The sequence below is a fragment of the Peromyscus californicus genome, unplaced genomic scaffold (genome assembly GCF_007827085.1).
Source record: "Peromyscus californicus insignis strain IS unplaced genomic scaffold, ASM782708v3 Scaffold_19__1_contigs__length_69161282, whole genome shotgun sequence".
NCBI lineage: Eukaryota > Metazoa > Chordata > Mammalia > Rodentia > Cricetidae > Peromyscus > Peromyscus californicus.
In genome coordinates, this window is record NW_026294491.1 from 52593234 (window position 1) to 52736826 (window position 143593).

The 143593-nt window shown below is 43.9% G+C and overlaps 4 protein-coding genes and 2 long non-coding RNA genes across 15 annotated transcripts; 1 reads left to right on the forward strand and 5 right to left on the reverse strand.

The window, feature by feature from the left end:
• Window positions 1–8033: 8033 nt before the first annotated feature.
• On the reverse strand, window positions 8034–29460 carry LOC128114909 (glutathione S-transferase alpha-5). 3 transcript variants are annotated; one of them, XM_052745349.1, is made up of 7 exons: window positions 29289–29460; window positions 21279–21386; window positions 13079–13130; window positions 11875–12007; window positions 10756–10897; window positions 9679–9810; window positions 8034–8405 (listed from the first exon to the last, which is right to left on the reverse strand). In XM_052745349.1, exons 2-7 carry the CDS (start codon window positions 21363–21365, stop codon window positions 8286–8288), a joined length of 666 nt encoding a protein of 221 aa, XP_052601309.1. In that variant the 5' UTR covers window positions 21366–21386; window positions 29289–29460; the 3' UTR covers window positions 8034–8285. The 3 variants fall into 3 exon arrangements, with proteins under 3 accessions (XP_052601309.1, XP_052601308.1, XP_052601310.1); XM_052745348.1 differs by lacking the exon at window positions 29289–29460 and having other exon boundaries at window positions 21279–21501; XM_052745350.1 differs by lacking the exons at window positions 9679–9810; window positions 29289–29460 and having other exon boundaries at window positions 21279–21509.
• Window positions 29461–40517: 11057 nt separating this feature from the next.
• LOC128114911 (uncharacterized) lies at window positions 40518–42648 on the reverse strand. The gene is made up of 3 exons (XR_008219936.1): window positions 41732–42648; window positions 41496–41547; window positions 40518–40595 (listed from the first exon to the last, which is right to left on the reverse strand). It is a non-coding gene; the product is annotated as an uncharacterized LOC128114911 (long non-coding RNA).
• Window positions 42649–52035: 9387 nt separating this feature from the next.
• Window positions 52036–68101, reverse strand: Tmem14a (transmembrane protein 14A). Of its 3 annotated transcripts, none has more exons than XM_052745353.1 (5): window positions 67862–68101; window positions 61094–61179; window positions 56495–56596; window positions 55867–55954; window positions 52036–52593 (listed from the first exon to the last, which is right to left on the reverse strand). In XM_052745353.1, the coding sequence occupies exons 2-5, from the start codon at window positions 61161–61163 to the stop codon at window positions 52554–52556; spliced, it is 300 nt and encodes a 99-aa protein (XP_052601313.1). In that variant the 5' UTR covers window positions 61164–61179; window positions 67862–68101; the 3' UTR covers window positions 52036–52553. The 3 variants fall into 3 exon arrangements, with proteins under 3 accessions (XP_052601313.1, XP_052601314.1, XP_052601312.1); XM_052745354.1 differs by having other exon boundaries at window positions 67975–68094; XM_052745352.1 differs by lacking the exon at window positions 67862–68101 and adding an exon at window positions 67346–67477.
• A 104-nt stretch (window positions 68102–68205) lies between these two features.
• Window positions 68206–73837, forward strand: LOC128114914 (uncharacterized). Of its 2 annotated transcripts, none has more exons than XR_008219938.1 (2): window positions 68206–68321; window positions 73280–73837. It is a non-coding gene; the product is annotated as an uncharacterized LOC128114914 (long non-coding RNA). The 2 variants fall into 2 exon arrangements; XR_008219939.1 differs by having other exon boundaries at window positions 68212–68321; window positions 69550–73837.
• An 89-nt stretch (window positions 73838–73926) lies between these two features.
• On the reverse strand, window positions 73927–86430 carry LOC128114912 (glutathione S-transferase-like). Its single transcript, XM_052745351.1, has 6 exons — window positions 86344–86430; window positions 81807–81858; window positions 79561–79693; window positions 78813–78954; window positions 77368–77499; window positions 73927–75659 (listed from the first exon to the last, which is right to left on the reverse strand). Exons 1-6 carry the CDS (start codon window positions 86428–86430, stop codon window positions 75489–75491), a joined length of 717 nt encoding a protein of 238 aa, XP_052601311.1. The 3' UTR covers window positions 73927–75488.
• Window positions 86431–110338: 23908 nt separating this feature from the next.
• LOC128114916 (glutathione S-transferase alpha-3-like) lies at window positions 110339–131108 on the reverse strand. Of its 5 annotated transcripts, none has more exons than XM_052745358.1 (7): window positions 130966–131108; window positions 122035–122142; window positions 117771–117822; window positions 117541–117673; window positions 115919–116060; window positions 111714–111845; window positions 110339–110879 (listed from the first exon to the last, which is right to left on the reverse strand). In XM_052745358.1, the coding sequence occupies exons 2-7, from the start codon at window positions 122131–122133 to the stop codon at window positions 110760–110762; spliced, it is 678 nt and encodes a 225-aa protein (XP_052601318.1). In that variant the 5' UTR covers window positions 122134–122142; window positions 130966–131108; the 3' UTR covers window positions 110339–110759. The 5 variants fall into 5 exon arrangements, with proteins under 5 accessions (XP_052601318.1, XP_052601317.1, XP_052601315.1 ...); XM_052745357.1 differs by lacking the exon at window positions 130966–131108 and adding an exon at window positions 130616–130745; XM_052745355.1 differs by lacking the exon at window positions 130966–131108 and adding an exon at window positions 130235–130601.
• Between the last annotated feature and the right edge of the window lie 12485 nt (window positions 131109–143593).

A 143593-nucleotide genomic window follows, 5' to 3' on the forward strand; every position in this document is an offset into this window, starting at 1 on the left:
AGTCACATTACATCCCCAAATACTTGCACTGTGGAAAGAATTGGTTCAGCAAATGAATGTTACAAGATTTAATGTATATATTCGGTTTGTTTATGTATTCTGGTGAATTCCATTATTCTCCACCACGAAAACATTCTGGAGTCTTCCTCAATACCTGGACTGCTATTATATAATTGAGGGCAGAGTGTTTGTCCTAGTTAAAAAATTTCAGCCTAGAGGGCAAAACCGGAGTGGCTTGAGAATTTACCAAGAGGCACAATTTCATGACATTTTAAGGTTCTTTTCTGGAAACTGATTCCCCTGGACTTGCAAGACTCCAAATGTTTTCCAGTTCTGGTCTTCTGTACCGTTTCTCCAGGACATCTAAGACTGGTAGTACTTGTCTCACTGAAGAAAAAAAAAAAAGCCAGATCTTGATGTCATATCCACATCTGCCTGATCCTAGAGACAGTAAGCCGTAAGGGAACTCGGGCATTAAACCAAATCAACTTGGATTCTTTGGACATCCTACTTCACCGTTAGGAACGTCAGTTCCCTCCACTGAAAACGGAAACAATTTGCAGACAGCGTGTGCATTGCCTTCCTAAGGAAAAAAAAAAAAAAAAAACCTTCCTTCATTTGGGGATCCTAAACCCAGGGGTCTTGCTGCACGCGTCGGTCCGGCCGGCAGGGGGCAGCAGACTCCAGCCCTGCGCTCCCAGGACCAGGAAGTCCGCGTGGACAAGCAAGTTCCCAAGGTCTCAGCTCCCGCAGCCCCAGAGCTGCACCCCGCTTCCGGGCCTCCGAAAGCAGAAGGAAGTGGGATCAGGGACGCCGCGTCCCACGAAGCGGCTCCGAAGAGGACTCAGTTCCCCAAGCCAAGGCAGGCCACAGTACGAGAGTGCGCCTGCGCAGAAACTGCTTGGGGGTGAGGTACTGAGCTTGCGCATCCCCGTTTTTCTGCTTCAGCTGCAGCAAAGGGCTCAGGGCTGTAGGTGAGCTCTGCACCCATCCCATAAAGGAAACTTTTCTTGCAATGGCATGAAAAATAAACGGATCTTTGCTGAGCATGTGTCCTCTCCTGCAATCTCCAACTCAAGAAAAAAATTCAGAGGACCTGGGGAAGGAGGCATGGAGACTGCCCTCCCAGAGCTCTTTCCTGTCCTGATGCTGGCAATTCCTGAATTTCTACCTTCCTGGGGCCCTAAATATCGCACATATTTTACCTTCTACCTTGCCATAGTGGGGTGGGGGGTGGTGACCGGTAAGGTTCAACCAGACTTCCTTCAAAAATGGCTTTCATCCCTGTGTAGCTCAGACGTAGGCAGTTGTTTTATTTTTGCGTGAAAACGCTCTGTGTATATTTGTCTGTAGATCTTTTAGTGGGTGGACCAGACCTTGGAGGACTTGGGGATGAGCAAGACAGGGATTTGCCCTTCAGTTTTGTGTGCTGAGCAGTAAATCATTTTGCTGCATTGAGTGCGGGATGCTTTCTGGCCTCCTGTCTGTTGCAGGAACATTCAATGAATGTGCCTCTCTCTTCCAACCACACCCCATTCCTTTCATGTTCTTTTTTTTTTTTTCTTTTTGTCAGCCAGTATTTTATTTTTTAACTTTCTTTTTATTATTCTATGTGTGTTTTGCATCATGTATCTTGATCCCATTCATTATCCTGTCCCTTGGCATCCGCCCTCTGCCTCTGCAACTCCCCCCAAAATAAAACAAAATTTAAGAGAAAAAAAAAGAAGAAAGAGAAAAAAAGAAATTAATAAATAAATAAAAAGGGAAAAATTAAAAATCTCACCATGGAAGCTGAAATGTGACACACTGAGTCAGGGAGTAAACACCTTTGTCCATATATCTTTATTTGCAAGTATTCATTGCGAAGAGTCGTTGGTGTGGTTCGAGGCCTCTGGTGTCTATTACACTATTGATGCTGGACCCTCACTAGGACTCTTCTTGGATATCCTGTTGTTGCCCTGTGTCATGGGGATCCTGCAGCTTTGGGTCTGCAGGTCAGGTCCCTTCACGGGCTCCAGCAGATCACAGATGGGATGGGTGTTGTGGCTGGCCAAGTCATAACCCTAGTTTTGGGCCTGGGCACCTGCAGGGTGGGTCCATCCTCCTGCTAGCCCTTGTCCTCACCACTAGGGGGAGCTTTCCAGCATTGCCCTGGCTTGTTCACCTCTTGCAGCAATGAGCAAGGAGTGGGCCTGGTTCTCCTGCTTTCACATCCTCAGGGTCAGCTCTCCCACACCTACATCATCAGGGCCACCTCCATTGTGTTGCCCAGGTGAAGTACAGGGGCCACTCTCCTGAGTGCTGCAGCTGGTGAGGGGTAGGGACGGCCCTCCCGCTCTTATGACCCCAGGGTCAGCTCCTCCAACTGTCTCAGGCATTGATGGGTGGGGGTGAAGGGAGGGCATCTCTCCTCCACCCATGCTACCAATGTCAGATGACTGATGGGGACAGCTCTCCCTTGCTCACAACGTTGGGACTGGGTCACCCTCACCTCTGACCACCTGGCCAGCTCTGCTGTGCTGCCTAGGCAGGGGCAGGGCCCGCTTTCCTCATTTCTGCAGTTGGGAAGGCTCAGCTCTCTTGCCTGTTGCAGGTGGTAACAGACAAGGGGTCAGGGGAGGATCTCTCCCCCACCCACACACCCACACTGCCCCATGACAGACAGTAGTGGGGACAGTTCTCTCACACTTACAACTTCGGGGCTGACTCACCCACACCTCTGCCAACAGGGTTGGCTCTCTTGTGTTGCCCAGGTGAGGTGCAGGGCCTGCTCTCCCAGGTGTTGCAGATGGTGGGGCCAGGGACAGCTCTCTTGTGACCTCAGGCCAAGTTCTCCTGCCTGTCTCAGGCATTGATGGCGGGAGGGGGAGGGTATCTTTCCCCCACCCATGCCGCCATGTGGCAGATGAGGAGTGGGGCTCTGTTTCCCTTGCTCACGTTTTTGGGCTGACTCACCTGTACTCTCCTCAACAGGGTCAGCTCCGCTGTGCTGCCCAGACAAAGTGCAGGGCTCACTTAGCTGGTCAAAGTGTCAGCTCCCTTGCTGTCTGGAGGCAGGAGGGACAAGGGGGAAAGGGCATCTTTACCTCGTCCCTGTCCCTACCACCTCAGCATAGACGAGCGAGGCGGTACCAGATATGCCCCTCTCACACTTTCAGGGCTGGCTCTCCTGCCCCCATTTACAGGGTCAGCTCTACTTTGCTGCCCCTGCCCAGATGAGGCTTGTGGCCTATTCTCCTGAGTGTTGCAGCTGGTGAGGAGTGGGGTCAGGTCCCCCACCTGCTGCTGGTGCAGAGGGGTGAGGGGAGGAAGGCATCTTTCCCTCACTCATGTCAATACATGGGATATGAGAGGGGCGCTACCTGCTCTCCCATTCCCACACCCTCAGGGCCATCTTGCCCATGCCCCTGTGCACAGGGTCAGCTCTATTGTGCGGCCTCTGTCCCAAATGCTGCAGCCAGTGGGGGGAGGGGCCAACTCTGTAGAGCCCTGTTCTCTCAGCTTTTGTTGATATCAGGGGCCAGGGACATCAACAGAGACCACCGCTGCTGTGTCAAGCCATGAACCCAGTTGTGGGTCCCAGCAGCAGCCCAGACCCAGACATCACCTTGGCCCTGGGTGGCAAATCAGGCCACTCACCTCAGCCTGCTCCCTTCCTCTCTTGCCTCTTCAGATATGTCTCTGTCCACAGGATATGAAACATTCTGTCTGCCTGCCTCTCTCTCTCTCTCTCTCTCTCTCTCTCTCTCTCTCTCTCTCTCTCTCTCTCTCTCTCTCTCCAATACCATACCTCTGCTCACTGTAATAGTGCCCATCTGACTGGTCCTGCAAGGTGGGCCCATATTTTCTCCGCAGAGCCCAGGGTGGACAGCCCCAGGCCTGTGTGTGGGTCTCCTTGTCCCACTCAGTTCACAATGATGTTGGGCGGGGCCATGTTTCCTCTTCAAAAAGAGATCATTATACTGCCCAACCAATAGGCACCATAAAGTGGGCTCCTGGTTGGTGCACTTGGCTGAGTTCCACCCACCCTGGATACATGGCGTGGCTCCTTTCACATTCTTCCACCCTCTCCCCTTAATGCTTGGTTGTGGTCTGGCAAGTGGCCTCTGCTGTGGAGAAGCAGTAAGAAATACTATTGACTTGTGTGAATTTTCTCAATTTGCAAGGGTCGGGAATGGATTTCCTTTAGCCTTCTTTAGAACAACACTCAGTTCTCTGTGGAGATGAAGGAACTGTTGGGTTCCTGACAATATAGGTGGTGGGGGGGGGGCAATGGAGGGGATAATTTCAGTAAATTGTTTGTGTGAGCCACCCAGTCACCCAGTCACTTATTCAAGGCAGTGAGCTTGGTGCTGTGTGCAGGTCAGCAATGGACTCCACTGTGGCTTTGCCCTCAGTGAGCTTGACTGGCCAAGAAAAGAGATTCAGACAGGCAACCCACCATAACAGTTTATGCCAAATTAAAAGAATTTATGCCTAAGAGTCTGGTGATATATTATTGCTTGTAATCTAAGAAATAAAAGCTTCCTGAGATCAGAGGACAGAGCTAGCCACAGAGTTAGCCATAGAGATCAGGCAGTGGTGGCACACACCTTTAATCCTAGCACTTGGGAGGCAGAGGCAGATATCTGTCTGGATCTCCGTGAGTTCAAGGCCATACCGTACTACACAAGATTAATCCAGTCTAAAAGAGAAACAGCCAGGCAGTGGTGGCACACACCTCTAACTCCAGCACTTGGGATCACACACCTTTAATCCCAGCACTAGGAAGGTTGAGACAAGAAGTGATATGGCCCGGCAGAGAAAGGAATGTAAGGAGGGAGAAGGCAGAAACTCAGGTCTTCCCAGGCTCTTGGAGGCTGAGGAGTTGGTGAGTTAAGAGGTGGCTAGCTCTGCTTCTCTGATCTTTCAACTTTCAGGTGCTCCCAGTTTATGCCCTACCTTCCTGGTGTTCCCCTACCACACCTAGGAAACATTTGGTAGACTTGAAGTCAGATTGTAAGGCTTGCTTATTTAACCCTTCACTGGCCTTGGGACAGGAGCCACACACTCCCTTTGCGGGGCTGCTGAGTGCAGGGTGGTATTTCTGACCAGGTGCTCTTTTCACAGCCCATTTGTTTCAGTTTTAAGATCTGTCCTTATTATTTGTTAATTATGTGTGTCTCTGTGTGGGTTTGTGCACATGAGTGTACTTGCCCTCGGAGTTCAAAGGAGGTCATCAGATCCCCTGGACCTAGAGTTACAGGCAGTTGTGAGCTGGCCAACATGGCTGCTGGAAACAGAGCTCAGGTTCCTTGCCAAGCAATCCCCAGCCTCCCTCTACTCTTTGCGTTTCATTTATTTGCAAACATGCCTTGCGTTCCAGCTCCAGAAGCCTTTGCACATGTTCATTCACCTGCCTGGAACACTTGCTCATGCACTTATTTCCTGCTTTCCCAAGATCCCAGCGGGGACCTTCCCTCCCCTGGACATCCTCCCTTAGGCTCCAGTGTCCATCAGATGCCTGTCCTCCCGGGGTTCTCCACCGTCTGCTTCTCCCTGTTCTGTTGTACAGTAGACGAGCCTGTGTCCACAACCCTTCTGAAACTGCTTCCTACTGCCTTGCACGAAGATAATGCTCAATAAATACTTGTTGAGAAGAAGGGAATTTAAGTATGCTTTATTGAATTCCATATGACAGATTTACTCTCTGTCAGTTGGTCTCTTGGTGTACTGAAACAGTAATGTGTAGTGCAAATTCTAATTGGTCTTAATAATAAAAAAAAAAAAACCCGGAGTCAGATATTGGGGTAAATGCTGAAAGATCTGAGAAGTAAAGAAGCAGCCACCCTTACCTTTTACTTCTACAACTCCTCAGACCAAAAAGGGGCTGAGTTCCTGTCTCTGCCTGTCTTATATTCCTCTCTGCATCCAGCCATATCGCTTCCTGTCTCCTGTCTATACAGACGTCCAGACCTCTATGGTTAACTAATGGCTGGCTTCACCTTCTTACCTTCAGACAAGCTTTATTTGTTCACAGCACAAACAAAATATCACCACAGAAATGGCCTTAAAAAGAGGAGTAACAATGAAATAATATTATTACTACACAGCTAATACTTGTTTTAAAATGTACTTTTATGTTTAGTTGACACACATAGTGATTATACATAATTATGTGATAGACTGTGGCATTTCAATATCATGTATTTAATGTTTAATCGACAGATTAGGATATTGGCGTAGCCATTACCTCAGACATTTATTATTTCTTTATGCAGGGACCGTCCATAATCCTAATACTAGCTGTTGAGGAATCTGGTTTTTGCCAACCACAGCTATCCCATTGCGCTGAAGGACATTAGACATTGTTCCTCCTTTACAGGGACACTCTGTACCCCTTAGCCTCTCCTTCCCCTCACAATTTCCAGGCACTGGTAACTCTTCTTTGGCTTCCATGTGTAAGTGAGAACACATGGGATTTGTCTCTCTGTGCTTAGAGCAATTAATGTTCATTGAGTGCTCAGTGTGTGCCAGCTACTCTTCTGGAATTTTAGTTCATTTTTACAGTAACCATGTGAGCTAGAAGTTTCTAGTTTCCTTTTGTGAAAATGGAGAAATGGAATAATTACAGGACAGTTGAGGAATGCACTTGATTTTATTTATACAACTAGTAAGCCGTGGTATCAGCTTAAATCCAAGGTCTATGGTATAACATGATTTATCCCTTTGTAGTAACAAGTGGGACTTACTCTGAGATGCCCATAGGGCAGAAGAGTATCAGTCACCAGGTGGATGATCCACTGTGGTCACAAGGTATGGGGCCATTCAGGAGAAGAATCCACGATGGAGAACTGAAGAGCATCCTTCCCACTGCCTATTCACCTTGTTCAGACCAATAACTCAGTTCTCAGGGATGGAATTGCTTGGTTTCCAGCAGCGAGACTTCCCTGATTCTGAAATCTTAGCTGTGTGTGGTTTGGACGTTGCTTGCCCTCTCTGTGCTCCTGTTTTCACATCTGGGAAACACTTACAATGATGGCACTTCCCTGCAAAATTTCCCAGTGATTGACTGGGGTGGGATAGAATCACGTGCTGGTGACTCAGAATTGTCTTTCTCATCACCCCATGACGGTTTCTTCTTAAACTTTTTCCATTTTTTATTTGTTTAGCTTTTAAATTTTATTTTAGTTAGTTCTTTACTCCCCATCCACACACATGGTGGTCTCATTGTGCAGCGCTGGGTGGCCTGGAACTCACGGCGTAGTCCAGCCTAGCTTCAAACTCACATCAGTCCTGCCTGGGATTTAAGGCATATGTCACTACGGCCCAGCCAGTCCCTTCTGTTTGTGTGTGTGTGTGAGTGTGTGTGTGTGTGTGTGTGTGTGAGAGAGAGAGAGAGAGAGAGAGAGAGAGAGAGAGAGAGAGAGAGAGATTCCTCTTTATAGGACATCAGATTATGGCAGCCCCAATTCAGTATGATCTCAACATGACTGGCCACCAAGATGTGCAAGGAAGGGCTCTACGAAGGGTCCTTCCTCAAAGCCTTCAGAGGGAACCTGGTGCATGTCAGACTTAGATTTCAGACACCTCCCCTAGGACTATGGGAGAATAGGTTTATATTATTAAGGCACGGAGTTTGTGGTACATTGTTATAAAAGCCTTGGGAATGGGACACACAGAACATCCAATTTTGTATTAGGAATGCCTAAGGTATATTAATTTTATAACAATAAATTAAGAGCTTCTCGGGCTGGGTAAATGATTGTATTTATCCTATTCATCATTCATGCAGCCCCAGGAGGAATGAATGCTCTATGTTTAACATAAATATACTGGTTGAGTACTTGAATAAGCAAAAGGTTAATTAGTTGAAGGAAACAGTTCTTCACAGTGTGAGTGTACTCATGCACATGTGTATTTGGGGAGAAAGAGCACGATCCATCAGGAAAGATTATGTTTGCATGAGCCAGAGCTTGACATGAAGGTTTCCACTTACCTCTGTTGAACAAGCTACAACAGCTATTTCATGACAATATTTAAACACTCTAGAGTCTAAGAAGTTTGTTCTGTTTTATTGAAATTCAAGGGAATATCCCAGGAAGTGATCATGATTTCAATGTTGACTACAACCAAATAGCATCCCACAAATCCACATAGGTCATGACTACTTGAATTAATGCACAAACCTTAGAAAACTTGTAAGTCTTACACTAAACAGGATCAAAATTTAATCAAAACACTTCATTGTTGCAAAGCTTTAGAAGGTTGGTCTTGTGGCTGCTGTTCATCCATATCTGCCTGACTTAACTGAAAATCTTCTTTGCTGATTCTACGCATTTCTCATCATCAAAAGGCTTCCTCTGGCTGCCAGGCTGGAGAAACTTCTTCACAGTGGGAAGTTTGCTGACTCTGGTTCTCAGTGCCTGCAACAAACAAACCAGAGCCTCAGAGAGCAGCTGGAGAAATCGCTATTGCTTGTGCAGCCCTGCAGCCCTGCCAGGCAAAAACCCAACCAATCCCCTCCATCAGCAGCAGGGTGGAGGCTGGACACAGATACCCAGAGAGAATGAAGTTGAGAGGGAAAAAATGGAGCTTTCCCCCGGTATATCTTAAAGATTCATTCTGTTCAAGTTGTTCCCATCTTCTTCTCTGGACTTTAGTCCTGCAGACTCATCATTTCTCTAGAATTTAAGGATGAACAGTTTGTTTCTCAGATGTTGATATGCAGACACATCCAAACAGATAAAATGAAGATCTGGGACAATGGAGTCAGAAATAGTGGTAGAAAATAGACAAGGAAACCTCGGTCCGGTCACAACCAACCTTCACACTGGGAAAGACAAGTGGGAATTGCGGGGTCTGGCAGTATAGCCCAGTGGTACAGCACGGCCTGGTGTATGCAAGGGTTAGTCACTAGCACCACACAAAACAAAGACAAATCATAGGATCAGGAGGGTTGAGGAATGGCTCAGTGGGCAAAGTGCCGGCTATGCAAACATGAGGGTGTGAGTTAGGATCCCCCAAACCCACATAAAGGCAGATACAACAGCATGTGTCTTTGCCGCAGTGCTGTGGTGCAGAGGGTGGAGAAGACGGCCCTGAAATTCACTGGTCAGCCAGCCTAGCTGAATAGATGAGCTTCGGGCTCAGTGACAGACTCCACTCAAAGAGAGGATGGAGAGTGATCCAGGAAGGCATCCTGTGTATACCTCTGGCTTCCATATGCATAAGTACATTTGTACACACACAGATGAACACATGCATGCAACACACACACACAGAGTGGGAGTTACTGGATTGGGGAAATATTTTTGTGAAGGAGGCCACTGTAGAGAGAAATACAATGGTTAATAACGGAGAAGAAGCTTGAAAAGACCTCTCCAGATATGTTCAGTGTGGAAGGACAAGGCTACAGCAGTGATAAAGAGAATCTCATCAAAATCAGCATCAAATCCAAGGTGGAACAGGGTATGGGGTGCAGTAAGCAAGGCCTTGTACTCTTTCCACTGTACAAGACAAAATAGCCTTGTTGAGAAAGTGTATGTCTCAGACCTAGGGTCTAAAATCTCACTTTGTCGGTATAGCTGGGGGCAAGGGGTAGTTATGAAAGCAGGAAGAAACTAGAAGTTGGGTTAAAATATTGGACCCCACGAGGTAAGATATGGGCTGCCCCTCAGAGAGCTTGGAATAGAGCACCTTCAGCAGAGGGAAGTTGGCCATAATGGTGGGGTCCAGCTCTTCCACGTGGTAGAGAAGTTCAACCAGGGCAATATCAGCCCTGCTCAGCCTGTTGCCAACCAGATAATCTTGTCCATGGCTCTTCAACACCTGAGGGGTTCAAGATGTTAGTCAGATCTTGAAGACAACAGCCGTCACACTGGGGCCCCTTGACTTTTTCTGAGGCTCTCAAATCAAATTTCCCCTCTGCTGCCTTTTCAGGTGTGTACGGGACCCCACATCTTGCTCTCTGCCCTGACTCACAATAAAGTCAAGAAGCAGATCTCTGCCCATCATTTTGTCATCTGTCCTTCACTGCTTTCATACATGTGTGACACTCCCAGCTCCAGCCACACTATTTCCTCCTGACCCCATCCCCCACTAAAGGGGTGAAGAGCTGACCTTGAGGGTGCTGCCTCACTCTACTCTGTAGCCTCTTAATGGGAAGTGGCTTCACCTGTGTGAAGACATCCTTCACACTGAGTAGACTGCTTCAGTGGCTATATCTCCCCACCCTGGTTCTGCTATATGCTATAATCCACCCCCTCACCCGCCCCGCCCCCCGTTCTGCCAAATTAACAATAGTGAAGTCCATTCTGGAAGTGAAGACCAACAACTCAAGAACACTTAGGCCCTTTTCTTCCTGACTCTGTTGTTACTGAGGAGCTGTGTCTCCCCCAAATCAAGATGATAAGAACCCCGGCTCACAGGTTTACACTCTTAGTAAATAGGATGCTTGAGGGGGAATTCTATCCTACAAGTTAAGGGCTCATGAATGACTCCTGCTCCCAACAAGGGGATCCCAGACAGCTCCTATGCCCCACCTGCCATTGAAGACACAGAACATACATGAACCAAGGAGTAAGTCTGGCTAGAAACCAATGTGCAATGTCTTGATTTATACCTCATAGCATCCAGCACAATGGGAAGTGAGTGTCTGATGTTTAACCCACACAGTGCTTGGCATTTTTGTTGCAGCAATGTTAGCTGCTCAGATACCCCCTGAGGACTAATAGGCATTATGAGTGCTCCAAAGGTCAAACAGCGTGCACTCACCTTCTCATAGGCAGGGAAGTAACGGTTCCTTGCTTTGTCCTTGATTGTGGTAAGAGCTGCATCCTTCTCCCCAGGAGGCATATGGGGGTAATAGAGAACCATTATCTCCAGATCTGCCACACCTTCCACATACATGTCGATGCTGAAAAACAGACAAGCTTTCTGCCAAGGCCCTTTGCCTCAGATTTTATAGTTGAAAAATGTAAAAGGCAGTGGTCAAATAGTTCGCGTCAGATGGGTGGAGCTAGTAATAATAAAATAATAATCTTATTTTTGCTTGCAGATTAGCAATCTTTTCGAATACACACACACACACAATCTCTCTATAGCTCTGGTTGGTCTGCATATTTACTATGTTGACAGGCTGATCTTGAACTCACAGAGATTCATCCTGCCTTCATCATGGAGTGCTGGGATTAAAAGCAAACACCACCTCCTCCAGTAGTAACATTCTCTTTTGAATGACCTAAAGGGCTAGCAACCTATGTTCCCCTCTTCGTCCATTCTTCTGTTAGCATTTGGTTAACATTCATTTTTTTTTAATTTTTGAACATTATAACTAACACATCTATGAACATTCCTGTACAATTATTTCCAAGGATGTATTTTCATTTATCTTCTGTATCATGTGGACTAGTAATGGTAATGGAACTAGTAATGGAACGGCTGGGTTATTGGTGACTTGACTTTTTGAGAAAAACCCCATTGTTCCACAGAAGAGTTATTTGAATAGGGTGGTTCTATCAGGAGAGAGAAAACCTCATGATCAGTCTTGACACCCCCAAACAGCCTCTATTTCCCACAAAAAGCTTCATGCAACCCTGGTGTCTCTGTACCAGACTCTATGAGCCACAATCAGCCTGACTGATGTAGATTTACATGGTAACCTAGGGTCACGGCTGCAATTGTCAGAACTGGAAGATCAGCTCTTTGGGACCTTCTCTTTACTGAGAGTCAAAGCTGTCCACCTCTTTTCCCTTTTCCAAAGCTATTGGCTAAATGCTGCTTCTGAAGCCCAAGCAAAGGGAAACTGGGCTCCCGTATCTCCTACTCTACATTGTTCTGTCCACTCAAGATAGGGCCTAAACCTTTCCCATAATGAGAGAAACGATACCATACATGGCTCTCTCCTTCATGTCCTTCCCATAGAGGTTGTATTTGGAGGCGATGTAGTTGAGAATGGCTTTGGTCTGCACCAGCTTCATTCCATCAATCTCCACCATGGGCACTTGATCGAACATCAAACTACCATCTATTGGATGAAGCAAATGAAAAGGAGAATAATGGGCTTGTTGAAGCAAATAAAAGGATGTCTATGGGCTTATATTCTCTCTCTCTCTCTCTCTCTCTCTCTCTCTCTCTCTCTCTCTCTCTCTCTCATCATATATATATATATGTATGTATGTATGTATGTATGTATGTATGTATGTATGTATGTATATATGGTCAGCCATACTCAAAGCAAAAAGTATTGGATGAATTGACTGAAATTTTAAAAACTACTAATTACATGGTAACTTTGTAATGAAATAGCATCAAATTTATTTTGTTTTCTTCATCTTTTGTGTCTTCTAAATTTACCCTATTATTTTATTGATAACTTATTTCATAACCATAATACTAATTCTATATTTGTTGCATATTATGTGATGGAGTGTTTATTACATGTTCGTGTATGTTTTAGGAAGAAGGTGAGGGAGGTATAAGCCAGCACTCAGCTGGTACCATTAAAAAAAAAAAAGAGAGGGTCTCAAAGTCTCTGTCTGTTCATGACATCAAGGCAAGATCACGAACCTGCTTCTGTGTGGGTTTCCTGTGTGTTTTTCACTAACAGCACGGGTCAGTATGTGCTGAGTAGGTCCAGAGACCCTCACCCATGGTTGCAGACTCTCCCCCTTTTCTCTCTCGTCCTCCCTCATAGTATTCCACACAATCAACACAACCTTCCTGTTAATCCTATAATGCAGCATCACTAGGGAATTGGTTTGTAAAACCTGACAGAACTCAAGGTAAGTGGCTGACATATTTGCTGCTGGCATCTAGTGAATTGTATGTGGATGGAAGGTTGTGTGGGAACCCAAGCTAACTGCAGCAAGCATGGGAAGCAAAGACAGGACATTCACGAGGCTTTGTGGATGATTTCAGCAAATACAGAGGGTTTCTGCCCTTTTAACTGAGCTATTCACCAGATCTGCTTACAGAGACCCATGACTGACAATCTACCACCCTTTCATCAGTGAATACTACACTTACATAGGTAATGTCTAATGTTTAAAGCTTCCACTAGAAACCCTCTCAGGAACATTTAGATCTTTGTTCTTACCGTTTCTTAACATTGCCAAGTCATCCCGAGTTTTCAGATATTTTTCTTCGAACTAGAATACAGAAAGAATAAACAAGTCTTTATTAATTAATTTCATTGCATTCCAGGCTTTTTACTTTGATGATTCCTATTTGTAGATGAGAGAAGAAAGGACTTTTTTGTTTTGTTTTTAGTTGGTACATAGATGCGATAATCATGGCTTGTGGAAATTTATGGCAGATCTTTTAAGAAAGGAGCTGTGGTCATAGCACATCACTTCTCCATCTTGTAGTTGATGCCATCTGTTCCAGGACTGTTCCTATGTTGCTGATTAAGTCCTGAGTTGCAGGATTGCCAGTAAAAGGAGAATGCTGACTGACCATTGCTTCTGTCTGTCATTTATAATATTTCGGTTTATTCCCAAAGAGATCAGAAGGAACATCGTGTGTCTCCAGCATGGAATATGGCACAGGCCAGGGCCTAGCGTTTGCCGGTCACAGTGCTTCTCTCTTCAGGAGCCCTGTTGTGGATGATGCAGATCCATTTTTCCCACACTACTTTATTCTTGCCAGTAAAATTACCTCTCCTGGAGAATGGGCACACAATTATATAGAATTCCCAATTTAAGAAGTAATTAATGTCTTTACACTATTTTCTTGTCACTAAAACCTTTGCGTTCCGAGATGGCTTTGTGAGTTGGGTATGACCTTTAGAGTGTATTAAGTTCTTTACATTGGCCGTGTCGCTAAGTGTTCCTGTGTCTTGGTATCCTAATCCATAGAATGCATTTCCTTACACTGTCTGTTTTGGGTTGATCTCAGGACTAAATTACTAATACATGCAAGTGAAAATCACCTGTTGTATATTAAGTGTTCAGTAAACATAAAACATCAATAAGACATTAAACAGTGGGTGTGTGTACACAAAACACATCTCTCAACTCAGAGGGGATAAGAGATAGTTTATTTTGGATTTCAGTTTGAATGGCCACTGGCCTAAATACATGGATTTAGATTACACCAAGTTCAATTGTTCCAACATGGAATCAGTTTCATGACATTTTTATGGTAACAAAGCAAAGAGGTCACAAGTCAAGCCATTTTTCAAATAGTGTTGGAAACATTACAGAGGTAGATAAGAGTCAAGTGGTAGAATCTCAACCATAGGCCTCTGATGCTATTTGATAATATTTTCAGCCCTTCCATTGGTGGGAAACAGCTTCTATTAAGTTTATACATTTCTAGGAGTTTTTATGTGTTTATGGGCTGTTAATTTTGACACTGAGGTGGGCAAAGAATAGCTCTTTAGGGGGCTAAAGATTGTCCAAGATAAATAGGAATTAGCCTCTGGGTCTGTGACATACCAAACTCTCCACAATTTTAATCAGCCTCTGAAGACTTAGCTTCTTTGTAAGAATTCTGGTTCACATGTGGTTTTTGACAACATCCTTTCTGTTTTTAAATATAGTCTAAACTGGCCTCATATTGATGAAAAATGTATTTCATCCTAGACCCATATCCAATAATTTAAATTTATTTTCTTTTTTTTCCTGAGATAAGATATTGTGTTTGTAATGTCAGCTGGAAGCAGGGCCTTCTATCAGCTACAACTACAGGAGCCATGGATATTTAATAGAAATAAGAAAGTTAGTTTTTACATAATATGCAAGTTGCTTTTCAGGCAGAGTCCAGGCAAAAGTCCATGCAAAGAGTCATCAAGGCATGTGCCTCTTGTTGACATGCCTGTGGCCGTGTGTCCTGCTAGCTGTGAGATGGTACAGTCAATCACTTATCACGGGAAAGACTTCATTTGCTTATTTGTAAAGTTAGAGGAAGTGTATTCTTCTTTAAAATAATAGTGGAATGTTTTCCAAACACCCAGTACCTCACTTGCCCCACAGAAATCAAGTACCGTTACATGATATAGTGCTGTTATTTTCAGTAACTTTGCGAGTTTCCTGGAATTCCTCATTGTAAGAAGTCAGGACATCAGGGTTGTTTAGCGTGCTCCATGGATCAGTTTCTTGTGGATCTATATGATCACGTGGTATCATACCCAGGGACAATAAGGTGGGATGATAGCAATTTGCCAAACACCCACCCCGGGAAAAACATAAAGGATGGAGGGTGGTCACCCCAGGAGGGTGGGCAAGGTGGGATGGGACAGGCGTGTGATGCTGATGCTGAGGCTCCTGATGGATAGGGCTATAATGATCACCCTTTGAACAGAGGAGGCCTGAGCCAGAGGATCCAGGTGACTTGTTCTCAGCAGGCTCCTCAGTCATGCTGAGAGGCAGGAGAGGAAGCTGTACCACTGCCTCATGCTCTTCCTGCATGAACTCACTCTGCCCAGAAGCTCTGAACTCTTGACACACAAGGTCGCCATCTGGTTGCTTGGGAAAACTGACCACTCATTTATGTAAAGAACACAGTCTATGATGATTCTACAATTTTTTTTTCTTGTTTCTGCATTAAATTGAAACAGGATTAGGCCACACAATCCATATATTCACAGAGTGAAAGGGGACTAATCCGAGGCTTTGGTAAACATTTTGCTACAAAGCTGAGGAGGCCATGGAAGCCCAGCTGGAAGATGGGACCCCATATTGTAGCCTCCCTTTCTGACCACTGCCTCCCAGGGACTAGATCTCTTGGCAGTTTCCATGACTTCCTTTTCAGAAAACCTGTCACCCAGTTGTGGGCTCCCTCTGGCCTGAACTGAGAAGTTTTTGTCCTTGTGACAGTTCTAGAAAGCAGTGTTCAACTGAATCACAGAGATCCATACTGGATTCCTGCTCAGACAGTTGCAAAAATTGCCTTTTAACCCTGTATAAAAGTGGATTCCATGTCCCCTATACATATATGTGTGTGTATGTGTGTATAAATGTGTATATATATATATATATATATATAAAATCAATATACATAAATATATACTGAAATAGAGAATTCCTGAAATGAAGTTGTGTCTGGCTGTAAGTGAAAAACTCCTGGAAGGAGTCTGTGTCTTCAGAGGTTTGTGGACCAACTGGAATTTCAGTATTGTGGAGAGATTGGAATTTTACAGGTTCAAATATTAATTACTTTATCTTGGGCTAGTTTTAGCCTTGTGGAGCAGCCATTCCATGCCCCACTATTTATCTGAACTAACATCTCATGATAATAAGTAAAAACCTTTTAGAGATTTTTAACTTAGAACTAACATCTTGTGATAATAGGTAGAAACCTCTTAGAAGCTATTAACTCAGCAGGACACTAGCTTCCTCCAACCCGAGAGCTAAGAATGTCATCAGAGACACTCTTAGGCCTATAGAATAGCTCTCCTCATCTCCGTGTCCCTGCCTCTCTGGTGTACTGGCCTTGATTTGTGACCTTTTTTTTTTTTTTTTTTTAAAGATTTATTTATTTATTATGTATGCAGTGTTCTGTTTGCATGTATCCCTGCAGGCCAGAAGAGGGAGCCAGATCTCATTACAGATGGTTGTGAGCCACCATACGGGTGCTGGGAATTGAACTCAGGACCTCTGGAAGAACAGCCAGTGTTCTTAACCTCTGAGCCATCTCTCCAGCCCGATTTGTGACCTTTTTTTTGTTCTGTAAAACTATAAAAACCCTGTGGACCTGCTTTCATGTTGGAACATGGAATTTGAGGTAACCTAAATTGTGTTCCCTGGGGCCATGGTCACTCAAATAGCTCCAGAATAAACTGTCTCCATTCCCCTTTAAGATGAGAACTATGGCTTTTATGTTGGCAATGCAATGCCCCAAAGCCAGCACTGTGTCTGTCTGTTAAGGCCCTGTATCCCCAGGATCCGCCAAACAACCGGACTGCTCGAGATCACGTGAATGAACGTGTTTCATGGTTAACGGAAGGTTTGTACTGCGTCTCCTCCTCTGGAGCATGTATTTTCATGTAATTACATTTGTTTCCTTAGTGTGTATGCTTCAATCCTTTTATTGTTGCCATGTTGGATATGTATACACGTCAACAGAAAATCGTGATGTTCTTCTTTGTACCCCTCCCTTACTTTCAGCGATTATCAAAAAAAAAAGCAAAGGGCTTTCATCTACACCTCTTCTTTTGTGATCACTTGAAGGAAATCACAAATTTCATGTTCACTCACACCCTCTATAGCAATGTCTGAGTCAACAGCAAACTGTTAGTGCAAAGGTGGTCCCATAGGTTATAACAGAATTTCAGACTTATTACTGCACGGTGACTGCATAGATTAAAAAAGAGGCTGGAGGAGCAGAACTGTTGTGGGACATTTAGGAAGATTCACAGGAACATTCCTTTAAACGTGAAAACATGGACCTCAACATGGAACAATCTTTCATTTGCGGAGAGGAAAATCATGCTCCATTATCTGCTCTCAGGGATGTCAAGCAAAGTCATGACAGGGTGACATCTCTTCATATGAGCCTCAGGCAGATGCCTCAACAGCTGCTCCAGAAGGAGGCATCATCCTCATAGGAGACAACAATTCATGCAGGTCACTGTCCCAGGACTTTCCAGTGTGACACGATATGGAGGAAGAAGAGGATGATGACATTAGCGATCAGATCACCATTAGGCTGAGGCCAATGTGTGTGTTGTGTCTTACGTTTAAATAACACTTACCAAAAAAAAATGGAAAACATTAAAAATAGACAAAGTTTAGAAATATTTTATTTGGCTACACAATGTGTGCTCTTTCTGATTGTTAATGACAAAAGCAAAAAATGTTTAAAAACTGAAATTTGTGAAGTTGCATGTTTACATTAAGTTAAGGTTAATTTATTATTGATTTTTTTTTGTAATCTAGTGTTTCCTGAATGTAAAGCGTTTATGAACAATCTACTGTTGTTGGAAGTCAGTCAGCCTCTGCTACTGTAGCAAATCCCTGAGATAAGCAACATAAGAGAAGGAAAGTTTATCTCGGCTCAGGCTTTCAGAGGTTTCGGTCCTCGCTCAGTGGCCTTCATTGCTTTTGGGCCTGGCTAGAACATTCAGGCAAGACCACCTGCTGGAGCCAACCGTTCGTATGGCTGCTGTAAGCGAAGAGAGAGAAAGCGCCTGGAGTCCAAGTATGCCTCTTAAGAGCAGACATCCTAGGACCTAACTTCCTCCAACCAGGCCCCACCTCTTACAGGTCCCCCGGCTGCCCAACATAGCCACAGGTTGGGGACTGGAGTTCTCAGACCTTTGGAGGGCATTTCAGACCCACATGGTCTTAAACAGTGATGCCTTGGGCTTCCCTTCACTCACTCCTCAGTCCTTGACTCACAATTTCCATTCTAAGCACTATGCAGGGTGAGCGCTTTACACGATTATTTTTTTCTATGTTTACATTCATAAGTAATTATCATAGTGTTCTAATTCCTACAGCATTTAGTTCAGTAACATTCTGTACAAATTTGTGGCCTAAAAGCACTATGGTGTGCCATTTGGCCTAGGTACATTTTATATTTTACCCCTTATTTTCCTCCAACTGTAGAATGTTTAACTATGAACTGAACTGCCAAATGATACAACTAAAAGAGTATATGACTTTTAAAAATCTCTTTTGGGGGATGAAGATGGTTATTTGTGTCTTTGATTTACTTATTAATCTTTTAATTGTTTTTAAGCTAAGAGATGAAGCGGTTGCTTTAATTACATTTTCACACACACATATGTGCATGAGTGTGTATGTGCATGAGTGATTGTACTTGGTTCTCCTTCATCTCCCTTCCCCACTGCCTTGGCCTCATCTCCTCTGCCTTTGTTTCATCCTTTAATAGTTCAAATTGTTTCTCTTGAGCATAGGAACTGGGCTGGGAAAAATAGTTTATTTGGAAAAATGCTTGCTGTGTGTGCATGGTGACCTGAGTTGGATTCCCAGATCCTGTGTAAAATAGCTGAATGTGGTGGTGTGTCCTTGTAATCCCAGAGCTGAAGAAGTAGAGCCAGGGGCAAACCTGAGGCTCCCTGGCGAATCAACCTTGCCTATGTGGTGTGCGCCAGGGCAGTGGAGAGCCTGTCTAAAAAAAAAAAAAAAAAAAAAAGCTGATCCTGGAGAAATCATCACACTTGCACACTTGAGGCAATCCTCCAGCCTCCACACATGTGCCCACATGTAAGATGAATTGCTAAACAGTCTTATTAATTAAAAAAAAAAAACATGGAGCCAGATATTGGGGTAAAAACTGAGAGATCAGAGGGATAGAACAAGTCACAAAAGCTACAACCAACCTCACCTTACCAACTCCTCAGCCTCCAAAGAGAGCTACTTCCTGTATACTCATGCCTATATACCTTTCAGTGCTCTGCCATCTCACTTCCTCTTCCCGCTCAGTTTTATCACTTCCTGTCTGTCTGTATAGACCTCCAAACCTTTATGGTTAACTAGTGTTGGAATTAAAGGCATGTGCCACCATGCCTGGCTCTGTTCCCAGTGTGGCCTTGAACTCACAGAGATCCAGATGGATCTCTGCCTCCTGAATGCTAGATTAAAGGCGTGTCCTACCACTGTCTGATCTCTAGGTTTAATTTAGTGGCTGGCTTTTTCCTCCAATCCCCAGATAAGCTTTATTGGAGTGCACAAATAAAACATCACCCCACCCACATAACATATGCATCTGCACACACAGATCCACATACACAAATAATCAAAAACAAAACACAGAATCTGTGCTAAAAACAACTACAATGCATGAGCACACCAAGAACATTAAAGTAACTTTGCAACACCATAGGCAATGTTTATGTTTCTATTTTTTCTCTAAATGGCCTAAGTTTTCCATTTACATTTTTACTGATGGTTTAAATTGAAATAAAGTGTACAAGTTTTAATAAATTACTTACACTTATCTTAGTGGTTTTGAAGATTTATTTTATTCTCTCTCTGTGTGTCTGTGTATATGTGTGATGTGTAACTTGAACTCAAGTTCTCTGGAAGTGCAGCAAGTCAAGTGCTCATTAACTGCGGAGCCATTTCTCCAGCCCTTCTTTTAATGTTAATGATCGCTGTAATTTATCAAGATAGTAAATTAATAGTTGGCAGTTTTTATTGTAGGTCATTCAGTAAGACACTTTGACGGCTCCTGTGAGAAAAATGTTTGGTAAGTTCAATTTCACATTCAGTAGCTGGGCGGTGGTGGCGCACGCCTATAATCCCAGCACTTGGGAGGCAGAGGCAGGCGGATCTCTGTGAGTTCGAGGCCAGCCTGGTCTACAGAGCGAGATCCAGGACAGGTTCCAAAGCTACAGAGAAACCCTGTCTCGAAAAACCAAAAAAAAAAAAAAAAAAAAAAAAAAAGAAAGAAAGGAAGGAAGAAAGGAAGAAAGAAAGAAAAGAAAAGTAGGGGCTGGAGAGATGGCTCACAGGTGAGGCACACAGACTGTTCTTCAGAGGTCTTGAGTTCAATTCCCAATAACCACATGGTGGCTCTCAGCCATCTATCTGTATTGAGATCTGGTGCCCTCTTCTGGCCTGCAGGGATAGTTGCAGGCAGAGCACTGTATATGTAATAAATAAATCTTAAAAAAAAAAAAAAAAAAAAAAGCCAGGCGGTGGTGGCACATGCCTTTAAATCCAGCACTCAGGAGGCAGAAGCAGGTGATCTCAAGTGAGTTCAAGTCCAGTCTGGTCTAGAGAGCAAGTTCCAGGATAGCCAGGGCTACACAGAGGAATCTAGTGTTGAAAAGCCAAAAAAGAAAATGGACTGTGCATTGTGGCACATGGCTTTAATCCCAGCACTCAGAAGTGCTGAAAAAAGAAAAATTATCTTACAGTGAAGTTGTAGAAGTAACTAGGGTCTGTGTGGAGGGACCAACAAGATAAGAAGGAAGCAACTGAAATTGATTGGGGAAAACAGAATGGATTGTTTGATGCTTAGGACGGTACAGAGAAGTGAGTTAAAAGGTTGAGTCATTCAGCCAAATATGGTGTCGCACACTAGTAAGTGCAGTTCAGGAGGCAAAGAGGAGGACTCCCAAGAATCTATGGCCAGCCTGGGCAACGTAGTGAGTTCCAAGTCACTACATCATTTCTCCACACTATGCAATTGTATCAGCTGTTGTAGAGGAAAGAAAATGTCTATAATATTAGTAGTAAGCCAAATTATAAAACGACATACTGTAAGGTCTGTTTTTATAATATATTGTTTAAGAGTATGCACAGTAAAAATGGGAACTCTGTTGATCAAGAAAAAAAAATCAATTTCACGTTCAACTTAAAATGACTCAAGTCGAAACATACCTCCACTCCAGCTGCAGCCAAGAGCCACCGGATAGGCTCCATCCTGCCCCGGCCGTCGAAGTAGTGAAGGACTGGCTTCCCGGCCATGGCAGCAATCGCTTGGTTTTTCTAAACAGGAATGAAACACACCGGCTATTAAAAGTCCATCCTGTGAGGGTGTTTGGACAGCAGCCCTACACTGAAGAAGTGGCTGGCTTCCTTATGGCAGGGTTGGAGACATTTCAGGAATATGTTCCTTAGTCCAAAGGAACCACCCTCTGATTGCACAAACCAGATTAGCATCTCCATTGGTTAAAATGTGACTTAAAAAAACTGGTTCATCGGTCAGAGTGGAGGATAAAAATGTGTGGGACGTAATGGGAAAACAGAGTACCAGGAAACTACAGTTTACTGTAGACCTCTGATGGTCCTACCCACTACACCCCACTCTCTTTTTCTCTCTTCCCTTCCCCTCCTCTCAGCTGCCCCCTCCTCCCCGTCTTGGTGAAGGCCTAACCCAGGGCTTTGCATATGTTTGACAGGCTCTGTATCCCAGCCCAGATCTCTGGACACATTGCCTGTAATAGTCACATGACCATAGGAACTGGCTATGTCTCCATTTTCCTGTTAAGGAAACTGGCTATCAGGTAACGTTGAGGCACGGTTCACAACCTCGCCAAACCAGTGACAGACATGAATAATCAATCACAGAGAGGAGTGAAAACAAGAAGGATCTGTATCCTCCTGTAGGAAGGCTCATGACTGAGTGTCTCAAACCCAGAGGACATGGCCAGCAGCACGACCAGGGCAGCAGGCATTGTTCAGCCCTTGGGCTGTTAGGCACTGTTTGATCAAAAGCAGATGTCGGGCTTCAAAAGGTCTGGTGTACCAAACGGAGGGAGTGTGCTGAGAATAACTCAGCTGCCCTCTACAACAGTCATATTCTGCCCACGACATAGAATGCCAATTCCTTGCCTCTTTGAGATGCGATTTTTCTATCTTTGTGTCTGCATTTCTATGTGAAATCAAGGAAAAGAGGTTTTGCTGAGTTCATTTTACAGAACATACACCCAAGTGTCAGGTCCAAAAGAAACTCCATTTCCCCAAATTCTGGTGGTTAGCCAAAGCCAGCATTCCTGTGAAACCTGAAACAGGTTTTCTTGTACCAAAAGGAGCCATGTCCCTGGCAGGAGGCTCTCTGAGGCACCTAAAGGCATACCAAAGCACAAAGCACATGCTGGTCTCCAGGCTCCCTAGGTATCACAAGTACCTGTTGCACATTTCAAAGTCCAGGCTAGCATCCTGGCCCTTCTCACCTCCTCCCCTACCCAAAACTTCTCCAGCTCCTGGGCTTCCCGACGCCCCCCCCCCCCCCCCCCACTCCTTATAACTCTGCTATTTTGGCTATGCTCCCTCTTTTGCCTGTACTTTGTCTCCCTTCCCCCAGCCCAGCTCTGCTGAGCTCCACCTCCCTCCTTCTCCTCCCCACCCCCACCCCGCCTCTCTCTGCTCAGCTCCTGCTTCTCTTCTGGCCAGGTCTAGTGTGGTGCCCATATTCAAGCTACTACCTTCTCTCTGCTCTGAACTCTTTCCAATGTCTCTTGCTGTTCTCTCTCTCATATATAAAACAAAGACTGCCCTGTTAACCATGCCACGGAGCAGTCATATCGTCAGTTCATCTGGTGATGAAAAAACCAGGAATTGCAAAAATATACCCCTTTCCAAGGGGCTGGGCCTCTCCTAAGCCATTCAGACTGCTGGTCAGAACTCTCCTAAGCGGTGGATCATTTGTTTCTTCTGACTTTTGCTAAACCACCATATTCAAACTCGAGCTGCTTCTTCCCGGCACCTGCTCCCTCCCGGTAAATGTGGTCTCAGAGTTGCATGCTCTGTCTCTGTTCCTTCCTGGGGCCTATGACTCCTGCCTCCTTGTTCAGCTCACTCTTGGAGCATACTCTGGTTCTACAAAAGTTGAAGTTGGGCCAGGCAGCTTCTCTTGCCCTGCTGGGCACCCATCACATGGAAAGGGACACCTATCCTTTGTGGTTTGGAAAAATCGAGTTTCCTTTGGACCTGATGCCAAGCTAAGGGTTTTCCACATCTGCCATATTGGGTATTTTCATCAGTTCATCTATCTTCATTTTATCCTAATTTAAAAAAAAATCACCTAATGAGACTTATAAAATTTCTTTCCAGTGTACGGCTGTAGAGACAAAGGTTTCCAGAGGAGCCTGCCCAAGATGAAGCGCCGTTCCAGTATTCACTATTCTATTCGAAACCAAGGTCTAGGTTGTATAAGTTTAAAAATATGGTGGAAATCTCTACGTGGGTTGTGGAATCCACTTTTTTTAATGAAATAGAAAAGGATAGGAAGTATCACAGTGCAGAAAGGATTAAGGACATGGATGTGTTTTCAGTTCAGTGTGTGTACCTTGTATGTGTGGACATATGCATGTGTGTATGCTCACTCAGTCATTGTGAATGAATAAGAGATCCTGCTGAGTCCATTAATGAAATTTGATGCTCCCCATCTCAGGCTGCTTGGAGGTAGAAAACAGCAAAGAACCAGAAAATAAAATAGCAGTGGGTCCTGGGCTAGATGAGCCAGCAAGGTCATTAGAGTAAACTAAATACCCAGGAGTCACTGAGACCAGAGGCTCCAGCGCTGGACTTGGGGAAACTCCCTTCCCCCACAGACCCAAAGACTGTTATAAAACATTACATTTGGAAAGTTTTGATGTTGTGCATTTTGAAACAACCTCCTTGTCTTTACCAACAGATGTATTTTTTAAATTATGTGCACTTGGATTTAAAATAGCAAACTACTTTAAATAGCATCACTTAAGATGTAGAGCTCCTAAGCTCCAACCTTGACATTATAAAATCTGTTGGAAATGCAACCACTCCGTCCTTCTGACTGTTTAGAATGTGAGTATTGCATGTTCTTATTAGAGGGATAATTCAGCAGAATGAAAGGGAGAGTAAAGTTCACTTGGCTTCAGGTATTTGATTGTTGGGGACACAGAGCCAAGTGATTCAAATCTGCTCACTAATCCTATTATTATTGATAGAGGATCGAGTTCCACAGTATTTCATCATAATGTTCCTCACTCTAACGTTCTCCACTTTCCAAACAAGAGCCTTCCAAAGGTCAATTCATGGCCAGGACAAAGAGTATCTATCACACAGCCTCACAGAGTCCACAGAATGACAATGAGAGAGACTCAATGACTTGATGGGGGTCTCAACATGTTCAGGAGTCACAGTCAGTTCCCAGGAGTAACTGCCCTGTCTGCAACCACCTTGGGAACAGCTCATGGTGCTCACCTTACAGAGAGTTTCATCAAGTTCAGTGAGAAACACTACACTCCCACTCTCATAGCATTTGATTACTGATTTTCTCCTGGTGCATGTCAAGGCTTCTCCACTCCATCCTGGAGCACTCCCTGAGCTCCATGCTGCTCTCCTGAGGACCTACTGCCCATTTCCCAGAGTCCGTCAGCCTAAGCAAGGTTGAAAAGGAATGAGGGAGCCTCTATTCATGAATGCCCTTCTATGAGCAGCTTTTCTGGAACTCCAGAGAAAGAAAATTTCATAAAGGTTTTCAGTGCTTTACTTTGAAGACTTAAGGAACTCAGTGTGATGAGGACAACATAGCTCTATTTGTTCCATTAAGAAAACTGGCTTCTGCATGTGGTGATACATGACTGTAATCCTAGTATGTGGCATGCTGAGGCAGGAGGATAAAGAGTTTGAGGCTAGGTGGCATATATATATATATATATATATATATATATATATATATATATTTGTTTTGTCTCAAAATAGCAACAACAAAACAAAATACAAGGAAGCAAAAATAATAGGAAGAATAAAATACGTTTTAAAAAAAGGAATTCCTTTAAAAAAAAAAAGGAACAAATCTGTAGTGATTCTAGTAGTAAATAAGGGGAGTTACATCTCTGATGATTCATAACATCTGGCTAAGAGTGGTACATCCTTAAGAGGTAGAAGGAAGTCTTCCACATAAGTCCTTCCATTTAGAGACACATGGACTCAATAGATTACTAAATCTGAGTCTCAGTTTCTCTTCTGACTGTAGAGACCAGCCTACCATCAGGGGCCAAAGAGCAGCACAGAATCCACCCATATAACATACATAATAGAAACATAGTACAAGCACGTTCACCATTGCCTAGTTCCTGGGAGACGAGCATGTGTTGGAACATCAGCCACCCCATCTGGAGCAATTGCAATGCATCAGGATGATCGTTGTCTGATTTGGTCCTTTCCCTGTAAGGTTTTACAGGAATTCATGGGCCTCCTGCAAAGCTGGCAGAGCAGCCTGTGCTCAATAGCAACTTCACATCATCTGTCTCTAGGGGCCTCCACCTATGATCCTGATTCAGACAGATAAGCAGGTGAGAACCATAGGAGAAGACAAGTCAGCTAAGACAATGGGGATGCTATCCCTTTCACACTGGGATTGTGTTACTACTTGCCAGAAAGAACAGATTTTGGAAGTCTGAGATGTCTGCCTTCTTCCCTTCAAATCAGGACCACATCTCACACAAACATTACTATGCAGCATCTTGCCAGCCTGCTCCTCTATAACATCTATTCAATATCCTTTTCCACAGATTTATTTCCCGTGAACTGTTAGAGCTGGTTATTTTGACACCTGGACTTTCAGCCCCTTTCCCCCCAGTGGTAACATTTGTTCCATGGCATTGTTGACTTCCACATTCTAACAACCTGTGCATTCTAGCTAACTGCCAAATGCTCCAGTGTTTGTCCTTTCCATTCATACTTCTCAAGTGTTAGCCCTTGAAAAGTCAGCTCCTTGACTCAGCCAGAGCTTAGGCTGCTTCCCCAGTGCTGAGGCTGGGGACTCATTGGACTGTCACAGCCTGATGGTAGGAGATATACATATGAAACACTGTACACTTTTGGGTTGTTGAGGTCATGAATCCCTCTCAGCATACTAAAACAAAGAGGGAAGTCCTTCACAGGAAGGGTAAGCCAGTCAAAATGGGCAGTGTTATGTAGCTATTTCCTCTGACTCAAAAATATAGTCTTATGAAGGAACTAAGCTTATGAGTCTAAGGAAGCTAAGGAAACCTAAGAGGCTCAGGAAGATCATAAAAGCTACAAGATTCACAAGGCCCCTCCCCAAGGTGATAAAAGTAGTGAACAATTGCTTGGAAAGGATTGTCCACTGGACCTTCCTACAACCCAGGCAGGAAACTGTAGGAGGCAGATTTGAGTCATTATCTATGCCTTTGATTCGACATGCTCCTGTAATTAATCTCAGTAAAGTCCTTAGTCCCCAAAATTAGATGTGGATGAAATAGTTGCCTTCATTTGTCAATGGTACCCTATCTGGGATGAGTAGATACTTTTTCATGTCTCCCCAGGAAAGGTCATACAACTGACAATGGTGCTGAGTTTGGGGAACTCTGTCTGCCCTGCCATTCCTCTCCTGTGCCCGAGATGCCTGAATCCTACAGAGAGGATGTCACTGGTGATTTACTTAATTACAGCAAAGACTAGATGACAATCTACTACTCCTAACATAGAAAATGACTTGTTTCTACAGCAGTAAATCTCAGTCTGGATTTTCCTAGCCTACATAGTTTTAGGACATTGTTGCTGGCAGTGGAAGATGTGGCTCAAGGCTGCCAGCTGTAGCAGCTGGAGTTTTACTCAGAGACTCTGCTCACTGGAAGCTGAAATACTTGGACTCATGCCCCAGAGAAGAATTTCAGGGTATGTCAGCAGAAAGCAATGTTGGAGTTCATGAAGAAAAGGCCTGCCTTCCACTCAAGGCTCAGGGACCTTCGATGTGTGCAGGTCCAGTAGAAGAGAAGGTAGAAAGAGCCTACAAGCTGGCAAATGGGGAGGGGTGCTGTGAAGTGCAGTCCTCCTGCATGACACGGCTGTTGCCTACTTGAACCCATTGCCACCATAGTTATCTGCACAAAATCAATCCAGTTAAAACTTCCAGTGTGAGAGAGAAGAGCTTCCCCGTGCTCCACCCCTGCTTGAAGAGCTATTGGGGGCTGACAGCTGCTGAGGCGGAGGAGTCACTTCACTGGTAGGTTGATCATGACCCAGTGGATGATCCCACATCCTTGTGCATTTGGGCAAAACTAACTGGACTCAGTGGGTAGCAAAGCCAGAGGATGGCAGGAAGTTGGGAGGGGTGATGTGTCTGAGAGGAGAAACAGAAGGATCTGGAAGGATGGAGGGAGAGAGGGAATAGGAATTGGATATAGCCAAGATATCTTGTACATATAATGAAAGAATGAAAATAAAATAGACTGGAAAATCACTGCCTAAAAATGGTTTTAGTATAGATTTAATTAGAGAGAGGGAAGGAAAGGGAGAGGGAGGAGGAGGAGGGGAGAGGAAAGGAGGGAGGAGAGAGAGAGGAAGGGAGGGTACAGGGTGGAGGAGGGCTATTTGGAACAAGGAAGGAGACTAGCAGAAGAGGGGGCAAGAGAGGGTAGCAGGGATAAATATGGTCCAAGTACAATTATATACTTGATTGCAAGTGTCTGGATGAACTCAGTGTTTCTCAATATTTCTGAAAAAAAAAAAAGAGAATAGTTGTGTAAACCCAAATATGTATATGGAGAGAGAGAGAGAGATGTCTTACCAATAGCAATCCACACATAGTTGTGTTAAATTTGTAGTTGTAACTGTCTAAACAATTAAAAGGTTAGGCAACATGTTTACTCTTATCCAAAGAGTTTCCCTCAATAAATAGATTGTATGTAGTTTATAAGGCATATTGCATTGATTTGTAGACTGATAAGATGGAATACAAGTGAAAAGGGGCAAATAATGAATACATATGTTTGGACTCCAGACATAATTCATGATCATAATCAAAATCTCAGCCAGCAGAGATGAGGAGTTCATTTTTCTTCCTTATCTCTTTAATTCTCCTTGTCCTTATGTCTTGCCTCCACATCACAACTGACAATCACACTTTGGTTTCCTCTATAAAGAAAGCAACTCTAGTATAAGAGTAGGGTAAAAGATCTGAGTCCATTTCTTGGTGAAAAAACTTACCCAAACCCACCCATCCCTGAACACAAAAACCCACCCATCCCTGAGCACGAAAACCCACCAATCACTGAGCATGAAAACCCACCAGTCCCTGAGCACAAAAACCCACCCATCCCTGAGCACAAAAACCCACCCATCCCTGAACATAAAAATCCACCCATCCCTGAGCATGAAAACCCACCCATCCCTGAGCACAAAAACCCACCAATCCCTGGGTTTGCTCCAAGCTCAGGACTTGAAATCTCACTAATCCTCACCCTGGAAATCTCCACCCTGGAAATTCTTCCTCCAAAGAACTCTATATAAGCCTGTGTCCTGCTCTCTCTTCTGCTGCTTCTCATCCTCTTGTGTCAATAAATCTCTTGTGTGAGGTTTGTTGTGTTGTGTGACTTAGTGGTATTTATTGGCTCCTGACTGCCAGGATGCCTTTCCCATCTGAGCTGTATGTAACACTTCCATGGCAGAACCTCCCCCACTCAGAGCTGCAATGGGTGACACCTTTCTCCATCAAAGCTGCAGCATCTCCATTTAGAAGCTTTTCCCTTCAGAATTATAACACTTTCCTAGTGGAAGCCTTTCCCCTCAGAGCTGTAATACTTACAATAAGTACCATGCTTCTCTTCCCTGGACACAAGGCCAGGTTTTCTGGGCTGTTACCACCTCTCTTTCCTCCTTAGGAAGTTAATTTGCCTCTTACCATTAAATACATGCCTCAACTTTCTAAATCCTTCGTTTTACCTCTCTATAACAATGTATCCATCAGAAATGGAATCAACAATTCTTAGACTGTCCTGAAGCATGCCAAGTCCTAATAATGTGAGAATAAAACAGATGTTTTCTTGTGCTGAAGTATTTTCTAGGTACCAAAGGAGGGTGTGTGTGTGTGTGTGTGTGTGTGTGTGTGTGTGTGTGTGTGTGTGTGTGTTAGGGAAATTGATTTGATTTAGTACTTACCGTCTTAGAAAGCTGTTCCCTCTAAAGAGCTCCACAACATGTAAGAGTTTCTGTTTCACAAGCTATTTGTTAATTTGAATAAGCCCTTCCCAGTCAAGGGCAGATAATCCAATAAGAGAAAAGCTGCTCCCACATTGCCCAAAGGCTAAAAGGTTCTATAAGAGATTAGAGGAAAATGCAAAGTCATGCCTGAGTTGCTAAACAGTTTGTTTAATGTGTTTCCTCTTCAATGCTGCCAGTGGAAACCTTGAAGAACAGAATTCAGACAGATTTAACTCTCTGTGTGTCAGTGAGGATGGACTTTCACAAGAAACTCCCTGTGAGGTTTCCATGAGTGGCAGGCAAGGGCTAAAACAAGCAGGAAATCTCTGTTTAGCTAAGCTGGGAGATGCTGTAAAGAGCCAGCTATTGGCACTAGGGAGTATTGCTGTTGAATGGGCCACCAGGTAAGGCACAGAGCAAACAGCTGAGTTTCAGATAATAGTGATTATTAATATGAGGATGTCCCAAATACTGTGGGAATGTGCTTATGCAGAGATGTTTTCTTTGAAATTCACACTGACATGGTGTCCGGGATCTTACCTTCTCACCGATAGGCCTTTGGAGGTGGTTTGTGTTCCACTCTTCTGCCTTCAGCTACTAATGCATTTTCTCCATAACGGTGCCTCAGGTTATTTTCACATTATGTGTTTAATGTGCTTCTCTCATGGGCTTTTGTGTGTGTCAAGTCCCTATAAATGGGCATAAAATGTGACCATAGTACCAACTCATTCAATTAATTTAGGATGTTTACAATAATTTCTAACAGAAAGTGAAATAATATACCCAACCACAAATTATCCATCATTCAGCAATTGCCACGTTTTGTCCACTATACCGTAGAGTAAGTTAAGTTTATAATGTGTCTCCCTCAAAACATAGGCCCATGTCTAAATCCCAGGATCTTATAAATATGAATTGAATTTGGAAAACGTTCTTTACAGATGTACTTAATCTGTGGAACTCGAGACGAAGCCATCTTGAATAATCCACATAAAACCTTCAATCTAGTGGCAGGTGCCTCCATAGGAGCAGAAACAGATGTGAACACAGTGAGCTGGTGAAGAAAACAGCTCACTGGCATTTTCCACAGACGTCTTTCTTCAGTTCATTTCACATGATGGGCATTTTGTCTGCAGGTATTTCTGTGCACCTCCTGCATCCTTGGCACCCACACTGGTGAGAAGATGTCATCAGATCCCCCTGGACTGGAGTTTGGATGGTTGTGAACTGTAATGTGGATGCTGGGAATCCAACTCAGGTCCATGGAAGAGCAGCCAGTGCCCTGACACTGAAGCATCTCTCCAGCACCCACAGAGACACTTTTAAGACACCCATTTCCAGTAATTCTTGCTTAGGTGTTATACATTAGGCTCATACATTAATGGGTTTATACAGTACAGCGAATGACAATGTTTCATGTTCTAATTCACAGTGATCTCTAAGTAGATAAAATTAAAACATAGAATACGTGGATGGAAATGAAGCTAGGAATGACGAAAGTCTAACCACAGCCATGACCGATTCTCACACAGAAAGAAAAAACTGGGGGATTTGTGAGTGTGAAGGCATGTGTATGGAGGAATTCTATGCAGACAACAACAGTGTAGCTCACAGTAACAGCCTGGACTGAGAGATGGAGAGGGGATGGATACGGAGAGCAAGACAAAGTCTGACCTGGACAAGATCAGGAAAGCCATCTGTGTTCTCGTCCATACTCCATTGTGACAACTGAAGGGAGTTCTTCTGCATAAGATGTATTTATCACATATATGTTAGCCTCTGTTTTCATTTATCTAAAACTTCGTATTTTTTGCTGAGGCACATTTTAAGCCTTTGTACCTTAACATTTTCTTTTTGGAAGTTGCATTTTTTTAATGGTAAAGTTCACCAAATATTACACAGTGTTTTGTTTTGTTTTTCGAGACAGGGTTTCTCTGTGTAGCTTTGTGCCTTTCCTGGAACTCGCTTTGTATGTAGACCAGGCTGGCCTCGAACTCACAGAGATCCGCCTGCCTCTGCCTCCCGAGGGCTGGGATTAAAGGCGTGCGCCACCACCGCCCAGCTAATATTACACATTTTTAAGTGATAACGACTGGGTGGTATTTAGCACATTCACGGTGTGGATAAACCGTCACTTCTATCCAGGTCCAGAACAGTTTCCCTGACATTTTCCAGTTCAGTCGTTACTTTCTCTTCCCAACAGTCTTTACTCTGACATTTCATGTAAACAGAATCCATGACTGCTCCAACTTCTTCCACTTAGTATGTCTTAGAATCTTCTCAAGATTTCTCCACTGTTGTAACATGTATCAGTGCATCATTTTTTCCTGTGGCCAAATAACATGTACCACATATATGCCATTTTTAATTGCACCAGTGTGCCTCTCTAAAACACTGTGGTGATTTTATAAACAACCATGGTTGATTCTCACACCTCTGTAGGTAGAGTGGTTCTTTCTTTTCCTTCTTTAACAGACCATGGAATGGAACCCAGTGAATTATACATACTAACCAAATGCTCTACACTGAACTGAGTCCACAGCCTCAAAACAGTAATAATTGGGTAATGTCATTAAATATTTATTCATTAATTATAGTTGTAATTCTAGAATAACATGCATAAATCATTTTATACTTTCTTTAAATCACATTTAAATAAGAATCTCAAGTTCTGATAAGTCTCCTCATGTAGTTTTAATGTATATATTCTTTGATGTGTATTGATGTAATCATCAGATTAAATATATTTATGTATATCTTCAAAACTGAAATTTTTATTTAAGGCATAACTCTGGAAATATCTTGCAGCAAAATTGCCTTCCCAGCCGGGCGGTGGTGGCGCACGCCTTTAATCCCAGCACTCGGGAGGCAGAGCCAGGCGGATCTCTGTGAGTTCGAGGCCAGCCTGGGCTACCAAGTGAGTCCCAGGAAAGGCGCAAAGCTACACAGAGAAACCCTGTCTCGAAAAACCAAAAAAAAAAAAAAAAAAAAAATTGCCTTCCCATTGATATAAGTGTTAGGCAGGGTCACATTTAGGACTAAGTTAAGCTGTCCCAATCAGAGTCTATCTCTAACATGGTACAGTCAAGAGTGGCCAGACGCACTTCAACCTGCCTGTCAGAGCAACAGTCTCTCCATTTGCTTGCCCATGCGTAAATACACGTATCAGTGAACCAAACCATGAGAGCATAAATGCATGTCATGAGGGATGGTTAAGAGGTATCAACTCTCCTGAAGCACTGTGTGTCTTCTTTCTGGAATGTTCAGAGGAATTTCTTAAATGCCTTCTTGGTACGAATCTATTGGGAGCCACTCTGAGATTTTATCAAACAGTCTCATGAGTGAGATATGATTATCTTCGGCTGGTTCTCAGGTCAGAGATTATGGAAATAATAAATATATGGGGGTTAGTGTGACGAGAAAGAACTGAAGAAGCAATACTTACTTTAACTCGTAGTGATCCCACCCCAGTGCTAGCCGATGACTTCTGGTGTTTCTCATGGTCTGTGTAAAACTCCAGTGAACTGTAGGCATGCATCACTAAAGATCAGGACAGTTGCTGAGAAATATGCCTTTTCTCCATCATATGAACATCACAGAGTGTACTTCTGAAACCTAGATGGAGGAGGTTAGATATTATGCAGGTGCTCTTCATATGCACCATGGAGATGGAGTTAACTGAAGATGTGTTAGGCCCCAGCTGGCAAACCCACCACAACAAACCCATTTTTATACAAGCAGAATTACACTTTAAATAACAATGAGCAGTCTATTAGAGCAAATAAACAAACTAAACCCAGTTGCTTACTGTCTTTATTAAATCTTAGGAATTGGGGCTGTGGAGACAGTACAGCAGTTAAGAGCACATTCTGCTCCTACAGAACACATTGAGTTTGATTCTCAGCATCCACATGGGGTAGCAGCTTGTAATCACCTACCACTCCAGTTCAGGAGCATCAAAGAGCATGGATCTCATCTATAAGAGATCTAAAAAACAAATCTTTTAAAATAAAGGAGTTAGGAATTGGACATAATTGCATACTGTATATTTTTATAGAAAGCTTGCTGGGTCTATTTATACTAAAATTGCCATAAATATGGCCCAATATGCTGTATTTTGATTTACAATGGCTACTTTGTATTAGCTGATAGAAAATGTTCAACTCCATTCTAATCATATAGTACCACTGCCAATTATGAGGCTCATCATTGGTTGAAATATTCCCATGTGCAGGACCACAGTTGTTGTTACCTCTGTCTTATAGTTGATGAAACCGTGTAAAGAGAGGGAAAAGTCAAGTCTACCCTTACACATGCTCAGTTATGGACGTGAAAATTCACACGCAGGGTGCAGGAGTAAAATAAGGGCAGATTTGGGACACACAGAGGCCAAGACCCTGGGAACCTTGGAGGAGACCCTGCAGTGAGAGGCTTTCACCAGTTTCAAGGATAAGGAGGAAGCAGTCCCTCTTCTCTCCTTGGCTGTTAAGCCACATCTGAGTCAAAGCAGACCTCAGACTGGGCTAAAGGTAGTGCAAAGTTGCAATTCTTTACCTAGTTTCTAATTTGCTGCTCCTACAGGAAATCTGTGTTATGTCCCTGGAGGGTGTATTTTGCTTTGGGATTTAGGAAAGGGGATGTTTCTGCATTCACTTACACTTAACAGCAGGGCAGATGAATGGGATAGGGATAACACTGGCTAAGCACCAGTCACACGCTGGTCAAATTCATGAATTTGCCTTCGTTTTACCCCAGAAGAATCAGTGAAGGTAATGACTGGCCTAATACGGGGGCTGCACTAGCAATTCAAACTAGTATTCACACCAAAAGTCTAGGCATCACCCTGGTCCGCAGTGAGTTTCAGGCCAGCCAGGGATGCACATTGATACCTGTTGCTAGAGTTTTCCTGTGTCCCAGCATGCTGGTGATCAGGACAAATCTCTCTCACCCACCAATTCCACAGCCCCTCAGACCCAAGTAAACACACAGAGGCTTATATTATTTACGAACTGTATGGCCATTTGCTCAAGCTTATTACTGACTAGCTCTTACACTTAAATTAACCCATAATTCTTATTTATGTTTAGCCACGTGGCTTGGTACCTTTTCCCAGTTCTGCCTTCACATCTTGCTTCTCATGGCGGCGGCTGGCAGCATCTCCTAACTCAGCCCTCCTGTTCCCAGAATTCTCCTCTTTTTGTCCCGCCTATACTTCCTGCCTGGCTACTGGCCAATCAGCACTTTGTTTACTAACCAGTCAGAACAACACATCCACAGCATTCAGATATCCACAGCATTTCCCCTTTTCTTTTTTCCAAAAAGGAAGGTTTTAACTTTAACATAGTAAAATTATATATAACAAAACAGTTATTAAGCAAGAATTATAGTTATAATATTTAGTGTATTTGTATTTGGCAAAAATTAAAGGAAATATTTTATCAATCTTATATTCGTTAGTTTAAGGTTTAATATCTAACTTATCTTTTATCATAAATAAGGAAAATTATGACTATCTAGTCTTTAACTACATTAAAAACCTCAGAAGGCTATAATATTACCTAAGAAATGGGAGAAGGATGCAAGCAACTTTTGGGAGTCTTGCGAGAGTAGACAGAGACAGCTGGCTTTAAAAAAAAAAAAAAAGTCTAGTGTTGTGGAATGTTTCTTTAACTATGTAAAGATGTGATGTATTTGCTTAATTATGTAAAGATATGTTTCTGTTTTACCTTACCTGCCTAAGGCACCTGATGAGTCTAACAAAAAGCTAAATGGCCAATAGCAAGGGAAGAGGTATAGGTGGAACTTCTAGGCAGGGAGAATAAGTAGGAGAAGGAATCTAGGCTCAAGGGAGAAAAAAGAAAAAAGGTACATGCCAGGGAGATATCAGCTGCCAGACAGACAGACACGGAGGAAGCAGGAAGCAGGACATACAAAATGGAAGAAAGGTAAAAAGCTCCGAGGCAAACTGTAGATGAATAGAAACAGGTTAAAATAAGTTAAAAGAACTAGTGGGACAAGCCTAAGCTAAGGCCCAGCATTCATAATTAGTAATAATAACTCTCCATGTCTTTATTTAGGAACTGGTTGGTGGCCCAAAGAAAATGCCAACTATACTCTAGGCTTTATTATCTACTGGGGATTTGAATATTACTAGCTTTTATAGTGAAATAGAAAAGAATAATTGAGTCTTGAGTGTGATACTATGAAAGGATAGGAGTCCAAAGTCACGGTAACAACTAGGGCAAGGGTGAGCATATAGTTTGCTGAATCGATAGAAAATGAGACCAAGAGAGACTGACGGCAGGGGTCTCACCTATGTTCTTCGTTCATGGTGACTGCAGGAGTGACACTCCTCTGCACAGGTGAGGTGTCATGGGCATTCAGTTGATTTGTTTGGCTTAAATACTTCTCCATATTTAGGAAACTGAAGTCTAATTGATGTATAATGAGATTGCATTGTACCCTTGAACGCAGTTCCAGCCACCCAACTTCAAGTAAAATACACCTGTGTTGTAATGGGAGATCCTCTCCGGTCCTCTGCTTTCTGCCTGTGGCTTCTTTTCTCTGTCTACAACACACACCACCTATGCTGGGGGCCAGAGCATTCGGATCGTTTTGTTTCAGGCTTATGTCTGTTATAAACCACAACCAAAGGTGGGAAGATCTACAAAATTAGTTTTAGAATGTTTTTATTCTGTGTGTATGAGTGTCCTGTATGCATGTCTGTGTGCCTTTTGTGTACCTGGTGAGCAGGGAGGCCAGAAGAGGGTACTGGATCCCGCAGCATTGGAGATCCAGATCTTTGTGGCCACATGGGGGTGCTGGGTCTTCTGGAAGGACAGCCACTGATCAAACTGCCTAGCCATCTCTCAAGCCCTGCAAAACTAGTTTGGCTATACTTTTTAAAATGTACTTTAGTTTTTGTGTATTATGCATGTGAATACGGACCTGTTGTGTGGATTTTGTAAGGACAGGAACACGTTGATTAAGTTCAGTCAACATCTAATATATGTTGTTCTGTCTTAGCAGTGCAGAAAACGGGACAGAGCAAAGACCCAGACAATGAAATTCAATGGCTCCAGTGACACTTGTGGCTTGAATAGAAACACAAGGACTTATTGGAAGCAGCATTCTCAAGGCCTGGACTCAGCTACAGATGGTTACACAATTCCCCAGACTGTTACATAATGCCCCAAAGTACAAACCGTGCTTAGAAAACATCCAGAAATTTTCTTGCAAGAATGCATAGTGTGGAGCCCTAATTTTTTATGATTGTCCAATTTCTTTTTTATGCATTTAATTCATTCTTTGAAAATTGTATACATGTGTATAATGCATTCTGTCTGCTCTCATTCCTTCCATCCTCATCCTCTTCCCATCCCCTCCTCCCAAATCTCCATCTTTCCTCCCACAAGTCCATTTCCACCCTGATGCCTTTTTGTTTAGTTTTGTGACCCACTGACTTTAACCAGGACCAGCAGTGTGGCTATGGGTTTGGAGTTGTCCATTGGAACCTGGTGTGCTCACCATTATGGGTCTCATACATAACTGAAGACAAATTCCCCTCCTCCAGAATCCATCGGTTGCTAACAGTTCAGTCCATGAGTCCCTTCCCAAAGGCGAGGTTAGTTGTTGACAGGCCCAACTGTGTGCCAGCCCAGTGCAAGCCACTGCAAGTGCTGTGAGATCATGTTTCAAGTGCAGTTTTTAAAGAAATGTGTTTCTACATAACCAGGGGTGAATTCTGAAAAGAAAGATGCATGACCACGTTTTAAGTATCTGTACTTTTAAATGTGTGATTTGAAGTTTAGTTTTTTTTAAGAAGACATTTAGAAGTATACTTTGCTTGTTTGTCTTGTGACTGGACATTCTGTACACTGTGCTGGAGGCTCTACACTGTTCTTTCTGGCCAGAGAAATGGAAGGGCAATGTCCAGCAGAAGAGGGGGTGATGCTGACGCTAACCAGTGAGGTGTGTGAAGTATTAGGGACTAAAGCTCAGACATCGCCCCCTTTCTGTTGTTAGTGGCTGAGGGCCACGTTACAGAGGAAATGAATTTCCCTTCCATCGTATTTTATCCAGTGCTCTTCATTAGAAACCACTTCCTCCTACTTATCAATATGAGGATCCAGAGCCTGACCTATGACTCTGGGAAAGGTGAGCATATAGCTTCCTGGACCAATAGAAAATGAGACCAAGGGAGATTAACTGACAGGGGTCTCATCCATGTTCCTCAAGTATACTCAGTACTCAGAGAGGCTCTCTTCTCCATATCCTCCCTAAGAACAGGCACTTGTGTTCCGTTTACTGAGAAGTGTTCAAGGCTCAGATGGAATCTACTCACCCATATATACACCGAGTGTCGGGTACCTGCTTGGGCCCTGGTTTCAAGTCAGCTTCTCCACTCCTCCATGGAGCCCTCCTAGTCCTCTGAAAACCTGCTGCAGATGTTCCCAGTCTGAGTGTGTGAGCCAAGTACAGTTGGAAGAGAAGGGGATGGGGAATATCCCATTTATCTTTATTCATGTGCCTCTTTTTGCTATTGTTGCTTTAAATTGAATCTTCTTGAGACAATGTATGGTTTGAATGTAATTGTCCCACGTAAGCTCATGGGGAGTGGCACTATCAGGAGGTGTGGCTTTGTTGGAGTAGGTATGGCTTTGTTGGAGGAAGTGTATCACTGTGGGGGTGGGCTTTGAGGTCTCATATATGCTCAAGCCATGCCCAGTGTCTTAGCTCACTTCCTGTTGCCTGTGGATGAAGATGTAGGATCTTGCTCCTTCTCTAGCGCCATGTTCTGCCATGATGATAATGGACTAAACATCTGAACTGTAAGGCAGCTTCCAATTAAGTGTTTTCCTTTATAAGAGTTACTGTGGTCATGGTTTTTCTTCACAGTAATAAGAACCCTAAATCAGACAGACAGGATATCAATATGTAGCCCGATTAGCTCAGAAATTGCTATATAAGCCAGGCTGTCCTTGAACTTATAGACATTCACTTACCTCTACCTCTCAATGCTGAGATTAAAGGTGTGCACCACCACCCCCTATACATCGGGGTCTCCTTTCTGGGAAAAGTATTTCTTGGATTTTTTAAAAGTGAACAGAAAATTAGTAAACCTGCTTGGGTTATTTTGACAACCAAAAAACCTGGTTAAATTGAGGGCATGCATCTATCTGTGTAAGATAATGGGCTTGTTTAGAAATACATGGGACCTATGTCAATTCTACCTAAAAGTTCAAGGAGTTCTGTTTTTGAAGGTGCCTTGTTTCTTACCAGAGTGAAGGAACATTTATAGATAAATCCCAACTCTTAGCATGAGGAGCTGTGCAAACTTGGAAAAGTTGATGAAATTCAGATCCATATATTCTTTCTTGAAAATAAAGAGAATTTTTTTTCTGAAGGACTCTTGAGATAATAGGATTAATACCTAATAGTGTCTCAGCAGATGGGAGTTCCCTGATGCCCAAGACCTGAGCTCTATATCAGACTTGTTTTTATTGTCTTTTTTCTGTTCCCAGTGAGTTGTGGGGATTCACAGGGCAGATTTTCCAGGGTAAGTGCAGTATGTTGCACACAGCTGTATTACAGCATCACTGATATGTTAAAACTTAGAATAGCAGTGCACAATGCATAAGAGGTCACATAAACATGTAGTTTTCTTGAGAATGACTACATAGAAACATTACATGACAGGTGATATTTGATCTATAAATCCAATTTATCAGAGACCACTTTAAGTTTCCACAGAATCAATAAAACTGAGCCCCTTCCAGTCACCAAACATAGAAACACTAAGGCATAAATTCTTGAAAAAGAATTAAGTCTCCACAAAAATTGATGTGTGCTGCTGGTCACGAATCCTAAGTGTTGGTTGGACAGACGGCATTGGCTTTGAAATGTCTAGTGGGTACTTCAGTGCTCAGGTTCACCAACTAACTATTTCCAGTGATACAGCTGCTGGCTTTTATCTTAATTTGGTCTGTTATGTAGGGAAGGATGTCAAGTGCTTCTAGTTACATATTTTGCTGAGTTCTTCCATAGTTTGAAAGCTTCTGTGAGCATTTCTGTACGAGAACAGAAGAGGGCATATTTTTGTTTTTCTTCAATATACACCAGACTGAGGTAGTGATGGGTCATTGATAATACTGTATTTAGCTGTTAGAGGAACTACCAACATTTCAGATCAGATTTTAAGTTCTTTTGAAATAAATTGGCATGTTTGTGTGTGTATATGCATACTCTTGTGAATATACGTGCACGTAGAGGCCAGCGGTCAATGCCAGGTGTTTTTCTCTATTGCCTCCACCATCATGAGACATGCTCTCAGATAAACTTGGAACTCAGATGTTCCTACTAGACCAGCTGCAAGCAAGTGGGATCCACTGGTTCCTGCCTCCCAGCACTGGGGTTACTGAAGCACACTGTGGCACCGTGCCTTTATGTGGGTGATGGATGTCGCACCTTCAATGTGTGCACTCAGATAGGAGGGATTTTATTGACTGAGCCACGTCCCCTGCCACTATAGTTGACTAAATGTCAGTGAAGCAGTTCTACCACAACTGGTAGGTAAGCTGCCAGGTTTGGTGGCACTGACTCAATCCAGCTGCTGTAGTTCTACATGACACGAGCCAAATGACTCCAGCATCTTAAGCATCTCGATTCTATTACCCTTGAACACTGGACTAGTCCATGTAATTAGCTAGTAGCTTAATTTCCTAGTCCTGACCATGATCATTCCTGGAAATTAAAAGTTGGCAGATGAAATCCTTGCATTGTCAATCCTTCATATCTAGACTTCGTGTTCTGAGCAGCCAGCTGTGGAAAAGCCTGAGCACCTGGAATAATGGTTCCAATGTTCTCCCGAATTCAAAGCTGATGAGAGCTCTCCAGCCTCTATCCCTGTGTTGTGTCTGAGAACATCCCTGGTTATTGTTACAGTCACCAGGATCCACCCTACCGTTACTCATCCCTCATCACCAGAGGACTCTGCTATACTTCAATCCAATATAAATACCAAGGCAAGCCTGCTGGTGGCCATGACCCCCTGCCATAGATCTGATCATTTAATGAAAAACTTAGATCCTTCTCATGATATCCATTGATACTGAAATAGAAATATACTGTACAGGGCTCTCTCTTTCATGTCCTTCCCATAGAGGTTGTATTTGCTGGAAAAATAGTTGAGAATGGCCCTGGTCTGCACCAGCTTCATTCCATCCACCTCCACCATGGGCACTTGCTGGAACATCAAAACTCCATCTTTGAAAAAATAGAGAGAGATTTGGGGAAAAATCCCTGAATTACACATATGCTTTCAGAATCAAAAGCCACCAAATGACTAAAAATACAAGAGGAAATATATTATAGCCTGATAACATAATGTTTCTAATTAAATACAATTAGTATTTTTTAAAGAATCCCATAGTTTCTCCCTCCCCAGCCCTTGGTGAGTAGCTCGCTAATTCATTTCTGTCTCTGTTACCTATCCAGACACATGCCAGGGAATTTTATTTCTTAGTGTTGACTTCTACTCATAGCTATTTTTAAGGAAACTGGTAGAGAATGCAACAAGGTGATCAATGGATAGCAAGGTTGGCCCAGAGAACAATTTCTATGTCAGGATCTTTGTGTGGTCTTCTAATCATCGCAGGAGGCAGTGGGCCAAGGAAGGCATGAGTCTCTAGCCCCATGGCTGCCATCCATTCCTGTTTCTTCACCTCCTCACACTCTAGTCTGAACCTCCAATACTTTAGGACCATCTCACTATAGATTCTTAAGGACCAGCAGGGAGTCAACTGGTCAAGTCATCAGACTGAAGAACTCAAAGTGAGCACTGGACTTTTTCTTTTCTCTTCCCTACTGCAGGAAGTGAGTAGCATGGGACCCTGAGTGCTCTATACCTCAAGAAAAGTGGAGAAAGAAGGGGAAAGCCAGGGGAAGGCACTGGGGGATATTTCATTAGCAAATACTCAGAGGCCTACTCCTTTTTAACGTTAAGTGAGCCTCAAATCTGCCCAAAAGACCCTCCTCCTTTATATTTTTCCTATTCTCTCCTCTCTGGCATCCCTGGGAACCACCTTATAAACACACCCACATGACCTGGGGTCTAACCCATCTGAAAGACACCTCTGATTGGGGTCTTCGGGTACTTGAGCTTACCACTTCTTAATTTCTCCAAGTCCTTGTTGGTGTGTATAAATTTCTCTTCATACTAGAAAGCAGAAACAGCAAAGGAGTTGTCAGTTTTTCTTTAGTCTTGCAGGCTTCTTCACTTGAATACATTCTCTTCCATACACAGTGTAAGTGAGGGAGCACTTTGGGGTTGGCAGTGTATGCAACAACCTGCTTACAGCTGTTTGGATGCATGTCTGACCTGTCAAGAGAGCACAACTCACGGCATGTAGCTGCTCATCCTGAAGGTCCTTTCCCTTCCACCCTGCTCCTCACCAAGAACTATGGCAACTTCACAGCCTGGGAGCGATTTCACAATAAGGGAAAGCCTGCAAAGGTCTTCTCATGGTGAAGCTGCAAGATTGCAGGAGTCTGCATCTCCAAGTAAGATCACTGGGTCTTCGGCACAAGATATGATGACATGGACTAACAGTCTCTGTCCTAGTCAGCTTCAGCTGTCAAGTTGACACAGCCCAGAGTTACCTGAGGGAGTCTCAACTGGGGGATGTCATTGATCAGATTGGTCCATGGACATGTCTGTAAGGCATTTTCTTCATTGCTAGTAGATGTAGCCCAGTCCACCATGGGTGGTGCTATCCCTAGGCAGGTGGGCCTGAACTACCAAAGGAAGCTAGCTAAGCAAGCTAGGAGAGCAAGCCAGTGCAACAGCAATCTTCCATGGTCTCTGCCTGAGTTCCTGCCTCAGCTTCCTTCAATGATTCAACATATAAGACAAACAAACCCTTTCATCCAAAACAGGTTTTGACCAGTGTTTTATTTTTAAGTTAAAAAATGTATTTTTTTAATATAGCTGTTTTGCCTGAATATATGTCTGTGTATCACTTACATGACTGTGCCTTCAAAGGCCAGAAGAGGGCATCAATTCCTCTAGAACTGGAGATACAGATACAGTGTCAGAAATCAAACAGGGATCCTATGAATGCTCTTAACCACAGGGCCATATCTCCAGCACCTACTCATTGTAATATCATAGCAACAGAAAGCAAACCATGGCAGTCTCTATAAAACCTAGTTTATAATTTACATGACTGCTGTGGATGACATGATTCCTGGATGTCACATGATATGGTATTAACTCTCCTTAACTAGAATTTCCTCTTCTGGAATATATGGAAGTTCATGGTAGAATTCTCAATTTAAAGAAATGTTCATAGTGCTCACAGTAAAAGAGTAAAGAAAAGGATGACTTTCATGATCTTATATGGTCGGATATATGTTTCCACAAAATATTTAACCAAGGTTGACAAGATGTCTGGGCTGGTAATGGCATTTGCTGCCATATCTGATAACTGGAGTTTGAACCTTGTGGCTCACAAGGTAGAGGAATAGAACAAACACCCACAAGTTATCCTCCAGTCTGTACCTAGTCATCCATAGCACGTATATTTACACACATGAAAACACAGGAACAAAATTAAAGACGTGAAAAAAAATCAGGGTACTGATGATTGCAAAGGTTCATTATAACACTTCAATTTTTTTGTGTATTTATTTGACCTTGAATCATTGTTAAATCTCACTTGCATTATTCTAATCTATATAGTTATATGACCTAGATCTCATTTTGTTACTGGAAATAATTCACTAAGCCATTCAAACCACTTAGAAATATTCAGGTGTGTGTGTGTGTGTGTGTGTGTGTGTGTGTGTGTGTGTGTGTGTGTCCAGAAGGATGATGTGTCAGAATCTAATGAATGTCTTGCTATTTCCTCACACTATCTTTTCATTTCCTTTTTATTTCAAGCAACTGAATATTGGTGACCATCTACTTTGCTCTTCATCTGCCTATAGAAATCAAGCTTATCCCAAGAGCAATCACTTTGGTCAGAAAGACAGCCCATGACAGGGCTGCCAGAGACTGATCTGATGCCCTGATTGGTTCCCAGTACTTGCTACAAATGTAGCAATCAATTTGGCCAGACATGGGTGGTACATGCCTATGTAATGGCAGCATTCTGGAATTGAGGCAGGAGGATGACAAGGTCATGGCCAGCCTGGGATACACTGCAAAATTAGTATAACAATGCTCAGTTTGGGAGCTAGGGAGATGCCTGAGTGGTCAAGAGCACTGGCTGCTCTTCCAGATGATCCAGGTTCAATTCACAGCACCCACGTGACAGTTCACAATTGTCTATAACTCTAGTGCTAGGGATCCAATGCTCTCTTCCGTCCTCCATGGGCATCAGCTGTGCTTGTGTTTCTATCGTACATGCAAGCAAACCATCCATACACTTAAAAGAAAAACCTCAAATAAATTTTCATATCATTTTGTACTTATATCTTATATCAAATATATAATTATATTTGACTTTACAGAATCTATAAAAATAAAGTCATTAGAAACAATCACGATTCTTTCTGTATATTGATGCTCATATGATTTATGATCTAGGCTGTAACTAATAAATAGCTGTGTGGCCTGAGCATAATCATTGAAGATCTCACAGCATTTGTTTCCTCGTTTGTAATAAGGAGAGGGTTTTCTATTCATCTATTGATTTTTTTAAAATGTGAGACAAGGTCTTACTATGTTGCACAGGCTAGACTCAGCAATTCTCCTCCTACTTCAACCTCCTGAGTAGCTGGGGTCCTAAGCACATGCCACTGCACCCAGCTGGGCAGGGTTTTCAAAGTACACAGAGTAGGGCTTGCTCCATATCACACTGGACAATAAGTACTAACTCTGGTTGCATAGACTGTGATTTATTACAGTTCTGAGTAGTGATGGGCAGGAATATTTTCATCTCTGGCTGCTTGGTTGGAATGCTAGATTGTAGACATACACTGTCACACTGCATTAGATGACAGATAGTGAGGTGCTGAATGCCACCAATTAGCCAAGCATCCATTCAGGAAACACAGGGGACAGAGGGGATGAGCAGTCATCGGAAGAGGCTCACCAAGGTCGGATAGGGATGGTGAGTGTGTTGGTCATGGTGAGAACGATGGAATGGATGGGTCTGTCATAATCAGTCTTTGGGCACAGAAGTCCCAGAAGGTCTGAGCAAGGGTCCAAGGCAGCCTGTGCTCAGCTCCCTCTTCAGTCTCGCTGGGGTGGACAAGAGGAGGCCTTGATACTGAGTTCCTTGCTTCTACTTCACCCTTCTCTTTAGAACGCATTCCTGCAGAGGCTGAGCCACAAGTGGACAGCTGCGTGATCCAACACAGATTCCTCACAGAACGAACACAGTAGAAAGGCACCCATTTGTATCTGTGGGCTGCTCTCTTTGTACCTGGGAAGCATCAAGCACGCCAGGAGCAAGGGTGAAGTGCAACCCTCAGGGTCGTGTAAACACAGCGCCAGAAGGCTGGGAGAGCACTGCAAGTCCCCTCCCAGGACACTGCCTCAACCCTTAGCCATTCTTCCCAGCTTCTATCCAAGGGCAAAAATCTCCTGAGTCTGTGATTTCCACTCAAGTAAATCCCTCCCAGATCACAGGTATCTTACTGAGACGTGTCTTACCCAAAGATGCCTCGAGAGGGCAGCACCCAACACGGTCATACAGGAAAGTACCAGCACCTCTTGAACATTAGTGAAATGCTTGAGAGTTCTAGATGCTCCACTATTCATTTAAACCTCCTCGTTGAAGTCATATGTGGTGATGTGTGCCCGTAATCAGGAAGCTAAGGTGGGGAAATAGCTGGAATTTGAGAGCAGCCCAAGCTACACAGCGAGTGAGCTATAAAACAAGACCCTCTCAGGAACAACAATGGGCCACCTTTTTTACCTCTTTGTATTCCCACAGGTGTGTAGGATGCTGGGGGCAGGACCAACTAACTGTCTTCCTCACTGGGTATCCTTGGGACTTAAAAGAACCTGGCACTTACTCGGTGCTCAAGACAATAATGTCTACAGTGTCCGCCCTACCCTGAACAAGCAGCCTGTTGCTGTCCACTCCTGACTGCCTCTCAACTGTGGTTTGTATTTCCACTCTACTTTCATTTGCTAAAATGTTATATACTAATTCTTTTGCTATGGAATAGTAATCAATACAATATATGGTTGTTCCTTGGGGGCCTTCTCCGAGGATGTGCTGAGCAGTGACCTCTCAAATTGCCTCTTACCCAGTTCAAATATCATGTATTTTGTCTCTAAATACTTAAATGTGTTCTCTACACTGTAAGAACTCTTTTAGGGGAGAAACCTCCCGCCAAGACATGATCACATCTAAAACAGTAATAATTCATCAGTGTTACCAAACATTCAATATGCATAACTCTAATTCTTAAATAAATTTACAAGTTATTTCTTATTTATTTTAAATGTTATGATATAAAAATATAAATAAAAGAAAATCACACACTGAAATTAACCAGACCCAAAGACTATACGACTCAGTGAACTTCTATACAGTCGGAGTTATTTATTTTTCACACTCTAAGTCTCCATCCAAATGTGGTGCACATGTGACTAACGCCTCGAAGTTGTTACTGTCTGTGTTGTGGTAAGAAAAACATTTCAACTATTTATTAATTCATATCTATTCATGTGTATCTTTAAAACTGGTAATCTTAATTTAAGGTACAAGGTGACAAGGGCCACACTCTATTGTCAAGTCTACCACCAAATTTACAATCCTCCTGCCTAGACTTCTGGGATTAAAGGTTTGCCTTAAGAAGCCAAACAGGGCTCCATTCCTTAGAAGACACTCAATAGGAAACACCTCCTGACTGATGTGAGGAACTCAGTGGACACAGTCTGTTTCAGGTGCATCTGAAGATGGACCACCTCAAAGCTTACCTCTACTCCAGCTGCAGCCAAGAGCCAGCGGACAGACTCCGTTCTGTCCCAGGACCTCATCATAATGAAATAAGGGCTTCCCTGACATGGTGTAGCTCCTCAGATTCACTAAGTATGAATGAATGAATGAATGAATGAATGAATGAATGAATGAATGAATGAATGAACAGAAGCTAAATGTACTTTGGGATTGTGGTAAATAATTCTATAGTACAGAAGAACTACCTCAGTGAGCTTTAATTGTCAAGTTGACACAGCTCAGAGTTACCTGAAGGAGTCTCAACTGGGGGATCCCCTGATGTGACTGGCCTGTGGGAGCCTCCCTAGGCATTTTCTTCATTGCTAGATGAGGTAGGAAGGCCCAACCCACCATGGGTGGTGCCATCCCTGGGCAGGTGGGCCCGAACTACAAAAGGAAGCTAGCTAAGTAAGCCAGGAGAGCAAGCCAGTGCAACAGCAATCCTCCATGGTCTCTGCCCGAGTTCCTACCTCAGCTTCCTTCAGTGATTGTCTGTAACCAGTAAGCCAAACAAAGCCTTCCCTCCCCAAAATGGTCAGTGTTTGATTTTTAAACTAGATACATAAATATATAAGATGTAAGGGTGCTTTGTCTGAATATATGTTTGTGGACTACTTGCATGTCTGGTGTCTGCAGAGGCCAGAAGAGGGCATCAGATCCTCTAGAACTGAGGATACAGATGGTTGTGAGCTACCATGTAGGTATTAGGAATCAAACATGGATCCTCTGGAAGAGCAGCCAATGTTCTTAACCACTGGGCCATCTCTCCAGCACCTACTCAGTGTAATATCATAGCCAGAGAAAGCAAACCATGGCAGTCTCTATAAAACCTAGTTTATAATTTACATAACTGCTGTAGATGACATGAGTCCTGGATGTCACATGATATGGTATTGTCTCTTCTTTTTTCTTTTTTCTTTTTTTTTTTTGGTTTTTCGAGGCAGGGTTTCTCTGTGAAGCTTTGCGTCTTTCCTGGATCTCCCTCTGTAGACCAGGCTGGTCTTGAACTCACAGAGCTCTGCCTGGCTCTGCCTCCCCAGTGCTGGGATTAAAGGCGTGCGCCGCCGCCGCCGCCGCCGCCGCCGCCGCCGCCGCCGCCGCCGCCACCACCAAGCCTGGTATTATCTCTTCTTAACTAGAATTTCCTCTTCTGGAATATATGGAAGTTCATGGTAGAATTCTCAGTTTAAAGAAAGATTCATAGTGCCCACAGTAAAACAGTAAAGAAAAGGATGACTTTCATGATCTTATAGGGTTGGATACATGTTTCCACAAAATATTTAACCAAGGTTGACAAGATGGCTGGGCTGGTGATGGCATTTGCTGCCATGTCTGATAACTGGAGTTTGATCCTTGTGGCCCACAAGGTAGAGGACTAGAACAAACTCCTTCAAGTTATCCTCCAGCCTCTACCTGTGCATCCATAGCATGTGTATGTACACACAAGTAAACACATACACAAAATAAAAATGTATCTAACTTTCTTCTGCCACACTAAGAGCATTTTAATTTATATGTTGAGAGTGGCCCTCATCTTCTGCCTCCACCATCCCAACCACCCTGCAGGCCCTAAGAGGCCACTGGCAAGATTTTCTGTGGGCAATCGGCTGAGCTGGGCAGATGTGCAGCTCCTCGAAGTCATCTTAATGGTTGAAGAGAACAAGGTTTCCCTCTGCTACAGGTAACGCTATCTAACAGTTCCTAAAGACTCCAGAGAGAATGAACGGGTGGGGGTTATTTCTTTATTCCTTCACTCAGTCATCTATTATCCTTGAAGAATTCACTTTCATCTTGATGCTACATCCTGTGCTAGAAATGTAAAGATGCCATCATTAGACACATCTGGTCCAGAAAACAAGCACACAGGCAGGTGCCTTCCATCCAGTGTGCTCAGTTAAAAACATGGGGACGCAGGTAAGACCAGCTGGACCATCTCAGGGACCTGGGGGAGACTTCTGCAGGAAGTGAATCTCTGTGACTTTCCTGGCATGTGGGAGAACCTTAATAAAGGCGCTTCCTAAGCTGGTGCAGTGGTTCACACTTGGGGCTGTAGCACCGCAGAGGCTGAGGCAGGAGGATCTCAAGTTCAAAGTCAGCCTGGGGTGCCAAGCAAGATCCCTTTCTCAAGAACAGTTGCTTTTCTCTGGGGGGTGAGGCAGGTAAGATGATGTCATGTCACACAGTCATTTCTTAACAACAACAGTGACCACGGAGGAAGCTCATCTTCCCTCCACTGTCCCAAGAACCAAACACACTTTCACTCACTCATTTAGTGCATCCTCAGAGTAAAGAGACAGAACCTGGAGGTTAGGAAACCTCTACATTGTGAACTGGTAAAAAAGACTGGGACTCAAACCTTAATCTCATTACACAACTATCAGATAGATAAATCCCAAAGTTTGTCATTTTAAAACTAAACTTAAAATATTCGAGACTTACTACAATTCTGAAGCCTCGTTTTTGTTTTTGTTTTTGTTTTTCCACTTCATATTACAGTGTAAACTTATTTGGAACAGCTGTTATTCAGGTCATTTCTCATTTTTTTTAATGTTGTGGGTGGGGATGGGACCATGAGGGATCGGGTTGGGGTTAGGTGAAGGGGGGAGAGTACAGGATAGACAACCAGAAAAGGGGGGCATTTCCGGGTGAGGTAGAAACCTAGAGCAACGGAACTCCCAATGATCTACAAGGGTGACCCTAGCTAAGAGTCCTAGCAACAGAGGATATGTAGTCTGAACTGGTCATCTCCTGTAACCAAGGAAGACTTACAGGGAAGAGACTAGGTCACCAACCCAGCCATATAGCCTTCTACCTAGTTTGTCCTGCCCATGGGATGTGCTGGGGTAAGGGTGGCAGAGATTATGGGAGTGGCCAGCCAATGACTGGTCCAGCCTGAGACCCATACCATGACAGTGAGCCCACCCCTAAAACTGTCTGGAGTGCCAGGATCCAGAGTCTGGATGGCCCAGAGACCTAGGATAGAACTAAACATGATTGGAGAAAAAAAAAATGTCAAAGTAATGATGCCTAACGATATTGTGCTATACTCATAGATTGGTGCCTGCCCCAATTGTCATCAGAGAGGCTTCGTCCAGTAACTGATGGAAACAGATGTAGAAACCCACAGCCAAACATTAGGCCAAGCTCGGGGTATCCTGCTGAAGAGAGGGAAGGATTGTATAAGCCAGAGGGGTCAAGGACATCACAAGAAAACCCACAGAATCAATTAACCTAGGCTCATAGGAGCTCAGAGTCTGAACCGACACCAATGGAGCCTGCATGGGACTGACCTAGGCCCTCTACATATGTGTGACAGTTATACTTGTAGGACCCCTAATAATGGGAGCAGGGGATCTCCCCAGTGCTTTGGCTGGCTTTTGGGAATCTATTCCTCATAACCCTCATACCAGGTCACCTTACCCAAGCATTAATACAAGGTGAGATGCTTAGTCTTACTGAACCTTGAAATGCCATGCTTTGCTAATATCCATGGGATGCTGGCCCTGTTCTGAACAATAGCAGAGGAGGAGTGGATTGGGGGGTGGGGATGGGACAAAGGGGAGGTTGGGGGACAGAATGGGAGGAGAGGAAAGAGGTATATAAAATAAATCCTGAAACTGCAATCAGGATGTAAAATAAATAAATAAATTTAAATAATTTTTAAAAAATGAGATCAGTTGGTTACAGTTTATGAATACTTTTATTCCTCATAAAAATGTTGGAACTTGCATTGTACAAGGGTAGTATCATTTGGCAATAACAGACAATGTAGGAAAATTCTATTATTCTCACCCTTTCTCACAGTGCCAAAAACAAATTTTCTTTTATAATTTGCACACTCACACACACTCACATATACACTTACACACATTCTCACACAATCTCACACAGATACATGCACACATACACACACACATAAACTCACACACTCTCACATACACACGTATGCATGTGTGCAGGTCCTGGAGGAGGTCAGGAGAGGGTGTCAGATCCCCTGAGCAGAAGTTACAGGGGATTGTGAGCCACCTGATTGTGGTAACAGAGCTCAGCTCCTCTGGAAGAGTAGAAGCTTCCTTAACCACTAAACTATCTCCAGGGAATACAAATTCCACACATTTTTTTCTCATTTGTAAGAACATACCTCCTTTGTATTTATTTTGCTACATTATTTTCTCATGGATTGTAGCCTTTTACATTATAGGACTTCAAGGTCAGAATCAGCCAGATTCCTACAATTTACAGATTTCTCCACCCTGGAAGCCAGAGGAAGCCTCCATTGGATGATGAATCCATTGGGACTGTGAAGAACATATTCAAATTTGAACAAGGCATGTTTTTTAAATACACGAGCACTATAGTAGCTGAGAATTAACAGACACAGAGGCCCAAGTAACTCGGTAAACACTTCACACTGTGTTTGTATCAATAACGAGGAAAACATCCTTGAAGCCATGGCAGTAAAGAAATAATAAATGTGCAAGGAAATAAATTACTGGGAACTTACCAATATGTCAGAAAAACTAACCCCTGTTTGAAATAAGACATGCTACCAAGAATGAGTCCAGGAAACAAGTAGGGGTTCTCTGCATTCTGTAAGTGCTAGAACAGACTTGTATGTAGTGAGTGGAAGTCAGAGTGTCCTCATTACATTTACGTGTGTGTGTGTGTGTGTGTGTGTGTGTGTGTGTGTGTGCGCGCGTGCGTGCGTGTGTGTGTGTGTGTGTGTGTGTGTGTGTGTGTGTACACACACACACATGTGTGTACACCTGTGTTTGCCTTGGCACATGTGTGGAGGTCAGAGAACAACTCTCTTTATACGCTGTAGGCTCTGGGGATTGAACTCAAATTATCAGTTTAGCTTTAAGCTACTTTGCTGACCCTCACATATTAAAAAATAATAATAACAACAAAAACTCACACATCACCATCATTCACTTTCACTACTTTTTGTCAATAATTCAGAATGCAGCATAGCTTCAACTACCTTCTAAAACTTTCCACCATTTACCATATCTTACACATATAGTAAATATTTCTACAATCGACCACAGGATTTGCCTTTATTTCAGTGTTAATCACAGTGTGAACAGAAGCCATTGTCCACTTTGGCTGTTGGCAAGGAAGTACCACCTGCCATTTCCAGACCAGCATGTGGTAGCAATCTCTTTGTCATTACTGGGTCAGAGGGGATTCCTTTTTTCTGTTTTAAAGGGGATCCTTTAAAGTGTACCAAAGAAGTATGTACAGGTTTCCTCTGTGGTTCACCTAGTGGGTTTGCTTTCTCCATCTCTCAATTCCTGATGGCTGAGAGTGTAACAACCTGCTTGTAAGAGTAAGTTCCCCTGCCTTCCAGCTTGGCAGCCAGAGCTCTCCACCCCTTCCCATTTCACCAAAGGACTGAAACTGTGAGTCTTGGTGCCCTGGAGGGCATGCTACCATGCCTTATCCCTTAGGGATAAGACACTGAGTCCTCAGGGCATGACTGACTTCTCAGAGGCCACAGGAGCCAGTGGAAATGAGCAGGTGGTCCATCTGGTCCTCAAACTGCCTTGGACACTACCAGCTACAACTGTTCTTAAAATGGAGTGGTGATCTGACATGGAGGGGGAAGAGAGGGAGAAGCCCTGAGAAGGATGGAGAGCTGGTGCAAACAACACTCCCTTGACATCCTTTTTACTAATACTGAAACATGCAAATGTCAAAGAAGATTGAGTTTCTAGAAAAGATGAAAAAATGAATAAGGAGGCTTAAAAGAAAATGTATTTTATTTGAATATTGAATACATTCTGTTAGGACACTGATGAGCTAAGAATGGAATTCCTTCAGTGCAAAAAAACCCCTGGCAACAATACAAACAAAATCCCTAATGTACCAAAGTGACATACGACTCAACAGCCTGTGGTTCACTCCAGGGATCCCATTACCTGACAGGTTGCAGTTTAATTTATTTGATCCATAAGTGTTTGGAACTGTCAGAAGTAGAAAACAGCAAGCCCCCAAATTCCACATACAAAATGACACACAAATGAATACACAACAACTCACTAAAGACCAGGATTAACAAATAGAAACAGCTAAAATTTGTGCTTTAAATAAAGGAGGCAAACAAATATGGCCAACTAGTTTTGAATATTAGGGTGACAACATCATTTTCATTTCCAAGTAAGACATTTACCACCTATTGAAATCCATTTTTCAAACACAAGAACCTGCTCTGCCAGGTCCAGGAGAATGATGGGAGTTTGGCTCTTGGCTCCTCTAGGTGCTAAAACCACAGTAGGACCAGTCTCAGGATCATCACGAGGCTGAATAAACAGAAGAGAAAGGGAAGGTCACTGTGATGGACAGGAAGGTCATGTGCTCCCTGTCATGTTCCTGTGCTGTGGCCTCTGAGGGTTCTATTAGCCCTCCATAGAGCAGCGGGCAAGGCATTAATTTTTCTTGTGTTCTGACTTCTCAGATGCAACTTAAAAACATTCCCTGAACAGATAAGAGAAATCCAACCCTGATGCTCAGAAAACCTTGGACAACAGATTAAGGGAGAAAGGTCAAGTGTGGTAATATATTGTGTTCCCCAAAATATTGTGCACCCTAATAAACTTATCTGGGGTCAGAGAACAGAACAACCACTAGATATAGAGGCCAGAAAATGGTGGCACACACGCCTTTAATCCTAGCTTTCCAAAAGCAGAGATCCAGATGGATCTCTGTGAGTTCAAAGCTACACTGGAAACAGCTAGGTGTGATGACAATAGCCTTTAATCCCAGGAAGTGATGGCAGGAAGCAGAAAGGTATTTAAGGCGTGAGGACCAGGAACTAGAGCATGGTTTCGCTTTTGGCTGGTTAGGCTTTTAGGCTTTTGAACAGCAGTTCAGCTGAGACCCATTTGGATGAGGACTCAGAGGCTTCCAATCTGAGGAAACAGGATTAGTTGAGGAACTGGTGAAGTGAGGAAGCTGTGGCTTGTTCTGTTTTTCTGATCTTCCAGCATTCACCCTAATGCCTGGTCCTGGATTTGATTTTATTAATAAGTCCTTTTAAGATTCATGCTACAGTCAGGAGAAATGTAAACTTCCAAAAGCTACCCAAGAAAAGCAACTGTAAAAAGTAATCAAGGGTGCTGGAGCGATGGTTCAGCAGTTAAGAGCACTTGCTGCTCTTCCAGAGGACCAGAGTTCAGTTCCTGCATCCATGGCAGGTGCTCATAAAAATAAATGATATGGAACTCCAGCTCCAAGGGGTCTGATGATGTCTTCTGACATCTGTAGGCCCCTGCACACTCAAGGCATGTACACTCATGTGTGTGAGTGTGTGTGTGTGTATGTGTGTGTATGTGTGTGTGCGTGTGTGTGTGTGTAGACACACACACACGCACACACACAGAGGCAGAGAGAGAGAGAGAGAGAGAGAGAGAGGAAGGGAGGAAGAGAGGAAGAGAGAGAAACAAATCTTTTTACAAAAGAAAAAAGGTTCAAGGAATAATTCAGTAGGGGCATTTTTTTTTTTTGGAGTACCCCACTTTTGGTTTTTCCCAGCATCAAACATAATTTTCAGGTCCAGGGCACAATTGGAAAGTTGTCTTGGGCACCTCCTCACCACAAATAAAAACACCACACTAGATGAATTCAGAGCCATACTAGAAAAGTCTACAGCAAAAAAAAGACCCTCAAACTATTCAGGAGGCTTTAACCCAAGGCAAAATACTACTGATACTGTGAAGTATTTCCTTCTTATCTTGGTTTTTGCCACAGACATCTTTAAACATTGGGTCAAACTGTATCTGGTGTGCTTTCATACTGTTTTTATATTTTATTATGACATTATTCATTTCCAATGATGCCAATTGGTTTTTCAAGCATGATGTGCAAATGCCTGTTTAATATTTCTTAAATGGATAAAATATTTACATTTACTTTCTGGTGAATTTCTGGGCAGCTGTAATTTTTCTGGCTTAACTATTTTCTATTAGAAATACAGCCACAGTAAGCATTAGGCCTTGCATACTTCTTCTTTGAAATAATTTCTGAAAAATGAAAATGTGTCCCAAAGGAAGGCAATGTTTATGGCTTTCAACACTCAAGGGCAGCTTCCAGGAGAAATCAGAAACATTTTCTCTATATTTTACTTGGTAATATATTTAATTTCGTGATGATATATTTAATTTACATGAGAATATATTTAATCGCAGGATCAGGGCTGGGGATGTAGCTCAGGGGTAGAGTGCTCGCCTGGCATGTGCAAGGCCCTGGGTTCAGTCCTCAGCATTGCAAGATAACAGTTACTAACTAACAACTAGCTGTGGGAATGAGAATTGTTCCCCCGGGCTTGAGTGTGTGAACACTTAGTCTCCAGCTGGTGGTGCTGTTTGGGGAGGTGATGGCATCTTTAGGAGGTGGAGCCTGGATGGAGGAAGTGTGTCATCAAGGGGCGGGCTTTGAGGTTTTGTAGCCTGGCCCTCTTCCCTTTCTCTTGGTGTGGATAGAATGGGATCATTTGACTTCCAGTTTCCCAGGCTGTCTCACACAGTGCTGCTGTCCCTGACCTGACATGATGGACAGTATCGCCTCTGGAACATCCCCCTGGAATAAGCCCTCTCCTCCTCTATTTATCAGGATAATCTAATACTGTAACAGAAAAGCAACTAATATACTAATCACCCAACCCCCCCCAAAAAATGAAATGAATATACTTAATCAAATTAAGAGAAATTTAAGGTTATTTACTAAAAAAAAAAATTATCTCTCTTTGAAATTCAATGACTCAGACTGTCACTAAACCAATTTACTGCTACAAGTGGAGGAATCTTGAGGGAAATTGAGGGGGAACTTAACTCTTTAGTCTGATAAAGATAAGTGTGTACATCTGATGGGACACTATAAAGTGGATCAGAGAGGAATGCTGTCACTCCAAAGACCGACTGAATCATTCTGTCTGTTATAATTAGACTTATCGTAACAATTATTTGACCTTTCAAACAAAAGTTAATCCTTCTAAAAATGTTTTTAAAGATTTATTCCATAGTTTGTGTGTGTGTCTGTCTGTCTGTGTCTATGTGTATGTGTGATTGCCTGCAAAGTCCAGAAGACATTGCCTAAGCCCCTGGACCTAAAGTTTCAGGTGGTTGTAAGACACCTGATATGCTTCCTGGGAACCAAATTCAGTTCCTGTGGGAAATCAGCAAGTGCTCATAACGACTGAGTCACTTTTCTAGCATGGAAATTAATTTGTTTTTTAAAACATTTATTTTTATTTTATGTGTAATAATGTTTTGCCTGCATGCATGTGTGTGAGTGTGTGTGTGTGTGTGTGTGTGTGTGTGTGTGTGTGTGTGTGTGTGCCTGGTGCACATGGAGGCCAGAGAGAGTGTTGGATCCCTTGGAACTGGAGTTACAGATGGTCATCAGCCAAACCTGGTCCTCTGCATGAGCAGTAAATGAGCCATCGCTCCATCCCCATGAAAATTAATTCTTCACAAAAAATTATTCAGCGAGACTGGGCATATTCAGGGTGGTATTGCCGTAGACTGTCATCACTCTGAAATGCTGCACAGGGAAGCATGGATCAGAACGGCTCTTACCTTAAGCCTGCAATTAGACCAGCAGGCATTATTTTCTTGGACCTCTTGAATCTCACACCCGTTATGGTGGCCAGGAAGAAAGCTGTAACTGAAACCCAAATACCATAAATTAGAATGTTAAGCATCATCCACGTTTCTAGTGAAAAGACTAAAACCAGATACCCTGGGGGTTAAACGATAGGCACTCTCTCGCTCAGCCCAGGAAAAAAGGATGCTATGAGAATGAGCAAAAGTACTGTTCTTTTAGACAGTCCTAAGGCACAGCTGTACATAAAAGCTATCTGTGCCCTAAACAGAATGACGTAAGGTAGCACAAAGGCGTCTTCACAGCAACTTAAAAATCACATTAAATGTACACCTAAGAGAGCTAAAAGAAAATCTAGTCATAACTCCATGCTTTTTCTGATTCAACTTCCTGTAACATGTGTTATGGAAATGAGGTGGAAGGCTGTCAGTACTGTTATTTTTGATCAGTTCTGTCTGGAAAGCAGTAAAACGATGTTCAAGCTTGCCATGGACTCATAGACACTTAACTTTGATAGTTCATTTTCTAGTAAGCCTGGTACAGAGTGTCAAGGGGGCATCTTCCAGGTTGATCCTCCGTAGTTGGGGAAAACACGTCACTTACACAAGGACACTTTGACATCCCGTTTGTCATTGGAGACACGGTAGGCTCCATAGCCAGCCAAAAGTCCAACAGAAAGACCAGCAATCAAAGATGGAACTCCACCTGTGGGAGGAGAGAGAAACCGAGAGGGGGATTTCATGAGCTGGATAGAGGGCTCGGCAGTTAATCGTGAGACCGCTCTTGCAGGGCCTCCTTGGGTGCTTGCCCTCATGTGTACATACCCACCCATATGCACAATTAAAAATAATGAAAATAAGTATTCTTAAAATGAAGAAGGGGAAAAGAGAGCTGCAGCCAGGTGTGGTGGTACACACCTTCAATCTCAGCACTCAGGAGGCAGAAGCAGGTGGATCTCTGTGAGGTTGGGGTCAGCCTGGTCTATGCAGTGTTCCAGGACAGCCAGAGCTATATAGAGAGGCCCTGACTAAAAAAGAAAGGAAAAAAAAAGGCAAATACTAAAGAGAGGGAAAGTTGAAAAACGAAAGGAACTCATTCCATCATTTTAAGTCTAACCCATAAGTCTAACTTTCCTATGTGGGCATTATACAGGGATTGTCTTAGTTGGGGTTTCTATTGATTTGAAGAGACACTGTGACCACGGTAACTTTTATAATGGAAAACATATCATTGGGGCTGGCTTATAGTTCAGAGATTCAGTCCATTATCATCATGGTGGGACATGGCAGTATAGAGTCAGACATGACGTTGGAGAAGTGGCTGAGAGTTCTACATCTTACAGTCAACAGGAAGCGGTCTGAGACACTGGGTGGAATCTTGAGCATATATGAGACCTGAAAACCCTTCTCCACAGTGACACACTTCCTCCAACAAGGCCACACCCACTCTGACAAAACCATACCCCCTAACAGTGCCACTCCCTTTGGGGGCCATTTTCTTTTAAACCACTACAGGGAAGAAGGCAAACTAAGTATGGACCTCTTCACAGGTAGTTTCCTGCGAAACACTAAATGCAAGGCGGGAGAGCATGAACACGGCACTGCAGAGGTAGACATCACGTTAAGAGTAAGATAGCCTTCCTCAGTGGCTCCTCCTCTTCCATCACACCCCGCGCCCCGCCCCAGTCTCCTTGGTAGCATCTTTTTACTAAGGAGTTGTGATTATAGGAAATGGGTTTCATAAATAATTTTATCTTACAAGGGTGAGGAGAGAAGGGCTGTGTAGGTTAAGCAATGGCTCTGTCTTGAATAATCATCTTCTAGCCTCAAGATATCAGCATTTAAACACAAAAGGAGACTACACCCAGAGAGCAGAAGACACAGCCCTCTGTGTCTAGTCAAGCCACCCACCCCAATGCACCATATAAATGCTAAGCACTTCCTATGCGCTGGACAGAGAGCTGCATGCTGGAGACACTGTGAATAATTTGCATGTAATCCTTGCTTTAGAGAATTCAACTAATTGGAAATCTTCTAGATTAGAACTCCTGGGTGGAAGCTGAAGTATCTCTCTGTTTTAAACACCCACAGGGAATTCAGCTATGCAGCTGGGTTCATAAACTGCAGCTGTCCATGCATGCATGTAGGTACAGACAGACAGACACAGCGTAACAGGGTCTAAGGCCTTAGTAGGCTCCTGGACCTTAGCACAACTGACTCCACGATGGAAGTGCCATTCTAGCTGTAAAACTCAGCACACAGACAGCACCACCTGACAAAATGAAAACAAAGCCCTAACCCGTCAAAGTCCACAGTTCTAGGAAAGTCTCCAAATATAACTAACTTTGCTTTTTGGCTTCAGTAGTTCTGCTTCTGGCTAATTGTTCTTGTTAAGTGAGGTTGTCAACCCAGAACATAGTTTTTGTGCTTAAAAGCCCATCCTGAGAAAGGTTTGGAGCTACACTGGGATCCTGAACACTCAGTATAGTAGCTGGCCAGCTAATAAAGGCTTTCTATTGGTTTAAACCCATGTCCGAGCAGTCTTCTCTGGGGAATACCCTCCAATAACAGACAGACAGACAGATACACACACACACACACACACACACACACACACACACACACACACACACAGAGAGAGAGAGAGAGAGAGAGAGAGAGAGAGAGAGAGAGAGAGAGAGAGAGAGAGATTATATAAGAAAAAAATCTTATCTCAAAGTAAGTAAATTCTGGGTGAGAGAACAGGCTAGAAGCCGCCTCTGTGTGACTCACTGAAGAAGAGTTGGAATAGGAAAAAAAATAGACTCTTTTCAAAAGAGAATCAGAGGAAGAACATTGCAAATTTGTAAAGATGGTAACAAGGCACCCAAAAAGTGGAGAGGAAAAGACCAACACACTGAAGTAAGCCAGGTCCACACTGCTCTAGATGCACGGTCCCAGGATGGCTGAAGAGAGACAGAACCTCATCCAGATCTAAGCACACACACCCCTGACACACACACACACACACACACACACACACACACACACACACACACAGTGTAGTCAAAAGTTTTCTCTGGTCCTGCCTGGCCCTGTGGTCCCACAGCTGCTTATAAAATAATCACGCAGAGGCTTAATATTATTTACAAACTGTATGGCCTATGGCAGGCTTCTTGCTAGCTAGCTCTTATATCTTAAATTAACCTATTTCTATTAATCTATGTTTTCCCACATATTCCATGGCTTTACCGGTCTGCTGGCATGTTGTTCCTTGGGCGGCAGGTTGGTGTCTCCTAGGCTCTGCCTTTCTCTTTCCTGTCTCTCTCCTTGGATTTCCCACCTGCCTCTAGGCTGCCTTGCCATAGGCCAAAGCAGCTTATTTATTAACCAATGGGAACAACATATATTCACAGCATACAAAAAGACATCCCCAGCACTGCAGCCCTGGGAAAAGCCCAGTGTCCTCACAAATCTCAAACCCAGTTGTAGGTCCTGGTGGACACTGATTCTTCTGTCACAGCTGAAGCCACCACAGACAGCCATAGAGAGGAACCCGAGTCTGTCAATCTGTGACCTGGAGGCCAGTGAGCAGGTGCTGTCTTCAGAGGCAGTCTAGAGACAGGGACAGGGTCTGCCTGTTACACTACAGAAGAGGAAGAGGGTGGCCTGGTCACGAGGACAGCAAAGGACCAGCTTCATGATGGGAAGACGGGAACAAAGGAGAACTAGGAAGGAGTCTATCATGTCCAACAGCACACACCAAATGCCCTGGTACTATCAGGGGGGACAGAAGAGAATAGACAACCATCCAACCAATCAGAAAACAACCACAAATTTATAAGAATTAGGTCAGGTGTGATGGTGCACACCTTTAATCCCAGCAAGGAAGCAGAGGCAGGAGGATCTCTGTGAGTTTGAGGCCAACGTAGTCTACATGATGAGCTCCAGGATAGCTAGGGCTACAAAGAGAGACCCTGTTAAACTTTATCACAGATCAAAATAGATTTACAGAGGTATTCACAATATCCTATCCTACACATGCAAAACACACTTTCTTCCTACAGCTCACAGAGTCATCTCTAAGATACTCCACAAGCTAACTACACCTGCCTGCACTTATTTTTTTTTAATGTTTTTATTCTTTTAAGCTGAGTGTGGTGGTTCACACCTTTAATCCCAGCACTCAGGAGACAGAAGCAGACAGATCTCTGTCACTTCAAAGTCAGCTAGGGCTACACAGTGAGACCCATTCTAAAAAACAAAAGAACATTAATTATATAAAAAAGAATCTACCTATAAAACAATAAAAATTTGATTATGAAGTTCAGAAAAGTCTAAATATTTATAACTGTAAAAACTATGTAACTAAGTATTTTATATCCTTATAATTTATCTTGTGGGGTTGGAAAATTATGATTTGCCTCTCAAAAGCTGAGTGATCTATTTCCTGCATAAATAGATATATAATAAATTATTATAAAAACAGTAATGTTACTAATACCTAATTATGAAACAGAACATTCTCAGGACCAGACTCTAACTTCTCCTTCCTCTTGTTTACAATTAAGTATCCTTAAATAAAATGTTTTCTTTTTATGTAAGTGGGGGGGTTAAGTTACCTTGAAGAAGGTTAATTAATTATGCAATTCATAATTGCTGGTGAAATTAGTTTTGTGAAAGACAGAAGCCTAGAAGGCTCTGCCATGCTTGGCCCCACATAACTCCCTTCTCTCCATGAATATCTCCCAAGGCATGCTGGTTCTCAGCCACCTCAAAGACATCTATAGCTTCTTATCCTGTTCACAGATCCTCAGGAGATCCCAGCACAGTGACCAACTCCCCACTACAGCCACCAACTCCCCATTACAGCCACCAGCTCCCACTACAGCCACCAGCTCCCACTACAGCCACCAACTCCCACTACAGCCACCAGCTCCCCACTACAGCCACCAGCTCCCACTACAGCCACCAGCTCCCCACTACAGCCACCAGCTCCCACTACAGCCACCAATTCCCACAACAGCCCCCAGCTCCCCACTAAGTTCCTTTGTTGAATTTGTGCAGGACATGTGGTACCCACCTATAATCCCAGCACTTGGCAGATCAGTAGTGAGTTTGAAGCCAGCCTGAGCTACATGAGACAATGTATTAGGAAGGGAGGCAGAGAGGGAAGAAGAGAGGGAGAGAGGGAAGGAGGGAAAGGAGGAAAGTTTTGGCTTACCTCTTCGCTTATATCCCAAAATACTTCCAATTGTCACCAGGGCTGCATAACCAAAACCAACCAGGTCCATTGGTGAGGATGCAAGTCTAAAGAAAGAGTGAGGGGCATATTACATAGAGTTTTGGAGAACAAATGTGTATACAAATGATAGGTATCCCACAAAACTATGGAATTTCTCTGGACCACCAAAGAATGGAAGTTGAATCCTTATCTCTTGTACTATCCTCCATCTCGTGACTCCAAACACACATGTGGGGTGGGAGACACCTCAGCTAATTCTGCATTGCCTGTCTTCAAGATCTGCTATACCCTCAGCTGTTTCATTTCTAAATGAGACTCCTGCTCCTGCTCAGGCTGACTAGACATTACAACTCATCCTCGATTCCAGGCCTGCACGGCCCTCTTTCCCTCAACCTACGACACAGGCAACACCTTCCCCCAGCCTCTGCTCTCAATGACTTCTTCATCAACTCTTTAGATTTTGTCTATAGAGAGCTCTGCAGTAAGTGGATTCTGTCTCCTCTAAATGAGGATTCCTCGGACCATTGGCTTTGTTACTAACATCCCAGTGGTCAAGAAATCCACTTGCAATCAACAGTAAATCACTGTACATTATAATTGCCCTTCCCTAAAACTAATTGATTGTCCTGTGAATCATAGGGCGGGTAAAGCATCTCCAGTGATGAGGACAGGAGTCACTGAAACCCTGCCCTCAGTCACCCAAAATGCAACAGAAATAAGATAGCCTCAGGGGATAAGGAACCAGCCTCTAACTCAGCGGTTCCCTACCTGTGGGTCACACCCTTTTGCAGGTTGGATGACCTTTTCACAGAGTCCCCTAAAACCATCTGCATATCAGATATTTATATTACGATTCATAACAGTAGCAACATTACAGTTATGGAATAGCAATGAAAATAATGTTATGGTTGGGGTCACCACAAGATAAGGAACTGTATTAAAGGGTCACAGCATCAGGAAGGTTGAGAACCACTGCACTAGCCTGTTGTGGATTCATAGGTCATGGCCCCTTCATCTCCACATGTCCCCCAAAGTGAGGGATGCAGATGAGATGTGATGTAGATCTTTAGCCTGCTAAATTCTATATTGACTATTGATTTTTTAACTCTCTCCTTTTCTTTTGCTTTTTTAGTTCTTTTTTTTTAAGTTTAGTCTATTTTATGTGCATTGGTATGAAGGTATCTGATCCCCTGAAACTGGAGTTACAAATAGTTGTGAGCTGCCATGTGGGTGCTGGGAATTGAACCAGGGTCCTCTTGAAGAGCAGCCAGAGCTCTTAACCACTAAGCCATCTCTCCAGCCCCAGACTACTAATTTTTTAAATAATATTTTTATTAATTCTGTGAGAATTCCATAATGTATTTTTAACATACTCTCTCCTCCCCCGACTCCTCCCAGATCCGCCCCCACTTCCCTACCCACCCAACTTTGTGTGCTTCCTCTCTTTCTCATTCCCATAACGTCCAACTCGTGTGGCTAAAATACTCTTGGGTTATATCCTTAAAGAAAAGTGACCCTCCCTCTCCCAGCACCAATCAAATGCTAATAGCTCCTCAGTTAGGGGTGGGACTTTGTGTCCATCTCCACATCTCCACCCTGGGATTTCGTCCTGGCTTGAGTCTGCACAGGACTTGTGCATGCTGTAAGAATCGAGGTGAGTTCCTACGTGCCCTGCTGTGTCTAGAAAACACTGAGCCTAGTCATCAACAACCTCGTGCTCTTACAGTCTCTCCACCCCTTCTTCCTAGGTGATCCCCGAGCCTTGCAGGGAGGGGTATGCCAGACATACCAGTTAGTGCTTAGCGTAAGTTGTGAGTCTGTATTAATTACTGACTCCTGTAAGAAGAGGTTTCTCTGATGAGGACTGAAAAATGCACTAATCTATGAGTATAGCAATAAGGTATTAGGAGTCATTTTAATACCATTTCCATTTGGGAGAATAACAGCAGTAGGTTCTCCCCTAAGGCCTATGACCTGTATAGCCACAGCATCTTGACATTTTTATATTTTACCATTTTTAGTCTATTTTCCATAGGAAAAAATAAGTATGTTAGTAAATATGAAAAGAGTGATGGTGTGTGAGGTTTCCTGTGCATCTGCCTGTGTGTGTGCATGTGTAAGAGCATGTGTGTGCCAGCGAGGGGTTTAATCCAGGTCTTGCACACACGAGGCAAGAGCTCTACCACTGAGCTGAATCCCTGGCTCTCCTGTGCATTCCTTTAATTTTCCCACTGCTCCTTCTTTCGATTCACCAGTCTCACGAGACTGACTCAGAAGAGCTCAACTTACCTCAGAGTCACTTAAAGCTTACTGTAAACCCAGTGTGGTGGCTCAGGCCTGTAATCTCAGCATGAAGGAGGCTGGGGCAGGAGGATTTCTGGGGAGTTCAAGGCCAACCTCACTTGATAGTGAGTTCCTGGCCAGTCAGGCTACAATGTGAGACCCTGTCTGAAACACACACACACACAAAACCTCAGAGGAGGGTGTCACAGAAAAGGAGGCAACACTGAAGGAATCCTCACATTTGCATGATGAACTAACCCAGTACATTTCATCTGTGCCCGAGAAGTGGCACAAGGGGCATAACATGGAGGGAGGCGCTGGGTTCCAGAGCATTTGTTGACTGAAGTACAGACGAAGAAATAATAACAGGGGGGCTGGAGAGACAGCTCAGTGATGAAGAGTACAGGCTACCCTTTCAGAACACTGGGGTTCGATTTCCAGAACCTACAGGCACCTCATGACTATCTGTAACTCCAGTCCCTGGGCATCGGGCGCCCTCTTCTGGTCTCCATGGCACACACACACACACACACACACACACACACACACACACACACACACACAGAAGGGACTGACTGGGGCATAGTGGCATATTCCTTAAATCCCAGGCAGGATTGATGTGAGTTTGAAGCTAGCCTGGACTATGCCATGAGTTCCAGGCCACCCAGCGCTGCACAATGAGACCGCCATGTGTGTGGGTGGGGAGTAAAGAACTAACTAAAATAAAATTTAAAAGCTAAACAAATAAAAAATGGAAAAAGTTTAAGAAGAAACCACTATGGGGTGACGAGAAAGACAATTCTGAGTCACCAGCACGTGATTCTATCCCACCCCAGTCAATCACTGGGAAACTTTGGAGGGAAGTGTCATCATTGTAAGTGTTTCCCAGATGTGAAAACAGGAGCACAGAGAGCGCAAGCAACGTCCAAACCACACACAGCTAAGATTTCAGTATCAAGGAAGGCTCGCTGCTGGAAACCAGGCAGTACCATCCCTGAGAACTGAGTTATTGGGCTGAACAAGGTGAATAGACAGTGGGAAGGATGCTCTTCAGAGTTCTCCATCATGGATTCTTCTCCTGCATGGCCCCATACCTTGTGACCACAGTGGATCATCCACCTGGTGACTGATACTCTTCTGCCCTATGGGCATCTCAGAGTAAATCCCACTTGTTACTACAAAGGGATAAATCATGTTACACCACAGACCTTGGCTTCAAGCTGATACCACAGCTTACTAGCTGTATAAAATCAGGTGCATTCCTCAACTGTCCTGTAATTCCATTTCTCCATTTTCACAAAAGGAAACTAGAAACTTCTAGCTCACATGGTTACTGTAAAAATGAACTAAAGTTCCAGAAGAGTAGCTGGCACACACTGAGCATTCAATGAACATTAATTGCTCTAAGTACAGAGAGACAAATTCCATGTGTTCTCATTTACACATGGAAGCCAAAGAAGAGTTACCAGAGCCTGGAAATGGTGTGGGGAGGTAGAGATTAAGGGGTACAAAGTGTCCCTGTAAAGGAGGAACAATGTCTAATGTCCTTCAGCGCAATGGGATAGCTGTGGTTGGCAAAAACCAGATTCCTCAACAGCTAGTATATAGAATTATGGATGGCCCTAGCATAAAGAAATAATAAATGTCTGAGGTAATGGCTATGCCAATTGCCCTAATCTGTTGATTAAACATTAAATACATGATATTAAAATGCCAAGTCTATCACATAATTATATATAATTACTATGTCAATTATATAAAAGTATATGTTAAAACAAGTATTATCTGTGCAGTAATATTATTTTATTGTTACTCCCATTTTAAGGCTATTACTGTTTCCCCACCAACTGACATAGAGTAAATCCATCATTTGGACATTCAATAAAGCATACTTAAACTCCCTTCTTCTCAACAAGTATTTATTGAGCATTATCTACGTGCAAGGCAGAAGGAAGCAGTCTCAGAAGGGTTGTGGACACAGGCTCGTCTACTGTACAACAGAACAGGGAGAAGCAGACGGTGGAGAACCCCGGGAGGACAGACATCTGATGGACACAGGAGCCTAAGGGAGGATGTCCAGGGGAGGGAAGGTCCCCGCTGGGATCTTGGGAAAGCAGGAATAAGTGCATGAGCAAGTGTTCCAGGCAGGTGAATGAACATGTGCAAAGGCTTCCAGGAGCTGGAATGCAAGGCATGTTTGCAAATAAAATGAAACGCAAAGAGTAGAGGGGATCACTTGGCAAGGAACCTGAGCTCTGTTTCCAGCAGCCATGTTGGCCAGCTCACAACTGCCTGTAACTCTAGGTCCAGGGGATCTGATGACCTCCTTTGAACTCCGAGGACAAGTACACTCATGTGCACAAACCCACACAGAGACACACATAATTAACAAATAATAAGGACAAATCTTAAAACTGAAACAAATGGGTTGTGAAAAGAGCACCTGGTCAGAAATACCACCCTGCACTCAGCAGCCCCGCAAAGGGAGTGTGTGGCTCCTGTCCCAAGGCCAGTGAAGGGTTAAATAAGCAAGCCTTACAATCTGACTTCAAGTCTACCAAATGTTTCCTAGGTGTGGTAGGGGAACACCAGGAAGGCAGGGCATAAAGTGGGAGCTGACTGCAGTAACCTCATTGGTTGAGGAGAGTAATCCACCCCAGGGAAACAGTGACGGTGGAGGGTGGATGAATTTGAGAGTATTCAGCATTTAGAATCCACAGCCTGCAGCTGGGGACAGAAAGGCAGGGAAGTTGGCCAGGATGACTCCTACAGGTCTCTGGCTTGGACCTCTAGGAGATGTGGGTGTGGGTAGTCTTGATGCTTTTCCCTGAGTCAGAGCCTTGGGGCAGTCAGGAGCAAGTGTGTGTGTGTGTGGGGGGGGGGGGGGGTGTTAATATTCTGACCCGCCCCTTGGCACCGCCCTGAGCCCTGATGTAAAAGTCTCATTTTAAGGAAAACTCTTCCCCTTCTTCTCTCCTGCTTTTCCTCCCAGGAGATGTGCACCCTTGACCTCTCTCTCTCTTTCCCCCCCCTCTCTCTCTTCCTCTCTTCTCCCTCTCCTTCCTATCTTTCTCTTCATCTCTCTATTACAATAAACTCTCGGGTGGATGCAATGCCTGGGTGTGAATGACTTTCCACGCCCGCCCCCATCTGTCCAGCATGTTTTCCCTCCTGCGTGGGATAGCCTTGCTTGGCCAGCTGGGGGTCCTCCACTCGTGCAAATTCATAAGAGGAGGGGCATTTGGAATATAGACTGAAGTGTCTAACAGCCAGGAAGATACTCTTACTAGGAATCTGAAGCTAGAAAGACAGATCATTCATCATTGGATAGTAATTTTGGGCCTTGTATTTTCTTCTAAGCTAACCCAAAGTGTGAAAAGTAGATTGCCCTTCTTCCCGAGACCCCCCCCCCCCACACCCGCAACTGCTTCTGTGACCCTTTCTTAGAAATAAATTCCTTTAATTTGGTGTGAAACTGCTTATGGTGTGTTGCCTGTCTGATTATCTTCTCTTGGCCAGTCAAGATCATTGAGGGCAAAGCCACGGTTGCATCCATTGCTGACCTGCACACAGCACCAAGCTCACTGCCCTGAGTGACTGGGTGACTGGGTGCCTCACACAAACAACCTGCTGAAAATTATCCCCTCTATTGCCCCACCTGCCTATATTGTCGGGAACCCAACAGTTCCTTCATCTCCACAGAGAACTGAGTGTTGTTCTAAAGAAGGCTAAAGGAACTCCATTCCCAACCCTTGCACACTGAGAAAATTCACACAAGTCAATCATATTTCTTGCTTCTTCTCCATGGCAGAGGCCACTTGTCCAGACCACAACCAAGCATTAAGGGGAGAGGCTGTAAGAACATGAAAGGAATGGGGTGTGGCTGGAAGAGAGAGGCACATTCATTGAATGTTCCTGCAAAAGACAGAAAGCTTGATACCTACCTACACAAGGCCAGAAAGCATCCTGGATGCGATGCAGCAAAATGATTTACTGCTCACCACACAAAACTGAAGGGCAAATCCCTGTCTTGCTCATCCCCAAGTCCTCCAAGATCTGATCCACCCACTAAGAGATCTACAGACAAATATACACAGAGCGTTTTCACGCAAAAATAAAACAACTGCCTACGTCTGAGCTACGCAGGGATGAAAGCCATTTTTGAAGGAAGTCTGGTTGAACCTTACCGATCACCACCCCCCACCCCATTCCGGCAAGGTAGAAGGTAAAATATGTGCGATATTTAGGGCCCCGGGAAGGCAGAAATTCAGGAAATTGCCAGCATCAGGACAGGAAAGAGCTCTGGGAGGGCAGCCTCCATGCCTCCTTCCCCAGGTCCTCTGAATTTTTTTCTTGATTTGGAGATTGAGAGATTGAAGAAGAGGGCGCATGCTCAGCAAAGACCCGTTTATTTTCATGCCATTGCAAGAAAAGTTTCCTTTATGGGATGGGTGCACAGCTCACCTGCAGCCCTGAGCCCTTTGCTGCAGCTGAAGAGGAAAAGTGGGGCCGCGCAAGCGCAGTACCTCACCCCGGAAGCAGTTTCCGCGCCAGCGCACTGCCGCAACGGGTCCCACCTTAGCAGGGAGAGCGGCGTCCTCTTCGGAGCCGCTTCAGGGGACGCGGCGTCCCTGATCCCGTGTCCTTCTGCTTTCGGAGGCCCGGAAGCGGGGTGCAGCTCTGGATCTGCGGGAGACTTGCTTGTCCACGCTTCCTGGGTCCCGGGAGCGCAGGGCTGGAGTCTGCTGCCCCCTTCCGGCGGACCGACGCGTGCAGCAACTCCTTCCTTTAGCTAGGATTCCCAAATGAAGAAAGTTTTTTTTGGTTTTTTATTTTATTTTATTTTTAGGAAGCCAAGCAATGTACATACAGGCTGTCTACAAATTGTTTCCGTTTTCAATGGAGGGAACTGACGTTCTAAAAGGTAAAGTAGGATGTCCAAAGAATCCATGTTGATCTGGTTTAAAGCCCGACTTCCCTTACAGCTTACTGTCTCTAGGATCAGACCGATGTAGGTGTGACATCAAGATCCAGCTTTCATGCTGTGAGACCAGGGCTACTAGCCTTAGACATCCGGGAGGAGTGGTACAGAATGTCAGATTTGGAAAGCATTTTGAATCTTGCGAGTCCGGGGAGATCAGCTCCCAGAAAAGAACTGTAAGTTGACAGGAAGTCGTGCCTCTTGGTAAATTCTCATGCCACTCCAGTTTTGCTCTCCAGACTGAAAATAGTAACCAGGACGAACCCTCTGCTCTCTGTTGTACAGCAGCAGCCCAGGTATTGAGGAAAGCTCCAGGATGCTGTGGTGTGGGGAATAACAGAATTCCCCAGAATGCACAAACTAATCCAACATCATGTACATTAAATCTTGTAACATTCATTTGCTGAAACTATTCCTTCCACAGTGAAAGTATTTGGGAAAGTAATGTGATTATATCTTGAGAACTGGAAAGTCTAAACCGGTCCTAGGGGATTCACCAAACCCTGGAAGAGTCGCAGGGATTGGAGGCAGTAGCGTCCCGATGCTTGCCTCTGAGTTCTCCTGGCTTCCTTCCCACCCTGCCATGTCCACCCTCACCCCAGCCTTCTCTCTCCCCTCAGACTCACAGAACACTTTCTCTACCCCAAAGAAAATGAGAACCTTCTTAGGATCCCTCATTGTTTCAACAACATGATCTGAATAAATGCCTTCCCCTCTGGGAAAGTAATTTTCCGGTGTGATTGCTCACTGTCCCTTCAGCTGGGTCAGCTAACCAGATGCTTCTGATGAACGCCCATTGCCTGAACCCCTTCCCGGTCTTTGACTAGCATTCCAGCCTTCCTGGGTCCTGACAACAACATTCTAGTTCCAGCAGGAAGTATTTAAAGAAGAGTATGTCATCCCTTGTCCTCAACGAAAGGCTGGAATGTTGGGTCCAAGGAAACTTCCTGGTAAAGGGGACAAAATGGCTACCTCCAGTGCCGACTGGCATACCAGGAAAGGTACCTGTTAAAACCAAATAGACCCAACCCCACAAAACAATAAGGATATAAAATACTTAATTAGTTTTTCAGTTATGCATATTTAAACTTTCTGGACTTCATAGTCATACTTTCGTTCTGTTACAGGCAGATTATTTTTTTATAATTATTTTGTTTTATTTGCTTTTTAGAAATGGTCTCACTATGTAACCCTGAATGGCCTGAAATTAACTGTTGGAGACCGACTCCGGACAGCTGTGTCTTGAATTTTGTGTGACCTTCCTTACTTTATCAAACCTTGCAAAAACAGGTTCCTGGCCTAACCGAGGGCTGTACAACTTCCTGGAGTAGGTGCTAATCAGCCAGCTGCAGGGGCCTGGGACCAAAGCGACCTCACCCTTCCTTAGGAATTTTCCATTCTTCTCTCCTTCCTTCCCCTGCTCCCCCTCCCTGCCTGAAGCCCTGCTTATAAGCCTCAATACCCAGTCAATAAACGAGACCTTGACGCGACTCAGACTGACTCTGTCTTCCCTTATGTGCCTGGTCTCCTTTCTCTCTCGCCCCCATTGATCTTTCAGGAGGTGCCTCCTCGGGTCTCCCCAATAACCTGGCCCGCGGGACGGGTCAATTAACTATGTAGAACAGGCTGACCTTGAACTCATATTGATCTGCCTGTCTGTGCCTCCTGAGAGATGGGATTAAAAGAGTTTGCTACCATACCCAGTCTAAAAAATAAGAGCATTAAAAAGATTAATTATAGGCAGGTGTAGTTACCTTATGGAGTATTTTAGAGATGGCACTGTAAGCTATAATGAAGAATGTGTGTTTTGCATGTGTATGATAGGATATTCTGAGTATCTGTGTAAATCCATTTGATCTGTGGTGAAGTTTAAATCTGAAGTGTCTTGGTTCGATTTGGGGCTGGATGACGCATCTAAAGATGAGATTGGGCTGTTAAAGGCAACCACTGCTATTGTATCCAGACAGATCTGCCTGGTCTTCTATGCTCACTAATATTTGCTTTATACAGTTGCTAACTCAAATTTTTGTATGTATAATATTTATAATTGCTATGTCTTCTTCATGAATTGTTCTCTTATTATGTAGTGACCTTTATATTTTCTAATTTTTGTTTAATGTCAATTTTGTTCACTATCAAAATAATACACCAGCTTACTTTTGGGCTTTCGTTTGCTTAATAAATTTATTTTTGATATTTGACTCTCCTTTTGTGAGTGTCTTCACCAGTGAGGTGTGTTTCTTTCTTTTTCTTTTTCGGCATGGTCTCTCTTTGTAGCCCTAGCTGTCCCAGAGCTCACTATGTTGACCAGGCTGGCCTCAAACTCACAGAGATCCTCCTGCCTTTGGCTCTTGGTGCTGGGACTAAAGGTGTGCACCATCACACCTGACTTAATTCTTATAAATTTGTGGTTGTTTTCTGATTGGTTGGATGGTTGTCTATTCTCTTCTGTCCCCCCTGATAGTACCAGGGAGTTTTCTGTGTACTCCTTCCTAGTTCTCCTTTGTTCCCGTCTTCCCATCATGAAGCTGGTCCTTTGCTGTCCTCGTGACCGGGCCACCCTCTTCCTCTTCTGTAGTGTAACAGGCAGACCCTGTCCCTGTCTCTAGACTGCCTCTGAAGACAGCACCTGCTCACTGACCTCCAGGTCACAGAATGACAGACTCGGGTTCCTCTCTACGGCTGTCTGTGGTGTCTTCAGCTGTGACAGAAGAATCAGTGTCCACCAGGAGCTACAACTGGGTTTGGGATTTGTGAAGATACTGGGCTTTCCCAGGGCTGCAGGGCTTAGGTCTGGATGAGGTTCTGTCTCTCTTCAGCTGTCCTGGGACTGTGCATCTAGAGCAATGTGGGCCTGGCTTACTTCAGTGTGCTGGTCTTTCCTCTGCACTTTTTGGGTGTCTTGTCACCATCTTTACAAATTTATAGTATTCTTCCTCTGATTCTCTTTAGAAAAGAGTCTATTTTTATATTCTGTTCCAATTCTTCTCCTTCAATGAGTCATACAGAGGAGGCTTCTAGTCTGTTATCTTACCCAGAATTTACTTACTTTGAGATCATTTTTTTTTTGCTTATAGAAAATTATGTATAAAACTCAATTATGTTGATATTATGTGCTTCAAAGGTTAACATTCTCTCTTTCTCTCTGTCTCTCTCTCTGTCTCTCTCTCTCTCTGTCTCTCTCTGTCTCTCTCTCTCTCTCTCTCTCTCTCTCTCTCTCTCTCTCTCTCTCTCTCTCTCTCTCTCTCTCTGCTTCTTGGCTACTACCAGCTAAGAAGCCTTCTAGCTCACATGTTCCCATTCCTAACACCCTGTCTCATGTCCAAAGCAATAGAGCTACCCAACCTGGGGCTGAAATATATGAAAACAAGCCAAAGTAAATCTTCCTTCCTTTAGATGGATTTTCAAGTAATTAAGCCCACACCGCAGTGACATACTTCCTCCAACCAGGCTCCATCTCCTAAAGATGCCATCACCTCCCCAAACAGCACCACCAGCTGGAGACTAAGTGTTCACTCACACATGAGCCTGGGGAACAAATCTCATTCCCACAGCTAGTTACTAGTTAGTAACTGTTATCTTGCAATGCTGAGGACTGAACCCAGGGCCTTGCACATGCCAGGCAAGCACTCTGACACTGAGCTATATCCCCAGCCCTGATCCTGTGAAATTAAACATATTATCAAGTAAAACAGAGAAAATGTTTCTAATTCCTCCTGGAAGCTGCCATTGAGTGTTGAAAGCCATAAACATTGCCTTCCTTTGGGACACATTTTCATTTTTCAGAAATTATTTCAAAGAAGTACACAAGGCCTAATGTTCACTGTGGCTGTATTTCTAGTAGAAAATACATAAGCCAGAAAATTAAAGGTGCCCAGAAAATAAATGTAAATATTTTATCTGTTTAAGAGATATTAAATAGGCATTTGCATATCGTGCTGGAAAAACCAGCTCATGTCATTGGAAATGAATAATGTCATAATAAAATTAAAAAACACATCAAATACAGTTTGACCCAATGTTTAAAGATGTCTGTGGCAAAAACCAAGATAAGAAGAAACTACTTCAAAGTATCAGTAGTACGTTTGCCTTGAGTTAAAGCCTCCTGAATAGTTTGGTGATCTTTTGTTGCTGTAGAATTTTCTAGAGTGGCTCTGTATTTATCTAGTATGATATTTTTTATTTGTGGTGTGGTGAGGAGTTGCCAAAGGCAACTTTCCAGTTAGTACCCCTGACCTGAGGATAGTGTTTGATGCTAAGAAGGATCAAAAGTGGGGGTTAGTGATGAAGAAAGGACCCAGGTGATGGAATGTTCCTGGTACTCTAAAAAAAATGTCCCCACTGAATTTCTCCTTGATCCTTTTTTCTTTCTTAAAAAACACTTGTGTGTGTGTGTGTGTGTGTGTGTACCCACATTTGTGTATATGCTATGAGTGTGCAGGTGCCTACAGAGGCCAGAAGAGGTCATCAGACCCCTTGGAGCTGGAGTTCCATATCATTAATTATTATGAGCAGCTGCCATGAATGCAGAAACTGAACTCTGGTCCTCTGGAAGAGCAGCAAGTGCTCTTAACTGCTGAACCATCTCTCCAGCACCCTTGATTACTTTTTACAGTTGCTTTTCTTGGGTAGCTTTTGGAAGTTTACATTTCTCCTGGTCTTTCTCCCTTAATCTGTTATCCAAGGTTTTCTGAGCATCAGGGTTAGATTTCTCTTATCTGTTCAGGGAATGTTTTTAAGATGCATCTGAGAAGTCAGAACACAAGAAAAATTAATGCCCTGCCCGCTGCTCTATGGAGGGCTAATAGAACCCTTAGAGGCCACAGCACAGGAACATGACAGGGAGCACATGACCTTCCTGTCCATCACAGTGACCTTCCCTTTCTCTTCTGTTTATTCAGCCTCGTGATGATCCTGAGACTAGTCCTACTGTGGTTTTAGCACCTAGAGGAGCCAAGAGCCAAACTGCCATCATTCTACTGGACCTGACAGAGCAGGTTCTTGTGTTTGAAAGATCGATTTCAATAGGTGGTAAATGTCTTACTCGGAAATGAAAATGATGTTGTCATCCTAATATTCAAAACTAGTTGGCCATATTTGTTTGCCTCCTTTATCTAAAGCACAAATTTTAGCTGTTTCTATTTGTTAATCCTGATCTTTAATGAGTTGTTATGTATTCATTTGTGTGTCATTTTGTATGTGGAATTTGGGGGCTTGCTGTTTTCTGCTTCTAACAGTTCCAAACACTTATGGATCAAATAAATTAAACTGCGACCTGTCAGGTAATGAGATCCCTGGAGTGAACCACAGGCTGTTGAGTCGTATGTCACTTTGGTACATTAGGGATTTTGTTTGTATTGTTGCCAGGGGTTTTTTTGCACTGAAGGAATTCCATTCTCAGCTCATCAGTGTCCTAACAGAATGTATTCAGTATTCAAATAAAATACATTTTCTTTTAAGCCTCCTCATTCATTTTTTCATCTTTTCTAGAAACTCAATCATCTTTGACATTTACATGTTTCAGTATTAGTAAAAAGGATGTCAAAGGAGTGTTGTTTACACCAGCTCTCCATCCTTCTCAGGGCTTCTCCCTCTCTTCTCCTCCATGTCAGATCACCACTCCATTTTAAGAACAGTTGTAGCTGGTAGTGTCCAAGGCAGTTTGAGGACCAGACGGACCACCTGCTCATTTTCACTGGCTCCTGTGGCCTCTGGGAAGTCAGTCATGCCCTGAGGACTCAGTGTCTCATCCCTAAGGGATAAGGCATGGTAGCATGCCCTTCAGGGCACCAAGACTCACAGTTTCAGTCCTTTGGTGAAATGGGAAGGGGTGGAGAGCTCTGGCTGCCAAGCTGGAAGGCAGGGGAACTTACTCTTACAAGCAGGTTGTTAAACTCTCAGCCATCAGGAATTGAGAGATGGAGAAAGCAAACCCACTAAGTGAACCACAGAGGAAACCTGTACATACTTCTTTGGTATACTTTAAAGGATCCCCTTTAAAACAGAAAAAAAGGAATCCCCTCTGACCCAGTAATGCCAAAGAGATTGCTACCACATGCTGGACTGGAAATGGCAGGTGGTGCTTCCTTGCCAACAGCCAAAGTGGACAATGGCTTCTATTCACACTGTGATTGACACTGAAATAAAGGCAAATCATGTGACTGATTGCAGAAATATTTACTATATGTATAATATATAGTAAATGATGGAAAGTTTTAGAAGGTAGTTGAAGCTATGCTGCATTCTGAATTATTGACAAAAAGCAGTGAAAGTGAATGATGGTGATGTGCATGTTTTTGTTATTATTGCGTTTTGTTTTTTAATCTTTTAGCGTCAGCAAGGTTGCTTGCAAATAAACTTAATAATCTGATGTCTTAGGATTTCTGTTGCTGTGAAGAGATACCATGACCACAGCAACTCTTATAAAGAAATACATTTAATTAGGGTTGCTTACAGTTCATAGGTTTAGTCCACTATCATCATGGCAGGACATGGTAGTGTGCAGGCAGATATGGTGCTGGAGAAGGAGCTGAGAGTCCCACATCTTGATCCCCGGGAAATAGGAAATGAACTGTCTCTGGGTGTAGCTTGAGCATATATGAGACCTCAAAGCCACCCCCACAGTGACATACTTCTTCCAACAAGGCCATACTCCAACAAAATCACACCTCCTAATAGTGCCACTACCCATGAGCTTATGGGGGCCAATTTCAAACTACCACACCTGGGTGCAATCCACAGAGCCTACAGGGTATAAAGAGAATTATTTTCTGACCTCCACACATGTGCCAAGGAAAACACAGGTGTACACACACACACACACACACGTAAATGTAATGAGGACACTCTGACTTCCACTCACTACATACAAGTCTGTTCTAGCACTTACAGAATGCAGAGAACCCCTACTTGGTTTCCTGGACTCCTTCTTGGTAGCATGTCTTATTTCAAACCAGAGTTAGCTTTTCTGACTTATTGGTAAGTTTCCAGTAGTTTACTTCCTTGCACATTTATTATTTCTTGAATAACATGGCTTCAAGGATGTTTTCCTGGTTATTGATACAAACACAGTGTGAAATGTTTACTGAGTCACTTGGGCCTCTGTGTCTGTTAGTACTCAGCTACTATAGTGCTCATGTTTTTAAGAAACATGCCTTGTTCAAATTTGAATATGTTCTTCACAGTCGAAATGGATTCATCATCCAACGGAGGCTTCCTCTGGCTTCCAGGTTGAAGAAATCTGTTAATTGTAGGGATTTGGCTGGTTCTGACCTTGAATTCCTAGAATGCAAAAGGCCACAATCCATGAGAAAATAATGTAGCAAGATAAATACAAAGGAGGTATGTTCTTACAAATGAGAAAAAAATGTGTGAAATTTGTATTCCCTGGAGAGATCATTTAGTGGTTAAGAGAGCTTCCCACTCTCCCAGAGGAACTGAGCTCTGTTACCACCATCAGGTGGCTCAAAGTCACCTGTAACTCCTGCTCCAGGGGATCTGACACTCTCTCCCGACCTCCTCCAGCATTTGCTCTGTGTGTGTGTGTGTGTGTGTGTGTGTGTGTGTGTGTGAGAGAGAGAGAGAGAGAGAGAGAGAGAGAGAGAGAGAGAGAGAGAGAGCACGTGTATGTAGGTGTGTGTGAGTGTGTGCAAATTTTAAAAACAAAATTTGTGTTCTGCACTGTGGGAAAGGATAATGGAATTTTTCTACATTGTCTATCATTGGTAAATGATACTACCCTTGTACAATGCAAGTTGCAGTATTTTTATGAGTAACAAAAATATTCATAAGCTGTAACCAACTGATCTCATTTTAAGAATTATATCCTAATGTCTTAAATGTGAAAAAGCCCATACATGTAATGATACTGTTGACATATTACCCATAAGAGCAACATCAGAGCATCACAGTGAGGCCCACAGTTAGGGGAGTCCTCACTTTCTTAGGCCATCAGTGGTTTTCATGCTGTTATATGATCTTTTCAATAACTTTGGTGGCTTCATAAACTTCTACAATGGATGCTTTCTCGTTTGTAAAGCTCTCTCTCACATAGTAAGTAGGTGCTTCTGGCTTTCACTAATTAAGATATTGAATGGAGCTGTATATGATCAGGAAATGTTCAGAAATATAAAATAGGCAACATTGAAAAGATAGGAAGTGAACCAGATAGCTATTCCAAATAAGTTTTCACTAATATGAAGTGAAAAAATGAGGCTTCAGAATTGTAGTAAGTCTCAAATATTTTAAGTTTAGTTTTAAAATGACAAACTTCGGGATTTATCTATCTGATAGTTGTGTAATGAGATTAAGGTTTGAGTCCCAGTCTTTTTTACCAGTTCACAATGTAGAGGTTTCCTAACCTCCAGGTCCTGTCTCTTTACTCTGAGGATGCTCTAAATGAGTGAGTGAAAGTGTGTTTGGTTCTTGGGACAGTGGAGGGAAGATGAGCTTCCTCCGTGGTCACTGCTGTTGTTAAGAAATGGCTGTGTGACATGACATCATCTTACCTGCCCCGCCCCCCAGAGGAAAGCAACTGTTTGTTCTTGAGAAAGGGATCTTGCTTGGCATCCCAGGCTGACTTTGAACTTGAGACCCTCCTGCCTCAGCCTCTGCGGTGCTACAGCCCCAAGTGTGAACCACTGCACCAGCTTAGGAAGCACCTTTATTAAGGTTCTACCACATGCCAGGAAAATCACAGAGATTCACTTCCTGCAGAAGCCTCCCCCAGGTCTCTGAGATGGTCGAGCTGGTCTTACCTGCGTCCCCATGTTTTTAACTGAGCACACTGGATGGAAGGCACCTGCCTGTGTGCTTGTTTTCTGGACCAGATGTGTCTAATGATGGCATCTTTACATTTCTAGCACAGGATGTAGCATCAAGATGAAAGTGAATTCTTCAAGGATAATGGATGACTGAGTGAAGGAATAAAGAAATAACCCCCACCCGTTCATTCTCTCTGAAGTCCTTAGGAACTGTTAGATAGCGTTACCTGTAGCAGAGGGAAGCCTGCGAGAGCATTGGCCTTGCACTCTTCAACCATTAAGATGACTTCGAGGAGCTGCACATCCGCCCAGCTCAGCCGACTGCCCACAAGAAAATCTTGCTGGTGGTCTCTTAGGGCCTGCAGGGTAGTTGGGATGGAGGAGGCAGAAGATGAGGGCCACTCTCAAAAATTTAAGTGCTCTTAGTTATGGCAGAAGAGTTTTGAGAAGTTAGACCTATTTGTTAATCTGTTTTTGTCCCCAGCTAACAACGTGAGCTTAAGCCTCATCCCAAACTTAAGCCTTATCCCAGATCTCTTTGGGTTCATTTTAGTTTAGACCCTCCGGTCAGTTGAACCCAGGAAACACTTTATATTCATCCTCCTTTGCTCCCTTCTCATCTCCCTGCACCTACCCTGTGAGTTAGGCAGCACCCTAGTCTGGGGGCTTTTCTGGGTGTGTGGCAATAGTCTATCCTCACCCCATCTCTAAGTAGTTTCCTTGAATGTGCAGCTCTTTAGAAGGTTCCCTGTGTACAGGGAAAATGTCTCCCTCTAGGGACATAAACCTAAATTTTGTTAGCAAGTGTTCTTCCAACATATCTATACATTTCGTGTCATGTTGATTTAAAATTGATTGAATATAAAAATGAAAAAATGGAATCGGTGTCACTAATATATCTTTCAGCCCAAAAGTCTGTGTTCTTATTATAGACTTGGACGTGTGATACTTATTTATAGAGTTGTGAATGTAAGTGTTGACTTTTATCAGTTGTATAACATTGGTCAAGTTATTCTAAGTTACGATTTCCTCATCTATAAGGGGAGTGATAATAACGCCTCTTTCTTGGAATTAACATGAATATTAAAAGGCAGTCTTCCTCTTGAAGACTGGAGTTGGGATTCCAGCATCCACAATAATCGGAGAGCTCCTGGCACCGAAGCTCTGAACTCAGCTTTGACGTGAGTAGAGACAGAAAATCACTGAGGATTGCTGGCTTCCAGTCTAACTAAAAACAAGAGCTCTGGGTTCAGGGATGACCCCATCTCAAAGGAGAGCTAAGTGCAGAGTGATGGAGGATGACACCTGATGTCCTTTTCTGGCCTCTGTATGCATGCATAGGTGTGCACATCTGCACACTCATACAGACACATACACACATGAGCACACACAATATGCACACACACAAAATGGGAATGAAAGAAAGAAGGAAGGGAGGGAGGGACTCAGGGAGGGAGGGAGGGAGGGAGGGAGGGAGGGAAGGGAGGGAAAAGGATCCAGTAAGGAGGAAACCGCAGTGGAAAAAAGAAGATTCATACAAGTGTGGGAAGAATGCCAAGTTTTCACAGAGCATTTGCAATCTTTCATCCACCAAGGAAGTTCTGTTTTCAATTTTATTTGATTTTTCTTCTCTTTAATGCGAGCTATAAAACAGCCAAAGTTTGTTGCTCACCTTCTCATAAACAGGGAAGAATCTTGTCGTGGCTCGTTGGAGGATGTATTCCAGATTTATCTCCTTCTCTTCCGGCAGAGAGAGTGGAAAGAACATAATCATGTCACTCAGGTCCCTCAAGCCTTCTACATACATATCAATCCTAGAGAAAGGGAGATTATTTATAGAAGAATTACCAATACAAGGAAGAACACTTTATGGACCAGTGACACATTTTATATAGTATCTATCTCACCTGCCTGGTGACTGGGGGTCTACTTTTCTGTTTCATGAACTCCAGTCAAGTATTTATACCAGCAAGTGGTTCCTTGAGGATATTAACTTAGCTCAACCTGACATTAGGGGCAGTGGTACAAGCCTGGAATCCTAGTAGGGAGTTGTCCTGAGCTATGTAGCAAAACTCTGCCTACCAAATTAATCTGGGAAACGAGGAATTACAGCACCAAAGTGATTGAGCCAAACAAACCACTAGAAAAAATTTAAAGCTGTTGTAATGACCCAAATTAATTATTGCTGAAGGTAAATGTGGTGGAATGGGGCCTATCATGACATTCTTTCTCTTTGGAACTTGTTATAACAGATTCTTCCAGTCAAGAGCAAAAGCAAAAGCAGGCTTTGTATCAGTCTATCAAGATCTACACTATGAATATGGCTTCTAATGATGCTAAATGTTAGCGTTCTGGTTGTGGATGGGGTTTGTTGTTGTTTTTCTTTGGCTCTTGCTCTAAGTAACAAACGGTTTTTGTACCAGGCCTGTTCTTGCAGGTTTCTTCCATACAAGTCGTACTTTGCAGCTATGTATCTTAAGATGGCTCTCGTTTGCACCAAATTCATTCCATCAATTTCAACCATGGGCACTTGTTCATACATCAGGGCTCCACCTTAAAATACACAATGGGAAGCTAGATTTTATTGGTCTCCAGAGTGGTAACTACATTTCCTTTCATTCTAAAGACTCTATGAAATAGGACCATATAATCCATTTACCAAAGTACTTTCTAGAAACTAAGAGGAGAAATATATATTCTTTTTTGTTTGTTTGTTTGTTTTGTTTTGTTTTTTTGAGACAGGGTTTCTCTGTGCAACTTTGCGCCTTTCCTGGAACTCAGTATGTAGACCAGGCTGGCCTCGAACTCCCAGAGATCTGCCTGGCTCTGCCTCCTGAGTGCTGGGATTAAAGGCGTGCACCACTACCACCCGGCGAAATATGTATTCTTTAACCAAAAATTATATTGAGTATAAAACATGATATTTGACATTTTGGGTCAATTTTTGGTTATTTGGGGACATTTTTGGATACACGTGGATACAAAGCATTCCTTTGGACCCATGTTCCCTCTACTTCCGTAGTCTCTTTCCCTATGGCCATGACACTCATTTGGACACCGTTTACCTTTGAATTCTGACTGCACCCTCTGTTGTAATTCTGAGTTCAGCCTTCTTACACACTCCTCCTCCGCATCTGGTTGCTTCCTGAAGTCATATGCTACACCACTGATGAACTCTTTCTGTCACTCACCGTTGCTTTTCAGAGAACACACGTAAATATTGACCCTCACTCTAAATTCAAAGTCTTTCTTGAAATTTGCTCTTATTGAAAATGCTCTTACCTTCTGTTAGCATTCAGACCCACCCCTTGGGGACCTAATAGGGTACATCATCCCTGCGCGCATGCGCTCGCCAGTGCATAGGCGGTACCTTGGCCTGCTCAGCATCGTGCGCTCATTGCAACTGTGGTCTCTCTGTGCATGTGCTGCTTCCCCCATAAAAGGCAGGGTCCCGCTGGGCGGTGGTGGCCCATGCCTTTAATCCCAGCACTCGGGAGGCAGAGCCAGGAGGATCTCTGTGAGTTCGAGGCCAGCCTGGTCTACAGAGCGAGATCCAGGAAAGGCACCAAAGCTACACAGAGAAACCCTGTCTCGGGGGAAAAAAAAAAAAAAGGCTTCCTCTCTCTTCCTTTTCTTTTCCCACGAGGTCGCATCTGCACCTCCTCTCTTTCCTGTTTTCTGTCTCTTCTCTTTCTTCTTCTCTCCTCATCCTCTGCTTGCTTCCGCCCTCCCCACCACCACCTCCAACCAGTAAAACTCTCCCCGCTGCTCCCACCGGCAGTGACCGCTGCCTGCTGTTTTTAAAATACAACACCTTCTACAAATGAGCTCCCATCTGGGTGATGTTATTTACATTGGACTTATTTCTTCAGCTTTCCCAAGATGCTCTGTAGCAAAACAAACCAACCAAGAAATCACAACTAGATAAGGAATGTAAGCTGATAATGGTTCTTTGATTAGAAAGAATTCTGTCTCTGTCTCTGCCTCACCCCTCTGCGCTCCCCACCCACCCACCCACCCAGTAAGGGCAACTGTGAGGCTTGTTCTGCATTTTTCCATTTATAATCTTTGAAGCTGGGTGGGTTGGTCTAGTCTCCTCTCATCGTTTAGGATCTAACAGGCAGGCCGAACCACACAATTTACTCTAGCAGAGAGAACTTAATATAAAGGTGTTAGATGTGTGTGGTGGCGTTCGCCTGTCATCCCAGCACTCAGGAGATGAAGGTAGGAAGGATGGGGGTTCAAGGTCATGCTCAGCCACATAATGGGTTCGTGTAGCCTAGGTTACATGAGACCTCGTCTGGAAGAGCCAAAAAAAAGCTTAAAAATAAATCAGTAAAGAGGTTAGCCTATATCCTGGAAAGCTGAAAAGTAACAGCAGGGCAGTACCATGCAGCAACTGCAGAAAGCATCTCCTCAAATTAGGGAGAAAAGGATGAGAGTCACAATTATCGCAACTTAGAAAGTTGGGGTGCGCTCCTCCTCCTACTTGCAAGGTTCAGGCGGCGCCTTCCTTACATAGAACTAGGATCCTGGTAGTTACTCTCCACGTGACTTCCACTGCTCTCTTGGAATACTAGAGAGAGGAGCAGAGGGGGCCTTTCACAAGAGCTGATGATCATCTCTGGCCTCTGGCAATACTGGGAGTGGAAACTGTTTCCCTCACCTTGGATTAACTTCTCAAATTCTTCACGGGTTTCAAAAAGTTCTTCTTCAAACTAGAGAAGGAGACAAAGAACAAAGAACATAAGAACTTGTTGTTCATGGTTATATGAGTGGCATGGGAATGTTAAATAGGATTAAATGGCCTAGTCTCCTCTTTGAATAGGACCTTAATTAAGTACACCAGGACAGGATTCCTTGCTCAGCATTCCTCAACACTTAGAGGGTGGTAAACTGGTGTGAGCTTGCCTTTATTTCTGATTCCTGAAGACAAGTGTGACTTGAACTCTGAAATCCAACAGCTGGATTACAAATTCCAGGAAATCTTACCACTTTTTTTTTTTTTTTTTTTTTTTGGTGTTTTGAGACAGGGTTTCTCTGTGTAGTTTTGGTGCCTTTCCTGGATCTGGTTCTGTAGACCAGGCTGGCCTCGAACTCACAGAGATCCGCCTGGCTCCACCTCCCGAGTGCTGCTATTAAAGGCTTGCACCACTGTCACTTGGCTTTTTTTTTTTTCTTTTCCTTACCACCTTTTAAAACAAAGACAGATTCAAAAATCTACCCTCTCATTCTCTTAAAATATTATCAAAACTTTTATACAAGTTATAGAATGTTTTATAGAAAAACTATATTTAAAAATATTTATTGCTCCCTAAAATAATTAGAGTGTTTTTGGTGGATAGGTATTGAGTTCACTTTATCTGCTGTGCGTGTCTTATATAATTTCATATTCTAGAGAAAGAATCCACAAAAATAAGATTAAAAGCTATTATTAAAGTATTACTAACTCGAATCTCTCTTACACACAGGCAGGCACTCCATCTCTCTTTCTTCATCTGTCATCTATCCAACTCTACATGGCTAGATATCAAAAAACATAATATTGAGTGAGTATAAGAAAAAAAAGATAGAATGAATCAGAAAAGGAGTCATTTACATGAATTATTCCCAGAGGCATACAAGAACAGGTTGGGAATCTAGATAAAAGTGTAAAACTATAAAGACTGGACTAACAAGACAGATTTATGCTAACTGAGCTGGAGGTGACAATCCTACTGAATTTTGGCTTTATTATTAACTTTCCTTTTAAGAGAAGGTTTTATTTTGCTCTACAGTCTTCCGTGGTGGGGAAGGTGTGGCAGAGTTAATAATAGAGAAAGTGGGGACTCCTTATGTCTTCCTAGATCAGGAGGCAGAATAGGAAGCGTTGGCACTTAGCTGGCTTTATTGTTTTATATTCAGTCTAGAACCCCAGTCCACATTTGCTGCGCACCTTCCGGGTAGGTCTCACTCCCTCAGTTATCCTTCTCTGAAAATGCTGGAGGAAAAAGCAAGGAGTATGTCGGTAAGATTTCTCAATGGATGGGCACTTGGTGGCATACCTGATAGCCTGAACCCGATACCCATACCCCACATAACAGGAAGGAACCAACTCCCGAGAATTGTTCTCTAACAACACATGACACTATGGCATGCACACTCCTGCACACATGCACACACACACTCACAATTTTTAAAAAGACATCTCCATTTCTAGAGAACAAGAACCCTGATTCCCTCTGTTAAGGCTGAGACAGAATATACAGTCTCCAGGAATGCATGCTGTTTTTATGTTAAAACACTCTGGGACTGGCCATAAATTTAAAGAAAGCTCTCTAGTCATTCACCTTTGGAGATAAGACAGTATGTTTGAACTTACAGGCACAATAGGGCTTTCAGAATTACACTCCAGTAGCGATTAGAAATAAGACCTAAATCAATCAATGGGATCTCATGCAATGAAAAGACTTCTGTAAATCAAAACACACTGTAAGCAAGTGAAGAGGCAGCCCACAGAATCGGAGACCATCATCTCCAGTTCCTCATCTGGCAGAGGATTCGTGTCTAGGGTATACAAAGAACTAAAAAAATTAAACATTAAAATAATAACCCCATTAAAGATGAGCTATAAAACTGAATAGAGAAGCATTAAGTGCTGGTGTGGGCAGGGGATAGGGAAATGAATGAGTAATGGGCTAACCAAAACTAAGGATACACGAGAAAACCTTATGAAGATTTACTAACTAGTAAGCTAACTTCAAACTATAACATTCAAAGAGTAAATAAATTCGAATGGAATTACCCTGTATTGGTGGGCAATGCTGCACCAAAAAGACATGGATTGTTAAAGGAAAATCACATGGGACACCTCCCTACAAGTTATTGGTTGAGAGGCCTCAGAGGTCTCTAAAACAACACAGGCTATCATCTTTGCTCTTGGTTACATACCATAACTATATGGCAAAACTCCACTGCTGAGGACATGGCACACTTGTTTCCAGAGTATAGACACATCAATTTCAAACCCACTTGTAAACTTCTTCCCTGCAAGCTAGCTTTTGTAGTCCCAGAACATGGCATACAGGCCTCTGGGGAAGAAAAGACATCAATGGTCTTACCCAGTGCTGAGTTCTACATGCTGTAGTACCAATGTGCCAGGCAAGATAGTCTACTAGTCCAATAGTACTAGTCTAATAGTGGCATGACTGTTATTGGGGTAACTAATTGTAATCTGATTGTATCTGAGGCCTGTTCTACAGGAATGAATCTCATGCCTGGAAGTATAATCCCGGGCAAAAGCACATGACTGGGAAAGTCATAGGCCCGGGCATAGAACCTGATATTATTATTTTGCTAGACGGCCATGCTATCAAATTGCCTTTTGAAAATACACGTTTATACCCACATACTTTGGGCCACTCTCAACCTTAGTCAGAGAAACTTCTAGTGCTCTGCCCTATATGGGACATCTTCATCAACCCCACCATCCATCAAGGCTCTGGGAACATCACAGAAGAGGAGGTAGAATGTAAGAGCCAGAGGATGGGAGGTTGGGGAGAAATACTGTGAAAGGCTGTCTTCTGGATGTTAAAGTGGCCCTCACACTCCTGAACCAACAGTGGCTGTGGTTATCTGCATAATAGACACACAAGGTCGAGCCAGACAAAATTCCAGCACAGACCGAGGCAGTGCTCTTCAGGCCCTGCCCTTTGCTGGGGAGCTATTGGCAACTGGTGGCTGCTGGCAGAGAGAGAATCATTCTTTTACAAGGTATAGTGACTGGTAGATTTCCCTGTGCTCCAGTGGGTGGCCCCATAACCATGCATATACAGGCAGCGTTAACTGGACTTAATGGGGTACAAAAAGAGGAAAGAAGGAAGGAAGGAAGGAAGGAAGGAAGGAAGGAAGGAAGGAAGGAAGGAAGGAAGGAAGGAAGGAAGAGAGAAAAAAATAGAAATGAAGACACGAAGTTGGGAGGGAGGCATGTTTAAGAAGGGGAGTGTTGGGGGGAGGGTATGATCACTTTTCATTATATACATGTATGAAATTCCAAAGAATCAAGAAAGGTTATTAATTTTTTTTTTTTTTTTTTTTGGGTTTTCGAGACAGGGTTTCTCTGTGTAGCTTTGCGCCTTTCCTGGAACTCACTCTGTAGACCAAGCTGGCCTCGAACTCACAGAGATCCGCCTGGCTCTGCCTCCCGAGTGCTGGGATTAAAGGCGTGCGCCACCACCGCCCGGCTGGTTATTAATTTTTAAGAGAGAGAGAGATGAAGACTTGGGCTACATGGAGAAACCTTGTCTCAAAAAAAAAAGTAATAAACAAAATATGCTGAAAATACAATTTTTAATAATTTTAAATTTCATTAAAGTATATATGAAAGTTACAATTGTAGTGGCAAATGACACGTTCTTACATCAGGTTATTCTGTTTACTTGCTTGTTTTTTGAGACAGGGTCTTATGTAAACTAGGTTGGCTTTGAACTTGCAGTGTAAGAGAGGATGACCTTAAACTCTTGATCCTCTTGTCCCCACCTCCCAAGTGCAGAGTTTGCAGGTGTGTACTGCTATACCTGTTTCTATGAGATGTTCTACACTTTTGAATCCAATTATCAAAAGGCCAGCAAGGTGGCTCCGTGGGTAAAGGTGCTTGCTTCCAAACCTGACAACCTGGGTTTGATCTCCGGATCTGCTGGAAGAAGGAAGCCAAACTCCCACAAGTTGTCCTCTACCCTCGAAATATGTGTGTTACATGCCTCCCCCACACTAATAATAATAATAATAATAATAATAATAATAATAATAATAATAATAATAAAAAGTGTTTAAAAATTAAGCCTCTGTTTCTTAATGATCTTCGGGTAAATGTAATTAGATGATGGTCTCACTGGGCTGATAACTGAGAGATGAACTGAGAGAAGCTGAGATACAACACGAGTCTTCTCTTCCTTCTCATCCTTCCTTCCTTCTTACCTTTCTTTTTCTTAATTATTGTAGAACATTACACTATCTTGAATGAGCATAATATCTATAATTGGTCTTCACAGGATTTGAGCATTTATTTCATAAAACTAACTTACTGACAACCCAACATTTAAAAAGTATTTGTCAAAAGCTACTTTTTGTTTGAAAAGAACATAAAGTTTTCTATGACTTTTAGCCAAGTGAGTGCTCAATGTAAGACCTGGAAACACAGCTAACAATTCTGTTGGGCATCTTACCTCCACTCCAGCTGCTGCCAAGAGCCACCGGATGGACTCCATTCTTCCTCTTCCATTGAAGTAGTGAAGCACAGGCTTCCCAGTCATGCTGAAAGATTCCTGACAAATGAGATAGAGACAGACAGACAGAGACAGGCAGAGACACAGAGAGTCTCAGGGAATGAGTTTATAGAGCAGAAGCACAAGGCTTAAGAAAGCTTTCACTCAGAATTTTGCCCCCTAATAAACCAAGCTGCCCTCTGCCCCAAGACTGCCTGCATCCTGTTCCTCCCTACCAATGAAGTATATCTCCACAGACTGATTTCCAAACGCTTTCCCAAAAAAACCTAATTAAATAACTGATATAAAGGAGGCAAGTCTGTGCAAGCCAACAGATGGAAAGAAATCAAGAGCGGGACAGACATACCCCTCTTCCCCTAAGCAGGTGGTGCAGGTCAAGTGTTCTGATCATTCCTCTGTCTCTTTTTATGTATGGATCCCTCTCCTCCCTCCCACAAAGACAAGCCTAGACTGGAGAACCAATGTGAATGGGAGGGTGGGATTGCTGGTGTTTATTGCTTTCCAAATTAATCTTCATAGTTTAATCATAGTGTTCTCTGAAGCCAATAGCAGTCATGGGGATTTTAATAAAAAAGAAATACACTTAAACAAAGGGCCCCCTTTTTATAATATCTTTTTGCTTGGAAAACAAAATTTTCTTTCAGAGACATAACCAATGTTCATTTTGAAGAGGTTGAAATAATAAACAAATTTAGACATCAAAAAGCCCATCTCCGTGTCCCAAGATAAACTATGAGATTCATGGGCTCTGAGAGACAGGATTGGCCAGGTGATAGATCCTGGACATTCAATGGTATCTTGAGGTGTCTGGACAGAGGGTGCCAGAAATCAAAAGAGCTGCAAGGGGAAGGGGAGGGGGAGGATGGTGTCTTTATAAGTAAGATGGTCTTCTTGGTATAAGTGGGAACTGATTTATTTTATAGTATATTAACTGGCTCACCTTCAAATCCCAAAAAGCCCAGTGAAACAAATGTAGAGAAAAAGATAGCTTATGAAAAACCACTGCTCTAAAATTCAGAATTAAAATAATAGTAATAAAATAAGAGGTGATTCAATCTAATGATTATTCAGTCCTATGGCTTCATATTGGAATTGCCTGAGGGGCTTAAGATACAAGCCAGTGTCTTCATCAGCAGAATGGGAGGGGTCACATCAACATCATATAGGTTACTGAGATTTGCAGTCTGCATTCACATAACCACATCTTTAAAACTAGGACATGTGGTTGAAAGTTTTCTCCAGTCCCGCCCACCCCTCAGTCCCGCAGCTGCTTATAAAATAATCACTCAGAGGCTTAATATTCTTCACAAACTGCATGGCCTATGGCAGGCCTCTTGCTAGCTAGCTCTTATATCTTAAATTAACCCATTTCTATTCATCTATGTTTTGTCACATGGCCGTGGTCTTAGCAGTCTGCTGGCATCTTGCTTTTCCTTCCACACATCTCTCTAGACTCCACCTTTCTCTTTTCTCTCTCTCTCTCCTTGGATTTCCTGCTTGCCTCTAAGCTGCCATAGGCCAAAGCAGTTTACTTATTAACCAATGGGAACAACATATATTCACATCATACAGAAAGAGTACAGGGAGGAGAGGTAGAAGATAGGGAGAGGTGGAATGATTTGTCGGCTGGGAAGAGAGGTGGATGCAGAGAGCTGAGGGAAAGGCTGACATGAATGGCTGATCTGAGGGGCCTGTGCTGCCACTGGGGCTGCAGTGGTATCTCGGCTACTGCCAAGGGCCATGTCTGGGTTCATGGTTCTGCTGCATCTGGGGTCTGTGGTGATGTCCATGGCCGGTGTTTGCACAGGGGTCATTGGAGCCATGCTGTGCTAAACCAGCCCAGCGATTCACTGGCCCAGGGATGACAGGTCCTGCCCCTTGCTGGATATTGCAGCAGGTAGTCTGGCCCTACACTTCAGGGAAGAACTCATCCTGCACTTGAGAAAGATAGTCCCACCCCTCACCACAGGCGTGTACCTCACCTGGGAAGCACACTGGAGCTGACCCAGTGGTTGGGGACACAGGTGAGCTGACCCTGAGGGCATGAGAGCAGGAGAGCCTCTGTGCCCACCACCATGTGGTGGCATGGGTGAGGGAAAGATACCTTCCCCCCTCACAGATTACCACCTGTGGTGGGTGAGAGAGCCAGCCCTGGGGTCACCAGAGTAGGAGAGCTAGCCCTAACCCTCACGGGCTGCAATGCATAAGAAAGCAGCCTCTGTTTCCTCTCTGGGCAGCACACTAGAGCTGACCCTGTGGTCAGGGACGCAGGTGAGCCAGCCCTGAAGGTGTGAGAGCAACAGAGCTGACCACACCCCCTCGTCTGCCATGTGGACGGTGAGGGTGAGGGAAAGATGCCCTTCCCCCTCTGCCTCTTGTTAGCTGTGGTAGGTGAGAGAGCTGTTCCTGGGTCAAGGGAGGGGGAGAACTAGCCCTGCCCTACACCAGCTACAGCATACAGGAGAGGGGGCCCTCCACCCTGTCTGGGCAGCACATTAGAGCTCATCCTGTTGTTGGATCACAGGTGAGCCAGCCTGAGGACATGACAGCAAGAGAACTGATCTGCCCCCAACCCCATCGCCATATGCCCCCTCCAGCAATCAGGAGAGAGGGCCCTGCACCTTGTCTGGGCTAAACAGTAGAGCTGACCCTGGCTATCTGAGGGCCCAAGAGCAAAAGCACTGGCCCCTGCTCCTTGCTGTAGGCTGCATTGGATGAACTAGCCGAGGCAGTGCTAGAGACCTCATGGGAAGCTAATGAGCTGACCAACCCAGCTACCACCACCCAAGCCCAGAACCAGAGCTATGAGTTGACCCACCCCAGCATCTACTGAACCTATGAACTGTTGGAGCATATGAAGAGGATGAACCTACAGATCCAAAACAGCGGGATCTCCATGACACAGGATATCTAAGAGGAGTCCCAGTGAGAGCCCGTTATCAATGGTGTAGCAGAAACCAGAGGCCTCAACCAGACCAATGATTCGTGGCAATGAACACTTGCAAGAAAAGATGGATAAACTGAAAGTTAAACAGTGTGACTCAACGGGCCACACTACAGCTTCCACGACAAGATTCTTCGTCTTTTTGTTTATTTGTTATTGTTTTGTTTCTTTGTTTTCTTTGGGTTTTGGTTTTTCTTTTCAATTTGGTTTTGTTTTCTTTGGGGGAGAGGTTGCAAGAGCAGAGGGCAGATGTGAGGGGACAGGGAGATCATTGGGAACAGAATGCATGATGTGAAAATCCACAAAGAATCAATAACAGTTAAAAAAAAAAGTAAATATTGTACACCACCTGGATTGATTCACCCAATCATTCTGAATTGTTGCAAACGTACATGCCTCAAGGACCAAGCCTATGTAAATTATGACTATTACACTGTTTTTCATATAAGTCCTTTGTCTTTCTTTTCTTTCAATAACCAAAATTCATTCTTCCAAGGAGATATAGAACTAGTTCATGCCTGTATAACATGTCATCCATTTGAGTGGGACAATGTTTAGTGTCATCTAAGGGCTCACACAGTATACCTAAACATCTTGCATCACGGACCTCCTGTTTCTCCCAGTTAATGCTTAATTCATTGAGTATCTGAGAAGCAAAGGCACTAAGTCCTTGGAGTTGCATTTTGAACTCATAAATACATAAATTCCATGTTCTAATCTGTTGGCACATTACCAGCCATCTCAAAATTTAGCAGTGAGAACAAGCATTTAATTTTGTCATTTGGGAACAGAATAGGGATTGGCTAAGTGGTTTGTGCCCTGCCCGTGTCAGTAATGTGTGTTTGAACAGGAAGAGTTAACTAGAGTGAACGGGCTGTCCTCATACAGTGGGCAACTGCTGCTACCGATTGACATCAACTAGGGCTTCTTCACTGTGGGGAATTCTGGTTGCTATTTCTTATTGCCTTCAGCTCACAGATCACAGCTTCAGAGTATAGCCAAAGATGAACCTATAATTTCTATAGCCCAGAAAGATCCAATATTCCTCCTGGACAAAGACCAACTGAGTCCTGTTCATCTGCATCAGTATGGAGTTTGCAAACTGAAAAACAATGAGAAATTAATGGAAGAGGAAGAAAATATAGCTCAATACATTTTCCGTGAAGACTAAGATAGCATAGATTGCTGGTCATCCTTTTCGTTTCATTTCACATTGACAACACTCTTGTACAAGGCAAGGAAGAAGCATGCTCCTTTCAGAGAGCTAATGGAGAGAAGTCTCCATTAGGAGAGTTGAGTATATGGGAGGAATGAGTTGGAACTGAAGACAGAAAATAGTAAAAGCTGACTAAGAGCCAATCAGCCACTTCCCTGCTGAGATACAGAGGTGGGAGGTGTGGGAGACCAGGAAAGGCTATGCAGTGGAAACAAGGTCTGCAGGTAGAAGCCTGAGTGCAGAGAAGGAGATCAGATGGGGAAAACCAGCTAAGATCGACTCAGACAACAAGACACATCAGGGGTAAGAGAATCCCATAGACGTCAGGAACAGAGCCTTGCATGGACTACGGAGGCCAAGAAGAGTGGCCCGGCGCCAGGGTCGCTCTCACAATAAACACAATTAGCCTTCTTAAGACAGTCCACCACTGGTGGGTTTTTGTTGTTTTGTTTTATTTTGTTTTGTTGTTGTTGCTTTGTTTGTTTGTTTGTTTGTTTGTTTTTTCCAGAACAAAATTCTTTTGCTGCCCTGGAGCAAAAGTCTGAGAGTTCATTGGAGGCCCTGTGTTGGGTGACCCTTTCATTCTCATCCCATAGCCCTGTGGCTTCCCTCCCTTCCCACTATCCCTTTTCTTCCATTCATGGCCAGGGTCACTCCTACTGAGCCGTGTTTCTTTACCCTGAGAGGGAACAGCCCTGAAATTTCAAGACATCCCTCTCCCTTCTATTCTTTCTCTCCAATCTCCCCCTGGTAATGTCTCCACCTTCAAGGCAGTTTCTTTCACCCAGGAGCAGATCATTTATTGCCTACATGTATCTTCTCTGCCCTCCTCTCTTATTTCTCTTACAGATCTCTGAAGTCAACACGGATTGAGTGACACATATCATCTCCTTTGCAGAATTATCTGACTCCTCACTTATACCACAGTGTTATCTATATGCTGAAGTGTTGGAGGTGAACAGCACTGACACTTTGAAACACTGGGAAAAGAATGCCATTGATTAATGGAGAGAGAAGTGAAGAGATGGATACCTAGGATAAGACATTTAATTATGATGCATACGTGGTAGAATATGTATTTACTTTTTGGGATATATGAAATTTTTATTAAAAATTAAGGTAATATGGACTATTTGCTAAAATTCCAAGAAATAAAAAAACAGTAAAGAATAAGGGCAAAATGTAGGGCACAACCAACTAGAGATAATATTTGGGGAAAAAAACATTGATTGTAAGTTTGAAGAGGGTTTTTATGAATAATTACCTAGTGCAAGAATGTAACATCAAATGATCTATGGTAACATACAGTATTCATTCATATTCAGGGATGACCAAACTGTAATTGTGGAGGCTAGTACCATCATGAGAGACACCCTAAATCATAGGTCTGTAAGATGAATTGGAGAATCTTTGGACCTAACACAGAAACAACTAACATTTGTTAAATAGATGAATAAAACGATGATGGGATGCAGGCTAGCTAGCCAGCCCATCCGGTAAAGATATGTTAACGCCAAGCCTGAGGACTCCCAGAACCTGCTTGGGGGAAGGAGAGAACCAACTCCCATTAATTGTACTCTGACCTCCACACATAACCTGTGGCATGCTTGTGTGAGAACATACACACACACAGACACACAGACACACAGACACACACACACACACACACACACACACACACACACACACCAAAAAAATAGACAATATAATATAAAAATATTTTAATGATGTAATTATATATAAAATGAAAGTATAGCCTTTAAATTGTAAGTCACCTGAATATCTTACATATCTCACAAACTTTTACTTTTTTTTTGTTTTGCTTGAGATAGCCCACACTGGCCTGGAACTCACTATTTAGCCCAAGCTAGCTCAAATTTGTGGCAATCCACCTGTTTTAGCCTCGTGAGTGCTGTTGTTATAGACATGAGCCATATGGACGGCTTTCTTTGCAGGGAGGGGTCCATGATTTTATCTAGTTGTGATCTGAAATTTTCTCCTTTCTCCTCAAAGATAGGCATGGATGTTTTGCCCAGATTGTGGGGACCCCCCCAGAAGACCACCAAGGAGATTGAATCCCGTATGTAAAAGCAAAGAGCCTTTAATTTCAAGCTCGGGGCTTGGTCTCTCTGTCTGTCCCATGCAGCGGGTGAGAACAGAGAGCCCAGAGCCCAGGCAGGGTGGGGTTTCTATCATAGCAGAGGTTAGGGTGAGGGAATCTCCAGGGTTCAGGACCCTGATTGGCTGACATTTGTCTAAGGGTATAGGGAATGTTTGGAATGTCAGGTATTTCCTCTTAGATGCAGGTTCTCCCTGGGTAGCATCAGCCTATGGCTTTTCCTGGGTCCAGGTGTTACCTGCCAGAAGTTGTGTCTGGGCTTCTAAGCCTCTCATGACAGCTGTGTGGTCACGCTATTTTGCCCCCTACACACAATGGACAGCTGGTATCATATTTTTTTCTTAAGATTTATGTATGTGTATGAGTGTTTGCCGGCATATATGTATGTGCACCAGTGAGTGCCTGGTGCCTGTAGAGGCCAGAAGAGGGCATAGGATCCCCTGGAACTGTAATCACACGTGGTTGTGAGCCACACTGTGTGAGTGCTGGGTTCCCAACCTGGGTCCTCTGCAAGAGCAGTCATTATCCTTGGTCTCTGAGCCATCTCTCCAGCTCCACGTGTGTATTTCTGATGCACTGTTTTTCATCCTGTTGATGTTTTAAGAGAGGGTTGTGTTCCACATCATTCAATCCAGACTCTACTACAGCTCAGAACTCTCCACAGAACTTCTCAAATTCTAATTATGAATATGAAATTAACAGAGATTGAAACTATGACTTTTGTCCCAGTAAAATGCAGTCTTCTGGTAAAAACAATATTGGTATTGCTAATACAATGTGTCTTGTCTGTCTTTAAACAGTTTTTTGAGTGTCAGGGTGCTACATTAATGTTAACCAGGCCTTTTGGAAGTGAAGGTCTTGGGAAGACCCAGGCATTGCTTTTCTGTCATCTTTTTGAGTGGATTAAATGGCAATGTTTTACCAACATTGATGTGTAATGATCCTAATCTTCAGTGTGATCGTCTTAGGAGAAAGGACTTTGAGAGGCAATCAGAACTCAAGGAGAGCACATTTCTGAATAGTGTGAATGTTCTCGTAAAAGGGATTTCAGAGGGCCTGATAACTGTGTAAAGAGTTTTCAGGGGGCCTGATAACTATGTGGTGATGCAACCAGGTATCAGCCAGAAGAACAAAGAAGTGGCCCCTACCCAGACAGAATCTGTCAATGCCTCCATATTGAGCTTCCAGCCTCCAGAATTAAGAAATAAACCTCTGTTTTATGAGCAATATTATTAGTGGTATGTTTATAATTCCAGCCCTCACTGCTAAGATGCCCTACTCAGACTAAAGCCTCCTCTAAATTTTTAGTACTTTTGAAAATGAAGCTACCACCAGTTAACTTTTTCAAAGGCGGGAGGATTACGGCTCCTTGCTTTCTCTCTTATCTAGTCAAAGGTAGCATCTTTCTCCTAAGGTGAAAGGAATGCATGGGCAAGAACCATTTCTTTATAATCTGCCACATCTCCTACATGCGTATCAGACCCAAGAAAATGCAAGTGAACAGAACTGCATTTAGCGACAAACTAATTCACCTCTGGAAAGACCTTTCTTCAGGTACAATACTCAGATTTTTATTCATACACTGACATTTATTTAAGTACAATTTGAGGGGTTAAAAAATCTAAAAATGTGTGTGTGTGTGTGTGTGTGTGTGTGTGTGTGTGTGTGTGTGTGTGTGTGTGTTCTATGTGTTTACATATACGTGTGTTGAAGCAGGCCAGAGGTCCATGTTGAGTATCATCCTCGGTCATCTTCTGGTTTTGTTTTTGTTTTGAGACAGGGTCTCTCACTGAACTTGTTGCTCACTGACTTTCCTAGACTACCTTGACAGCAAGCTCTGGGGACACACCACTCTCCACCCAGCCCTCCCCCAACCATGCTGAAATTACAGCCACTTCCCCCCAGTTTTTATAAGGTTGCTGAGGGTTCAAACTCTATTCTTGTGCTTACACAGCAAGCACGTTGCTGACTGAGCCTAGCCCCCTGTCTAAAAACCCTTGACCCTGTAACCCAGCACAGTTATAATGAGCATCCACCACCAACCCCAGCAGTAGTCATGTGAGAATTGCCAGAATCACCCCCACGTGACCACAGAATCCACAAATGGACTTTGTTCTCTCTACTGTTTGTCCAGAGCACAAGCATGGTGTGATTGCTATTGCTAAACGACACAGTCCCCAGTCCATTTCTTAGTTACAGTCTTCTCTGTTTCCTGTCCTCTTACATGGCCCAGAGTCATTTTTGTGTACAATGTTAGAAGTCCTCCCAAAGGACGTCCCATAGAACATAGTTCCACAACACTGTCTACATGTTGAGATCAGACGTAGTCATGTTTGTATCCCTTTTGTGTGTTTGAGACTGGGTCTCACTGTGTAGCCCTCACTGGCCTGGAACTCACTATGTAGACCAGGTTGGTCTCCAACTCACAGAGATCTACCTGGCTCTCATATCTGCATCTCTTCCTTCTTTAAATTGGGGACTCCTTTAATTTTTTTTAAATTTCTTTTTACTTAAATTTTTTCTTACAGTGTATTTTGATCATACTCTTTTCCCTCTCCCAACTCCTCCCAGATCCTCCCCATATCCCTATCCACCCAAATTCATGTCCCTCACCTATCGGGAAAAAGAAAGAAAGAAAGAAAGAAAGAAAGAAAGAAAGAAAGAAAGAAAGAAAGAAAGAAAGAAAGAAAGAAAGAAAGCAAAACAACAAAATCAAAAAGTAAAAATCAAAACAGACAAATAAGCTAAACATGAAAATAAACAAGACAAAAAACATCAAAACAAAACAAAAAGCACAGAAAAAATTATGGGGTCCATTTTGCATTGGCCACCTACTCCAAAGCATGGTGCCTGGCCTGCAGTGTGGTTGATGTACCCAGTGACACTTCGTGGAAGAACACTGATTCTCCCTCTCCCAGCAGGCATCAATTGTAAACAGCTTCTTGGTTGGGGTGGGACTTTGCGTCCACTTCTCCTTCTGAGGGATGGAATTTTGTTTGGATTGAACCTGTGCAGGCCTTTTGCAGGCTGCCACCTTCTCTGTGAGTTCATACGTGTATCAATCCTTTTGGTCTGGAAGATGCTCTTTCCTTGGAGTCACTGGCCGACTCTGGCTCTCACGTTCTTTCTGCCTTCTCTTCCACATAGATCCCTGAACCTTGAGAGGAGGTTTTGATGATGATATCCCATGTAAGGCTGGGTGTGCCAAAGTTTCTTATTCGCTGCACACTGGCCAGTCATGGATCTCTTTGTTAATTACCATCTACTCTAAGAAGAAGCTTATAAGAAGAAGCTAATAAGAGTTTAGCCATGCTCTCATCTATGGGTACACTATTATGTCATTAGAAGTCATTTTATTTCTATGCCCCTTTAGCAGAATAATAATAGTAGGTTTTCCCCTAGGCCAAAGACTCTTCTGATCTCAGTTTTTTGCCACTTTAGCATTGGCAGGTATGGGTTCCATCTCATGTCGTGAGCCTTAAATCCTATCCAATAGTGGGTTGCCCCCGTAACACTTGTCTACACCAGTACATCTTGCAGGTAGGTCACTGCTGTAGGTTGCAGTGTTCATGTCTGGGTGATTTGATGGTTACTTTCTCCTCCTGTAATGGGAAAAGTGCCTTCCAGCACCATGAATGCTAGTCAGTAGGGGTGAACCTTCAAGTTGAGAACCAGCTTGAATTCTCCATGTCCAATGACATAAGTCAGTTGTGTCTTCAACAAGAGGGTCTTACTCTCAGGTTATGGAGAATAACCAAGAGTCTTGGCAATAGCCTGTAATGTCTGTTGGGGAAGGCCTCTGGGGCCCCTTTGGACAATGACTTGACAAGATGTGGCCCATCCTTAAACCTGGAGGCTTGACATGGTGGCATAAGACATCCAGTTGGGGAACTATCTCTCCCATTATATGGTGATACCATATAAATTCTTTTTATATATGCACATGTTTTAGGGAACTTCTACAGTTAGTAGGTGTCCTAATGGCTTTTCAAAGGGCTTTTAATGTTAGTTGTCCCTCTCTCTATTCCCTCCTTTACCCTGCCCTCTAACCCTCCTTCCCATTTAATTTTCCTATTCTAGTTTCTGCTCTATCTCTTCATAACATTATACTCTACTTCCATTTCCTCTTCCTTTGAAGACCCATGTTTACATTTCTTGAGACCCTGACCGAAACTATCTCCTTGCTCAGAACAATTCTTTACGCCGTTACAGCTGTGTACATAGCTAACTTCCATCTCTTCTCTTGTTCAAATGGTCTTTCAAAGTGCTTTTAAAGCAGCACCCTTACTGACACACCTCGCAGACTAGAGTTGTCATCCCCCTAACGGATCCCATTCAGTGGTTTGACACATTTGTAAAATTCTGCAACTCTGGACCCTCTGGTTCTAGAGCATCCTGTTCACTTCAAAAGGGATGACAATGACAAAATCTGCCTGCATGCTCTGTGGCCGCTCTCCTCTCAACCCCTTCAGCCGCAGCCAGCACTAATGTTCTCACTGCTTGGTGGGGTTTACATGGTGTTGATGCCTCACACAGGTGAATCATGCAGTGCAGGCACTTCTGGCCTTGTTTCTTTTGCGCAACAGGGATTTTCAATGTTAATCCGTGTGGCATACTCCCTTGTATCACTATGGAACATTCTCACATCTGTTCATCTGCTGATGGATATTTGGCTCATTTCCCAGTTTTGAATATGGTGAATGATGCTGATATAAGCAATTTTAAACAAGTATTAGAGAGGGTGTATTTTCTTTTATCTTGGATATTTTCAGTAGTGAGTTTTCTGGGTCATTGGTAGTTCTATTCAATTTATTGAAGAACTTCCCACAATTTTATGCAACTTACTATCAATCAAGGAAGAAGACTACATGCACTGACATTATGGGAGCACTCTAGATGCATTAGTCTGATAAGAAATTCTCCAGACAAACCCTGAGTCTTGCATCAGCCTGTAAGAAACATTGTCAACTTGAGCAGTCCATACATTTGTGGTCCTCATTTTTGAGATGTCTGGAAACTGAAACTCAAACTCTTGCAATCTTTCTCTTCCCCTGTCTTGGTCTCTAGACAATCATTTTCTTCCTTGACCAAAGTTTTTTGCCAGATCCTAGCCTCTAAAGGCTGAGCCCCTGCAATTTCAGTATCCCTGTTATTCCCATTGATGAGTTTGGGGAAAACTCTGTCACTGTGCTACATTCATGAACTGCATCTAGTTCAATACAGACATTCATTTGGATTCACTTTGAGTGCAGTCTTCTCTTGTGTCCACTGGGAAGTCCCATATTGGTCATGACAATGTATATGCCCAACATCCAACTGATATCACTCATGGTCCCTTATGACTGTCCAACTCACTCAGGGTGGGACCTAAGCCCTTGCTGTGATACCCATTGAGGTAAGAACAGAAAATGTACTATCCAAGGTTCTTCCCTTGTCTTCCCACAGAAATTATGTTTGGCAGCAATGAGCTGAGTACTCTCTGAAGCAGCTTCACCCCATCAGAGTCTACCATGACTGTTCACTGGAGCACCAAACTCATTTTTTGAAAGAAAGAAAGAACAAAGAATAAAATGTCTATAGGCCCCATGCTTTCAAGAGAGGAAAAATGTTTGATGAAATGACTGACTAGCAAAAGACAATTACCTGGTAATCTCACCAGTTTGTGTAAAAATATAAACAGGGACAGAGCATTTTTTCATCCTGTTTTCATCCCTTTTCTTGCCAGTATTCTTTTCTTTTAGCCTATTAGTTCATTAATGCTTAACACCCCATCCTGACATGTTGTGAGTTCCTTATTTCTTTGTGGTTTTAGTTCATTTTCGTATTTGGGGGTTTTGTTTAATTGCTCGTTTGAGACAGAGTCTCGTGTAGCCCAGGCTGGCCACACACTCAATGTATAACTAGGACTAGCCTTGAGCTCCTGGTCTTCCTGCCTCTACCTCCCCAGTGTTGAGATTACAGATGTGCACCACAGTGGTAATTTACTACAAACTAAAAAGTCAGGTTTCAGCCGGGCGGTGGTGGCGCACGCCTTTAATCCCAGCACTTGGGAGGCAGAGCCAGGCGGATCTCTGTGAGTTCGAGGCCAGCCTGGGCTACCAAGTGAGTTCCAGGAAAGGCGCAAAGCTACACAGAGAAACCCTGTCTCGAAAAACCAAAAAAAAAAAAAAAAAAAAAAAAAAAAAAAAAAAAGTCAGGTTTCACTTGATTTAAAAGAGTATCTGTGGTTTAAAAGACTATTAACTGTAGCATCCAAGGAGGCCGTGAGGAAGATTTAGTGGACTCTGTGTCGGCATGATTTGATTCTAATCTTGGTTCTGTCTCATATAAGCTCTGTCGTGCGGATAGAACCCAACGTTAGTTTCTTCTTCTGTAAAACGGGATGGAATCCTGTTGGTTTTTTTGTTTGTTTGTTTTAGCATGATCTGTGGAATAGTTCAACATTTCTACGTGGATGTACATAGCTAGGAAGAGCAGGGTCTGTCTGGGTCTGTGACTTACACACCAGGTAAGCAAACGGAACACAGTCATAAAGGTAATGCTTGCAGGCTCTAACCCTTCTTCATGCCCAGCCACGGGGCTGGCCCAGGGACAATGAACCATAGCGGGTTTGTTTTTACAGCCACTGTCCCTTGTGCTGTGGATACACACACAGCGAGCAGTTCCCAGGTTCTGCCCCAAACACCTTCCCAGATCTTAGAATCCAGAGGCCTGAAACAGAAACCACATTAACTCATAGTAAGTACACACGGCTTGGGGAGCCTGGCAGCCACCCTCACGTGTTAGCTCAGAGCCAAGTCGAGCAACCGTCAAAAGTATCGCAGGAGCAGCAGGATTTTTATATCAAAGTGTCTGTCAGAGCCCACACAACCTGCGTGATGAGCAAACCCAAGCAAAGATGCTGATAATGGTAAAGAAGTATTCATTTTACCAATTCTTTTAAAAACTGGCTTTATTCACTAAGGGCTTATTAAGTCACACCAAATGTTGTTTGGATTAATTATTAAGTATAATTTTAAGATGGTTATTTTATTGTATTGTATGTCCGTGGGACAAAGTCTTATGTTTTGTAGGCCTGACTTGCCTAGAATTTGGTATGTAGACCAGTCTAGCTTCAGATTCACAGAGATCCTTTGCCTCTGCAACAGGGTAGCAGAACTAAAGGTGTATGCCACTACACTCACCGAACTTTTATTTTCTTAGTGCCAAATTCATCTAAGTAAATTAAAACAGGTTATGAATCTATTATAACACACACATATAAATAGACAAAAATTCATAGACAAACAGGTTTTATGCTGTTGTCTATAAAACTTACAGTCATATCTCAGGTCCCATAATTTAAACTTTAGTACTTGAGTTTGGCAAATGAGACAAATTATGCTAACAGAGGTACCTTAAGATGTTATTTGCTCAGATTTCCAAGAGTCACTGAGTATGTCAAGGGGGCTTTTTAATTTTAGATTTGCTCCTCGTTTTACGCACTTGGTTCATTTTAGCTCTGTCCATAAAGCAGGTAACATACGAACAGAAACAAAGAAAAGTTGTTGCCAACCTTTCTGGAGCCAATCAGGTTGACCTCAAACTCAGGCTGCCTCTGTCTGTATTGGATCAAAGGCTTGCACCACCACCGTCCAGCTCAAAGCCATCTTCTAAGGAAAGGAATTTAGAGACTGTCTGAATTTCCAGGTGTTTGCTTTATTTCTTACAGTGCTGGGGATGGAGCCCAGTCGTTTGCACATGGTAAGTAGGCACTGTGCCGCTGAGCTCCTTTCCCATCCATCCCTGGACGCGTGTATTCAAAGTCGGGAACAGCAATTGACTGCCACAAGAGCGGAGCCCAGGCGGAGAATGAAAAAAAGAAATAAAAAAGGGGAGTCATGACTGCTACAGTGTATGGTGAAGATGAAGGTTTACTGTTGGATAAAAGGGAGAGCATAGCCAGAGGCAGGGGCATCAGGGAGAGTCTGGAGTGAACATGACCCAGAGCTGGGCCGTGTGAGGGGGAAGGAGGGAAGCCGGGAGAGTAAAGCATGGGTGAAAGAGCCAGGTAACCAAAATGGCCAGATTATATAGGGAAGGGAAGCCCAGCCCCTGGGCTGGAGAAGTTTAGGGTAGGGGGAGGGGTATGCCAGTCTTACCCTGTAACAGTTAAGGGATGCTGGGAGAACCGGGCAGTGGGGTCCGCTTTGGTATTTTAAATACACACTTCAGTTAGCCTTTGTCCGGGATTTGAGACCTAAGGAAGGTTCCTCTGAGAGAGCTTGTTACCATGCAATCTGAGAACTGCTTTGGGGGATGCATCAGTTGACCCGCTATTTTCTTTTATTTTAAACATCAGTGTTTTTATTTTTTTTTTTTCGGTCGGGTTTTACTTCCCTTTTTATCACCTTGAGTGCACAAATTAAACTGTCAGAAGATCTCCAAGCAGTTTGGAGTCTGTAGCCCCCCAATGAAACCAAAAACACACTCAGTCTGCTTTCCTCCCCCCCCCCGCCCCCGCACCCCCCCACCCCGGCTTAAGATGAAGCAAATTCCAGAGCCCACCTCGTTCTGTTTGAATACGTGTTACAGTCTGATTATGGAAAGTCTCCACCAGTTCATGGATCTGAACCCTCATTCTCCTGCTGGTGGTGCTGCCCAGGGAGGTGGTGGAATTCTGGCGGCGTGGTGCAGACATTTGAAAGTCCCAGCCTGGCCCTGCTTCTAGCCTGAGTTCTCTGATTCCCGGTCACCAGGATGTCAGCAAGCCTTCCAACAAGCTCCCACTGCCCGACTAAGCCGCTCTGCCTGTCATGCCTCTGGGAAGAGCGAAAACCACTGAACCGTGAGTCAAGACAAACCTCTCCACTCCTTTCTTACTCTGTTTCTACCAGTTGTGTGCCACGGAGGCAAGAGAAGTACCTAGTGTACTACCTGGGTCTAAAACCTAAATGCCTCCCACACAAAACCGAACTGTTCTACCACACCAAAAACAGGTTCTCGCTTAATTTCTGACCACTATTCAGTACTCCAATTCCTTCTGTTGTCTCTAAGGACTTTCTTAAAGCCAAATCATTTGTATCAAGTTTCAAACAATGTCCACACAAAGCATTTGAGCATCCTGTGTGAACCTGAGGCTGGGGGACCCCGAGTCCCATTCAGACCCTGGGTCCCACGAATAAAAGCACTTGAGAATGGACACTGGAGAAACCCGGAGGAGTTCATGAAGTCAGAAAGCTCGGAGGGACGGGGTGGAAAGGCTCTTGACGGAGCAAGTGCAGACAACTAGCTGCCTGAGAAGGGGTGCTGACAACTCATACTCCCTGGAGGCAAGACTGGGCAAGCTCCGTGATGACTGTGAGCAGCAGCTCCCAAGGAGCGGTCTCTCGGGTTGAGAGGCACATCGCTGGTTAAGGGGAGGGTTACTCATCCCGTTCCCTCGCCATACCCTCAGGCATGCTGTCATTCTTCCCAGCTTTTGGCCTAGGCTGGTCTTCTTTCTGTCCTAAACGGAACCCAGTAGTCTTAGTTAGGGTTTCTAGTGCTGTGAAGAGACACCCTGACTATGGCAATTTTATAAGGAGAACATTATTTGGCTATGCTGGCTTGCTTGCAGTTCAAAGGTTCAGTCCATTTTTGTCCTGGCGGGACATAGCGGTGTGTAGGCAGACATGGTGCTGGAGAAGTAGCTGAGAGACCTACATCTTTCAGGCAACAGGAAATGGACTGTCTCACTGGTCTGGCTTGAGCGTATATGAGACCTCAAATCCCACCTCCACAGTGATACACTTCCTCCAACATGACCACACCTGCTCCAACTAGGCCACACCTCCTAATGGTGCCACTTCTTTTGGGGCTTTTTTTTTTTTTTTTTTTTGTAAACCACACCAGTGAACAGCTGGCTGCAGAGGTCCTTCACTTGTCCCCTTTCTTGCTATTGGCCTCTCTAAAATATGTGTCTTAGAAATGAGCCAATGAAAGCAGATCCATTCCAGCAGAGGATACGCAAACAAGTAGGGAGGGAGTTCTTAAAGATGGGTGTGAGGAAGTCGTGGGCACACGCCCACACACCCACTGTCAGGGGCAGAGTCACCTGTGAGGAGAGGACAGCAGAACTGTCTCTTATTTCTTACTCCCCTAGAACACTGAAGAGTCTGTAGCAGATATCATAGCTTTCCCAAAACTCACCCAGAAGAGCCAATTTTTATCACAAAGAAAAATGACTCCCCATGAAAAGGAGAAAAATTCATCATGCCATCGTTCATAAGGCAGGAGAACCCATAAGAAAGGTTTTTCTGTTTGTACCTGAGACTTCTGAAGATGAACTCTATCCTGTATCATGGATGTGGTAGAACGGGTCTTAGAAAAAAAGCATGGAGTTACAGTTGTTAGCTTCCATGTGAGTGCTAGGAATTGAACCTGGGTCCTCTGTAAGAGCAGCCAATGCTATTAACCACTGATCCGAACTCGCTAGCCCAAGGGTGTGTTCTTATTTTATGTATATTAGTGCTTTCCCTTTATGCATGTCTGTACCTCATGCGTGTGTGTGTGTGTGTGTGTGTGTGTGTGTGTGTGTGTGTGTGTGTGTCTGTGTGTGTGTGTGTCTGTGTGTCTGTGTGTGTGTGTGTGTGTGTGTGTGTGTGTGTGTGTGTAGCACCTACAGAGGTCAGAGGAAGGGGTCCTGGGGACTTTCTGACGAGTCAGTACAGCCAATCAATGAACTTCAAGATCAGTAAGAGACCCTGCATCAAAAAATAAGGTGGAGAGACTCTAAACTGGAGATTTTGTTGAAACTTTTAAAATAAGCTATAAATGGGACAAGTGTTCTTCACTGTCTTCTTCTGTGTGATGAGGTTTTAGGGTATTGCACTAGTATTCACTGAGGCTCACTGATGCAGCTAATGCCCCATGGAGAATTGAGAATTATACTACCGTCTTTTAGACTGACTTCTCAGAAACTGTTCACAGCATCACTAACAGTTTCAAAGGCAGAACAATAATAAATCATCCTCTCTGATCAAAGTAAGCGTGGCTTCTTTTGTCCAAAGGCCAAATTGGTAGAAAAACAACCGAACCTCTCAAATATGCCACATCCTCTGCTTATATATTATTCCCTAGAGACAGAAACAACCAATCTCCCACAAACCTTGTATCCTTGGAAGAGAGTTCACTGTTACTGAATGCTAATATATATGATATTTTTGTGTGTTATATTGTACAGTTAATCCTTAGATATCCACTGGGATAATGAATGTTAAAAAAATGTTATGTCCCTAGCAAAAACCCAAGTGTGAAGATTATTATGATCTTCAGAACCACAACTAAGGTAGAAATTGGTAGAACGGCTACTAGCAAACGTTGACACGATGCTTAGGGTTTGATCTCTCTGCTGCGGTTTGTTCTGTGTATAAGCCTTATGACTCTGGGGCTTGGAGAGATGGCTCAGCGGTTAAGAGCACTGGCTGCTCTCCCAGCAGAAGAGGACCTGGATTCAGTTCCTAGCATTCACACAATGGCTCACAACCATCTGTAACTCCAGTTCCTTAGAATCTGGTGCTCTCTTCTGGTCTCTGCTGGCACTTTATGCACACAGTGCTCAGTTATACATGTAGTCAAAACATGAATACTCATAAAAATACAGTTTTTAAAAAATATATGGTTCATGCACAACGAAGGCTTGCCTCCCAGTTAAACTCCAAATGAAGTCCCCAGCACAGCAACTGCACCTCAAGCATGTCTCTCCCTCCCTCATTTTAAACTCCACACGACTTGTTCTTTCAATAATTTTCCATGTGCCATAGAGGATTCACCACCAAGGCTATGCAACATTGCTCAGCTCTAGCCACATTTGCGCTTCTGATGACCCCACCGCATCACCTCTTACATTGTAAAATTTATTTTTAAAGACTTATTTCTATTTATTTTATGAATATGTGTGAGTACCTGTATATACGTATTTGGTACCACGTGCAAAGCTTTGCTCATGGAAGCCAGAAGGAGGTGTCAGATCCTCTGGAACTAGAGCTATAGGTGGTCATGAGCTGACTGATAAGGGTCCTCTGGGAGAGCAGGAAGTGCTCTTAACCACTGAGCCATCTCTCCAGCCCCTAATGTCAGTCTTTTAAAAAGTATAGATTTGTAGTTTAATCAATGCACAAAAATCTGAAACTATCAACATTTTCTGCTTCCAGGATATTTTTGTTGCCCTGAGAAGAAAGCTGTGTGCTTTTTTTCTAGTCCTCACCTCCCTGAACACTGACAACCATGACTCTACTTCCTGTCTCTGTGGATGCAATTGCTCAGGACAGGTCACATTAAAGGAAACAGAAAATATGTGGCACTTTGGGTTTGGTTTCATTCATGCAAGATAATATCTTAAGGTTCAGCAAATTGTACAATGAATCAAAACCTCACTCATTTTCAAGGCCAAATAATACTTCACTGTCTGACTACAGCACCTGTCTTAGGGTTTATATTGCTGTGAAGAGACTCCATGAGCACAGCTACTCTTATAAAGGAAACCACTTAATTGAGGCTGGTTTACACGTTCAGAGGTTTAGTCCATTATCAGCATGGCAGCACACAGGCAGACATGGTGCTGGAGAGGTAGCTAAGAGTTCTGGATTATCAGACAACAGGAAAAGAGAGGGAGACAGTGGTCCTGGATTGAGCATTTGAAACCTCAAAGCCCACCCCTAGTGACACACTTCCTCCTACAAGGCCACACTTCCCAATAGTGGCCCTCCCTATGAGCCTATGGCAGCCATTTTCATTCAAATCACCCCAGTACTTTTTGTTCTTCCATTCACCCATCATCAATGGGTGTTCAGGTCAGTTCTCCTTTTTGAGTGTTATGAATGATCCTGCTGTGAATATTTTATGCAAATATTACTACTGATGTTTCTCCATCAAGCTATCTCACACACCTAGTTAGTAATGGAAAGGCTGGGTTACTGATAACACTCCTATGTTGCCCTTTCTGAGGAACTGCACTTTCTAGTTCCCTGCGAGATTTTATTTCCCACCATTCAGTTTCCCCAGAACCGGAGGATAGCCTCAGCTTTGGTATTGTTGAATCGGTCTTGAATGCATCAGTACCACAGGAGGGATTTCAGGCAGCTTTCATTCACGGATATCCGCCTCTGGTAACCAGTTAGGTGGGGCAGTCCTCACAAGGAGCTGAGAGACAACTTATATTCCTCAGCAGAATTTTCAAATGTTTTAAGCCTTGAGAATCAGTTCCTCTGGAACATTTCTTTTAGGCCTTCTGTTGTAGATAGACAGGCACATTGTCCTTTGCCCACAGCTGTTTACAGTTTTAACCTAAGTCTCTGCTTCCTACATTCTAATGAAACTTGAACGTATGGTAGCTTAGTATGTAAGTCCGAAGCCCAGCCTGCCTCTGGCCTGTGCTCCGCCTCAAGCCTTCCCATTTTATCTGTTGATGAAGAAATGGAGCTAAACCATGCAGGGCTCTCTCCTTGTGCCTTCTCATAGCGGGTGTATTTCCTGCTGATGGCTCTGGTCTGTACAGCTTCGTCCTATTCATCTCTCCCAGGAGCACTTGCTGAAACATCAAAATCTCATCTCTTGAAAGAAGAGAAGAAATGAATTATCAGTTGTTCTTACTCCTTGAGGAAAAAAAGTTGTTGAAATGACTGAAGATATAAAAGGAGAAGCCAGCATAATCTTGGTTACGGTTCAAGTGAAGCCCAGTATCTGTCACGTCTAATCCCTCTTTTTCTTGCCAATCTTCGTTTTGATTTTTAGCTCACTTCATTGACGCTTTTGTTTCTTATCCAGGTCTTTTGAAGTTTTTGCTTCTTTTCTTAGGAAGTGGGGGTGGGGGAAATGGGACAGGGCCGTCAGCCAGATCACATTTTTACAGAGGACGTTCCTAAGCTAAGTCTCACGCTATTTAAGGGAGGTTCTCTGAGAAGTTCTTATGCAGAGGGGCTGTTCTATATTCCTACAAGCAGTTTTAGTATTGCTAAAATACATATTCATCAGAAGCCAAAAATAAAAGCCCCGAAGATACTTGTCAGTTCCTTCCCGGTTCATCTGATTCACATCCCTGTGTGTTCTTGGCCAGTGGACAACATGAGATTCACATTGCTGAGCAAGAGAACAAGCAGAGGCCATTCCCAGGGCACAGGGGATGACACCTTAGCAAACGGTCAGATCCATCTTACCCTTTTCATCTCCCGAGAGTTGCCAGGGACACTCAGAGAGCCTCAACTCTTACATTTTCACACCCTGCCTCTCCATCATCCTCAACTCCCACCCAATCAACACACCAGCATTGCCCTATACCACTGATGCCATCTGTAGGACATCATCACTGGGGCCATTTGGCGACTTGGTGTTTCAATTTCTTAACTTATGCGTGTCTTGTTGAGTTTCTACACAGGTCCCTCACAACTAGAAGCTGAAGTTGTTTGTTGAATGGATGAACAGCTGGATGAATTCTGACTTCTCGGTCTGTTCCCCTTCCCTTCACCATTCATAAAGCTGGGGTGGTTCGAGTTACCCCAAAACAAAACGCGGAGTTGGGAAACAACAAGAAACATGAACAGTGAGTGGGTGAGCGACTGAAACTCCATGATAGTGACCCTGGCTGAGCTGACCTTGCTTGCATGACTTAACCCCATCACACTCTGTCGTCTCAGGGAATGAGCACTCTGGCCTCATAGGACTGCCCTGGGGATCTAGTGAACCGATATATGGTAAGTGTATTTTAAATGCTTTGTCAAAGCCAGTGCCCAAATACATTCAATAAATATGAGCTCGTATTACACACGCCGGCTCATTCATTGCCAGTTTTCTACCCTAATTCAGGACGTTCAATGTCACAGTTTGAACTTTATTTATTTAATTTTTTCATTTTATTTCTTTTTAAATTTTATGTGTGTGTAGGTGTTTTGCCTGCATGCCTTTCTGTGCACCACATGTGTGTGCCCAAGAAGTTTAGAAGAGGTGGTCAGTTCCCCTGGGAGTGGAGTTACAGATGGTCCACCATGTGGGTGCTGGGAATTAAACCTGGGTCCTTTGGAAGAGCAGAGCAGTCAGCGCTCCTAACCACTGAGCCATCTTTGGAGCCCCTGATTTATTCTTAGTAAATATTTTTGGTAGGTTTATTCCCAATGAGTGAAAAAAAATCTAGAAGCAGAAACAGAAAAGTGAGGTCTGGGATTTATTTTGCTTTGTGTGTGTGTGTGTGTGTGTGTGTGTGTGTGTGTGTGTGTGTGTGTGTGTAAGAGAGAGAAGATGAGGTGGGGAGGGCTTCTGTCTCACTATGTAGTTGAGGATAAGTTTGAACTCCCTATCCTCCTGTCTCTGCTTTTCAAGTGCTGGAATTACAAGCATGCACTCCAATGCCTGGTTAGGAAATCAGTTCTGATTGCTTACTCTTCATCATTGTTGGTTTTGACTTGAAGGAATCCTGTCTGTGCGTGTGGAAAAGAGCTCGTAGAGTGTGATTGGGGCTGTTATGAAATTTACACAGAGTCCAGCAAAAGAGAAGGGTATGGTCCACACCATAAAGCTGCTCTTTTAGCTCACTGAGAGTTCACTGTTGCTCCGCCTATGTCCACGACATAAGGGTGGGTGTCACTGGAGGTAGGGGACTACCAAACTGTAGTCACAGTATTGCAATGTCAAAGGAAATGCCGGCCCTTCACTCTCTTCTTGTAAGATCAGACCATAACCTTGTATACCACAACTGGGTAAAGGGCCAGCGGTCTTCTAGGCGTGGACACCAGAAAGTGTGGCAAGAGGAGGGGTAGCTATTTTTTTTTTCTCAAGTAAACTTTGGCAAATGTAACTGCCTTCTCAGGTTTTCATTTTCTTTTCTTTCCTTTGGTTTTGAATAGTTTCCACAGCATTAAAGTGGAAATCGGGTGGCCTCACAGCAAATTTAGTAATTCTCCCTCTCTCTCTCCCTCTCCCTCTCCCCCCTCTCCCTCTCTTCCCTCTCCCTCTCCTCCCTCTCCTTCTCCCTCTCCTCCCTCTCCCTCTCCCTCTCCTCCCTCTCCCTCTCCCCCTCCCCCTCCCCCTCCCCCTCCCCCTTCCCCTCTCCCTCTCCCCTTCCCTCTCCCCTTCCCTCTCCCCTTCCCTTTTACCCTTTTTCCTTCTGTCTCTTGCTCTCTCTCCTCTACCAGGGAGACTCTTTTTCACATCTCTCTCCTAGCTCGTGACGGGAACCCTTCTATGACAGGAATCCTTGGTGACTAAGAACAGAAGTGGGCTAACTGGAAAGTGATAAGGGGAAGGGAGGAAATCTCAATTCCTCCTGTCTGCCTGTATTTGTTAGATCCTGGCAGTTAATTTTATTTCTTTTGCAACAAACTGCGCATGCTCTGCTACGTTTGTGGGACCGTGACTCCACGCTTGAACACCAGAGGGCGCACTTTCCAGAGCAAAGTGACTTCCTGGGGGCTGAAACAAGCCCCCTGACCTAGCATGGGGTCTCAGTCAACCTCAGGCGACTTCATCAAAGAAACTGAGCCAGCCCCCTCAGCCTCTTTCTTTTTCTACATTCCAGTAAAGTCCATGATCTCACAGTTGCTCTGCTCTAGAGCAAGACTCCAGAACCTTCTAGAAGCCGTCTGCTTCCTCATTTTCCATTTTCTCTTCAACTCACTCCAGTCAGGTTTCTCCCCCACCGCAGCTGCACCTCTCCAGGTCACCTCTGGCTTCCATGCTCCCAGCCAAGCCTCACACTTCAAGCCCCTCGCTGACGACATGCTGCCATGGCTCCCCGGATCTCCCCCACCTCACTGCCCCCTCATCCTCAGATTCTTTGGCTAGCCTCACTCAGTTGCCCTTCTCTCCCTCCCTCCATCTTCCTGCCTCGCTCTTGGTGATCCTCAGTTGATCACTAGCTCCGGAAATCTTAGAGACACTGTGGTTCCTGTCTATTGGGTGATACATTCATTTTCATAAACTGTGAGAGAGCTTGTAACTGTTCATTGTTTGAAGTCACTAAACTTTAGCACAGGGTCTTATGAATCAGTAGACAGCACCCTCAGATCCACCCCTTTGACCTCCCACCCAGCATTAACCCAACCCTAGCAAAATTCTGTCTCCTAAAGAGTTATGTTTTTTAACTCAGGACACCTGTCAATGTGATGTCATCTGGAAAGAAGGTCCCCACAGATGTATTCAAAGCTGAGGTCCCAAATGTGATCACTGGTGTCCTTATAAGAAAGAGGAAATGTGTTCACACACACACACACACACACACACACACACACACACACACACACACGACCATGAAGGCAGAGTCTAGGGTAGTGTATCAACCCAAGAACACTCTAACATAGGAACAAGCTAAGAAGGATCCTTCCCTGACGCCATCAGCTGGAGCCTGAAGCACAACAGCACTGATTTCAAATGCACACCCTTTGGAACCTGAGAGAGTAAGTTTTTACTCTCTTAAGGTGCAAAGTCTGTGCCATATTGTCAGAGCAGCCTTAGGAATACGATTCTTGGAGAGAACCCGGTTGAATTAGAATCATCTTGTTTTGTCATTTCTCAGCAATCTTCACAAGGCTGAGGCTATTTCCGACTCATTTATCTTTTACCCAGCTCCAGGAGCAACAGATGCTCAACACTGGACATAAGTGTACAAATGCTTGAGCGAATAAGAAAAATATTATTTGAAGGAACAGGATTCTTCAGAGAAAAAATTTGTGTTATTCAGGAAGTTATCAAAACATGTCAGAAAAGAGTACTTTTGCATAGACCAAAGCATCAGATGAAAAAAATTCTGCTTAATTTTTGATAGAGTCTATAACAGCTGATAAATGACAAAGTTCTTGTTGTTGTTTTTTTAAATAGATCTGAGATTAAACATCTTTCTCTGATTATTTAAATTCAAAGGGACATCTTAGGAGGTGATCAGGATTTCAAATCTGTTCAAAACCCAATAGATGATATTACAACTACATTCACAGGGCTCATTTCTAACAAGATCAGGATATAATGGTTGGAAACTTTCATCGGCTCCACAAGAATTAGCACCAGCCCTGGGCACCCCAGTGCTGGAACACTTGGAAGACAGGGAACCTATGCACTATCCTGTCCAGTCTCCTTTAAAAGAAGGTCTTCTTAAGCTCTTCTACAAATTTCTCATCCTCAAAAGGCTTCCTCTGGCTGCCGGGCTGGAGAAACTTCTTCACTGTAGGGAGGTTGCTGACTCTGGTTCTCAGGGCCTGCAACATAAAACCTCAAAGTGAGGCCCAAAGTAGCAGATCTGAGCCCTCTCCTGAACGAAAACCAAATAACTCCCTTCAGCAACATGAGGGGAGAGCCTGGGGCACAGATCATAGAGGCAAAGAGCGGGAAGTAAGGCTGAATAGCCCTTCCTTCTGGTGCACCCCGAAGACTTTAGTCATCCCCACCTCCCTTCTCACCCTTTAACCATATAGAGTTGCCCCCAGTGGAAAGAAAAATGAAAAGAAATGTCGGTCAGATGTCAATACTGAGAAACCCTCACACAGGTGAAATCAAGATACTGAGTAGGAATGATGACAAAATAGAGCAGGAAAACCAGAGTCCAGACTTAATGGACTTATCAGTGAGAGATGGGAAGAGGGGTTTCTATGTTCGAGGATTATGTGCCCACGCTGAGAGAAATACAATGTCTGCTAATGGGGGCTGGATCTGAGAGACAGAAACCAGACAGGAAGAGAGCTGCTAAGATAGACTTGGTGCACAATGATATGGGCATCCGGGATCAGGAGAATCCCAGAGAAATCAGGGTCTGATCCCGCAGTGGAAAGGGAGCTTGGGGAGAGAGCTGAGTGCTGGCATCTTCTCATTGTACGAGGTCAAATTATACTTGTTGAGGTAGTGTCTAGGCCAAATTTCCTGGTCCAACAGGACTCTCTTCACACTCCAGAAACAGGCCAGGAAGACCATTTTCCAGTTGGTGGAGGGGGGCTGAAGATTGGATATGGCTAGATGCCAGCTGCCAGCTGCCCAACAGTATGCAAAGACTTGTGCCAGGAGCGGAGGGCTGACTGTGAGGGACTGAGCGATTTCACCTGAAGCAGGGGAAAGCTGGCCACAATGCTGTCATTCAGCTCCTCCATGTGGTAGAGAAGTTCGACCACGTGAATATCAGCCCTGCTCAGCCGGTTCCCAACAAGGTAGTCTTGCTCATGGCTCTTCAACACCTGCAGAATTTAGGAAATTGACCCATGAACATAAACAGTCAGGTGCAACACCAGTATTTCCCTGACCCATTCAGTCCAATTCTCCTTCTGCAGCCTCCTGGAGGAAGTGTAGAGTCCTGGACCTCTCTCTCGGACCCTGACATGAAGGATGGGGAGACATGAGGTCTGCTATCACCTCCATTAAAGCCAAAAGGATCCCTTCATTTTCATCCCACATGGTACTCACATCACCCGCCTGTTCCTGCATTTTACCCAATGCCTAGGGCTTACCTCCTGCTGCGGTTTCTCCCTGTTCACACCATCCTAAAACTGGCAATGTTTCCCCCCCTCAGCTCTCTCTATACATAACCAAAAGTTTCCCAACTTTCACAGCAGGACCCTTCATTCATGAGTAGGCCATTTTTGTGTCTACAGTTTTCCTCTTGTCTGTTTTCCTCATCTTTTAGATGTCTCTGGGATTGAAAGTCAACTTGAGGGACTGGGGCGACAGCTTAGTTGGTAAAGTGCCTGGTAAGAAAGTGCAAGGACCTGATTTCAGATCCCCAGAATCCACTTTTAAAAATAGGACAAGGGGCTGGACCAATGGCTCAGCAGTTAAGAGTACTGGCTGCACTTCTAGAGGTCCTGGGTTCAATTCCCAGCACCCACTTGGTGGTTCACAACTGTCTATAACATGGGATTGGAGGCTCTCTTCTGGAGTGCAGATATACATGTAGACAAAAAAAAACACCTATATACGTAAAATAAATAAATGATTTTTTTAAAAAGTGGGACATGATGATACAAGCATGTATTTTTTTAAAAATTTTCCAGACAGGGTTTCTCTGTGTAGCCATGGCTACCCTGGAACTCACTCTGTAGACCAGGTTGGACTCAAACTCACAGAGCTCTACCTGCCCCTCCCTCCCCAGTGCTGGGATTAAATGCATACACCATCACTGTAGTGGGTAGCCATTCCAGCTTTGATCTGGAAGTTCCAACCCCCATTAAGACTTTGGCAACTGTCACACCTACAAGGCGGGGCCAAGGGAGGCGCCTGGAGACCCAAAATCTGGATGAGCGAGTGCTCTCTCTGTTCCGGGACCCTGGACGGTGGAGGTGGGCCAAGCAGAGCTCCAGAGAACACCGCTGGACTGTGATACACCTTCCCCAGAACCCGAGACCTACCTATCCCTTAATTTGTAAGTTACACCATTAAATAAATCTCCTTTTAACTACGTGGAGTGGCCTTAATAATTACACCAATATCTGGTGCCCAACGTGGGGCTCAAACCCACGACCCTGAGATTAAGAGTCTCATGCTCTACCGACTGAAGTCTCATGCTCTACCGACTGAGCTAGCCGGGCTCTTAATAGCCTGAAGCTCACTGGCCAGCCAGCCTAGCAGAATGATGAGCTTTAGGTTGCATTTTAAAATAAAGGTGGAGAGTGATTGAGGAAAGATAATTGATATCAGCCTGGGACCTCCACATGCACACACACACACACACACACACCACGTACAAAAACGTCACTCGTGCTCATATGCTCACAATGAAATTAATAAAGACAATTTGAACCACCATCTTGGCAACAATGGCTTTCATTCTTAACACTGTGGCGTAATCGGCAAGCCGGAGTGTGGAGGGTAACTGAGCTTAGGTCTGTAACCAAGAACTTGCTTCATTGGTGGAGAGTGGGATGGAGAGACGGACACATATGATGAAGACAACCCCCCCACGGGATGTCCAATCCCCTACATCCATGGGGAGTATCATGTGGCCTCTAGAACGTCTCTCAGCTTTTCTCAGTGGATGAAAATTAGACGACAACTGGGGAGGACTAATACATGATATTTAAGATGCATGAATAAGAGAAAAAACCAAACACACACGGAACTACCTGTTAAAGATATATGTCAAACATATTGGGAGAGAATAAATACAAAAAGAAGTATGAATGATTGCTTGGTATAAAAACAAAGCACAACATATTTTTTACACTTATTATATCTGTTTGTCTGTGTGAGTGTGTGTGTGTCTGTCTGTCTGTCTGTGTCTGCTGTGTCTGTGTGTCCACCTGCCACAGCACCTGTGTGGAGGTCAGAGGACAACCCAAGGGAATGGGTTTTCTCCCTCTATGACGTTGGTCCCAGGGATCAAACTCAGGTCATCAGGTTTGGGAGCAAGCACCTTTACCCACCAAACCATCTTTTCAGCCCACAACTTGAAACTTAGGGTGTAATTTACACTATGCAATTACATTCAAGGAATACTTTGTTATTGTTTTGAGACAGGGTTTCTCGGTGCAGCTTTGGTGCCTCTCCTGGATCTCACTCTGTAGACCAGGTTAGCCTTGAAACTCACAGAGATCCACCTGGCTCTGCCTCCCGAGTGCTGGGATTAAAGGTGTGTGCCACCACCGCCCGGCATGGAATACTTTTATTTCATAGTATAGATGACTTAAGTGTTAAGAATGGCTGTGGAGATGATCATCACATGACGTGCCTTACACTATCAACACCACAAAGAGCAGGGCAGGAGATCTGATCACAGGCTGGCAGCTGCTTACCTTGGACCCAGCACACAAGCAACAACTTAACATTGGTTGGATGGATGAATGAATGATCTAATGCTCCACAAGTTAAGCAATAATTCATTTATTTATTCACAAGTCTGTATTGTTTGTGCCCAGTTTTTGATTCATGATCTCATTCAGCCTGACTTCAGGTGATTTCCATCTTAAAATGTTTATCTCACATACAGAGAGAAGTCTTAGTAAGGTAAGTACTAGATAAAATATCAGAAAAATATCCCTAAATTCTGGAGATTTTTTAAAAAATAATTTCATTTCTTTATTCTATATGTCAGTGTATAAACTTCCTGTCTCTGAAATATTGCTGTATTCTCCGGATGGGTCTCAGGTCTCCTGGCCCTTGGTGTCAGAGGATCATCTAATGTGTTGCTCTCATCCTATTGATTCTGAGTCAACATCACAGTGCCCTGCAAGATCTATTCCAACCTCTAATGTAGTCAACATCACAGTGCCCTGGAAGATCTATTCCAACCTCTAATGTAGTCAACATCATGGTGCCCTGCATGATCTATTCCAACCTCTAATGTAGTCAATATTACGGTGCTCTCCAAGATCTATTCTAACCTGTAATGTGGCTCAGACCTTCACACAGTCCAGCTCTAATTGTGACCATGAAGTTATACCATAATGAAAATTCTAGTAAAGTCAATTTTTCTGAACCTAGTGATCTCTGACATAACTAGAGCAATGCCTCTACACAATACCTTCAGAATTGGGGTGCTAGACTAATCCTAATAGAAGTCCTTTGAAAAGGAAGGTTAATGCTCTGGCAACACCAGGTGCCATTTTCTTCCTGTCTTTATTGAACTGAATGTCTGTGATCCCCCAAAGTTCATACACTAAGATTCTAACTCATGATATGACACAGTTTTTAGGTGGAACATTTGAGAAATAATCATATGCTCTCATTAATGACAACAGCTCGCTCTCTCTCTCTCTCTCTCTCTCTCTCTCTCTCTCTCTCTCTCTCTCTCTCTCTCTCACCTCTTTCCTTGAGATGGGACCTCATGTAGCCAAAGTAGCTGAGGATGATCTTGAACTTGTTCTTCTGGCCCCCACCTCCCGAGTGCAGGGACTACAGGTGTGCTGGTGTTACAGGTATGCACCACCATATCTGATTTATGTGGTGCTGGAGATGGGATCCATGGCTTTGTCCATCCTAGGCAAGTATTCTACCAACTGAGCTGCAGCCCAGGCTTCCCACTGTTGAGATGATAATGGTACCTCTGAGAGCTCCTGTGAGCCATCTGCCATGTGAAGACGCAGCTAGACGTCAAGCATCCATGAACCAAGAAGCAAGGTCTTATAAGAAAGGAATCTACCGGAGCATTATACTTCTCAGACCCTAGAATTATCAGAAATAAGTATCTTCACATGTGAAGCATAAGCCACTTAGTCCGTGGCATTTTTGTTATAGTAGCCCTAAATAAGAAGATACTCACTAGACTATGATGTCATCTGCATTCAGTGCCCTTGAAGGTGACACAGCCTCTACTTACCTCTTCAAAGGCGGGAAAGTGACACTTCCTTGCTTTCTGTGTGATCTGGGCAAGGCTTGCATCTTTCTCCCCAGGTGGAAGGAATGGATAGCGAATAATCATTTCATTCAAATCGATTGTGCCTTCTGTATACATGTCAATCCTGAAAGATAAAATTCTTCCTCAAATACTGCCTTCCTGTCTTGCATTCATTGATTAAAAACCCAAGAGGATGCAACTTGGATGGTGGCCAAGGGACTACCTTGGCCTTCGGTGGAGCCTCCAACTCATCAGTTAACATTGGTTTCTTAGCTATACAGGGGAGACGACATTTGTGATGTTTTGCTACCCATGTAACTAATACAGGCAGAAAAAGCACCAGCAATCCACCAGAGTCAGTACTGAGAGAATGTGGCATTCACAGCCACAAACCCTACAAAGAGGGGATGCTGTCGGCTGTGATACGTCCTATGCCCCACAGACCCTCAGAGTCCCTGGCACAGCTATTCAGGATCTGCTGGCCCTCCCTAATCCTATTGCATGGCTTAGGCTCCCTACAAAACCTAATGTCAGAAGCTCTCCCAATTATTTTCCATTAAAAACAGATCCACTACACCCTTCTGTCCTATCACCTAATTGTAGCCATGCTGGCATTTCTTGAGTCCCCACCTAAAATAGCACCTCACTAAATACTATTTTTGTTTTTTATGATCACAGGTGTGGAGCACAGGAAAGATTGAATGAAATTTGAAACGAAGTTGATATACTACTTTTTAAAAATACTCCATCTATATGTTCATAACCATAATCGTCACCCAAGCATCTTATTCAGTGCTTTTCCGTATATTCATTGAAGTTGCTAAGGACAACATTCTCCAGTCTCACACTTTTCAACCATCCTGTTAATAATAAGGCCTGTAGCCGGGGCAGCCAAGCCCCAACCCCTCCCACTCTAGACAGATTCTAATCTACTTTCTGTCTCTATGGATTTGAGTCTTCTGGACATTTTAAACAAAAGAAAACACAATGTGTGGCATATTGCATCCCTTCTCTCTTATGTAACAGAATACCAAGGCTGTCCCATGAGTCTGTCCATCCCTCTGTGCAGATACAATTCATTGTGTTTCCTCATCCATTCAACTGTTGGACATTTTTCACTTTTTAAATATTATGAACAATGTAGCTATGAACACTTTGAAATAAGCATAATCAAAGATGCATGCTCATTTCTCCTGGATATATTTCTCATGGAATTACTGGGTCATTAGTAACTCCATGTCTAACCTTTGCAGAAACTGCTAAGAGCCTTGCCTCTAAAGACTCAGCAAGTGGAAACAGGACTCTACCATCCTGACTTCATAGTTCCTTAGAGTTTTCAAAGTCCCGACCCCATGCTAAATCCAAGAGCTCGATCCTACTGTATAATCACAGAGCTCTATACCCATGAACTCTGCCCTGCTCTACATCAAAGTTCTCTAAGGGCAGCCTACTATCCCCTCTCCACAAGCGTCTCTTTCCTCGATATCAGTGCAAATGCCCAGCCTGTGGTTGTGATCTCCCTCCCACAGCTATGCTCACTCAAAAGGGGACTTAAATCCTTCTTCTCATGTTATCTGTTCATAAGTACAGGAAACTCATCATACAGGGCTCTCTCCTTCATGTCCTTCCCATAGAGGTTGTATTTGGAGGCGATGTAGTTGAGAATGGCTCTGGTCTGCACCAGCTTCATTCCATCAATCTCCACCATGGGCACTTGCCGGAACATCAAACTACCATCTATTGGATGAAGCAAAGAAAAGAAGAACAAGTTTTCTATGGCTCAGATATGTTCAAAATGGTATGTGTGTTAACTAAGACAGACATTAATTCTTACCATTTTTTAACCTTTTCAAGTCTTTTTGTGTTTTAATGTATTTTTCTTCAAACTGTAAAGCAAAAAATAGTACATAAGTTCTTGTTAAGCATCCCGCTGTGTTTGAGCTTCTCACATGATAGCACCTGCCCACAGAGTGGAGGGAAACATTCTTTAGTAGGAACACTGATAAGCTGGTCTTAGCCATGCAGAAATTGATTGCAGAGATAAAGAACAAAGGCAGAGGAACTACACACACATGCTCATTCTTACAGTTCACCCCCACCATGACCACACCTATGTCCATGATGAGGTCATGGCTTTGGGGGAATGGTATTGGAGGGAAGAGACTGAGAATTTCTCCTAATCACATCACAGGAAAGTCTGTGTTTCTGAGAGAGATGAGAACAGACCTTTTTGTGTTTCTACACGGGATGTGCCAAGGACATAAACATCTAACTTTGTGCCAGTAAGAGGCCGCTGCTGGAATTGATAGTACTTCATTCCCAAGAGGCTATTTGGTGAGTAAAATGGTCTTAGTTCATACATAACTTTTACCTTTTAACAATTGTTATACAACGGTCTGCCCTGGAAAAGATGGGGTGCACTAAGATAGAATTCTACATTTAAGGAAAGAATCAAAGAATTATCACATTATTTTTCCCTAAAAACAAAGCCACCTTTGATTTCTGATGACTGTAGAGGGTGAAATGGTACCTTTGTAAAGTGGCATTGATTAGACACAGTAATAAACTTTGTGACTTAGTAACCTGACGTTTAAGTTAGTATAAGGACTAAGTCACTATACGTGTAATTAACTTTGGAAAGTTCCAGGTTTCCGCTAAGTGCTAGATAGATGTAAGTCAGCGTTTGGATTTATCAGGTGCTGTTACTTCATTATATAGTCCTATATTTTTTCTTTAAATAGCTCTAATACTGGTGAAGACACAGCTTGGTCTTGATCTGCAATCAGTCATTTAAACCTCGTCCTGAGGCAAAGGCACTTGGGTTGGAGTGGCAGCCAGTAGCAGAGATGTCTCTGTCTGGTCACATGTAAGGAAACATCAAGATAAAAACCAGTTCTTATTTAACATACATTATTCAGTGGGCAGACTCTCTCTCCATCCAAAAGACCATCAGGACAGTCATGAAGATCTTTGGGTTTCAATGCTGGTGTGTTCTGGTTTCAAATGAGACTGCCTCATACATACTATGTGATCTGGGAAGTCCCTCAGCACCAACAAGCCTTTGGTTATTCTTTAAAATGGGGACAAAGCACTTCCTTAAGCAGACTGATGTAGTGTTGCAAAAACACATCACAGTGGGCCAGGCAGGTCCACATAAGCCAAGTAATAAGTAATATTAGTGTTGACAGTGGCTGCTGTGTTTTTATGGAGTTCCTCATAAAGGACAGTCAGAGTTTTGGGGTTCCTAGCATGCTGTGAAGAACAGCATCTTGTGGTTCTACACATTCATACAGGTCACAATACAGAGATACTAAGAGGATGTGTGCAGTCAGTTTACAAAAGGTTCCTTCAAGTAAAACATAAGGGACATGCTGGTCATTGCTGAGGGGTGGTGGAGTGGGATGCAGTTGGCTAGTATGGTGTTGATGTGGGGGAGGGCTGATGGTGAATGATGGGACTGTAATGATCACTACTGGGGCACAGAGAGCCCAGAAGACCTAAGTAAATGTCTTCAGACAGTCTTGGACACCATCTTCTTCGGTCACCCTGGGATGGAAAATGGGAAACCATAGGCTGTAGCAGGACAGGCCCATAGGGTCAAGGAAATTGGCTCAGACCAGTTGCCAAGGCATGCACATAATATACTTCCTTATGAACCAACCTGGAGTCTGCCTGAGGGCCTAGCAACAGGTTCTCTCAGAGTTCCTGATTGATGTCAGAGTTCCTGATCGTGCCCAGCCAATGAGGGACGACCACATAATGCTACCAGATTGTGACACAGACTGGGTGCTGGGAGGAGGGTATATAAGGCCTTCCCCATTATTAAATAAAGGAGTCTGCTGTTTGCCTTCAACTGACTCCCGGTGTCTGAGCCATGGATACAGCACCTTCTCACCCCCTCCCCCGAGGGATCCAGCAACAATAGGCTAGTCCCACGGACTATATTTTTTTGAACTTATGCTGTCCATAAGAACATATTCCTGCACCGTATATACCTGGCGTCTAGACTGTGTTGAAGCCAGATTACTCATTTATAGAAGTACAACACCTAGACTGGCACTACAGCTTATGTTTATCACATGCTTATTTCTTCATGAAATCGAGAAAGGATCAGGCCAAAGTCCTTGCATTCATGAAGCAACAGAGAGAGAATACCAAGGCTTGGGTAAACTCATTGCTATGAGGATGAAGGAAGGCACTAGAAGCTTTCCTAAAAGGATGTGACCTCACTCCCTAACTTTCCTCTTTTGCTCTCCTATGAGGGACAAGACCTTCTAAGAATATAAATAACTTTCCAATCACGAGATCCTCACAATTGCTGGGGCCTTCTGGTCTGAATCAAGAGCTGCTTGTTTGTTTGTTTGTTTTTCCCCCAAGACACTCTAGGGCGCAGCACCATAGTCCAAAGAATCTTACCAGGTTCCAGCTCAGGCAGTAGGAATCCTGTCAAACACTTGACCCTGTCCTCCTAGATATAGAAGCTACCATACCACAGGGACCCACCCAGTGGTATGCCCCAGTACCAAACACAGAACTGGCACATAATAGATGCTGCAACAAGTAATTGCTGAGCAAATACGCCCTGTGGCTAACAGGTGGTTACTGCCATTATCTACCCACCTCTCATTTATTTGTGTTATGTATTTCCACTGTAATTGTTTCTTTTCTGATAGTATACATCTTCATTATTTTATGATGGAAATTTATAAAATGTATAAATATGCAGAAAAGCGTATTGCTGTTCTTTGTACTCCACATCTACCTTCAACAGTCATCTTGAGCCAACAGGCTTTCCTCTACATACCCCACCCTCTTCCCTTCTTCTGTAATAACCTGAAGGAATCCCAGCAACTATGCACAGCCATGGCTGCCATTACAGTGTTCCGTCCAACATGACTGTCTATTCAAGGTTGCTCCAGCAGGCTACAGTACAACTGAAGCATTCCTGTTGTTTAGTGGATACACAGCTGAAGAAGAGTAAGAGAAGAGAGGAACTGCAGAAGTGAATAATCCCCTGGAAGACTCCCAGTGAAGAGAGTAGTGGAGCATTTTAAGGTCTTAAGGGTTCCTCTTCTTTTCAGTCATACACAGGCCTTTACCACATGGGCCTTTCAAGGACATTTCTGATCCGATCTATAGCCAATAGAAATGTCCTAGGAGGGACATCCACTTACTCCTCATTCACTGACTCACTCAGACCAGTGTCTAGTCTGCTAAGTGGCTTATGTAAATGTCCACCTTTTGTGTCTTTTAAATCTTAACTTGACCGTGCCTTTTCTATGCTTAGGTTTGCTTACATACACAAGTGTTTATCATTGTATTATAATTGCCTACAGTGTCCAGTATATGGCATGCTGTGTGAGTTTGTGATCTTAGGAACATAAGCTACACTATATAGCATAGGTCAGTAGTAGGCCACAACCTCACATTGTATCTAAGAATATTCCACGACGGTGAATGAGTGGCCGTGAGACTCACTGGGTGAAGGTGTCTGCTGCTAAGACTGACGAGTTCTAGCCCCAGAACCTACACTTCCACAAGATGTCATCTGACCTACACACACACACACACACACACACACACAGCATGCCATATGCATACTCACACACATACACAAATAATAACAATGTATAAAACTGCATACATTTGTGAGTGATATATTTTTTAGAATGTACCACCATGATTAATAAATACATGGACATATTTCATACTTCAATAATTTGTTTCTCTAAAGCATAGGAATTATGTGAAAAATAATTCTAACACACGATGACAACAAAAAAGTAATTGAGTGTCATCACTCAGTACCCACATCTCTAATTGTTACTTAAATGACATAGATTCTTTTTCAGTTTGTTTAAACAAAAACAAGGTCTGTAAAAGCGATGTTTCTTATGTTTATTTTGAAATTATACTCCTTTGTAAGAAAGATTTAATGATCTCTTAGGTCAAGCCTATGAATGTCTTAAGAATTGGAATTTTTATTCACACTTCAACTCTCAATAAACCATTCAGTGAGAAACATCTGGCTTCTGTGAGGAAAGTGTTTCACTCAGTCACCTCAGGTCCGACTTAAGATGGCTCCTCTTAGAACCTACCTCTACTCCAGCTGCAGCCAAGAGCCAGCGCACAGACTCCATTCTGCCCCGTGAATTGAAGTAGTGAAGGATGGGCTTGCTTGCCGTGACGACTGTCATTTTGTTTCTCTAAACACGAACGAATAAAAGAGACCGTGTGAAAATGCATTTTCGGATAGACATTCGAACAGCACCAACTAACAGAAGTGTCTTCCTCCCCTACGACAGTTCAGGGGGTTCCTGGATTTCGTCCAGATTGTCCTCCAGCAGCAGCACCTGTGGACTGAGACGGGCCACTCTCAGGTCGGCATTGGTTAAAACATTTCTGCTCTGACAAGCTCCTACCACCTTCGTTAGACTCTGTGTCCTACCTCTATTACTTCAGTTTCATTGTATAATCAAGCCAAAAAGGATGCTGTTGACTTCATGTTACAAAAGGTACCCAACAGCTCTTTATTATCAGATAAACAATGGGCATGCTCTCAAATCTGTCTTTATTTCACTCTAAAAACATCACCTAAGAGGACTCCTTTTAGTATATTTACTTTATAGATGGAGATATTGGGGTTTCTGGGGAGATCTGCTCACATGAAAGGCAGTTCTGGGGTTTCACAGTCACTTCTATTGAAAGCCAGTTACTTTCATGGACAGTGGTGTTCACAATACGGTGGCAAGCCCAAAAGAAACAAAACAGAGCAGGGGATAGTGGAGTGCAGAAAAATAATACTCGGTGAGTCCTCAGCTTCACTCATATGTATCCTGCATGCATGGGCATACAGGCACGTGCTCAGTCATTATAAAAGATAATATACATATTGAGTGAGCCCAGTCAGAGCAGTTTGATAGCCCTTGCTCTGTCTCAAACCGCTTGGGAGACAGGAGGTAGCAACGAATCAGAACACGAAAATCAGCAGCTCCTAGCATGGACACAACCAGTCGTATCAGGATAATATGGGTAAAAGGCTCGTTGAAAGCAGAAGCACAAGAGCTGAGACCTGGGGGAAATGGCTCTACTCTCCTCTTCAGTCTGAAGCTCTTTTAGAAAACATTTAGATTTACCTGCTCTAGATCTAAATATACACATGTATATATACATACATATATATATACATATATATATGTATATATATATATATGATTTCAAAACACAAACACACAGAGGGACTACTTGGGAGAAGGAAAGAGGCCAGTTGGGAGGGGCAGATTAGTGTAGTGAGAGGGGAATATAAGTACAAGGGTGTGTATATATATATATATATATATATATATATAAAAAGAAAAATTATTCTTACAGGTTGTTCATTTTTTAGATAAAAGCAACAATATACTGGCTTTCTAAGAAAACGTGTGACTTGAATTACAGAAATCCAATTTAAAAACAATTATGTTAAAATGCACAACTAAAAAACTATAACATATAAAACACTTAAAAACACACAACTCACTTGTCTTATCGTTGTAGATCATCGTGTATATTGTACATTCTTATCGGGTGGTGGGGGTGGTACAGATAATTGTTAGGGATGGAGAGCCAAGAGATCCAGCCCTCACAATACTGCCCAGGGATCCCCGATCATGTTACAGAGGGAAAGGAAGTTTTATCTTATGAAATATTTTACCAAATGCTCCTTACTGTTTCTGAAAAGGAGGTTGTCAAAGGCCAGGGCAAAACTAGGGTAAAGGTTCCTATAAAGTTTTGCTGGGTAAACAGAAAACGAGACCAAGAAAGATGAATTATTTGTTGTGGGTGGAATATACAATCCTCCTTCATAGTACCAAGGAGTAATTCTCCCTCTGCGACCACCATGGCACTAGCCCTGATACTCCCCTTACAGAGAACCAACCTGTCCATGCTCTCACACTGAATGCCATGGCAGGGCTTCTCTACTCCACTCAGGAGCCCTCTTGAGCTCTGTGCTGCCCTCTGAGGCCCTCTGCCATGTTTTCCCAGTCAGATTCCTCCAGCCAACTGATGTAAATGGAGGGTGGAAGAAGAGCAGCTACTTCATGAGTGCCTTTTTGTGAACAGCATTTCAACCACATGACGGGAGAAGAAATCAAGAAGACGACCACACTGTGGCACTTTGACAACCCAAAACCGATGAATGAACTGAAGAATACAATAACTATATTTGTCTAATTAAGAAAATGGAGTTGGGGGAGCTGGAGAGTTGGCTCAGAGTTTAAAAATCTGTTAAATCCGAGTTTGGTTCCCAGCACACTTGTCAGATGGATCACAACCGCCTGTAACTTCACTTCCAGGAGATCTGATGCCCCCTTCTGTCTCCTGAATCACAAATGAATATGTTCCCACATAGACATAAATAATTAGACAGAAATCTTTTTATAGAGAAAATGGATTGGGGGGGCAACCATAGCTCAGGGTTAGGGCCCTTGCCTAGCATTTATGAGGCCCTAGCACCACAAAAAAGGAGAGGGGAGTCTTGTCCTGAAAGAAATATAATCAATAAGTCTAGAAAATTAAGAAAACTGTCTCTGAGTTGTCCAAAAACAATGGGTCAAGAGTGTCATAACTTAACAGTTGGAAGAGAGATATAGATAGGCTGAAACTCTTCCATTTGCGGGTATATAAACTCAATAGACTGTCTAATATCTTTTAAGGGCTGTTGAGAAGTTACAATGAACTAAGGTATGCATAGTATTGATAAACTGTATTAAAAGGCTAGTCACAGCTCCCTAGTCCTGGGGAGATGGGTGCATGCATGAACACCCTGCTAGCCCAGGTGAGGCTGAACATAGGCACCCACCTCTCCCTGGGGCATGGTGAAGGTGTTCAGCCCTGTCAAGGGTTGTTAAATATTAAGTACTAATTAGGTGTCAATAAAAATATCAGTTCCACATTCAACTTTCTTAAGTCTTTCTTATAAACAAAAATTTCAATGCTTTTGATGAATTATTAAAACTCATAAAGCAGGCTCTCCTTATCTTCTGTCTGGGCAGCCTTGAGCAGGGAACTGTCAGTCAAGCAGTCCCATCACTGGTAACAGGCTGGATGGCTCTCAGAAGCCCAGATGTTTGGGAAACTTTTTTTTTTTTTTTTTTTTTTTTTTTTTTTTTTTTTTTTTTTTTTTTGGTTTTTCGAGACAGGGTTTCTCTGTGTGGCTTTGTGCCTTTCCTGGAACTCACTTGGTAGCCCAGGCTGGCCTCGAACTCACAGAGATCCGCCTGGCTCTGCCTCTCGAGTGCTGGGATTAAAGGCGTGCACCACCACGGCCCGGCTGGGAAACTTTATGATAACTCTAAAACCCTTCAGCAGCTGGAAAGGAAGACACGTCCCAGCTATGACCACTCCAGATAGCCTGCACGTGCCTAGAAAAGTGGCACACTAAGCAAAGCTTGGTGAATTCCAGATGACCTTGCATAGGCTGCAGTCATTTTCACTAAGGCCAGAGGCGGGGCAGGGTACTCCCAATAAGGTCTGAGATGAATGCCAACAGTCCTTCATTGTGTGAAGACTATTGGGACGGGTGCTAACACACTTGCCATACCTCCTTCTCTGCCTTCTCTTCAGATGCCAAGCAGCTGGCCAGCCACTCCTCAGTCTACGCCACAGCCGCTCCGTTGCCTCTACTTCACTGTTGCTGTGGTAGCTAGGCTGCTGGTTTGTGACCAATTCAGCCATGCTACAAAGACGGAAGAACACTCAAGAGGCGCCTTTGACTGACCCCAATACTTTAAAACAAGGTGGGGCAGCACGTGAGAACATCTCACTGATAAATCACCAAGCAAAGCGAGCTATCAATCCAGTTATGGATCCAGAAGGATGTCCGCATAGTAAGGCAAACCTCGCATGCAAATGAAGGTTTGTATTTGCACCAATCATAGCGCTCTGCCACTTACCCCACCCACAGCAGTCCCTCTGCTAGGCCACAAGGGGGAGGTGTTTCCTCTCCTGGCCTAGGTGGAAAAGGTTACTGCAATTCTTGTGTAGTTTCCTCAAGGCATCTTCAGAGAGTTCAAAATGAGTGTTGGCCAAAAAAAAGACTTTAGTAGGCAAACTGTTTGCCTGACAGTTCTTTTGTTTAAGGCAGCCAGGGCAGTGAGAGACATCGAAGTCTTTGCTTATTCCAGGAACATACACATGAGGTATGCTTACAGTAAGAACCTGAAGGCGTTATTGTTAGCATTTATTACTGATTTGTTTTTGTTTTTGTTTTTCGAGACAGGGTTTCTCTGTGTAGCTTTGCGCCTTTCCTGGAACTCGCTTTGGAGACCAGGCTGGCCTCGAACTCAGAGATCCGCCTGCCTCTGCCTCCCGAGTGCTGGGATTAAAGGCGTGCGCCACCACCGCCCGGCCTATTACTGATTTTTAACAGCACTTAAATGATGCTGAACACCCGCCTCGTGCCCCAGGGAGAGACAAGTGTCCCACAGCTTTCTCCAGACTATGGGGACTTAACTTACCAAAGATGAAGGCTCAGCCCCTATGAACTCAAAATCTATGGTAGAAACTGATATTAAATAAGTAACGTCAGAATAACTCAAGGGAAGTCTAAGTTGAGAAAATACAGTATCAGCTGAAGGTAAAACAGACTAATGGGAGCCAACAACATCCATAGAGGTGCCTAGGCAGGGAAGGTCCTGTGAGCCGGGCAGAAAAGGGAAAGCATGCAAATAGTTGCTACACAGATCGGATAAAAAGTCTGGACACTTGTGTTCCTGTATATTTCAGAGAAACAACCCTTTGGTGTAAGTATGGCCCATGTGGTGTTTGAGGCATACTTACATTGATCATTACTATTTGTTTTCTGACGTTCTTATTTGACTTGAACTTCCGCATCCTGCCGGGCAATGCAGCCAGAAAGTATTCCAGCTCGCCAACAGTTGCCTTTTACAAACATTGCCTTCGAGCTGAGCGCAAACTAGAGGCTTAGCATTTGCCGAAGTCTGTATTGCCTTCACGAAAACCACGCGGTTCAGGTTCTTGAAAAAGCCCACCACACAGACAAAGCAAAATCTAACTGAACTCTTCCTGGCTTCAACTGAAACTTCGAGAGGGAGCAGTCAGCCCGCTGTTTTGTAACAGCAGCGGCGGCGGCGGGATGGTGGTGGCTGCCTCCCTTAGCGGCAATCAAGAGAAGTCATGACAATACAAGACAGGCTTAAGTTCAAGGGAACAGCCAGGGCGACAAGAAATGGGATGGTAGGAATACAGAAGGCCAAAAATAAAGTTGTAGGGAGGACAAAAAGGTGAGCTTGAAGAACTAAGGATGCAGCTCAGCTGACAGAATGCTTATCTCGCACACACGTGGCCCCGTGCTCAAGCTCCAACACTACATAAAACTGGGCATGCTATTGCATGCCTTGTAATCCCAGCACTCGAGAAGCAGAAGCAGCAGGATCACAAGTTCAAGGCTACCCTCGGCTAGCTCAAGGTCGAGGCCAGCATGGGCCACATGAGAGCCTGTCTCAAAAACAGAGCCGGGTGGGGGATGGGACAGGGGTTGAGGTGGGGGCTCCAGAATGCAGAAGCTGAAGGCGGATGGAAGCCTGCAAGAGCTATGAGAGCCATGGAATAAAAACTACACTAGAATCCAAACACTAGTCCAGTTTTCAACCGCAAGGGTCTATCCCGAGTTCCTAGAGCTATACAAGAGTCGTACCACTAGAGGGCGCCGCCTGCCGTCGGTCCCACCTGCCTGCTGTCTCTTACTACAATCAACACAAAAGACACAAAAGCTGCCAAAGGTCGGTCCTGGCAAGTCTTCGAACCTGCACAGGATTTCATAACAGGGCAAGGCTAAAGGAATCCAGTCAACTGAGTGCTAACAGTTTGGGAGATAGCCTGACCATAGAAGCAACACGAAAAAGTTAACTTTAGGAGGCTGGAGAAATGGGTCAGCTGTTAAGAGCACCAGGAACCAGCAGCCACATGGTGGTTCAAAGCCACTTGTAACTCCAGTTCCGGGGGATCTGGTAACCTCTTCTGGCCTCTGTAGGCACCAGGTGATACAGGTAAAACATCCATACATAGAAAATGAAAAAAAAAAAAGTTAACTTAAAAAAAATATTCATCACTGTGCCAACTTTCTTCTTCCACACATGGAGTTTAAGATAAAATGGTTCCTCTTTTCCCCAAAACAGGTTCACATTGAATTCCCTGGATCCTGTGAATATAACTCTACTTGGGAAAAGGTTCCTGTAAGATACACTTAAGGACTTTCTGGTAAGAAGATTCCTAATTATCCAGACAAACCTTAGCATAACGGTAAGTGCCTGAAGGAGAGGACAGACAGACACAAGGTGAAGTGGTAGAACAGACTGGAAGGATGTGGCCACATCCCGTGTGTTGAGTGACTTTTCCAGGGACACCACTCACAGGGAGCCAAGTAGAGTGTGCGGTGACTTCCAGCAGCGTGGGCGAGGAGTGACTTAGAGAATGAGGTAGGAGGGATTTTCTCCTAGAGCTTCCAAAGCCTGAGGACCCACTGACACCTTCCCTGTGGACTGCCGACCTTCACAGGTATAATAGAATCCATTTTCCCAGAGTCACCAAATGTCTATAAATCTACAACAGGAGCCAAACAAACTCATATGCACACGTTGTTACATATCCCTCCTGTTATTCCAGGACTGCCTTAAAACAGTGCCAGATACCACGGCACCTTATTTATGTTATCACAATTAATCTACATAATTATACAACTCTCTTACAATTTAAAATCCCATTATTTTGCCTCCTACTTAGCTCTCTAATTTCTTCAATTATACCATAAAGGTCCCTTCTTAGTTTAGTTTAGTATTTGAACCAGAGCAAGGTCCACAGAATGCACCTGAGTGATAGGAAGGAATGTATTTTATAGCAATGGATGAATGAACAGAGACAAGGTCACACACAGGTTTTGGGAATGCGAGAGAAATTCCCAGAGCGCAGACCCATCCCTTAGGGTTTTGCTGTATGCATGCCCTTGCTCACAATGCATCATCTATTTGTGCTCCACCACAGCTCATGGACTCATGGAGTGTGGACACAACACAGTGGCCTTCTGGTGCTTACATTTCCTGGGGTGGGGGGGTGCGGGGGAGGGCAAAAAAGCTTGACCACACAGCTGCCATGACAGACTTGGAGGCTCGGACACAGCTTCTGGCAGGCAACACCTGGACCCAGGAAAAGCCATGAGCTGTCCCCACTTGGTGGGGCCTGCATCTAAGAGGAAATACCTGACATTCCAAACATTCCCTATACCCCTAGACAAATGTCAGCCAAGCAGGGTCCTGAACCCTGGAAATCCCCTCACCCCAACCTCTGCTATGATTAAAAAACAAAACAAAACAAAAAAACCCACCCTGCTCTGGGCTCTCTGTTCTCATCGCTGCATGGGACAGACAGAGAGACCAAGCTCCGGGCTTGAAATTAAAGGCTCTTTGCTTTTACATGCGGGATTCAGTCTCCCTGGTGGTCATTTGGGGGTCCCCAAGATCTGGATAACACTAGGGCTCTGTGCACAATCATAGGGCAGCCCAATACTGTCTGAGAGGCAGGAAGGGGGGGGGGTGTTAAACATGGCCAGGTGAGAAAGATTTGCCAAGCAGCGTCAGTGGGAGCAAAATGGCCTCACGACACTCGACACTCAAGGGGTAGACTGTGCTGGTGGGCGGAAATGGGTAGGGGTGCAAGGAAGCATCCTGTAGGCAACAGGGAACGGGATTTAAAGATTTAAAGGATTTTTTAAAAAGGAAGCATATTCAGCCGGGCGTTGGTGGCGCACACCTTTAATCCCAGCACTCGGAGGCAGAGGCAGGTGGATCTCTGTGAGTTCGAGGCCAGCCTGGTCTACAAAGCGAGTTTCAGGAAAGGTGCAAAGCTACACAGAGAAATCCTGTCTCGAAAAAAAAAAAAAAAAAAAGGGAAGCATATTCAGATTGATTTTTGAAAAACTACTCTGGTTGCAAATGGACAAGAGACTAGAGCAAGGGACGCCCCCCCACACACACACACACACCCCGCCTGTCTGCTCCCTCTCTCTTCCCAGTTTGCTAACACAAGAATTCCTGTAAGAGGCCTTATTTTATTCTACCCCCTGGTGATAGTAGAGGCCACCCCCGATCTCTGTGTCCAGGCCTAAGACAGGCCAGGGAGAAGTTTCGACATCTGGCTTCAAACAGATACAGCCACTTACGAGCTGTGAAAACTAGGCATATTCTTTAACCGCTCTAACTTTGTGTGTGCATTTCTACATGCCAAGGCTTTAACCACTACGTTCCCTTGAGGTCCCTGGACTTGAAAGACATTTCCCAGTGACGTCTGTATGATTCTGAGAAGATCAGAATTCATGAGCTCACCCTGCAACCTTCACCAAAACCCCAGCTCCAGGAAGATGGAAGGGGGGTGGCTGGGAGATTTGGGTCTGCGAGAAGTTAGAAATTCAAAACTGTCCGCAGGTGGCATGGGCGGGAACTGTCTTGGCACCATGGTTTACAGTCGCGGAGGGACAGCGAAGGCCTCTTTATTTCTGCACCTTAGCAAGAAAATACAGGGCAGGGAGATCTGCATATACATCATCCGCTGTCCTGGACATGAACTGAGGCTAAAGGGAAAAAAGAAACGGCGGTGGCAGAGAGCGACACGCAAGCGCAGTACCTCTTTCAGGAAGCAATCTCAGCGCAGCCGCATTCCCACGGTGCGGCCCACTTTACCCTGCAGGCAGGGTCGGCCCCGCAGCGCGCATGTGCGGATCTCTAGGTTCAGCCCCGCCCAGCAGCGTGAGTGCAGCTCCGCCACCTAGAGAGTTCGTGCAAGCCACCAGCTCCTAAATCCAGGCTGAATACTGCTGCCTTCTGCCGGACTGGCTAACACTTGCAGCAGGTGCATTATCTGATGCATCATCGGCTAGATCCCAGAAGGAAGAAAGACTTTTAGCACGAAAGAAGTTTTTCTTTGAGAGAACCCACCCCGGTGGAACCTCTCCCGATGCCAAACAACGTACTCACTGTCTATAAATTGTTCCTATTTTTAGTAGAGGGAGCCGAAGTTCCAAAATGTGAAGTAGGATGTCCGCTCAGAGCCCAAGTTGATCTGGTTTAAAGCCCGACTTCCCTTACAGCTTACTGTCTAGGATCAGGCAGATGTAGGCGTGACATCAAGATCCTGCCTTTACACTGTGAGACCAGAGCTGCCAGCCTTAGACATCTGGGAGGAATGGCACAGAATGCCAGAGTTGGAAAGCATTTTGAATCTTGCGAGTCCAGGGAAATCAGTTCCCAGAAAAGAACCGTAAGTTGGCATGAAGTCGTGCCTCTTGTTAAATTCTCACGCCATTCCAGTTTTGCCCTCTAGACTGCAAATAGTAATCAGGACGAACCCTCTGCTCTCTGTTATAGAGCAGCAGCCCAGGTATTGAGGAAAGCTCCAGGATGCTGTGGTGTAGGGAATAACAGAATTCCCCAGAATACACAAACTAATCTAACATCATATACATTAAATCTTGTAACATTCATTTGCTGAAACTATTCCTTCCACAGTGAAGGTATTTGGGGGAAGTAATGCCAATGTATCTTGAGAACTGGAAAGTCTAATCTGGTCCTAGGGGGTTAACGAACCCCTGGAAGAGTCACAGGAGCACCGGCAGCGCGTCACAGGGATTGGAGGCAGTAGCGTCCCGATGCTTGCCTCTGAGTTCTCCTGGCTTCCTTCCCACCCTGCCATGTCCACCCTCACCCCAGCCTTCTCTCTCCCCTCAGACTCACAGAACACTTTCCCTACCCAACAGAAAATGAGAACCTTCTTAGAATTCCTCATTGTTTCAACAACATGATCTGAATAAATGCCTTCCCCTCTGGGAAAGTAATTTTCCTTCTAAGAGAATGTGTCTCAGAGTAGCTGCTCCAAGATCACTTTCACCTTGCCACCACAAACTTACAAGCTGCAAATAGGCGCATGATGCTTCTACTGGACGCACACTGTTTAAATCATTTTTTAAAAAAAACTCTGAGCTGGGCAGTGGTGGTGCATGCCTTTAATCCCAACACTCAGGAGGCAGAGGCAGGTGGATCTCTTGAGTTTGAGGCCAGCCTGGTCTACAAAGTGAGTTCCAGGACAGCCAAGGCTACACAGAGAAACCCTGTCTCAAACAACAACAAAAATCTCTGTACACTATGGGAATTGCACACTTGGAAACATAAGGAGAGGAGGATCTTTCTCAGGCTGAACTTCCAACTGCCATAGCAGCAACTGTATTCCACAATCTAATAAGCAGGCACACGATAGGGCATTTCATGTCCACCAAGCTGACACTGCAGAAAATAGTCACAGGGATGCTACACACATAAGAGGAAGAAGGTTTCAATCAAAAGAGCACAGGACAGGATGAATTGTGTGAGAAGAATAAGTCGGTAAGGGGAACCATTGTGAAATCGGTTGTGTCCCACACAGTAAACCAGGAAAGCCATAACACGAATAGAGAAGAAAAAGAGGAAAGAATAATCCAGCCAATAAAATTATAGCTCTCAATAACCTTAAATGTAAATGACTTTGGCTTACCAATAAAGGCATGAAGACTAGCTGGCTGGACTTAAAACACTAGATCCAGCCACGCAGTGATGGTGCGCAGCTTGAATCCCAGTACTCGGGAGGCAGAGGCAGGTGGATCTCTGAGTTCGAAGCCAGCCTGGTCTACAAAGTGAGTTCTAGGACAGCCAAAGCTACACAAAGAAACCCCACTTTGAAAAAACCAAATTCATTCTCTCTCTCTCTCTCTCTCTCCAAGAAACACAACTCTTGGGTAAAGACACTTATGGACAGAGAGCCAGAGAATGGAAGATAATTTATTAAGTGACTAGAGGCCAAAAAACCAGTTGGCATGACTAGTCTGACATCTCATAAGCATACTCCAAGTCACAACTAGAAGAGACTTTTTAAAAATGTACTGCATTATTAATAAGGGGAACAAATTAATCAAGAAGATACAACAATTATAAATATATAGTCACCAAACAGTGGAGCCCTGATTCATAAGCAAACATTAAAGGACACAGATGGTCAGACATGCTCTAGTACAATACTAGTGGGTAACTTCAATACATTACCCTCATCTTTAACTAATGGTCAGTGTTGTGTAACAGTATCCTCTGAATTGAAACATTGCATCTGGGAGGGAGGCTCCTTAAGACTCAAGACATTCTAAAGGGATGATGCTCAAAGCCACTCAGTAAGCAACTCACAAGTCTCAGGAAAGCCCTGAAATGTAACAGCTTCACAAAGATTCCTCCCTCCCCAAGGTTATATAAGCAACAAGGACCGCTCAAAAGAGGAGAGTCTCAAGCATGTGGAGCAGCTTGCAAATCATACAAAGAGCTCCGCCAACACATTTCACAAATAGTGACTTAGGGTGCTGCTGCTGCTGCTGCCTCTAAGTCATTCCTACTCCTGTAAGGGACCCCAATAAATTCACTGGTTCACCAAGGTGAACTTGGTAGAATCCATCCTTTGATCTGTAATCAGTGCTCCATCTGGGGTGAGAAGAACTTCCTTCGCATGTCTCATGAAATGCACACACCAGTTTCTTTCCCTGTGCGGGGCAGCTACCCACCATCCCCACAGTTTCCCAGAGTTTCCTTGAGTGCAAGCAGCAGGAAATATTAGATAGAAGGATTTAGAGTGTGGAGATAGAAAATACAGGATAGCCTCGAGAGGGCCTGGGACCTATTCCAACCGGCCCCGACTGTCTCTGCCCTAAGGTATTTATAGAAATGCCAAGGGGTGGAGCAAAAGACCTCCCCCCAGCTCAGCCAAGTGCAGACCATCTCAGGCATCCGCACTCAGGCCCATGGTCCTAATCATCCTCTATGCGGACCTGCTGGGTAAAGCCACTAGGAACCTGAAAATGGACTCCTACATCCCTGTAAATAGCACTAATACAGTTTGAATGCCTTTTTAAGACTCACATGTGAACCAGTCAGCATAGAGCCCAAGCAGGCATCAAACAAGTCCTATGTGCCAAGTGTCCTCTTTCTGGACACTGAAGCCAGCATACCCTGCAGGAACAAGTCCCCAAATTCTACTTATTCCAGTGTACACTTGGTCACATCCGTAGCTCAGACTAGCCAGTGTTGGCCCTTCTGTATACCGCTTTCCTGTTTCTAGAATATACCATCCAGTCTTCTTGATCTGCCAGTGTTGGGGCCACATCTGACAACCTAGTCAGGGATAACTCCAAATGTGATTGAATGATCTTTTGAGTCCCTTTTGCTAGCATTCCAGCTCAGTCTATCACTGGGGGGGAAGTCAGGACAGGAACCTGGAGGAACGAGCTGGTGCAGCTTCTAAGGAGGAGTGCTGCTTACTGGCTTGCTCCCCAAGGCTTGCTCAGCCTGCTTTCTTATAGCACCCAGCACCACAAGCCCTGGGGAGGCACCCACAATTAGCTGGGTCCTCCCACATCAATCACTAGTTAAGAAAATGCCCTACAGACTTGCCTACAGGCCGATCTCAGGGGAGCATTTTCTCAGTTGAGAGTCCCTCTTCTCAAATGACGCTAGCTTCTGTGGAGTGGACATAAAACTAGCTAGCAAGCTGATAAAGACTTTACCTATGGAAGATACTCACAAATCTTAATAGTTCTACCTGACAAAGACCACAGCACCTGTCTTGTTTCCAGAGGGCAAGGAAAGAGCCTATCCACAGTGCTGGCCCTGGGCACACTGGAAGTTAATCCAAAAACCAGTTGCAAAAACAGGCTTGCTCTAGTTCCTTGGTTTCCTGGGAATTCCAGAAGTGGCCCCCAGAGAACTGTCTTCTGGAGACTGGGGTTTGACAGGGACTAGGTACCCAACTGAAGGGCGGGAGGAGCAAATGGAGGGAGGGCTGGGGGGATGCAGAGGCTTTGGGGACCCAGATCCCACCTGCCTGGGCTCCTTCTAGGTCACTCCACTAGTCTTTTCATTCGGGAGGCTCCAGGATCACGCCAGATTCCACCCCACAGCACTGCCTCTCTGAGATGTTCCTCTCGGTCCCTGCAGCTGGTTGCCTGTTGGGCCGCCACTTTCTGGCCTCAGGTGTGGTATCATTAGCCCCGGCAGGCAGGTAGCCTATCTCTGCCACTCCATGCAGATTCTTGGTGAGTCAGTATTGTGGGCTGCTCACTGTCCCCTGCTCCTGCCATCCGGCTAACCCAGACGGTTCTCCCACCACAGCCCTGCCACGGAGCCACTAGTCCACCGATCCCGGCATTCGAAGGTGCCATCTCCAGCCAAGGGCAGCTTGACTCTGGGTTCTGGGGCACTTTGTGCTCAGTTTATTAGTCCCAAGAGGAGGCGAACCCTGGTGGCCCAAAGGTCTCTGGTCAGTTCAGTCTGCCCAACACACAGCGTAGCACCATCCACAGCAATCACCTGCGTTAGATCCAGTTGGGTCTTCCTTAGCCTGCCTGAAGTCACTGTCCTGTGGGGGATCCAGGAGGGCCACTTGTCCCCTCTTTCCTTGGAGACGCCCTGGACGTGGTCATTTGCTGTGTCATATACCTTGTTGGGCTTTGCCAAACTGAGAAAGAGACAAGCATAAGACAAAATTTAAAATAATCTAAGCAAAGCAGCCGAAAACCAAGAGAAAAAGTTACACGAAAAAGGCCCGATTAAGCAAAACCCAAATTTTGCAAAGGAAAAACAAAGAAAAATCAAACTAGAAAGACCAGGGAAAGATAAATTTAAACCTAATTTCTGGTTTAGTACATTTGCATGGTATTTGTATTATAGGACCTCATGAATCAAACATGGTAAACAGTGAAGCTTTTCTCATTCAGTTGCATTTTCCACCGATAGCCAGCAGGGGGCGGTAGAGGGCGGTGCCTCTTTGAGCAAGGTGCTCCCTTAGTCTAATAGTCTGTGTGGAAGACTATGCAATAAAAAAGGGGCGGGGGGGGGGGTGCGCGATTTCTTCATTGCATCCTGTTTAAGGAATACAACTTCCGGAAATTCTGTGCAAGGAAAAAAGGAAGAAAAAAAATGACAGGATATAAGATGGAACTTTAAGCAGAGCAGTGGGCAATGACCTGAACAGGGCCTGTCCCTCTCTCCTCAGCCAGCCATCTTGACTCATAATGAACTTTAGCCAAGGCTCTGGGTCCTTTCATGTTAACACTGGGGATAAAGATTTTCTCAGGAAACAGAGAACATTCCAATAGGCAATAATGGTATAAGAACCGCTGATGATAATGAGCATCTTTTACGTGCCAGTCACTTTAGATATTTTACAGATATCACTGTCCTTTTCACAGCCACCCTCTGAGGTAGGTGCCACTATCGTCCCATCTTACAGAGGAAGGAACAAGCAACTCCCCATAGACGATGCAAAGACGGTCAGATCCAGGTTTAGTTAGAGCATGTGCAGACTTCGTGGTCATTCCACAGAACTCACCTTGTGCTGCTCACACATTCCTACAAAGGAAAGCACGGACCGACCATTCGCAATACACAGTAGGAAATACACAGTAGTGTTTGCTATTGTTATTAATACAGTGAGTGATATGTGTCCTCTAGGAGCTTAATATCTAAGGTAAGGAGTTAATAATGTGTGAGAGGTACCAAATGAATGAATTAATCAGTCAGTCAATGAAACTAACATGTAATACATGCACATCAGCATTTCCAGTGAAGGAAAAGAGGGAATGTCAGACCTGGGTCATAGCTGGCTCCATGTAGTAGCTGTTCAAAATTTTACAGGAGAAGCCTCCATGCCATTAATAGAGAGCAATTTCTGATTCTAAGTGACTGTGATCATAGTTACAATCTGAATGTTTGATTGCCTGGATTAAACACATTAAAAATTCCTCACAAGGCACCAAAATTCAGTTGGTTTGAACACATTAATAATAAACTCCAAGTTACCAATAATGCGTTGGTCCGATGACATTAAGGAGAAAAATCAGAGCACTTTCCCTTGGCCATTTAACCAAGAATGAACCCAGATTTTATTTCTGTACTTCAGGCTTCCCATGTCTTCCACCTTCTTGTCTGTCTGCTGTATGAGTCTGAATCTGTGCCTGCCTGAAGGCTGTCTTGTGAGTCTGACCCTGTGCCTGTCTGTCCATGTGAATGTGTCTGTCTGTGGAAAGTGTGGATGTGTGTCTGTCTGGGTGACTGTTCCTAACAAAGTGTTTTACTCTGTAGTTACTGAGCATCACAGAAAAAGATCACATGAGGAAGGAATGAGGAACACTTCACAGAAACCTTGACTGGAATTTTACAAGGGATTAAATCACTGACTCCAACTGATTCCAAATGACCCAGGTAACAAACATCGTTGTTTATCAAGCAATATCCACATGCTGTGTTCAGTATTTATGGTAGATATTCACTTCATAAGATGGCTTTCAACCTCTATTTTTGCTGCCTTCAGCAAATGATTATCAGAACAGGCATGCCTTGTTCTAGGTCAGGGATGGACGGTACATAAATTAAAACTACAGCTGTATATACTAGCTTAGGTTGTGAAAGGTGATTACACTGCAAATCCAAGGCAAGGAAGGTTGATTCCCCTAAAACGGGTTAAAGAAATAGGCTGAGTACACAGTAGGAGAGCAGTCTTAAGCAGCCTCAACATGTATTGTTAACTTTATCTGCGGAGTCCAACAAAAATCCCAGTCTTTTAAAATGTAAGAACTGTTCTCATCATAATGCACTGCCACATGTGATCATCATATGCTTGTGGGTGTTTGACTAAAAATATCTTCTTCATTAACATTCACTAGAGCAATAGCATGATGCCTACATTTTGGCCAAAGAAAGCACCTAGTTGCTGATTTTGAGGGTTCATAATTAATTTCCCAGATATTTTCCTATTAGCTCTGGAATAGAACAGGATGCCAATTCACGGACTGTGGAGTAAGGAACATGGGCAGGAATATCGTGTTAATTGAAACGTGAAGTCTGAGAGGGAGCCAACGGGCAATGAGCCAGTTGGACCACATATTGGAACCTCATACTGGAGACCTGGAATGGGTTGAGCCGAGCGAGGGGTTGGTGGGGGAAAGGGCTCTGTCACTGATGAAAACAAACGGAGTACTCGGGGCTGCTGAACTGCGAATAAGAAGCGGAGTGAACTGGTTCAGCAAGAAGCCGAATTCACGAAGGGCCTTGGCTCAGCGTGGTTTCCTGCCCCTGAGTCAACTGCTTAAGTCATCTGGACTTGGCCGTCTCCAGATGTTGCTGAGTGGAAAACTCACATCGTGGGGTGAAAGGCAATTTCTGTGTGCAGCTTGCTTCTCATTGGTTGTCATTAACTGAACTCAGTGCTCAACGTGTCTGGGCACATACAAGTCCCGGAGAGCATCTGTCTTAAATGACCCCTCACTCCTTTGTTTAACAGTAAGAGAAGGGGCCAGAAACATGGATCAGCGGATGAAGATGTTGCTGTGTGACCTAATAACCCAAGTTTTGTTCTAGAACTCACATAAGGGTGAAAATTGAGACTCCACAAAGGTGTCCTCTGACCTCCACATGTACACCATGGCATGAATAAACCCACACATGCGCACCATCATACATAGTCATAATCAATGCAATTAACTTTAAAAAGTAAAAGAATTATGTTCTTCTCCATGGCTAATGGATTACATTTATTCACTAGCACATGTGGGTGGTATAACTCCATCTTATTTAAAATAAATTTCTTGAAAATAAAAGACAGACACTAAAGATAACTCAAATTCCCTGGTCTGCGAGTCTCCACAGAGCTGAGACTCCACATGTGACTCCCAAAATAGAAACATCAAACAGAAAACTGGACGGTGAACAAGAAAACCTGATGTACAGGGTTAGTCTATGTTTCTCCCTCAAGCCTTTTTGAGCTAAGTCATCTTGCTGCAATAAAATTGGCATCCTTAAGGAAAAGCATACAATTGTCTCTGATAAAGCTGCTTCTCCCCCCCTATACTATTCCTCTAATGCACTGAACAATGTTTTTAATCTAAAAGGACGAGTCCCAAGAGAAAGCTTAGGGGAAAATAAAAAGAAAGGAAACAATGTCTAGAAGCATCCATCTCTCGGTGATGCAACAGGAGTTACTACTGAGGTCCAGTCCGGCACAAGTTTAACGAGAGGGAAGATTCCACCCTGTTCCCTCTCCTGTATTTTTATGGTGTGGTATAACAGGCTGCTGCTTGAGGTAACAGGTTGAAGTGGAATCTCTAAGAAGTTTCTTGGAAAGAAGGGACGTGGATGTTCAAGGCGTCGGAAATGCTGGCCAGGTGTGTTGTGGAATTAACACAGCTGTGACACCTTAGGCGGGCTCTGGCATACCTCACAGAAACTGTGGCAGCTCAGGCTAGTCTTAGAGAGTTAGAGAGGCTGGCGAGATGGGGCAGGGGTGAAGAGCATGCACTGGTCTTCCGGAGGACCTGGGTTTGGTTCCCCGCACCCACGTCAGGAGACTCACAACAGAATAAAAACGAAATAAAAGGAGGAGGACAGGGCTGCTCCTAAAGTATGGAGAAGACTTTCCTTGTAGATAGAAGAGAGAAAGCAGGCGGGGGAAGAGTCCAGGCTGAACATGGCTGACAGACTAAACTGGACCCTGAGCAGAGAGATGGGGAGGGAGAACAAGAGAGGAACCACCGAGCAAGAGGGGCAGCCCAAGCAAAGAGATCAAGAGACCAGTGTGGCCAAAATGGCTGAATTATATAGGGATCAAACTGGGGGACAGGAAGATGAAACCCAGGTCCTAGGAGGGAGAGGTTTCCAGGCTTCCTTGAGACCTAACAACCACCTGACACTCCAGCCCCCATGGATCTGATACCCTCTTCTGGACTCTGACAGCACCTGTGTGCACACATACATACATAGGCACGCAGACGTGCATGCATGCACACACAAAATTAAAATGAGAAAATCTTTTAAAATAAATAAATAAAGAGCATTAGGATAAAGATGGAGAGAAAGAAGTTGGTTTTCATGAAAGGACTTTTGAAAACATTTTGGTAAGTTATTCCAGTCATTAAGCTGTTAATAATGTTGACTTTTAGGGTTAAGTTCTCAACTGATGATTTTTTAAGCCTATGAACCTGAAAATGAATAAGGTATGTCCATGGGATGTCCCTCATAGTGACTGGGGATGTGGTCAAATCAAAGTGACTCTATACTTTAGGGTCTCCTCCTCCTCCTCCTCCTCCTCCTCCTCCTCCTCCTCCTCCTCCTCCTCTTCTTCTTCTTCTTCTTCTTCTTCTTCTTCTTCTTCTTCTTCTTCTTCTTCTTCTTCATGGGTGTCATAGCTGGGTAGGACTATTGGTTGCTTCCCTCCTTTGGAAGGTCTCATGGCACCTTCTGGTACCTTGAAAGCTAGTCCTCATGGAGGGGGCATTCGGGTTAGTTCTGGCTCAGGGGCCTCTGGGCTCTGTGTCTGAAGGGCGTGGTGTCTTCAGCAATAGGGACTTACCTTCCAGCTCCAAGGTGCAACCAAGGGCAATATGAATAGTCTTGACTGTTTGAGAGTCTCTTAGACAATCCTGATCAACAACTCAAAAGAGGGCTTCATATGGCTGGTGCTGGGTTTTTTTTTAGGTGATCATTGGCTCTTGGAGGGAGCAATGTCAGTCCAGATGAGAAAATTTCATTTAAACCATATGTGTGCGTTTACACACAGAATTATGTTATGATAGGGTTTTTTGGGTAGGTTATTAATGGTATGATTACTTATGACTTCTTTAAACATCCTTGCTTTTATTTTAGCCACCTTTTTCCTTCTCCTGTACACATACAGTGAAAATAAAGGTGAAGAAACTGCTCTGAGATCAGGTCTTACCCCAGTCACAGTGACTACCATCAAGAGATCAATGAGAGCCTCTGGGCCCTAGGCCCTGAGGCACAACCTGTGTCCCCCTCCCATCCCTACCCATTGCAGTTCCAGTTGCAGGCCAGTAGGGATCAAGAGGATACAAATTGGAAAGGAAGAAGTCAAATTTTCGCTATTTGCAGATGATATGATAGTATACATAAGTGACCCCAAAAGTTTTACCAGGGAACTCCTACAACTGATAAATACCTTCAGCAATGTGGCAGGATACAAGATTAGCTTTAAAAAATTGGTAGCTCTCCTATATACAAATGATAAACAGGCTGAGAAAGAAATCAGAGAAACATCACCCTTTACAATAGCCACAAATAATATAATATACCTTGGGGTAACTCTGACTAAGCAAATGAAAGACCTGTATGACAAGAACTTTAAGTCTCTGAAGAAAGAAATTGAAGAAGATATCAGAAAATGGAAAGATCTCCCATGCTATTGCATAGGTAGAATTAACATAGTAAAAATGGCAATCTTACCAAAAGCAATCTACAGATTCAATGCAATCCCCATCAAAATCCCAACACAATTCTTCACAGACCTCAAAAGTACAATACTCAACTTCTTATGGAAAAACAAAAAAAACAGGATAGTTAAAAGGATCCTGTATAATAAAGCAACTTCTGGAAGCATCACCATTCCTGACTTCAAGCTGTACTATAGAGCTATAGTAATGAAAACAGTTTGGTATTGGCATAAAAACCGACATGTGGACCAATGGAATAGAATTGAAGACCTTGACATTAATCCACACACCTATGAACACCTGATTTTTGACAAAGAAGCCAAGACTGTGCAATGAAAAAAATGAAAGAATCTTCAACAAATGGTGTTGGCATAACTGGATGTCAACATGCAGAAGATTGCAAATAGATCCATTTCTATCGCCATGCACAAAACTCAAGTCCAAGTGGATCAAAGACCTCAATATAAAGCCAGCTACACTGAACCTGACAGAAGAGAAAGTAGGAAGCAGCTTTGAATACATTGGCACAGGAGACCACTTCTTAAATATAACACCAATAGCACAGACACTGAGAGCAACAATCAATAAATAGGACCTCCTGAAACTGAGAAGCTTCTGTAAGGCAAAGGACATGGTCAATAAGACAAAACAACAGCCTACAGAATGGGAAAAGATCTTTACCAACCCCACATCTGATGGAGGGATGATCTCTAAAATATATAAAAAAAACTTCAAGAAACTAGCTATCAAAATACCAAACAATCAAATTAAAAACTGGGCTAAACAGAAAATTCTCAACAGAAGAATCTCAAAAGGCCAAAAGACATTCAAGGAAATGCTCAACATCCTTAGTCATCAGGGAAATGCAAATCAAAATGACTCTGAGATTCCATCTTACACCTGTCAAAATGGTTAAGATAAAAAACACTGATGATAACTTATATTGGAGAGGATGTGGAGCAAGGGGAACACTCCTCCACTATTGGTGGGAGTGCAAACTTTTACAGTCACTTTGGAAATCAGTATGGTGGTTTCTCAGATAATTGGGAATCAATCTACCTTAAGATCCAATGACACCACTTTTGGGCACATACCACAAGGACACTTGCTCAACTATGTTCATAGCAACATTATTCATAATAGCCAAAACCTGGAAATGACCTAAATGCCCCTCAACCAAAGAATGGATAAAGAAAGTATGGTACATATACACAATGGAGTACTGCTCAGCAGTAAAAATGACATTATGGTATTTGCAGACAAATGGATGGAACTAGAAAATATCATCTTGAGTGAGGTAACCCAGACTTGGAAAGATAAACATGATATGTACTCACTTATAAGTGGATACTAGAACTAAAGCAAAGGATAACCAGATTACAACCCACAGATCCAGGGAAGGTAGGTAACAAGGAGATCCCTAAGAAGGATGCATGGATCGCCCTAGGAAGGAGAAATAGATGGGATCTCCTGAGTAAACTGGGGGTGAGAGGGGCAATGGAGGGGGAAGGAGAAATAGATGAAATCTCCTGAGTAAACTGGGGGTGAGGGGGGCAGTGGAGGATAGGGGATGGGGAATGGAGCATGGGGGAATGGGATTGTCAAGCTGGAACAGGGGCGGAGTGGGAGAGCACTGAGGGAGATATCTTGATAGAGGGAGACATCATGGGGATAGGGAGAAACCTGGTGCTAGGGAAGTTCCCAGGAATCCACAGGGATGACCCCAGCTTAGACGACTAGCAGTGATGGATGGGGTGCTGAGCTGGCCTACCCTGGTGATCAGATTGGTGAATGTCCTAACTGCCATCATAGAGCCTTCATCTAGCAACTAATGGAAGCAGATGCAGAGAGCCACAGCAAAGCACCAGGCAGAGCTCTGGAAGTCCAATCGAAGAGAGAGAAGAAGGATTCTATGAGGAAGGGGCATCAAGACCATGATGAGGAAACTTACAGAGACAACAGAACCAAGCTGGTGGGAACTCATGAACTTTGGACCGACAGCTATGGAACCTGCATGGGACTGGACTAGGCCCTCTGCACAAGCAAGACAGTTGTGTAGCTTGGTCTATTTGAGGGACCCCTGACAGCGAGAATAGGACCCATCCCTGGTGCATGAACTGGCTTTTTGGAGCCCACTACCTATGGTGAGACACCTTGCACAGCCTTGATGCAGGGGGAAGGGCTTGGATCTGCCTCAGCTGAATGTGCCAGGCTTTGCTGACTCCCCATGGGAGGCCTTACCTTTTCGGAAGAGGGGGTGGGGCGTGGGCTGGGAGGGAAGGCTGGTGGGGGCTAGCAGGAGGAGGGATGAAGGAGGG

Coding starts and splice junctions, on each gene's coding strand:
- LOC128114916 (XM_052745355.1), bottom strand. CDS start 130,309: ATGAATTCTGATCTTCTCAGAATCATACAGACGTCACTGGGAAATGTC. Junction 117,674..117,770: donor CTTGAAAAGGTTAAAAAATG/GTAAGAATTAAT, acceptor TTCATCCAATAG/ATGGTAGTTTGATGTTCCGG. Junction 111,846..115,918: donor ACTTTCCCGCCTTTGAAGAG/GTAAGTAGAGGC, acceptor TAAATTCTGCAG/GTGTTGAAGAGCCATGAGCA.
- LOC128114912 (XM_052745351.1), bottom strand. CDS start 86,430: ATGACTGGGAAGCCTGTGCTTCACTACTTCAATGGAAGAGGAAGAATG. Junction 79,694..81,806: donor ATTTGAGAAGTTAATCCAAG/GTGAGGGAAACA, acceptor GTGTATTTTAAG/GTGGAGCCCTGATGTATGAA. Junction 78,955..79,560: donor AACCTGCAAGAACAGGCCTG/GTACAAAAACCG, acceptor CCCTTTCTCTAG/GATTGATATGTATGTAGAAG.
- LOC128114909 (XM_052745349.1), bottom strand. CDS start 21,365: ATGGCCGGGAAGCCAGTCCTTCACTACTTCGACGGCCGGGGCAGGATG. Junction 13,131..21,278: donor TGGCTGCAGCTGGAGTGGAG/GTATGTTTCGAC, acceptor TCTGTATTCTAG/TTCGAAGAAAAATATCTGAA. Junction 8,406..9,678: donor CCAACTTCCCTCTGCTGAAG/GTGCTCTATTCC, acceptor TGTTTGTTGCAG/GCACTGAGAACCAGAGTCAG.
- Tmem14a (XM_052745352.1), bottom strand. Junction 55,955..56,494: donor GGATGTCAAAGTGTCCTTGT/GTAAGTGACGTG, acceptor TTTGGGTTTCAG/TTACAGCTTTCTTCCTGGCC. Junction 52,594..55,866: donor GGTCTAATTGCAGGCTTAAG/GTAAGAGCCGTT, acceptor CTGTTTATTCAG/CCTCGTGATGATCCTGAGAC.